General features: G+C 42.6%; 1 long non-coding RNA gene across 1 annotated transcript; it reads right to left on the bottom strand.

Annotated features, from left to right (window-relative positions):
- Positions 1-40,960: 40,960 nt before the first annotated feature.
- Positions 40,961-101,771, bottom strand: LOC147450777 (uncharacterized). Its single transcript, XR_015189304.1, has 3 exons — positions 101,616-101,771; positions 101,387-101,466; positions 40,961-41,457 (listed from the first exon to the last, which is right to left on the bottom strand). It is a non-coding gene; the product is annotated as an uncharacterized LOC147450777 (long non-coding RNA).
- Between the last annotated feature and the right edge of the window lie 42,408 nt (positions 101,772-144,179).

The following is a 144,179-nucleotide window of genomic DNA, read 5'->3' as shown; positions in this document are numbered from 1 at the left end:
TTTCATTCTATCCATAGCTTCATGCGAATATCAAGTGTATTCGTCTATGTCCTCCAGGTCCTTGAGATGCCTAGAAGTGTTGGCTTCATGTTGATGTGATGGTTTTTTTTTTCTTCTAGTGGGAGCTCTACCCTTGGCTTAACAGCTGATTTTTGTTCATACATTTTTGGAAATTATGTTTGAGTTTCAAAGAAGTCATCATGTTGAGTGTTTAGTTCCTTTTGTATAGACTCCTCTTCCTACACTATAGTGATTTGCACTTCTTTCTGCTTTTCAATAGACACCTCTTCCTTTTTCTCAGTAGACACCTATTCGGATTTTCTACCACTAGTAATGTCATTTTAGCGGGTTGTACCTTGGATTCCTCCCTTTTATGTTCTTATTCCTCATAAAGGGTGGGTCATAGTTGTGATGGTATATGGGGTTTTGGGTGCAGATTTTCAAGCGCTTTGGATTTGGGTGCCACTTTTATTCAAAAATCCCTCTTAGCCTTTGTTCAAGTTTAGACATAGCTACTTCCCTTTCTATCCTTGTTGCTCTTTGAATTGGGTCTTTGACTTTTACTGTGGGGCACAACCTTTTCTTGGATATTGCTTTGATGTGCCATAGATGCAGTGCTATTTCCTTCTCAGTTTTTGCTTCAAAAATTTTGACCAATCTATAGTCTTGTAGAAATGGGTGGTGCTCTAGGCGGTACTTTTTCTTCTTTTTTACTCACTTTGCTTGCTAGCCACAAATTTTACTCAAGGGTTGGTGGTAGGTGATCAACATGATCGATAGCATGATATGATATCCTAGTGAGTACTTCTAGAGCCCCCAAAAAAAATATCTTTTTCGAAATCTTTATGTGTGTGAGGGTAGTGTAAATATACTAGGCATCATTCACATCTGTAGACCCCTCTCTCTTCACATATGGTTTAGACAAGCTGTCTTAAGGATGATCGATTAGATCTTTCCAAATTCATCGCTACTAGCCAAAACATTTCTTTCCTAGCTCAACAAACAAGTGCATAGTGTTTCTTGGAAGGTGTCCTTCCGTTCTCAACCAATTTAATAATTCCTAAATATATATATCTTCTCCCTAACGAATATAAGGTTATTATTTTAAAGGGAATTATCCTAACTTATAGAAAAAAAATTTAATAACCAAGGACCCACTTGAGAATAATTTGGGGACAAGATCTATTGTGGCTCAAGGGCATGAACACTCTTGTCCATCGAAATGCTACTTGGATCGGCCTTATGGTCATGAGTTTCCCTCGCCCTCTTGGTGGTGACATCATCCTCTATTTGCTGACTTGCATGAGTTCTTTTGGGGGCCACATTCTTATCCTTATAAAAGGATGCTTAGCCATTAGGTAAAGTATCTTACCATAAGAATTTTCCACTACGCATTTTCACCAATCATTGAGCAATCAATTTAATCCAACTTTCCAAGAGTCTAAGCTTTTTATTAGACTATAGTATTATAGGTAGTTTTTTTGTGTGTGTGATATCATTATCATGGGTTTTCAATATCTTAACTTAGCTATAAGAGTTCAACACAATCTCAAGAGCTAATCTGCTATTTTTTCCCTTTGATTTATAGTAAAGATAATGACCCTTCTGACATAGTAGTCTCGTAAACTAAATATCTAATAAAGAGATTTTTATACTAGCTTTCTCATGGTGTATTTAAGTTTTGTAGTTATCTTATAATGTTTCGAGTGAATTCTCTAATTTCTCCCTTTCAATTATAGTAAAGAATAGAGAATTTTGAGATAATAATTAGTAAAAATGAATATTTGATTAAGATATATTTATCCCACCTTTGTAACAATGTGTCCCAATGGTGAAAACTATCTCTAAGTTTCTAGGTAAAAACACTATTTATCCTCTTTAGTGCTCTAAAAAAAATAAAGAATTTAGAGCATAATACTTAATTAAACTAAATATTTAATTAATATATCTGTATCACAAGTTTTTAATAGTGTATTCTAGCTTTAAAAAATATTTCATAAGTTTTTAGGCTAATTTACTAATTATTCCCTTGATTATTTTTTACTAAGAATTGAGAATTTAGAGCATAGTAATTAGTAAACTAAATATCTAATTAGAATATTATTTCAAGGGTTTCTAATAGTCTATTCTAACTCCAAAAACTATCTCATACTTTTTAAAGTTAATTTATGAATCATTCCTTTTGATTTTCTACTAAAAATAGAGAATTTAGAGCATAATAATTTATAAAACTAAATATCTAATTAAGATGTTTTAATCATGAGTTTTTAGCAGTGTATTATAACTTTTGAAATTATCTTATAAGTTTCTAAGTTAATCTATCAATTATTCTTTTTAATTTTTAGCTAGAATAAAAAATCTAAACATAGTAATTAATAGAACTCAATATGTGATAAGGATATAGTTACCACAACGTTTTGACATTATATTCTACCTTTGAAAATTATTCCATAATTTAAGCTAATTTACTCATTTTCTCCTTTAATATTTTGCTAGAAATAGAGAATTTAGGAGATAGTAATTATAAAAATTGATTATCAATTAAAATATACTTATCATTTATTTTTAACAATATATTTAGCATTGAAAATTATAAAATGATTTTTTAGCTAGCTTACTAATTTCTCCCTTTAATTCTCAATCAAAAATAGAGAATTTTGATTCGAGTGAATATCAAAGATACTAGTTAATCACCTCAATTAATCACTTAGAGTTTTTGCTCTTTTAGTGTATTTTTGGAAAGACTCTCTCTAAGCTAGAAAGAATTTTCTAGGGTCTTTGAGTCATCCTAGCCTATTTATAACTTTTGGGAAAGCAAGTAGCACCTTCCTAGCTCTCTTAGCAATCGCCCATCTTCAGGAAGTGCCCCCTACTACCAAATAAATCCCCAAGCAGGTCAAAATCTCTTTCCTAGGACCTACCCAGCTTGAATTCTCAAATTTGTTAACTTTAGTTCACTTTACTACTTCAACTAGAAATATCTTGTCCATGTGATAAAATATGTGATTTAATATCTTTTAGTCCATGTCATTTAATATTTGCAAAGGTTTTCAATTATTTGAGTTTATTAAAGTGATCATGAAAACTTTTGATAAAGATTTGGGGATCAATTTGGCTCCGAATTCAATTCATTTATTTTTTTTGTCTGAAGTAAAGTGGTGCTTAAGATTCTAAAATATCAAATACAACTATTTTTAGTGAATTATTTTACAGGTTTGTAGATTTAAAATTTTCAAATTAGCTTTGTACACCTTCTCTTTATTGTTAAAAAATGGAAACCTTACAAAATTGAGTAGTACAATGACAATAAAAACTCTAATCAACATATTTCTCATTTGATGCCATATCTAACCTTTGATTCAAGCATGGTTGATGAGCACAGGTTAGCCTTGCTTTGGATTTTGGAGCATACATTTTTGGAATCTTGATTCTGGAAAATAGTCCTTGTTTGTTTGGTCTCCAAGACTAAAAAATTGCATCAACATTTTCCCACACCTATAGATCCTTGTAGTTTATAGCCCAAAGACCCTTCCAAACCAATTAGTGTAAGCTACAAAATGTTTTATACCAGCATGAGATTCCCAATATTAAATCTAATGCTTTATATTTTGGTGATATAGAGGCCCTTTTTCAATGATCTATGAAAAAGACATCGTAAGCCAAACGCGATATATTTTTGTGTCACTTGATAGTAGCATTACAAAGTAATTCTACTATACATCAAAATCATTTTCTAGCCCTTCTAGACCCAAGAACCTTCTTGATTCTTGTTGGAAATTCATCACATTCTTGGAACACACTACTTTGTAATTGATGATACTCCCAAGGTTTTGGTCAAAAAATTTCATACAAGATTTCTTTTTTATTTGATTGCTTTTCCAATCTCTTCAATCACCTTACTGTAATAATCTATCACCTTACTCCAATAAACTATCAGGTTTTTATAGTACCTTGGCACACTTGAATCATTCCCTAAATTCTGCCAAAACCTTATGGTATTCTTTAGTTCTAGAATCACTTCTTCATGGGCCTTAACACAATGCTATCAAAGGAGGATTTCCTTGTGGTGACATTGGATTCCCTTCACTGTCTTCTTTCCAAAGACGAATACAATTTGACACACCTATATGTGCCTTATATTGCATCACTAGTGTCTGCTCTTGCATAAAGAACCTAAATTGAAGTGGTTTGTAGAGACCAACAAGTATGTCTTGTCCATCACAAAGGCAATCATCACAATATTTATTAAAAATAGGGACCTTTGTGAAGGAGAATGGAGTTGGAGATAAATACTATATAGTTCCTAATATATCCACCAAATGTGGAAGAGTATCTGTTTGTGTAACTTTCTACTTCTCTGAGAAAACCTGCTAAATGTATCATCTATGTCTTGATGTGTATGCCCAACCATTAAAAATCCTAGTTGGATGGTTTTGAATGTTAAATATGGATCCTAATTTACCTTTGTAAGTTTTTAGTCAAGACGTGTACATTTATAAGGCCCTTGTTATGAGAAGAGGAGCCATCTTGTGTGAGACAAATCACTCACCAAAAAAATTCATACCCATTCTCATGCCAAAATATTGTTTTTGAGTGTTGGAATTGTAGCAAGAAGGACCACGTCAAAGATGATTGCTGGTCCAAGAAGAAGATGGAGTCAGAGTCTCAAGATAGCAAGCTAACACCAGGGAGGCAAATGTTCGAGGTAAACTAGAGAAAAATGCTCTAATTCTTTCATTGTTGAAAATGTATCCAATTCTTTGAGCAGTAGACTCTAGGGCTTCATTCCATGCAACACCCTACAAGAAATGTTTCTAAGATTACACCAAAGGTAATTCTAGGTATGTATACTTGGGAGATGATGAAACTTGGAAAATTGTTGGCAAACGCATAATTTTTGACAAAATTAAAAATGAAAGTGAATGGAAGGATAAAAATGGTAGGCATGTTTCCTCTCTTTCCTAAAACTTAATTTCTACAGGTCAATTGGATGATGAAGTCCATAACATTGCATCTAAAAACAAACAACGAAAGCTTTCAAAATGATCTTTGGTGATTGCAAAGGCAAAAAGGGTGAGTACACTTTAATTATGTATGGTTAGCACACAATCTTCCATTTATGAAAGTTGATGATGAGATATGGCATTATCACCCTGGGCACATGAGTGCCAAAGGAATGAAAATCCTTCAATTAAAGAAGCTTCTACTAGGTTTGAAAGAAGTGAACTTTGATTTCTATGAGGAGTATATTTTTTGTAAACAAAGGAGGGTAAAATTTATTGAATTAGGAAGTGAAAGAAAAATTAAAAAGTGTGAATTAGCTCAATCTCAAAAACACTACATCAAGAAGATACTGGAAAAGTTTGCGATGCAAAGTGCAAAATAGATTTACACAAGGCAAGTCATTTTAAACTCAACAAGGATATGTGTCCAAAGGGACAAGAGGAGATAGTTTATATGTCTAAAGTTTCATATGATGCACATGAAAGTGATCATCATAGAGTGGAGTGCTATAGAGGCATGAACAGAAGAGAGGTGACAAGAGGGAAGCTAAACACAAGGCACTAGGTGCAAACTCCCCCATGTAAGAGTGAGCATTTTTCTCATTCTTTGAATGCTCAAAAGTGATTACAAATTGTTCACCTAGACATAAACTAACCATTTCTCATAAAGAGAGATCTTTGATAGTAATCTATTTATAAATGATTATCAAAGAAATGTTTAATAATTATATATCCATAAACTTGCCATCCTTTCATATAGTCCATAAGCCATTATGCCTTTTTCACCTATCAACTATAATAAATATTTATCAATTTTCATTACATGCCTCTTTGTTAGGAAAGGAACTATCCTCAATTGCCATGCTGTTAATATGCAAATCATGCTTGTCAAAAATATATATATATAATTATGTGTTAAAAATATCATATATCAAAATAAAAACTCAAAAAAGTAAACAAATAAATTTTCTTATGCATGCCATCATCCACATATTGCATATTCTAGTGTCCCATAACCATGATAATAGGCAATATACATCATATCCTAACTAGAGTATTGGGATACAATTGGTCGTAGTCATCATTTAATAATAAAAATCTCAATTACTCCAAATTGAATTCAATAAACATTATCAACGTTATATGAGCATAAACCAAATCTATATCCAAATCTTTTCTATCATATATTGATAGATGTTTTTTGGCTATTCGTATTCTCCATACTGAGCTACCTCACTCTATCAAAATCACTCAAACATTGTGTCTATCCTCACCCTTTCACTGTACATAGGCATGTGTGAGTTAGGGGACTTTTCCAATATCTGTTAAAAAAACCCTCAACTAGCTAGTCACTTGGCTAGATGAACCATAAATACAAAAATATAAAAATATAAAATATATAATGGCCCATTTGTATGTAAATATTTAATTTTATCAAGGGTCTAAATAGGTTTTTATTATTATTATTTTGGTATTTATTTAAATAATTTTATCTAATTGTGTATTATTTGCTTAAGTATGCTATATACATCAACTTACCATTACCACATTTTTCTATCAATGTGCATAGTCTTTATTATATAAATAAATATTTTCATGCAAGCCTCTCCAAATCTTGGTGTGAACCCACTCCGAGAAAAAATCACAAAAATACATTTCACCCAAGTCATTCCCTTTTACTAAATTACCATTTTTCTATATGAATTTTTTCTTACTTCTTGTAAATAGTACTACATCAATAAAAACAAATGAGGGTCCCTTCATTTGATTCCCTATATTTTCATATATATATTTTATATTTTATATTTATATACAATTGACACTATTCTAGATTTCATGAATTGTTTATATACTAACCCTTTTTTTTCATGATATCCATATATTATATTTATGAATAATCTACATCCATGAATGTTTTCAAACCCCTAGAATTATATTAGGTCATGCTCTCATGCAAGGAGGGACTCATTCTTGGAGGATTATGAAATTTCAACAAAAGGGGAGACAGTGAAGACTTTTTGCCACGAGGAAAAGTAGGCATTTTGGTGGGAATTTTGGCATCCTCCTCCACTTTGAATTTGAAGAAGAGATCAAAAGACCAAATGTATACCACAAGCTGAATAATCACCTGAAATAGTTTTATAATTTTTGGAGCCACTACCTATGAGATATGAGCTTTTTGGTGGACCCCAATCTGCCCACGTTTTCTCACAAGTCACCCTAGTCTTCTCTCACCTTCCTTCACACTTCAACAAATACACACACACTCACTCCTCTCTATCCCTCACTCAAACCTACATCTTCCATGGTTTCTTTCACCCTCTTCACCATTAACCTCCCTTTCACCTCCATTAGCTCTCATATAAACTCTACATGTACATACACCATCTCTATGCATCTCTCTATTACCTCTGAATCACAATTCCTTCCTACCTCTTCTATATATACATAAAATTATGCATGTAAAACCAAGATTAATCTCTACACACTAAGGGATTCTTATCAACCAACATCGTCACTTTCATCATGGTGTTCAACCTTTGCGGCAACGACATAAGAAGAGAAGAAGGAGAAGAGAATCGACGGTCATTTCTGAGGATCTACACAAGGGTGAGTCCAATCTCTTCAAAGTTTCACCATAAAAAGGATTCCCTCACTTCATTTACCCATCTTTCTTCAACTATTCAACTCATTCTATCCATTGTAAATGTATTATTAACTTTTAGTGATTACTAACACTCACTACTAACCTACTAGCACAAAAACATCCATTGAGCTAACCTTAAAAGGAACCTCACCTCAAGACATGTACATCATAAACTCTCTCTCTCTCTCTCTCTCTCTCCTTCCTACTTTCACTCTGTCTACCATCAATAATTCTTTTCTCTTGAGCTCACATACATGACTCAAGCACACAAAGAAGGTACGTAATGTTTTGATATTCAAAATAAGGTTATCAATAACCTTAATGAGGGGTCTCCAACCTTTAAATAGGCCCCTCTCCTTCTTATAAAGTATCTCCAATATCTCACAAAGCACCCCAATACTCCATACGCGAGGAGAGATTCAGGTGTAGTCATCACCTTGTGAGCTTCACATTTGGTGTGAGAGAAGCTTTGATTCTACATACTGCAAAGTGAGAGTGTGATTGTACTATCTCAAATCACTTTTGTACATGCTCTTCCACTCTAAATAATCGAGGTTTTGGTGCTTCAAAGGCATACTTGGCTTTAGAATCTTTGTCCTTCCATTTGTGTAAAGTTCTTTGGCAAATGTGAGGTGTCTTGTATATTTTAAGTTCTACCATTTAAGCTTGTTTGAGGAAGTGAGTAGTGTGTTTTAATTATCAAGTTCTTGCTCATTGTAAGAGGATATGGTGTTGAGAGATTTTCCACAATTCTAAGACAATGTGTCTTTGATGGAGATGTTTAACATTCACTAAGCATTGGGTTAGTTTTGTGCATGCTCTATGATAGCATCATAACAAACCATCTCCATTCGCAAGTCACAAATGAAGTATTATACAAGTTCTATTCCTCTCTCTCTTATCTTTGCTCTAGATCTCTCTTGCTTCATTTGGTGTGTGTCTTGGTGTGAAACTGTTTGTGTGTGTTTTGTTGCGCCTCCTCTTGGTCGTGAAAAAATCTCCCTTGAGTCCTAGTTCGCATCCCATAATTAAATGGTGCCCCTTCACTTGTTTGGTTGTGGATTTGTTGTTGCTTTTTCTTGCTTGTGGTTGTGCCAGCCCCAATTGAGTAGCACAAGAGCCTTGAGGGGTGTTTAGAGGATGCTTCTATTGTTGCCCACCCTGTACCGCGTCACTCCTTGTATTAATAAAATCACACTAGGGGCAATGGTAGCAAGTCATTGCAAGATGATTTTGTAGTGAATGCCACCCAAATCATTTAATGGACACCAATCAAACATGCTACGTAAATTGATGAATGTGCACTTGTGCTACTTAAACCAAAGAATATACACTCATATTGTTCAAACTAGTGAATCTGTCATTTGTTGGTGTGTTGTCTAAATTTGTGATTTTTCAATTGTGCTGCCTAAATTGGTGGATGTGCATAGTTAAAATTGGTATTATCTAAATGAACAAATCTATACCATGATGAGTATTTTCACACTACCTAAAATGGAAAATCTAAACCATGATGAGAATTTTTACACTATCTAAATCAACAAATTTGTGTGTAGGTGACCAATGGACTAGGCAAGGCATTAAAAAAACCATTAACTACATGTTTGCCTGTAAATTGGTGAGGTTGGAATAGTGAAGTACATACAAAGTTTTTTTTATTATCCCAAATTACTTGAGTTCATGTGATTATCATTATAGCTTAATGATAGATTATATCAATAGTAATTCATTTTACTACTAGTTAAATTGATGATTTAAGAAATAGTGTGTTTTCACAACTCATAAGAAAATAAAAATAAGTGAAAGAGACCTTACTTCTAAAGTTTCCATCTGTATACTCCCTTGTTTCATAGATGCTTGAGTGTAGCCCCTTAAGTATACTTTGCAAAGAGATTTACTTACAAGAAAGTAACAAAAGTGAACATTTATCAAGTGAGTTTATTAAACTAGATCCATACTCGGCAAGACAACAACAAAGAAATTTGGCATGGCCGACCTTGCAAGGAATACCCGGCCGGCAACATGCTTTCCAGCATGGAAGGCATGCAGAGTGCACGATGTCAAAGATCATGAAGACTTGCATTTGGAGATCGTGCAGGGCAAAAATGTTTCAATGGGAACAACGTCAAGCTTAGGTAAAGCAAGGATCCATGCGAGGGTTGTGAAGACCCATAAAAAGGGGAAGCACCAATCAAGCTCCACATGAGGGTTTGAAGAAAATGATTAAAGCAGTCATCTTTTTGTATCCAAGAATCATGGCTTCTCCCTATGGATTACAAGGTTTTTGGTTTCAAGGTTTTTGGAGTTCATAGCTTTATAAATTTTGTAGGAGCTATCTTAACGGTTTATACAAGTTAATTCTTGATGCAATAATTTTTCATTCTTGATGCAATAATTTTGCATTACAAGGTTTGCAGTTTCATGTTTTTGGAGTTCATAGCTTTATAAATTTATATTGCAGGAGCTATCTTAACGGTTTATACAAGTTAATTCTTGATGCAATAATTTTGCCTTGTGGCAGGCAACTGGAAGTACATGCAAGGCTTGTGGTTTGTAAAGTAAAGGTATTTGGCAGGGCCGATCATTTATTGCAAAGAAGAAGAAGCCGACAAGCATCTATTTCTCTAGTTCGGAGTTTCGGATTTGCTAGGGCATGGCTCCTAGCCAGGTTTTTAAACTTGATGTAATAAAAAAAGACTATAGTCGACACAAGTGCAAACAAGCATTCAATATAGCACGACTATGCCGATGAGGAAAATGAGTTGAAGTCATTTCCTCATGATTCAGATAGAGAATCAAGACTATGATGATATGCATGGAATTTTGTTGAGTGTTCAAGGAGATCATGGTCATCAACTATGATATTTCATTTCTATGGGTTTCTTTCATATATGCACTTATTTTACAAGATTCTATTGATGGAATTCTTCAAAATAGATTTTGATGCAACGGCAAGGCGTGTTGCTTGTTTTGACCGTGCGGGCACACGGAGCAAGACCCCATACAAGGATAGTCAAGAGAGGAAAATAAATTCTTTCAAGAGAACAGCTTTATATCTATATGTTACAATTTTTTATGCTTGGTAATCACGTTACAGTTTACAATTTTGAACTAAACTTGCAAAAGTTTTTACCATGCCAACTTGACAAGCAAATGCTGCTTTGATTAAGTAGAGATTGGCAGTAAGTTAAAATTTGTTATCCAACCTTCTTGAGCTATTTCTTTCTAGATTTGGAAGTCTAAGGAATCTCAATAAGATGTTTGATTTAGCAAGGCCGTTTCTTTACAAAAGCTTGCTTTTATTTTCATTGGCGTTGTCAGGAGTTTTTTGGAGCAAGGGATTGCGCATATGTACATACCCATGCATGGTGCATCAAATAAAGTATTGCCCATTTTCCAGAGCCAGGTGGTTACGTGGGGCCCACATGTGTACAGGTAGGACACCATGTACATAGTGCATCGATTTTCATCGTTACTAGTACCATTGTGTTTTTCTACAATAAGGAGGAGTTGGTAGCACGTAAAACGTCTCGAGGAAGCTATCCACGGGCCGACGACGTGAGGTCAGCAGGTGCGTCAGATGGCATCTAGTGGCGTCAGGAGGGCGAACGAGGTCAATATTTGCACGCAGATGAGGACGGACACAACGTGGGTGTTTGCTTGTGAGAATTATGCAGAAAGGTCATCATGAAGACCTTTTTTTGGGGCCACTTCACGTGGTGGTGAGATGCATTATTGGAAAAAAGCTGAGTGCCAGGTGTGCGAATGATGCAAAAAGGTGACAACTATGCACTGCGAGGTCAGTTTTTGACCTGTTCGGGGTCCGTTTGAGGTCATCTAAAAGGCCAAGGGTGCCCAACTAATAAAGCTAAGTGTGGGAACTGAAAAAACTGAGAGAAGACCAGAAAAAACGTGGAGAAGAGAGGAGGAACAGCCGCAGGTGTGTTTTTTGGGTTTTTGGAGCCTGTTTTGGCCGTAAACTGCTCATCCGAGGTCGGATTTGAGCACTTTGACATTGTAGACTGGGGTTTTGGGCCGTTCCGGACGCGATGGCGCTGTCCATTTTGCCAAATTCCTCACTCTTTTCCTGCTGTTTTTCTGTGTAAGTTTCTCCTATGAGCGAAGTTTCTGCTCTAGTTTGTGATTGTATCTGGCTTATTTTACCCATATTGTGTGAGCTATTTGCCCCATTGGTGTTGGCCCAAGCTCAATTGTATCTAAACATCAGAAATTCTCCTCTTTTGAGTTGAGGTTTTTGGGTGTGTGTGTGTGTGTGTGTGTGTGTGTGTGTCTGTGTGGAGTGGGCAAGTGGATAGTCTCTCTCCTCTCACTCCAGAGGTGTGTTCCCTGTCTCGGCCAGGTGTGTTGTCTAAGCCGAGTGGTGCCCCATAGTGTGTGTGTGTATCTTCCCAAGAGTGTGTGTCGGGTCGTTATAGAGGCGCTGTGTGTGTTTTCATCCCGCTCACATTCTTTTGGCGCCCCCACGGAGGATCTTCTTCGAGTACCTTCTGCTTCGAGCTTCAAGCTTCGAGATTCGGGGTTACAGGTTACAGGTTACAGGTTACGGTTACAGGTACAGGTACAGGTACAGGTTACAGGTTACAGGTACAGGTACAGGTGATTCACACAGGTACAGGTAGCTGGAGTACAGTGATATACTAACAGTGATGTCACTTGCAGTTGTTGTGGGAATGCATCACTTGGCGCCTATTTGAGCGCATTGTCTGTTGGATTGTACGTTACTTGTGGAAACTGCCATTGTACGCATTTGTGGAGCCATACTTGGTTGTATTTGGTAGTCCCAGCCATTTCTGAGACTTGGTCTGGAAGATAGTCATTTCTGAGACTTGACTATATGCGATTTGCATTAGCCTTCGTGTGAGGGTCGATAGCGTGAGGTTTTTATTGAGCTGGGGGATTCTCAAATGTGGAGATCCTTTCGGTGATACAGGTAGCTGGAGCACCCTTTTCGTGACCTCGCCATAGGCTATGTACTAGTGAGTCCTACTTGATGCTCGGGTTCTATTGTTGACAGTTTATGCGTACATAGACAGTCTATATTTTGGGTTCCTACTGCTCTACTTCTGGGAAAACTCTGTCGAAATTTTCCCAAGTTATGATGGCTGGTTTTTTGGTATTTTGAGCCATTTATGCTGTTATGCTGCTGAAATTTTGGCAAAATCAGAGGTTGAGTCAGGTGTGCCTTCTTGGGAGCTTCATGGTTGGCTTTAATGGATGATCAAAATGGCCCTCAGTTCACTCCTTTTCATTTAACTCAAAGAATTCAGATTAATGTTCATGTATCCAGGAAGATCTTTTTCCAGCAGCGCATAGTCTTTATGTTTGGGCCAAGAAGATTGAGAGAGATCCTGGAATGTCCTTTGCCTGTTGTCATTCCGATGATCAACTATGAAAACTCATTTGATGTGCATGTGTTTGTTCTCATCTAAAGCTGAGCTCCATTGAAGTTTCTGGGGATTGGGTAGTGAAAAGTTTTGGGTTCTTGCACGTGTGTTTGAAGGGGTTCTCTAGCCATGGCTTTCTCTTATCCGGAGTTTCATGGAAGAAGTGATGAAGATGTGGAGGACTTTCTGGAAAAGATGGAGGTTGCCTGCATTAGCAACCAGATTCATGACCCTACGCAAATGTTACGCCTTCTCCAAATTTGTTTGAAGAGTGATGCACGAGCTTGGTCCAAAGCATTTGAAGAGGAGTTGCGTATGGCTGATCCACCTATAAGATTGAGTTGGGACAATCTAAGGCATGGATTGGAAGTGGAGTTTGTGAAGATAGAAGATCCTGACAAAGTGTGGCAAGAAGTACAGGCTTTGGTACAAAAGGAAGGTGAGCCAGTAGATGTGTACATACGAAAGTTTTCATTGGCATGGGAGCGAATGTGCAAGGCTTTAGCACCACAGGTACCCCCGCCTGACATGATGAAGAAGGACAGGTTCTTGGCTGGTCTTTGGGAGAATATACGTTGGAGAGTAGAGCTAAAGAAGCCTAGGACATATGAAGATTCACTAGAGGTAGCAAGGAACAAAGAGTGGAAGCTGAGGAAAATGAGCCAGTTAGGGGTGGAGTCTTTGCCAATGAGGTCTGAATTTCAGCCTATAGAGTCTTTACAAGGGCGCATGTCAGGGGTTCATCATGAACCAGTGGTTCCTGTTACTACTCAGGTTATGCCAGCAGTGGTCACTACAGCAGTGCAAGATGATGGCCTAAGGCAAGACATGAGGCAAGTGGTTGATCTGATGAAGAATCTCAGCCTAAACATGCTAGGTCAAGTGGGAAATAATCGAGGTCGAGGGCGGTTTGCAAATCAGCCAGGAGGTGAAGAAAGACCTAGGAATGGTGCTGGACAAAGTAATAGTAGGTTTTGGAGGCAGACGCCCACATGTTACAATTGTGGAGAGTTGGGTCATATCAGCCCGCAATGTGATAAGCCACCAAGGATGGGGGGAGACATGTATCCATTGCCAAGACAGGTGCTAACTAGATCAAATGATTATGGCATCGAAATTAAGGGAGACGAAGGAACCAGTGGTCTGACCCAGGAGGAAAAAGGAAAGACAAAAGTGCTAAGTGTAGTCACCTTGGAGAAGGCATCAAAGCTAGAGGATACATTAGTGATGCCTATTGGGAAGAGGACCACAGAGGATAAGGAAGGAAGAAGTGCCTCAGGTCCTAGTAAGAAGAAAGGAAAGAGCCATGAAGGCGAGGATGTCAAGGCCAAGAGGAAAAGGAGAGCTCGTCGAAAGTTTCATGTTTCAGATTTTCCACTAGGGGATGGGCAATTAAGCTATGACTTGAAGGAGGATCTGACGAGCAGGAAGGCAGATGTTACTTTTGGGCAGCTTATAGAGATGGTGCCTAAGCTAAAGCGACAGTGGAAGAGGATGGTTAACCCAATGGAGAAAGAGCCAGAGAGAGGTTCAGTGAAGGTGTTGGCAATGGACGAGCTACCAGACATTTGTCCAATAGTAGATGTGTGGCATAAAAGGAAAAATTTGGGACAAGGTTATGTGGATGGCGGAGCCCAAATATGCGTCATAACACACTCATGCGTTGAGAAGATGGGTCTCACAGTGGCTGGGGTGTCAGGTTTTCGGATCAGATTGGCAAACCATCAAAAAGTAAAATGCTTGGGTGTTGTAAAGAGCTTAGAAGTGGAGGCATATGATGCAAAAGCAGTGGTTGACTTTCATGTGATGCCAGCAGGGTTGGGAGCATATCCTATTATACTGGGCAGACCATGGTTACGTGCAGTGGGAGCTGTTCAAGATTGGCGACATGGTACGATTAGCCTCTATGGAAAGACAGGTACCAAGAAGCTTTATAATATGGACACAAGGAAACGATTAGAGGAGCTTTATGAAGATGAGGATGAGTCTAGTGATGAAGACTCTTCCACGGTGACAGATGAGGACAGTGATAGCACTACCAGCAGTGATGAGGATGCTGATGTTGCATTTCTTTTGATGGACAAAGAAATCCAGGAGATTGGTTTAGTCTCATTTGCGAAGGAAGTTGAAGATGAAAGTGAAGGGCCTTATGAAGTGATTGAAGGGCTGATGCAAACCAAGGTTGAGTTGTCAAAAAAGCAGGAATTAATGACGCAAATGATTAGTGGAGACCTCTCAGCTATGGAGAAGGATATATATTTGCATATGCTGGCTAGTTTTCCTGATTTGTTCATTACTTCATATAAAGAGATCAGAGGGTTCAAGGGTGAAGAGATGCATATAGAGCTGAAAGAAGGTGCTAAGCCAGTGCGGCAAAGGCTAAGAAGGATGGGTCAAGAGCAAATGGAAGCCTTGCGGGTAGAGGTGGACAAGTTATTGAAGGCAGGGTTCATAGTCCCTGTGGAGACCACAGAATGGGTGAGTCCAGTAGTAGTCAGTCCAAAGAAGGATGGGAAGTGGAGGATTTGTGTAGATTTTAAGCCCTTAAACGCAGCCACAAAGAAGAACCCATATCCTCTTCCATTCATCGATCAGATCTTGGATTCAGTGGCAGGTTATGAGAGGTACAGTGTGTGTGATGGTTTTTCAGGCTATTTTCAATTGAAGATTGCTCTTAAAGACCGCACAAAGACAACTTTTATTACGCCATGGGGCTGCTATTGCTACACAGTGTTGCCGTTTGGGTTGTCAAATGGACCATCTTTCTATCAAGAAAGAGCAAATTGGGTGCTGGAACCATTCATTGGTAGTTGTGTTAAGGCTTTTATGGACGACTTCTGTGTCTATAGCAGTAGGGCTGAGCATCATGAGAAGTTGCAGATGGTATTGGCTCGATATGATGAATGTGGAGGACAACTAAATCCAAAGAAATGTCATCTAGCACAGCCAAGGGTGAAGTTATTGGGCCATATGGTGTCAGAAAATGGCATTGAGGCTGATCCAGATAAGGTGAAGTCTATTATTCTTCTTCCATCACCTATGAGTACGAAGCAATTGGCAACCTTTATACACAAAGTGAAGTACATGGCACGGTTTATTCCATTGTCTTCGCAGCTTCTTTATCCATTACAACAAGTGGCAAAGCATGATCCATTGCAATGGGATGACAAGTGTGAAGAAGTGTTTCAAGAGGTGAAAGAGGTGTTAGGGGGGTTGTCAGCCATGCAGGCTCCTGATTGGGAGAAAGTTTTTTATGTAAATCCATCAGTAGGGGATGATGCCATTGGAGCCATGCTATTGCAAAAGGGGAAGGGCAGCCATTATATGAGGCCAGTGTATTGTGCAAGCCGAGTGAAGTTGGTAGCGGAGAGAAAGTTATCGGAAGTAGAGCTAGTGATGGCCAGTGTAATATTTGCTTGTCGACGATTTCGTCATTACTTGCTACCACGGCCTTTTGTTTTCTTGACGAGTTATGCCTTTTTGCCACAGTTAATTAATGGTATTAACATGTCAAATGTGGTGAAGAAATGGGTAATTGAGCTGCAAGAGTTTGAGTTCTCTTTTCTAGTGGAAGATAGTACAAGGGCTACCCTAGCTGATTTGTTGACCTACAAGGAGAATCCCCTTATTGTTAAGGAAGAGGTGGTGAGAAAGGTAGTTGAAGAAGTGCCACAGATCAGCAATGCACATGTGTTGTTCTTTGATGGTTCATACAGAAAGAGCCATGATGCAGCTTCAGGGGGTATAGCACTTTATGATCCAGAGGGGAAGCTAGTATGCAAGAGAGGGTTCAAATTGGATGCTCATAGTAACAATGAGGCTGAATATGCTACATTGGAAGCCGGATTACACATTTGTTTGAAGCATGGGGTTCGAAGGTTGAGCATAAAAGGTGATGCCTTGTTAGTGGTGAAGCAAGTGTTGGGTGTGTGGAAGAGCAAGAACACCTCATTGAAGGAAATGTGCTTCAGAATTAAAGGCCTGTTAAAAAAGTTTGAAGCATGGAGTATCAGACACATTGAACGTGCTCTAAATGGAGAGGCACATGAAGCAGCTCAAGGCATGATTGGGGAGCTATTTGTGTTGAGGACCACTTTACCTCTTTATCATGGCCGGGAAAGTTTGGCTCAAGAAGAGGAGTTTTTGCTAGCAGGAATCATTCCAAAGGAGATTCAGAAGTCTAAGAAGTATGGCTTTGTGCGTAGAGCATACAGGTACAAATTGATTGGTGATGTCTTATACATGAAAGGGGTTGATCTCGTGTTGAGACGTGTACCTTGGCGGGAGGAGCTTTACAGAGTGTTGGAAGAGAATCACGAAGGCGCATGTGGTGGCCATTTTGCTCTAAAGATCACCTTGCATAAGATTTTGCAAGAGGGGTATGTATGGCCTAGTTTGCACAAGGATGTTCACCATTGGTGTAGGTCTTGCAATAGGTGTCAAGCATTTGGGAAGAGAGTGTTGAAGCCAGAGCTACGAAAAACCATTATGGCGTTTGATGTGTTTGAAAAGTGGGGGATTGATGCAATAGGCCCGTTACCTATCACAAGCAGGGGCAAAAGCTATATCTTGACGGCAGTGGACTATCTCTCTAGATGGGCAGAGGCTATAGCAGTAAAACAGATCACTGCAAAGGATGTGGCAAAATTTGTGTATGATGAAATATGTTGCAAGTTTGGGGTGCCACTGGAGTTACTTTCAGATAAGGGGCCTGGCTTTAGAGCTAAACTGCTAGATTTTTTATGTGCAAAGATGAAGATTAGGCACCAGCATACCACTCCTTATTACCCGCAGTGTAATGGCTTGAATGAAAGATTCAATAGTGAGTTGGTACAGATTCTTTCGAAAGTGACAGAGCACCAAGGAAAGAATTGGGATTTGGAATTGCCTAGTGCATTATGGGCTTACCGTACTTCGGTGAAGACAGGTACAGGGTTTACTCCATTTCATTTGGTGTATGGAAAGGAAGCACTATTGCCTGTGGAGGTAGAGTTGCCTGCGGTCAAGATGTTAGAGAAGTTGCTTGGGCCGCCTAGTGATGCATTCAAAGAGAGGCTCTTGCAGTTACAAGAGGTCCAGTTGGATAGGATGAGCGCTTTGGAGCATTATGGGCAGAGGCAGGATAAGGCTTTGACAAAGCTAAATGAAAAGGTCAAAAGTAAGGGTATCAAGCAACATGACTTGGTTTTGCGCTACAACAGTAAGCTGGACAACACCTTCCAAAAGAAGTTTCAAATTAAGTGGGAAGGCCCTTTCAAGGTAGTAGAGTGTTTTCCAAATGGCACATATCAGCTGGCTAACCTGGATGGTGTTCTACATAAGTCAAGGGTAAATGGATTGCGTCTTAAATTGTATCATGCTAGATTGATGATGGTGGAACAAGATGAGTTGTCGGTGGAGCAAGAAATGTTGGTGAAGGATGAGGAGACTTGTGATGCGGCGAGTCTCATATCTCTCTTTGCTGCTGCTGATCATGAATGATCTAGCAGGCTAGGGGATGGGCAAATTATGTCAGGAGTTTTTTGGAGCAAGGGATTGCGCATATGTACATACCCATGCATGGTGCATCAAATAAAGTATTGCCCATTTTCCAGAGCCAGGTGGTTACGTGGGGCCCACATGTGTACAGGTAGGACACCATGTACATAGTGCATCGATTTTCATCGTTACTAGTACCATTGTGTTTTTCTACAATAAGGAGGAGTTGGTAGCGCGTAAAACGTCTCGAGGAAGCTATCCGCGGGCCGACGACGTGAGGTCAGCAGGTGCGTCAGATGGCATCTAGTGGCGTCAGGAGGGCGAACGAGGTCAATATTTGCACGCAGATGAGGACGGACACAACGTGGGTGTTTGCTTGTGAGAATTATGCAGAAAGGTCATCATGAAGACCTTTTTTTGGGGCCACTTCACGTGGTGGCGAGATGCATTATTGGAAAAAAGCTGAGTGCCAGGTGTGCGAATGATGCAAAAAGGTGACAACTATGCACTGCGAGGTCAGTTTTTGACCTGTTCGGGGTCCGTTTGAGGTCATCTAAAAGGCCAAGGGTGCCCAACTAATAAAGCTAAGTGTGGGAACTGAAAAAACTGAGAGAAGACCAGAAAAAACGTGGAGAAGAGAGGAGGAACAGCCGCAGGTGTGTTTTTTGGGTTTTTGGAGCCTGTTTTGGCCGTAAACTGCTCATCCGAGGTCGGATTTGAGCACTTTGACATTGTAGACTGGGGTTTTGGGCCGTTCCGGACGCGATGGCGCTGTCCATTTTGCCAAATTCCTCACTCTTTTCCTGCTATTTTTTCTGTGTAATTTTCTCCTATGAGCGAAGTTTCTGCTCTAGTTTGTGATTGTATCTGGCTTATTTTACCCATATTGTGTGAGCTATTTGCCCCATTGGTGTTGGCCCAAGCTCAATTGTATCTAAACATCAGAAATTCTCCTCTTTTGAGCTGAGGTTTTTGGGTGTGTGTGTGTGTGTGTGTGTGTGTGTGTGTGTGTGTGTGTGTCTGTGTGGAGTGGGCAAGTGGATAGTCTCTCTCCTCTCACTCCAGAGGTGTGTTCCCTGTCTCGGCCAGGTGTGTTGTCTAAGCCGAGTGGTGCCCCATAGTGTGTGTGTGTATCTTCCCAAGAGTGTGTGTCGGGTCGTTATAGAGGCGTTGTGTGTGTTTTCATCCCGCTCACAGCGTGTGTTTGTCAACATGAGGAGCTATTCGCTATGAGCACAAGTGTTACCATATACATGTGGTAGTGATGTGTGTGAACACACTAGGACCGTCGGGGCATTTTTTCCCTCTTTAGGAGGTTTTTTCCCCGTGCATTATATATATGCCCATCACTCTAGGGCTATCTATCTTTCCATTGCACACTAAGTAACACACTCTCTTGTGTGCCTTGAGCTTCCTTCGTCTTCTCCAAGCTGTGTGTGTTTCTCTGCAACCCTAATTCCAACAATTGGTATCAGAGCAGGTCACATCCTCCCGAGCTTAGTCGCCAGCTGCTCCAGCACACGCCTGCTCACTTTCTCCGACTTCAGTGAGCTTTGGTGAGCGTTTGCAGGTCCACAAAAATTTTGGGCACATTTCGACCTCCGTTTGGGCTCAAAATTTTGATTTGGGCTCAATTCGGCCTCCGTTTGGGCTCAGAATTTTGATTTGGGCTCATTTCGGCCTCCGTTGCCACTACAGGCAGTACTGCACAGGCTATTTCGTCATTTTGTGCAGAATTTCTGTCAGTGCCGTTTTCTGCATAACAGGTGCCTTATAGTCTTCCACGGTTTGTGCTATATAGCACAGGTTGTTCCCGCTCTGTTTCTCCTATTTTCGGACAGTTTTCACATCAGGTGCAACATTTACCATGGCTGACAACAACAACAAAGATGTGTTCAAGATGTTTGTTGCTGAGGACAGGTTGGATGGGGACAACTACCCTTTGTGGGCTTATATGATGCAACATGTTCTTGTATCAAAGGGTCTGGAACATTGTGTAGGGCATTGATGTACGTCCTGGTTCTGAGGATGTAGGCGATGTTGAGGATGTTGCAGGTCTTGCTGCAAGGATTGCAGTTGTTAGAGTTATTTTGCCTACGGCAGAACAAGCTCGTTGGGATGTTAAGGATGCGCAGCTCATGCATTGATTGCGTTGTCTGTGAAGCGCACCATTGTTCCTCACATCCGTTCAGCAAAATCTGCAAAACAAGCTTGGGATATTTTAGCAGGTCTTTATGCAAGCCGCAATGAGGCTAAAATTGCTTTGCTGCGTACAGAGCTAGAGTCGAAGATTATGCATGAGGAAGATGATATGGACACTTTCCTTGCTAGTGTCAAGGATATCAATGAGCAACTCATTTCTGCAGGTGAAGTTATTTCAGACAGTTCCCTAGTGCAGACTGTTCTCGATGCCTTACCAGATTCCTACCAGACTTTTGCTAGTACTTGGAGACTGATGACCCAAGGAAATCCTGAAGTTGTCAAGTTTGATGCATTATGCACATTGTTGTTGCAAGAGTCACTTTCCAGAAAAAACAGGACTAGACAGCGTGCAGTTGAACAGGCTTTTATTGCTTCTCAAAGAAAGGGTGGTAACAACAATGCAGCCACTTCTTATGGTTCTGCTACGAGTGGCAAAAATTATGTTCCTAATGCTTCTGCTGGCAGCAATTCGTCTGGAAATTCTGGTGATAAGGGCAAAAAGAAGATGCGTTGCCATTATTGTAAAGCCAATGATCACTTGATCAAGTCATGTCCTAAGTTGAAGGACAAAGAGGCTAAGAAGAAAGAGGGTGGTTCCACTGCAAATGCTGGTTCCACTACAAATGTAGCCATTGTTGAGTCTTCTGTGAAAGGAGACTGTGTTGCTGATGCTGATGCAGAATGGGATTTTAGCGCAGAGTGTACTTACAATCCTGCTGTCCATGATGCATGCTTGTCAGTTGCTGCAGATTCACATGTGTGGTATTTCGACAGTGGTGCTACAAAGCACATTACCTCACATCGTGAATTGTTTACCTCTCTCGAGTCTGTCCCTCATGGGAATTCAGTTACTTGTGCCAACAATGCCTCTTATCCAGTTCGGGGAGTTGGAAAGATTGTGCTCACTGCTGTTAATGGCGGTTCCTTTACACTTGTTGATGCACTTTATGTACCTGGGATCAAGAAGAATCTCTTGTCTGTATCCGCACTTGCTAGACTTGGACTTGTACTCAAATTTGTGGATGACAGATGTACAGTTCATGATCTCAGTTTTGGTGATGAGATTGTTGCATCTGGCCTTTTGTGCCGTGGGCTGTATAAGCTCACTTTGTATGACAAGTGTGGACAAAATTTTGCAAATGCTGTTGCAAATTCAAGGGTTATTTCAGATGCAAAACTTTGGCATGCACGTTTTGGTCATCTGAATTTTGCCAGTTTGCTACGTTTGCAGAAATCTGATATGGTTGCTTCTTTGCCGCCTCTTGAAGCACCTGTCAAACATGTTTGTGAAGGCTGTATTTTGGGTAAGATACAGCGTTCTAAATTTCCAAAGGATGGTTCAGTTCGGGCTACATGCAGGTTGCAGCTTGTGCATAGTGATGTTTGTGGGCCCATGCAAACTCCGTCCTTGGGCAATTACCTGTACTTCGTGACTTTCATTGATGATTACTCCAGGCATGCATGGGTATTTCCGCTTAAAGCGAAGTCCGAAGTTTTTATGTGCTTCAAACAATTTCTGGCTATGGCTGAAAATGTCTCGAAATGTACTATGGACACCCTCCGTTCTGATCGAGGGGGGGAGTATATGTCTCATGAATTTAATGCATTTCTGGCTAGTCGTGGGATAAAACACCAATGTACAGTGCTTTATACACCTCAGCAAAATGGTGTTGTTGAGAGGAAAAACAGGTCACTGACGGAAATGGCACGATGTATGGTCAAAAGTCAAGCTTTGCCGCATTCTTTTTGGCTTGAGGCCATTATGTGTGCCACTTATGTACTTAATAGGTGTCCTACGAAAGCTTTGCAGTCTATTACTCCATATGAAGCATGGCATGATAAAAAGCCTTCTATTGAGCACATGCGTGTTTTTGGCTGTTTGGCACATGCTTTGGTGCCACAAGTGCAGCGTAGAAAATTGGATGATAAGGCTGTCAAATGTATTTTTGTTGGTTATAGTGCTGAAAGCAAAGGTTATAGGTTGTATCATCCGCAAACAAAACGTACTCTGGTTTCACGGGATGTAGGGTTTGTGGAAGATTCTGTTCAGCCCTTGCTGTCATGTACTAGAGACAGTAATGTAAGCTCACAGGACATTTATGACACTTTGTTGCCTCTTTTCAGTGGTGGAAATACGAATGTAAGTTCCAATGAGGCAAATGTACAGCCTATGGGGGTTTCTGAAAATGTTCTAGATCAGCCTATTACTGATGCAGATGTACATGATGTACTTGATGAGGAAAGGGCTGAAAATGAGCAGGCTAGAGGTATGCCAAAATGGCTGGTGCACACTTTGCGTGACAGTAAATTGGATGCACCTTTGTCTAGTCGTACTCGTTCAGGCTCTCGCCATGCATCTTATGCATCAGATTGTTATTCTTTGGCTGTGTCTAGTTTACATGATGTTGAGGAGCCTCTATCTTTTGATGAAGCACAGAATTCAGAAAATTGGATGGCTGCCATGCAATCAGAATATGATGCACTTATAGAAAATGACACATGGACTTTATGTGATTTTCCTCCTGGCAAAAAGGCCATTGGTACGAAGTGGGTTTACAAGTTGAAACGCAAGCCGGATGGTGAGATCAATCGCCATAAGGCTCGACTTGTTGCAAAGGGTTATGCACAGCAAAAAGGCATAGATTATGAAGAGACTTTTGCTCCCACTTGTCGTATGACTACTGTGCATTTTCTATGTGCATTGGCAGCTCATTTTGGTTGGGATGTACATCAATCAAACATTGTTACTGCTTTCTTGAATGGTGACATATTTGAGGAAGTTTATGTAACGCAGCCTCGCGGTTTTGTCATAAAAGGACAAGAGGACAAAGTGTGCAGATGTAAGAAGGCTTTGTATGGGTTGAAGCAATCTCCTCGTGCTTGGTATGAGAAAGCTGACACTCATTTGGTTAAACGAGGCTTTTGTAACAGTCCAACAGAAAGCACATTGTATGTAAAACGTAAGGGTGATGTACTTCTCATTGTGGTCTTTATGTCGATGATTTGCTGATCACTGGACCAAATGAGAGACATATTGCTGAATTTGAGGCTGATTTGAATGCTACTTTCAAGATGAAATATTTGGGGCTGTTGCATCATTACTTGGGTATATAGTTTAAGCAGTGTGGTGGTGGTATTGCCTTGTGTCAGAAAAGTTACATAGAGACATTGTTATGTAAGTTTGGACTTGAGGATTGCAAACCTATTGCCACTCCCATGGAAACAGGTTTGAAGTTGAGTCTACATGATGCTGGCGATCCTGCTGATGTCACTCTTTACCAAACTGCTATTGGTTGCCTCATTTATGTATGCAACACAAGGCCAGATATTCAGTTTGCAGTCTCACAGGTCAGCAGATTTATGCATAGCCCAGGGTCTAAGCATTGGCAGGCTGTCAAGAGGATTTTCCGCTACCTTAGTGGCACTTTACATCTTGGCTTGTTTTATCCCAAGGGGGGATCATTGCCGCCAGACTTACATGCTTTTTCGGACTCAGATTGGGCTGGTTGTTTTGACACGCGAGTGTCCACAAGTGGTTTTTGTTTCATGCTTGGCAGTTCATGTATATCATGGTTGAGCAAGAAGCAACCTACTGTGGCCACTTCGAGTTGTGAGGCTGAGTACAGGGCAGTCTTCACAGCTACGGTTGAGTGTGTATGGCTCAGACGCCTTATGGCTGATTTGGGTGTTGGACAGGACACTGCCAACACTATCTACACTGACAGTCAGAGCGCATTGGCAGTTGCGAGGAACCCAGTTTTTCATGCTCGCACAAAGCACATTGAGGTGCATTACCACTATGTCAGGGAGAGGCTCTCAGCAGGAGAGATCAGCTTGGCTTATGTGCCAACACAGGACAACCTTGCAGATCTTTTCACAAAGGCATTGTCTCGTGAGAAGCTTGAAGCTTTCCGCAAAGCTTTGGGCTTACTCCCCTTTGTGGACTAATCCTGTCCTCAGGGCATGGCACTTCCCTTTACTCATGTGCCAGCTCTTGTTCACCGCATCACTCCAGGGGGGATTTGTTACCATATACATGTGGTAGTGATGTGTGTGAACACACTAGGACCGCCGGGACATTTTTTCCCTCTTTAGGAGGTTTTTTCCCCCGTGCATTATATATATGCCCATCACTCTAGGGCTATCTATCTTTCCATTGCACACTAAGTAACACACTCTCTTGTGTGCCTTGAGCTTCCTTCGTCTTCTCCAAGCTGTGTGTGTTTCTCTGCAACCCTAATTCCAACAACAAGCTCCCTCATAATTGATATCTTTTATATATTTATGTGAAGCAAGGCTTCAACCTTGAGCATATTGCATGAAAGTTTCCCAAGTTTGGAATATTCTATTAGCGTACAAACTTTGGGAAACTTTCCACCATGTCTATCTGATTTTCTCCTGGAGGTCAGTATGACGAAGCCATGATAGTACATAGGGTACAACTAATAGCTCTAAATTTCTCAGCATACAAGGCTACGAGCTATCTTCAGGCGGAGACAACCGCTCTTAGAAAGACAACAAGGTTAGTACTTTGTTCAAATTATACTTGTTTTTTTTTGTAATTTAACATTTCATTTGCAAAAGATTTATCTACTGTGCAAAGCAAAGTTCTTTGCCAGCCTTCATGCAAAGCAAGGCTTCTATTATGTACCAAGGTGCTATCCATTGACTTTAGGTCAAGGATAATGGCGCACATATTTGGCACTAAGTGGACATAAGCTCAAATTTTAAGTTGTATATGTATACAACGGTGAGCACTTTACAACATTGGCTCTATGCACAAGGTGCAGCCAATCCAAAAGATTGTCTTTATGGGTAGCAAGTAGGCATTGCCTAGATATCAAGCAACAAATGATTCATGGCTCAACATGGATAGATTAAGAGAGCCTCCACGCAAGTAATCTCTTGTGTAAACACCTGAGAAAATCTACTGTGACTATTTTCTTTGGGGGTATTTGACATCTTTCTCCGCCGTTCATGGAGGAAGAAGATTCTCTCATGACTTAGTTGTGAATAAGATTCCAAATGAAGAACATCTACTGCTTAGTTATAACATTAATTATGTCTCTAGGAGTAGTATTTTTAGGGGTTTGACTCAACTAATAAACAATCACTCCATAGGTGTTGAGAGTTGTGATTTGAGCTCAGTACAGTTGTATTTTCAAGGAAACAAGTTCGTTTGACCATGGTAGACTGTGTTCATCATCGTTGGGTGCTAGGTTGAGTAGTTTTCATGCAAATTCTAACCAAGCAGTTTGACATTGCAGCAGTTAACCAAGGAGTTTGGATTGCAAAGAAAACACCCAAGGTTACCAGTTTCTATTGCTTCTTTTTCCCTAATCTTTCATTTAGTGTTCAACATGTCACCCATTTATTAGGTCTCTTTAACATTGGTTTATGGTAAGGCATCTTTCCATATGTATCTTTTAGGTTTTCAAAGTGCATGCAACTACGCGTAAGTGAACGTTATGTTCAACCTCCAGGTATGCATATGATTTGGTTTTATTCCCTTTTTTACTATGCTTTGCTTGATTTTTTTCAAGACGGATGAACAAGCTTGAATGTTTTCATCCATTTTTCTCTTTAGAGACATGAAAAGGTCATGTACGAGCAAAGAATTTTGGGCCGCAGGGTCCCAAATACATTTTTGCATTATGCAGTTATGAAACTATATGTAGGTTTTCCTTTGGCACATGTTGTCACATGGGATATAACATGGTCTAGGAACTCAAGGAATTCGATTTACAAGTGTGGAGAAAAGTATATAAGGGTCCCTATCACTCATGTCAATGAGTGTTTATAGTTAACTACCTCCACACACAAGTACATCTTGTACTTGAAGGATGTTCGTTTTTCAGAAATCCCTCTTTGAGACATATTCCCCATATGGAGAATATAAGTCTTTGGGATTGACATTCGCACCGGTTATATCAATTATGTGTCACGACAAAGTCCTTAGGTGCTGGTCAAATCCGTTTGCTAGACCATTTTTACCACACTGTATCAAGAACAATTTTAGTGGCAAAAAATTGTCGGATATTTAGAACAACTTGTTAAGGTTACAAGTGCTACTAAACAACATTAGCCAAAAGGTTGTTTATGCATATAGAAAGGCTATGTTTTGTTAATGAAATTGTTTCAATTTTTTTACCTAGAAGTGACTTATGTTCCACCCTCTATTATGGTTCAAACGTTTCTACAATGATTGCAATAGAAAGTATTTAGTTTTTTTTGCAGAATTATTTATACTTCTCTTTCATGTGTGCTATGAGCATCATATTCACCGTAAGTATTGGAAAGTATGGTGATGGATATGCAGGTTTGGGTCTGTTTTTGCTAAATACATGCACACTAGGTGTTATGGACCCTAGTGTTTAACAAAGACTGATTTGGAGCGGCATGCACATTCATGACATAGATCTAACAATCACCATCACAGGTCTTGGATTGATTGGGATGCCTGTGGATATTTCAAGTTAACCAAGACAATTATCTATAACATTTTTTATTCCTTGGCACAATGTTGTAAGGCACTGTGATCCCTCAGTGTTTTCATTGATCCAAAGAGGATAGGCAAATTACAAGTGTAGTCTTTTACTAAAGGATATGTGAAGCACGTAGGTTAGCACCAAGAAATCCAATTAGAAAACATGTATCGCTCTACTTGGAGTTTGCTTACCATAAGGTAAAGCATTCTTGCGACGACTAGGTTTAGTTTCTTCATGCTTAGGTCAGGTTCTCAACCTTGAACACTAGTTATGGTGGGGTTGTTTACTGGTGCGATAAGATAACAAGTCAAGGACTTAAGCTTTGTTGATGAGTTACTTCCGCATGTTACTTTTAGGAACGGTGAGAAGATGTATTCTTTTTTATAACTCCTCGTTGCGATAAATCATTTAGTATACTCAAGTGAGTTCTAAATAGATTCTATACGCTATGTTAGATATGGGCCAATTACACAAAACGGTTGCAAAGGGACAACAATGTGGAAAATCAAGATGTTATTTTAATTTCATTGAACCTCCTACTGAATCATATTCCAGTCAAACGAATAGTTGGATCGATGAAGGATGCCACTGTAGAAAACATTAGTGTTCTTATGATGACATCATCACTTTTGTTTTAGAGGAAGAAAATACTTCTCCAAGGGAGGAGTAATGTCAGGCTTAGGATAAGACCGGACAAGCCAAGGGCTAGGACGGACATGCGGTACATGGGGTCCCTATTATTAGCAAGGCAGGGCCTATATAGGGCACGATTGGGTGGAAAGTGGCATGCTCGAGCCCCCACTTCTTACAGAGGGCATCGTTAGCAACTTATCCTTCCAATCCCCTTGACCTCAAGGCTCTTGGCAATGTGCTAAAGGAAGCATTGACTAATGACCCTGATGTTAAGGTAAAGCACCATGTTTGTCCCTACCATTAATTGTCCCGATAAAAATACAATTTTCATAATGTGGCAGATCGACAAAACTATGCCAGCCACTTTGGACATTGAATTAGAGGGCATAGGGAGGATTTTCATTTATCTAAAGTGGGGTATCTTAGCAGGAAATTTCTACCATTGTGGATAGGTTGGCCATTTTTGTAAGAGCTTCCCTACATTATTGGTCACTAATGTAGATTTAATTCCCTTGGTGCCGTGGGAACAATGTTTTGGCAAAAGGCCCTCTTTAGTGAATGTTGATAGATCTATTATCACCCCTGATCAGCCACAATCAGTGAAATATGCCCAGCCTCTTGGGACAAGTCGAATTTCCCCCAAGCATGTAGGTAACAAAGACCATAACCAAGCATCTACCTCCAAAAACAACAAGCAATAGGATAAAGGTAAGAGGAAAATCTTCTCAGAGGATTTTTAGATGTCCAAAAGGACCTTCAAACGCAGAACTAGACCCACATTGTATACATAATTACAAAATTTCTATGATGCTCTGCATGAATTCCTCGTGTCATTAGCTATTATTGACTCTATAGTAGTCAATAATTACCAAAATACTCACATTGTTGATCCCATTGCTATTAATCCGGAAATAATCATGAACAATGTAGAGCTAGATGAAGGGGATACATAAATATTTCTATCTACCCCTGGCACCTCCCACAAATGTTTCTACATGAAAGTCACAACTTTCAATGCCAGAGGTCTAAACGACTCTACAAGTTATGCCACATTCTTTAAATGGATCATGCAATCTAATATGGATACTCATTGTGTGGAAGAGCAAAAGCTTCATGAGTACACTATCTCAATAATTCATTACAGAGGATACATTTGTCATTATGTAAGAAAAAAAATTGGATACTTTGGTATTATAACTTGTATAAAAGCCAACCTGAACCCCCAATGGAGCATAGATCGTCATACTGGTCATTGCTCATTTTTTTTAGTTGAATTTGAATTTGGGACAGTACAGTGTCTATGAAGATAATGTGCTTATTACCAGCATATTTTTGCCTTTTTTGAGAGATGGATATAGTCTCATTAAACTTTTGGAAAGATTCTTGTAGGTCACATCTATACTCATCAGCAGTGAAGATCTTCCCATGTACTTTAAGTAGCAAGGGACTTTTAGGTCTTTCCTCTATGACCTCAAAAGGTGCCTTTCACATAGTAGTATGGATAGTATTATTGTATGGATACTCTACAAGGGTTAAGTACTTTTCCCATTGTGAGCGTTGATCTACTTCTCTAACATAAGTCTTTAGTAGATTGAGTATCACTTTGGCCATCCATTTGTGGGTGATAGGCCGAAGAGAAATCCGATCTTGTACCTAGATTTTCAAAGAGACCTTTACAGAAATTACTCGTCATTCTAGGATCTCTATCTGACACGATGGATGTTGGAAATCCAAGGTGTCTGAAAATCTGAGATATGAAGAGGGTTGCCATTTGGTGTGCCTTAATAGTCTTTTTGATAGGAATAAAGTGTGCTTGCTTGCTAAACCTATTGGCTATTGTCCATATTCCCGTATTCCCATGAATAGACTTGGGTAATCCAAAGATAAAATTCGTGGATATACTCTCCCATGGTGAATTAGGGATTGGAAATGGCTGGAGTAATCCAGGTTGCTTCCCTCTATCATACTTGGTTTTTTGGCATACCACACATTTTTGAAACATACTCTTGTATGTCCACTTTCATGGTAGGCCAATAGAAGTACGTCTCTACTCCTTGAAGAGTAGGTTGAATACCTCTATGCCCCAAATAGGGAGGAGCATGGGATCCATACATGACTTTCTCACGAAGGGAGTGGGTAACACATAGTCTATTGCCAAGGAGAAGATAACCATCCTGCAAGGTGAATGGTTCTTCTTTCTTCCCCAATGCAAGGGCTAACATCATGTCTATAAAGGTAGGACCAATAGCATACTCATCTATCATAGAAGATAGACCATTGTGAGTTTCTATAGACACCGCATTAACTCTTGGTCGCCGTGAAAGTGCATCGGCCACTTGATTATGCTTACCCAACAATGTGAGCAATATGAAAATAAAATTGCGAAAGAAAATTTTCCCACCTCATTTGTTTGTCGTAAAGCTTGGTTTGCGTCATGAAGTACTTGAGGCTTTGGTGGTCCGTTTGCAAAATAAACAGAGTCCCTAGCAAATAGTGCTTCCATTTGTCTAGGGCATGTAAAACAACTAAAAGCTCCTTTTTGTATACGGCCAAGACTCATTCATTCGCATTGAGCCTTCGGCTCTCATATGCTATGGCAAGTCCTTCTTCAATAAAAATTACTCCAAGGCAATCATCACAAGCATCACATTGGACCTCAAATGGCTTTGGAAGATCCGGAAGTATAAGGACTCGTTGGGAGGTAAGCTTCTCTTCGAGCTTGTCAAAAGAATTTTTCTCTTTAGCAATCCATGAGTACTTAACATCGGTCTTTGTTAAGTCATGTATTGGTCCTGCTATTTGAGAGAATTTTGCTATGAGGCGTCTACAGTATACACACATAGAAATAAAGCTTCTTAGCTCATGTAGATTCCTTGGATTAGGCCATGCTTTAATTACCTCCAACTTTGATGGATCCATACGGATACCTTCTTGAGAGATAATGTGACCTAAGTATTGAATTTCTTGAAGGAGAAATTCACTCTTCTTTTGATTGATAAAAAGCTTGTTCTCCCTTAAAGCTTGAAAAATTACTTGGAGATGTTGCTTATGCTCCTCTAAGGACTTGGAGTAGGTGATGATATCATCAAAGAACACTCGAGTGAACTTGTGATAGGGTCTAAAGATTTTCTCCATTGAATGATTGAATGTGGTCGCTGCATTAGTCAAGCCAAAAGGCGTAACTAGATATTCATAAAGACCAAACATTGCACGAAATGCGGTCTTTACGATGTCTTCATTCACTATCCTTATTTGATGATAGCCACTTTTAAGGTCAATCCTACTGAAGTAGGTGGAACCTTGTAGCTTATCAAATAGATCTTCTACCCGCGGTATGGGAAATCTTTTTGATAGTGACATGGTTTAGCGTTTGATAGTCCACACACATATGGTATGTACCATCTTTCTTTTGCACTAAAAGGACTGGAGAACAAAAGGGAGAGGAGCTAGGCCTCACCATCCCTTTGTCTATCAATTCTTGTACTTGCCTCATGATCTCCTCTTGTAACTCGATAAGGAGGCTTGTTAGGCGGTGAGCTTCCTGGTAGGAGTTCAATTTGATAGTCATTGTCCCCTCGTTTTGGAGGTAAGTCCATATGGATATCATCGATGAACACATCTTGGAATCCATTTAGAGAACTAGACAAGTCTAATTCTTCTTGATTCCTAACATTTTTTTTTGTTAAAACATTAGCATCATTTAGAGACTCTTTGACAAAAAACATGTACGTAGAAACTGAGCTTTTCATTGACTTATCAAAAGGAGGTGAATTTACAAGTGGTATAGTACGATCCAACTCACTAGCATCTATATACATGCTCTTTTTCCTATAGGTGAAGTAGATTCTCCTTTCAAGGAACTTCATGTTGGTAGCCATGCGGTTAAACCATGGTGCCCCTACGATAACATCCTCATGCTGAAGAGGAGAGATGAAAAAATTTTCTCTGTCGATGTAGCTTTGGACATGAAGCCTCGACCTCCCAATCAAGGGAGTAACAAAGTCTTGCTATCCCTTGAAAGCTCCATCGGTAGTTACGGTATCTCCCATCTCAAAAGCTTGAATGCCCAACTTAGTGGCCAACTCCATTGATATGAATTTGTGAGTAGAGACAAGGTCAAACAAGATGAAGGCATCATGCTCCCTTACCTTTCCCCAAGCATAGGAGAGAGGTGATTCTTTGCAATGAGCATCCTCTTTTAGAGCTTCAACTATGGAAGCTTTAGGAGTCTCATTTGCGGGCATTGCTTTTGGAGCAAGAACGGTAGCCATGTTTTTGCTCTCCACACTTGAAGCATTTGTGGTCCTTACAAAAAGCTTCTAGCTCTTCAGGAGAGTGTTTATTTTTACCTTTGTAAACTCCCTTCTCCTTGGACCGATTATTGTTGTTCTTGCTGTTGTTGTTTGAATTGCCTTGGAAATAATTTTAAGGATTGTTTTTTCCCTTTGCAACACTTTTGTCTTTGCTTTCCATGAGCTTGGCATTCCTTCTACTCCCTTGTTGGAAATTGATGCACGAAGCAACCATAGTGTGGTGGATTATTTCGGCGATAGAACCAGGCCGTTGGGAGTTGACATTGTCATACATTTTTTGGATGAGCATAAAGTCACTAGGTCATGCCAAAAATCTTGCCCACTAGCCTCATGTATATATGTGTACATTGTCCTGCAAGTCTTGGAAGTGACCATGTAAAAATTTGTGTACAAAGGTGTGATTTTGTCAAGCTTAAATGCTGATGTTTTGGGTTGTTCAAGCCCCCAATACATGTTTTTTAATGAATATTTTCAGCCGTGCTTTATAGCTCGTGAATCGGACTTGTACATCATGAGTTATGAGCATCCGAAATGGATGGTCTCAACTTAGAAAGTGATTGCGGGTGCATGCAACAAAGGCAACTGGGCCAACTTGATTACTGGAATTAGAAATGATGAGGTTTGAGAATTCTAGAAGTAGCCAAGTACTTGGTCTCCAAGATGTGTGTTACGGTGTGTCATTCGGTGATCGGAGCAGTAAGTTATGCTTGGGGAAAGTTTTTCCGAGAAGCTCTCTTGCTTGGAGGGAGATTTGGAAATTTGTTGGGCACAAAGGATTTGGGAAGATTGAGGAGGAGGTTGCCATGTGGTGGGGGGATTATCCCACATGGGAAGGGAAAAGTGGAAAGGGGGGTATATAGCCTAAAGGGGGAGCCCATTATGGGTGTATCACCTTGTGAGGAGCTCTCAAGGCTTGCTATGGAGGGGCTCGTGGGCTTCATGGGGGAGAAAGGGCACCTTTTTTGGGTTCTCACTCAGCTAGAGAGGCGCCTGGTTTATATTTTGGTCCCCACCCCATTCCCTTGTTCAAAGGGTCACTGACACCTCAATTTTTGCCCAAAAAAGGCAAAAAATGAGCCAATTAAAAGATGCCTACAAAGGAAGCCTTGTTGGCTAATAAGAGAGAGAAAAAATTTGGGGAATAAAAGATAAGGGAGCCCCCATTTTAATAGATGCAACACCTACACAACTTCCAGAGAGCTCATTTTTTAAGGAAGAAAGAGTGTACCCCCGATTTCAAGCGGCCATAACTCTTTTATCCTTCATCTGTTTTTTGCCTATGGATACTCTACAAACATCTCCACGAGACAAGATTCATCATGATTTCCTTTGTTTATCCTAATTTTGAGCGCGTTCCATGCTTGAAGGGTTTTTCATAAATCTCTACAGGTGTTTTCGGTGGTGTAATAGTTCTTCATTCTGACAGTGTGATTTGTGCAAGGCTATAGAAACACTCGTGTTTCTTGCCATTTGCACACTAACATCGTTTTGGTGCCCCCATGGAGAAGAAAGTGCTCCCATGCTCCAATTCTTGTGAAATATGTCTATTCTGCAGACAGAGAATGTAAAGGGGATGTGGGTCCTTATTGACAACCGCCTATGTATCTGAAAATTATGAACATCACTTGAGGCAGTCGTATAATTGCATTGCAACCTTTGGGTTGTGAGGTTTTGTGAAGCCAAGCACTGGGATCTGGGTTACCCAGTGTGAGGTGGATTAGGTACTCGAGCGATCCATCGACATCCCTTGAGCTTTCGACGTCACATGTAAGTGTTTTTGTGGCAATCAAACATGGCGGACGAGTTCCCACAGTTTAATGGATTGACTAATGTGAACGCACAGACTTTTATTGAAAAATTGGAAGTCAATTGCTTACTAAGAAATATACTAGACCAAGCTATATTGTTGCGGCTGCTGCACTATAGTTTACAGGATGAGGCAAAAGTTTGGTTACACAATCATGAAGAGTTGGTGCAAGCACACACTCCAGGGGTGGTTTTGGACTACAATCTTGTGAAGCAAGCTTTCCTGGCACAGTACAAATCCATTGAAGTACCTGATGAAGCTTAGCATGAAACTTTGGGGTACACTCAAAAGATTAATCAAAGTGTTAATGATTCTATCACGCAGTTCACCCGTTTATGGTATAAATGGGCCCGAGCTTTGGGAAATGAAATCCCTCCATCCATGTTAAAGATGGACCGTTTCATGGCAAACTTAAAAAAAAGTTTGAAGTTCAAAGTTGAGCTGAAAGGCCCGCCACCTTCGAGGAAGCAGTCACTATTGCCAGGGAGAAAGAATGGAAGGCTCAAAGACTTAATGATTATGGGAAAGAGGTCCCTGTGCAAAGTAATGGTGTCCAAATGGAGGAAAACCAGGCAGAGGCTGGAGCCCAACCTTCTCAATGGGTTGCTAATACTGAACAATTACATCAAAATATGCAAGATATGATGACCATGATGCAGGAATTGCAACTCGGTGTTCTTGGAGGTGGAGGTGGAGGTGGAGGTGGTCGTGGTCGTGGTCGCGGTCATGGTAGAGGAATGGCCCAGGTATGTGAAGCTCAGCCTAATGCAAATGCGATTCGTGGATAAGGTGTCTTTGAGCCGCAGAGGAGGCTCATCCCTACCTGTTATAATTGTGATGAACTTGGTCATATTAGCACTTATTATTCAAAGCCAACAAGGATGGGAGGTGATATGTTTCCACTTCCCTAGAAGATTCCTAACAAGGCTAATGATTATGCATTGGATATACGAGGAGATCAAGATATTGAACAAGAAAATCACGCCTCAACCTCTAGTGGTCATGTGAGTATTGTGGGGGTTGAAAAGAAAGAAGCAGATATGCTACCCGCTGATGAAGCCCTCATCTCCAAAGGCCGCATCAAATTTCTCGATGAAGGCCAATTGTTATTGGCACCGAAGGTGCCATCATAGGTGATAAAATAGATGCTCTTTCCTCCCTCTTTGAATTTCTTGAGCTTTTGGGACCTTCGCCATGCAAGGTAAGATTTACGATGTTCTTTTCTCTTGTATTCTCTAGGAGAATAGCTATTGTTTTCATCCAAAGAGGAGGAAGGTGAAGAATACGGAGAAGAGGGTGACCTCTTTCTTGTCCTTTTCTTCCTTTGTTTCCTCTCTTCCCTTTTGAAGTGACATCTTCAGAGGAACTTAGGGATTTGCTTTTTTCTCGTTCTTTGGACTCCTCCTCTCTTATGGGAGAGAGTCTTCTTTTGGGAGTCTCATCAAGAGGTATCATAAGCTCTCTCTCCTCTTGGAGAGGAAGGGAAATCCCGTAAGCATGAATTTGTTGATTAACTTTAACTTGGAAAGCAGGGTTGCCCATAGCTTGTTGCAACCTAGTAACAAGATAATTGACAAACATGGAGGCATCATCATTAGCATCTTCATGTGCAAAATCAAAGTTATCAATGTTCATTCTACTCTCTTGGTTATTTTCAGCCATGCTAATTAAACTTATGTATAGATTATTTTGTGCTTTAGTACCCTCAAAAACCTTAGTCGCTACTCTTCTTTACCTTTGAAAATTAGTTCTCAAGCAGCCACACTCGTGGTTTAGACAATGTTGATTGTAAAGACTAGTGGAGAGGGTCTAATATTGCTCGATTGATTATGGTTCTTGTTAAGCTTTCTCATAGCTCAATAATGGTTAAAACAAAGGCAAGCCCCAAGAGGCTTCATTATTAAGACTATAGTTCCCAACGGTGTACCTCAAACTAAGTCCTTCTCAACCAAGATAATAGATCCCTGTCCCACTTACCCTATTGCAATGAATAGGTCCAACCTTTCATGGACAACTTAAGGACCTCTCTTCTTAAGCAAGAAAAGAGAAACCAATAGCTTTGACACCAATGTAATGGAAATGGCCTATGAACTTTGAGAATAGCGGAATTAAGAGAATTAGAGTGAGCATTTTCATGAGACTACTTTGAGAACATAGAGGGTGAACTTAATTAGCGGTAGCAACATAACCATTATACTTAATTAACTTGGCATGAACCATACTTTTTCAAGAGAGAGAATTAGAGAACATGACAACAATTGAGGACCGGATTTATGTGGAGCCGGGCCCCCCTCCAATAGGCTTTTGTATTATAGATTATCCAATCAAGAGAGACTTGGTACAATACAATATTTGTGTTCCTTGTGACCTAGGTGATGCAATGAAGATGGAAAGCTTCATGCATCACGAGCATAACATAAACTTTGTAAAAGCATTAACCATCCCCGGCCTCAGTCCCAAGGCCTCAAACACCTTCAAAGGTGGAGAGAGCTAGCGGGGAATGAGGGTAGGAAGAGGAAGAAGAAACATTCATACAAGAAAGAAATAGTTCCTCACTTATCATCACCCTTATTTCTTAGCATAGCATAATAGCATAGTAATAAAAATGACAAGCTTAAGCATTGAAGCATGGCTCTTGGTTGGATTTGCATTCCATAGCCAAGAGTGTTGGTGTAGGATCTCAACTTCTCAACAATCTTGGAGAAGGAGATGGAGCTCTTGCACTTTGCACTTCACACAATGTGTGTGTGTGGGAGGGGGGGGGGGGGGGTAGGTATATACCTTCCAAGCTAGCCCCTAGCTTCCTTGGTCAACCCCCCTGTGTAGCTCATGCTAGAAGATGATTGGACCCCTACAACCCTAGCCAGCCACATGCATGGTGCATATCAAGCAACCATGCTAGCCTTGGGACAAGTGTCTTTTGAGAGAGAGGACTTGATAAATGCATAATCAATTTAAAAAATAGCTAAATTATCATTGGACCCCTTGAGAGGCCAACCAATAGGCTTTAGGCACACCATGAGGGCAACATGAAGAGGAACTTGACAAGTGTCCTTGTTAATTCATTAGGTAAGCCTTGAATTTGGTGTGAGGGTGTGTGTGTTCTCTCTCTATCTCCTACAATGAGCCCCCCCCCGCCCCCCCTGAGTAGGGATCTTGTTGAATTTTGGAAACACCTTGAATCCCTTAATCACCTTAGTCATTAAGCACCTCAATCACCTTAGTCAGCAAGCTCCTCAAGCACCTTAGTCAGCAAGCACAACGAGCACCTTAGTCAGCAAGCACGACAAGCACCTCAAGCTTGGGCCGGGTTCCCACCTCAAGCACAACCCTAGCTTGTCTAAGGTTGTCTAAGGTCGAGGGACTTTTAACACTAACCATTGGAGGTCTTTAATGAAGCTAACCGTAAGGTCTTTAACCTCGATTAGGTAGCCTTGATCTTCCACATACCCTCTCTCATTTGGACCCTTTAACCTTGTCCCCGTGTTGAGATAGATCCATTAGCACATGTCTATATTCTAGCCCCGGTTCCTATTTATTCTCCCATATTAAATGATCAATTTAATATGAGAAAATTATTGGGGTTGGTTAGATATTATATTTAGACAGAAGAACCAATGGGTCTAAATAAATCAAAACCAACACAAGTAATGGGACTGGTCAAGGTCGGTACCAGAATGGCACTGGTAGAGGTCGAGGCAAGGGCGATTTTTCAAAAAGGAATCTAAATTTCTATCTATATAAAAAATATGGCCAATTTGTAGCTCAATGTTCAAAATAAATCAAGCCAGAGGTGGCTGATGAGAAAACACCAGAACCAATACCTATGAGAGTAGTCACCACAAGCAAGGGAGTAGTGATTGAAGAGCTTTCAATTGAAGAAGTGAATCATTCTACTGAAGCCAAAAAGTGGGATCAGCAGAGAAAGGTATGGAAGGGTAAGGGTAAAGAGAAGATTGTAGATGAATGGCACGAACAGAGGGAGCTTGCAGCGAAAGTTATTGAGAATTTGTCAAGTAAGCTGCTAGAACATCCAGAATGCTCAAATGTCCTTTTTCACAAAGAGTGAATCCCTCGAGGTGGTACTAAAACCCAAAATTCCTAAGAAAGTTGGTAGCATTAAGGTTTCTTTTCCTGAAATTGTAGGCAACATATGCAGGTACCATAAAGTATATAATCCTTTAACTGATAGGTATGGAAAATTTGGCGCACGCATGAGGCAGTAAAGTGCTTGAAAATCAATTTTGTGTATGCATAAACTTCTATACACAATTAAGGCAAAAACACTAAGACTTGTTCTTGCTGTGAAGTATGCAAAGCAAGGCTCCTTGTAGATGCAGTCATGTATGCTTGCTTTATGCAAATTGATAGATATGTGTATATATTATTATTAGGTCATCTTGTATGTGTTTGAGCATACACTTGACATAGTTTTATTTATGCCTTATGGGCTATGGCATGTGATTGAAACATATGCAATGATGAGTGATATAAGCTTTCCACGGTAGTGGTTTCTAAAATTTGATGTATTTTTGGACTCTATTGATGTTCTATGAACTTTTCCATGGTTATATCTCTTGATGGTTTATGGTTGGTTAGAGTTATGTCTGACAAGTAAGCGAGTGTATACTAGTGAGCAATTTCCCTAAAGTTTGATGCTCTCTCCTTGTTGCTTTCAGACTTTGCAATGTTATGTAGCCAATTTTGATTTCCCTCATATAGGTTTTACTTAGAGTGATTCCGACTCACTTGTTGCTATTTTGATTGACATAACTGAGCTATTTATGTCAATCTTAATTGATTCATGCCACTTGGTCGTTGAGGCAAGTTAAGTTTATTTTGATCTCACTTTATGCCTTTTATACATTTATCGAGATGGGAGCTTACTTCATCCCAACCAATGTCCTTTGGCAACTTATACAGATATTATCAATGATTTGCTTGCATTCATTGGTGCATGTGTGAGCTCATTATTCTCCATTATTATTAGTTCTTTGGTCTTTATATCTCTTGATATTGTATGTTCATTTGGATACTACATTTATATGTTTGTGAGGAGCCATATTTATCTTCTAAACTTATGGCATATATATTTTGCACCTTCAGTGAGGGCCATCATGAGGTGTTTTGAAGTCAAGTGTGGACTATTTTGGTACCCATGCGAGGTGGATTATGTTGTTGGATCTCCCCTTTCACAACCTCACAATAGGTCTGGTATGGATGTATACATGTGCTTTTGCTCATTTTTTGAGTCGGTTTGATAGTGTTTTGTTTGCACTTATTATGAGGCAAAGATACTATACATTGTTATTCTTTCTATTTATGTACTTTGTTGAGATTTATGCTAAAATATTACCAAAACTATGTAAGACTTTTACCATCACTTTTTGCATAGTGTTTATGCATATTGACATTAGCCATACTCTTGATCTCATTTGTGCATTGATATATGACACATATAGAGCTCTTTAATATCAAGAGATTTAATGGTAGCAACATCCCATGTTGGAAAAGTAGCTTTAGGATGTTCTCTAAAAAAATTACTTGAAACCATTGCTTGACTTAGCAACTAAGCTTGAGTCTATGTCCGATGAAGAGTGGGAAGAGCTTGATGCATTCGCAAAGTCTACTATAAAATTGCATCTTTTTACTTCATATTCATAATTGAGAAGTGATCTGAGTTGCTTTCAAAAAAGTCCTATGGCAGCCTAAAGAACTAGACTAGTTCAAAAAAGGTTTATCTTATGGTCTTTTTGCTTCAAAATAAATGATTTGATTGTGCCACATTAAATGTGTTCATTGTTAATTTAGTCACTTAATGGCACAAAAGTTGAACTAAAGATGTGAAAGCTATGTGTATCATGCTCATTACCTTCCTCATCACTTGGTGATACCTCAAATTTGATGACGTGATTGGCAACTTACTTTTAGAAGAGACCAAATAAAAATCCATTGATCAAGAATACTAAAGTGCTGGTCTCATTCTTCATAAGAGGTAGAGAGCAATCTAGATGTAAGGACGATGAGAAACGTCTCAAGAGCAATCAAGTGCATGGTAAGAAAGACAATGAATCCTATCATTGCAAAAAGAAAGACCTTCCCTACACCGATGGTGACATGGTGGCTTTAACTTGCATTATTCTTGGAAGGGTTCTATAGGAGGATGTGCTCCAACAACATGGTTAGATGCGGTCCATGGGGTCAATTATTGCCTGTTGAAATGGTGACAACAACTTGCATTGCTCTTGCAGCCCTCTACAAAGGGAGGTCTTACAAGAGATGGTCAAATGCAATCCATATCCTTGTATTTATTCTCTTTGGGAGATGATGAGATCTTCCCTAGCTAACCTTACATGGCCTGATATGACCTCTTGGTTCCAGGTGGTGTATGCCTTTGCCATAGGTAGCCATGTGCAAAGTTTCTAGCAAGAATGTATATGTGGTAGGGACGGCATACTAAAGTTCTCCTAGAAACGTTGGTCACTATACAAGATTATGCCACCTTTTTCTATGCAAAGGCAATGTGTTGCCCATGTGCCATAGGGTAACAAAAAGTGCGCAAAGTGACGCTCAAGCCCTAAATTTACAACTTTCCCATTGGAAGCCTCTTCCACTCATCATTCTCCTTCAATACTTTTTCCACATCTTCTCATAGTTGTTACTACTAATCAGCCAAGTATTCGATTCCCTTTTGTACATGCTTTCTTCAATGGCACTAATTGTTTGAAGTATGGTGGGTTGAAAGTATTATACTCCCAAAACGATCCAATGCTTCCAAGATTCCCTAGGAAAAAGTCATAACTATATCGAAAAAAAATTGTATGGATCAGATGGTGTTTAATAAAGTGAAAAGTACTTCAAAGGAAAATGAATAATTGGAAACAAGATGAAGCTTTCAGATGTCATTTTAAAAAATTAAAATGAGAAAGGAATGTGAATTGAAAAGACCCATTAACAAACTAAACAATAGAATTTTTCAATTGTCCAACTAAATTTTTCAATCACTACCATTGGAAAACATAAATTTCCAAATGCCAAAACTGCTTTGATCCAAAAAAGATAAGTTGCATTGAATGTTAAAATTTGCATTGAACTCGTTCAACATTGTGTAGCTCGCCCGTAAATGCGGCAGATGATGAAGGAGCTAAGGCTACATTCATTTTGAGTAGGAAGGATAAAGCAGAAGCCCTGCCTCCTTTTAAGCTACTATGAACTCTCCGACGGGTGTCTTGCCTCCCTTTCCGAGGACTACGTACTCATAACCACTTAATGTACAAATCAAGAGGCAGTTCAAAGCTACACAACCAAGGAGACCTTACAAGAGATGATAAAGTCTAAAATATACTCATCATTATCTTTACGAGTTCCTCAGCACGACTCAAGCAAGGTCATGGAAAAAACTTAATGGCAATCCATATTGCTAGTCTTCAAGTGAGCTCAGGACAAGTGTGAATAAGCATCTGGCTTACAGTTGCAGATACCTGTAAAGAAAAAGAGTTTAGTCAGACTTGGCTCTGCATGACTTCAGTTTAATTATGTCATAGATGAGGGATAAAGAGCCATCCCAAGTAATACTAAAAAAGAAGAAAATTTCTCTAAAATCTTTTAAAACCTTCATCTAGGTAATTCTAGGGGGCACACCAAATTCCTTCAATTTTACACTTATTTGATTCAATTTTTCACCGGAGGCAACAATTTTTCCACCAAATTCCTCCGATTCCTTAGAAGGGAGGGATCAAACAAGGTTTTCAGTTGAGTAGCCTAGCCTTAAATCTTTCTAAAAAGTGAAGCCACCTATCCTATACGCATCACCCACTGGGCAATTAATCAATCGAGGAGAAAAATCATGCCTGCAAAAATAAAAGTGTACGCCACACTAAACATTAATTCACACTGGCATAAAAGGGTGGGATGAAGGGCCTTTTGTCAATCTTCGGTGCCAACATCAATCGAGCATTGTAGATCTTGGAAAAAACGATCTTGCCAAAAGTAAAAGTGACCAGATACAAATTATGAAAGCATATATGGGCAACATGCTTGAGGCATGTACTTCTGAAAGCCTAGATTGGGGATTGAAACCTGGGAGGCACAAAGGGCATGGCCGCAAGAATGAAAAGGCTTACAACAATGGAAAGTGGAAAGACTTTTTCCACCAGATAAACAAGTGATAAAATCACAAGGCCTCCCTCCAATAAAACACAACAAGTTTCACAAAATCTCAACAATCTAACTACTCTATTTCTAAAAAGAAAATGACAATGACTTGAAACAGAACAATCTCTCTCTCTCTCTCTCTCTCTCTCTCTCTCTCTCTCTCTCTCTCTCTCTTATGGAAAGGTTGTTTGGGTACATAATGGAGATGAAATTGAGTGATTGGGTGAAGAGAATGACAAGCGGGTTTTCGTCGATGCCATAGCACCATTGATCATCTTGTCACTCTTCGTGTTCTCATGGAGGAAAGTCTGTTGAAAAGCAAGCGATTGTATTGTTTTGTGGACTTTAGAAAGCCTTTGATATGATTCCGCGTAACAATTTGTGGAGAAGGATGGAAGAACTCCAAGTGCCAAGTGAGTTTATGCTTGCTGTTTCTCGAATCTATGAGAAGGTGATTTGTCAATTGCGCATGGGTAGAGAAATTTCAGAAATTTTTGTAAGCACTATTGGGGTTAAACAAGGATGTCCGTTGTCACCAACTCTCTTTGGTCTATGCATCGATCAATTGGAACAAATAGTACTTGACTTTGTGCAAGAAGAGGTCACTATTTGCAATGCGGTAATCATGCTTTTGTTGTTGCGGATGATGTAGTGCTTCTAGCACACACTTTAGAAGATGCACAAAAGCTTATGGTTGTTCTTGAGATCTTTTGCTTCCATAGTGAGCTGATTATGAATGAATCCAAAACAAAGGTTATGCTTGTGAAAACCAACCATAAGGAGAAGCCATGCATTGTGTACAACAATGAGACACTTGAAGTGTTGAGAGCTTTAAGTACCTTGGTCTTGAGGTTCCGTCCAATCACAAGTGGGATGAATGTGCTATGCGTCGTTTGGATGCATTGGTGACACCAGTTCTTCTTTATGGAGTTGAAGTGTGGGGCGCGAGCATTTCAAAGTCTACTTGGAAAGAGTTTGAGAATGTCCAAAAGCGTTTTCTTACAAACTTTCTCGAAGGTAAGACACAAACACCATATATGCTCCTACTTCTTGAGTCGGGATCTCTTCCAATTGAGGTTATGGGCATGGAAAGGATTGTGGAGTACATGATAAAGATGCATCTAAACCCTTCACATCAACTTCCCATGCAAGCAAAAAAGTTCAAAAGACGCATAAAAGCAAGATCTTGAGTACGGGATGGATGCAGCACATAAAGAAGTGGTTTGGGAGATGGGATGCATTACACTTGCTACATGATGCTTCAAATGACTCCCAAGTGAATGAAGCTTTACTACAACGCCTATGTATTACGACTTGAAAGAAATCCGGTGGGTCACGCTTCATACATTACACCACCTATATTGCCCCCAACTACAAAACCATGTTCTTCGCTGAAAGAGGAAACCGTACTCACACTTACATGCTTGAGCCTATCCCCCTGTCGGTGATACGTACTATTGCAACCATTCGGCTTAGCTTCCATTTCCTTTGATACGAGATGGGGCGTTGGGGCAATGGAGAAGAGTCAAATCGACTGTGCACATTATGCTCATTGCAAGTTCAAGAGTCCGAGTACCACACACTACTAGAGTGCTCAGCTTTTGGTCACATCCGAACTTGCTTCACTCACATTTTCAACCATGACTTAGACCTACACTTTCCTCTCCCAGCCACAGTGTAGGCTCTCCACGACTCTCATCACCACAATTTTGGAGCATCGAGAGTCACTCATCAGCCATATACATATTACATCACATGTAACTTTGGTCCCATAGGTCATATTTGACCTCCGAGAACGATAATAAAATCTCTCTCTCTCTCTCTCTCTCTCTCTCTCTCTCTCTCTCTCTCACGATTCTGACTCAGGTCTCAGTGTCACATGAGACTATTCAGGCTGAGCTAGCTGCCCCTCCTCTCGTAGTTGAGGCCCTTACGAAATCAGTCTCCTTCATGCATAATTTAAGGGACCTTCCCAAAGACAGATATGCTCAGCTATCACTTGAGTCATCTCAACAGCTAGCGCTACAAGGGGACACAGCATGTTGGTATGGACATATGACATCATGGTTTTAGTCACACGGCTTCAGCATGGATAGACTGCCTCCTTTCCAGTACTCCTTGGATGCACCCTCCCTTTCTCTCACATGGACAGAGACCACTAGATTTATACGTCAAGATTTGATTCAACTAGATACTAGAAGCACATGGATACAACCGGTACAAGAGTTGGGCACGAAAATGGCTTTCTATAGAGAGCATCTCCTCTAACTAGCAGAGGATGGATATGTGATCAGACTAGCCTATATGGACATTGATTTATCCTAAGGGAGCTATTGGTCAGATGCGCAAATCATTGCATCAGCTAGAGATTGAGACTGGCAGATTTGGGAGAGTACCAGCAGAAGCCACAAATTATGCCAATTATGTCATATAGAGCCAAAGACAGTTCACATTTGTCATTGTCCGATATACTACGAGATACGAGGCCGCTTTCACTGTCTATTCAGAGAGGGCTTTGGACTGTTGGCTAGAGTCATAAGATATAAGGATCAGAGATGCCTCGGGTTGTTTTTGCTAGAGTTGCGCACACATAGGGAAAGTCTCTTGAGGAGACCAGGTAGTGGGAGACATTCGCAGAGGGAGATCACTGACTTTTTTAGAGCAGGGACTCAACAGCCGGATGATCATGCTTCACAGCAGACTTCAAAGCCCACTCCTACCAAAGGTAATATTAATGGACAGAGCCACCGAGCTCGGGAGAGCTAGACGCCCACTGAGCTCTATACTCCAAAATAGGCTATTTGCTGATAATCAAATCGTTTTGAATGAAGTATCTCGAAGGATGTTATTGTCGATGTCATTCGTTAATCCTAAATTATGTTGAACAACAATTTCTATCCCAAGAATCACCAAAGGGCAAAAGACTACTTTATAGGACCAAAGGGTGAACATCTTCAAAATACACACAATCAGGTCTCTTTTTCCTTTTTATTGGCCATACTCATAATTGTGAGTGGAGAGAATTTTTATTAACTAGAAAAGAATGCAATCACCCTCAAGCACTACATGTGCCTTGAGGAGGCAACAATTCCATAAGGGGCTTGAACACAGACGCAAAAGAAACCAAACCAGGGGTGCTACTAAAAACCTCGCGAGTGGTCTAGGCAACTTAGTGCGTGGTGCCTCTCTTTAACATTCATTGTTGTCCCTCTCTTAGCTCCTACACCATGTATGAGCTCGGTGCTCAAACGCACAATATCATCAAATTGAGCCACAACCAGTTTTGCCTCAAAGACCCATAGGTTCCTAGACTTCCAAACGTGATTAAGGTAACAAAATCTGATAATTTGGGTGTACATTAGAATGGCTTGGCTTTGAAAACTACCCCCTCCTAGGATCAGGTCATCTATATAGAAAATAACCTTCCAAGTCTTCCGTACCCATTTGCAAACTTTAGCGACCAGTCCCCGCGAGGCAGAACACTTGCTAAACAAATGTAGGGGGTCTTCAAAAGCCGACCTACAATGAGAGCAAGTGTCAATGCCATTCCCTCTAGCGCAAACCTTGATCCTAGTAGGCATGGCTCTCCAAAACACCTTCCTGATAAAGAACTTCATGTTATTAGGCCATTTTATCTCCTAGATGGCATTAACACTCTTTTGCGAACGCTCTTCCGACCAAATTTTCTTCCATATTTTGATAAGTGGGGCAAACCAATCCACTTTGTATACCAGCTCACTATAGATATCAGGGAGTGAGAACACCTTATGGCCAATGCTAGGCCTTCCAATCTATCTCTGACCCAAAGGCGGGTGAAGGTGACGATGACAGCACTTCCAAGAGTCTACATATTAGAAGCCTTTCATACAAACCCAAATTATGCTTAAGCACTAAAAGCTCCACATCCTTCCAACATAGGTTTCAATCATCCCAAAGATGAGAAAGTTTGGAGATCCCTTTGTTGCTTATCTAACAAGCAACTTCCCTCCGAAACGGGTCCAAGGAAACCCCTTTCGAGTTTAGAGAGCTAGGGGGACCAATGGAGAGAGGAGCCCCTGAAATATCTTAACTTCTCCCTCGATTCTAGGGTTCAAGCTCCTTTGTTACACTCTCGTGCAAGTTTCCCTATGTTGCTGCCAAGCTTAAGGTATGTCCATAGAGACGCCAAAATCTTATTGTGCACCATGGCCTCCTTTCAGGTGTCACAAAGTGGTGATGTGGCTACGTGCAGCTGAACCCTAATTTCAGGCTGAAACCCTAAAATCCCTGCAAACCCTAAAAACTGCCAGAAACCCTAAATTGCAGCAAACCCTAATTCCTGGCTGAAACCCTAATTTCAGTAAAACCCTAAAACTGCCGTCGGGTGCCACGTGGCAGCAGCAGTACGGAATTCCGCAATTTGCGGCCGAATTTGCGCTGAAAAAAAGCAGCTTTCTGGGCTAAAAATTGAGAAAGAGAGAGGATGCTTTTGCTTTCAGTGAGACTCTCAGAAAGAGAGAGAGAGAGAGAGAGAGAGAGAGTCTTTTTGCTTTTTCTTTGGGACTAGAGAAAGAGCAGATGCTTTTGCTTTCAGGGCTTTTGATATTGAAGCTTTTGGGGCTCTGCTTTTGGGCATCCCTTGTAACCTTTAAATTAGTGGTGAGGGCCTCACTTCTCAGAGCATCTGGATGCAGAGTCTGAGAGTGAATCCCGACCCACTCTCTTGTACTTTGAACTGATTAATATAAAAAGAAATACCGAAAGGGGCGCCAGTCTTTGGGGCCAATATCTCTAGGCACAGAACTCCGCCGGGCCAGTGCAAATCTATTGTGATCTGTGAACTGTTTTGAAGTGGTTATTTGGTGCTGTCGCGGTTGATTCTTGACTTGGAGTGTCCAAGTCTGTTACAGTGGTATCAGAGCACGGCCGATTTCTCTTCTATGGGAAATCCGATCCCCAATTTGTTTTTCCACGGCACCTATGGCTTCACGCAAGGATCAATCGACTCCCTCTGCATCTGGAGATGCGGACAGGGATGACAATGAAGATTCCGGCAGAGAGTATGGCCCGCCTCGGCCTACTCACGTGGAGCGGCAAGAGATGGAGCGTCGTAAATTGATTGATGATGCAACAAAGATGATGCTCAATTTTTCCAGGGACCCGAAAATGGCAAAATATATGAACCAGACCTCTTTGGAAGAGGTGCAGACGGAGTGGCAGAGAACCACAACAACACTCTCGAAACCCGCTCTCAAGAAACCTTCGGCCTCCAAGAAATATAAGGAGAAGGAACTGGAGAACGTGGTTGATGCACGGATTGCTCAGCTTTTCAACGTGCAAAAGAAAGACAAAAAGCACAGCAAAAAGCAGAAGAAAGGTACTGACTTCCCGGGATATTTGGGTCGTCGGTCGACATTTGACTAGGCAAAGAAACGGAAGAAGCGTGTTCAATTTGAAGGAGTACCCAGTTCTTCTTCTTCTTCTTCTTCTTCTTCTTCTTCATCTGACAGTTCTTCTAGCTCTTCAGACTCGAGCGAAGAAGACAGAAAAAGCAGAAAGCAAAGCAAGAAGCAACGCTTCGGAAAGGGCAAGAAAAAGGCAAAGAAGTCTAAATCTCGCCCAGTGAGAGACAGTTCTACAGAGGACTCGTCTACAGAAAGTTCAGACTCCGATAACGGCAACTTTTATTCGAACAAGAAGAATTTTTACAAAGCCAACCAGTATGACTTTCTCGAAGATAAAAGCAAGAAAGTCCGAGAGTTTAAGGAAGGTGGCCACGCACTCAAGTTTGAAACTTTTTCGGGATATTCAGATGCTTCGAAGGCTTTGTCTTTTATACAGTAGTTTGACATCGCTTTCGCGGGAGGATGCTATTCAGAGCACTCCAAGATTCGGAGAGCTGCCTCTTACTTTAAGGGGAATGCTCGCACTTGGTGGTCCACGCTTCTATTAAGCAAGACTGTGCCAGTTACATGGCTGAAATTCAAGAGGCTTTTTATTTCTTCCTGGTTGACACAAGAGTTTGAACGAGATATACGAGTTGCTTGGAACCATCTTCTGATGACCAAGAGTGATACAGTAAATTCCTACTGTGAAAGATTCTGGAACTCTTTTCTACCCGCCTCTTCATTCAAGAAAATCTCATTTAGAGAACATATTGAGCGGTTTACCATGGGTCTACCTACAGAGATCCGAGATCATTGCTTGGAACAGAAGTCAGCTTCTATTCAGGAGTTGATGAGTCATGTGAAGCGGGGCTTTGCCATTCACTCTGGCAGTCTGACCTACCCCACAGATGAGGTCATGTCACAACGAAACGAACAAACTTCTGGGAATGAAAGTAGAAAGAGAAAGAGCAACCCAGAGAGAAAGGATGCACGACCCAAGCTTACTCCTCAAGAGAGAGCTCGCTTCATCAGGGAGGGGAAGTGCTTTGAATGCAGGGAACTTGGACATATCTCCGCGAAGTGCCCTAAAAAGGCACAGAAAGAACGAAACGACAAGGACGACGAAAGGCCTGAGAGTTCGAGAGCAGCTGAGGAACGTGGCAGAAAAGGCAGATAGAAAAGCAGAACTGATACCACATGGCGTGGGATCTGCACCGAATCTAATGAATGAAGTACAAACTTTGCCGCTTTTGGGGCAAAGTGAAGGAACAGGAAGCTCTTTTGAAGGAGCCAAGGCCAACTTCTTTTCACTTGGAATTGGCGGCTCAATTTGAAATTACGCCCGATAGACTGACACCACAGGCGGAGGTAGTTCGACTAGCACCCGGATGGGATGTTGCCATTACATCGAGCATTGGCAAACTTCGTTTGCAATGACAGGGGTGTTCAGGGCACGTGAGTGACGTTCTACTCAAGATCCCTTGGTACCACAAGAACTACGGCGTGGTTGACTACGGGGCTGAGAAAGCGACTTTGATAAATGAAGGGCTCAGAGAATTGTACTTGATGAACTTCAGTTTCTTTACTCATTCTTTTGGGAGAGAACTGAACGATGGAAAAAGGTTGAATATGTTTTGACCTGAACAAAAGAACGCCAAGATTTTTCTCCACACTCATGCCGATTTCTTTTTAGAGGGCCTGAAGATCAAACAATTGATCTGATACCTGGAAGCACGCCACCGAACTGGCCACCTTACCGTGTGAACCGAGCACAGAATGAAGAGATTATGAACCAAGTGAAAGACCTCTTGGAAAAGGGTCTTGTCCAGCCTAGTACTTCACCGTATTGCTCTCCAGTGTTGTTGGTTTTGAAGAAAGACGGATCTTGGAGAATGTGCATCGATTATAGAGCTCTCAACAAAATCACCATCAAGAACAGATTTCCGATTCCTAGGATCGATGATATACTCGACAGGTTACAGGAATCCTCGTCCTTTAACAGGATTGACTTGAAGAGTGGATATCATCAGATCAGGATAGCGCCAGGAGACGTCTACAAGACAGCATTTCGGACGACTTTTGGGTTATTTGAGTTTTTGGTGATGCCTTTTGGCTTAACCAATGCTCCTGCGACATTTAACCGGATGATGGACAAGATTTTTCGAGAGTACAGGCTATTTGTTGGCACTTTCTTTGACGACATCATGGTTTTCTCCAAGAATGAGGCAGAACACAGAGATCATCTGCTTCAGGTCTTTCAAGCATTACGAGATCACAAGTTAGTGATTAATGCAAAGAAAAGTGAATTTTTCCTACCAGAGATACGCTTTTTGGGACACATTGTCTCAGCAACAGGAGTGCAAATGGCCCTGGCCAAGATAGAGACTATCCGAGATTGGCCCGATTTGAAGAATGTCCATGAAGTTGGAAGCTTCTTGGGACTGTGTTCGTACTACAGGTGGTTCATACGAAAGTTTGCAAAGGTTGCTTCCCCTTTGCATATCTTGACATAGAAAGGAGTCCCTTTCTCGTGGGGATCCACATAGGTGACTGCCTTTCAGACCTTGAAAGAGAAATTGACTACAGGACCAGATTTGACTTTGCCCGACTTGCAGAAGTCATTTGAAGTATTTTGTGATGCTTATGGTCGTAGTCTGGGTGCGGTCTTGATGCAAGAAGGCCATGTCATTGCTTACGAGAGCCGATTGTTCTCTAGGCCGGAGATGACAGCACAGATATATGAGAAAGAGCTTTTGGCGGTTATCCATGCTCTTACTCAGTGGCAGCATTACCTACTCGGAGCGGATTTTACTGTCTTTACAGACCATCAAAGTTTAGGCTACTTCTTGTCACAGAAGCAGCTTTCGGAAAAGCACATGCGGTGGGCGAACATCTTGTCACAGTTTCACTTCCAGATTGTCCACGTGCAGGGACAGAAGAATGTGGTGGCAGATGCTTTGTCTCGGAAGCCGTTGGTTCTGGCTATTTCCGCGATACATCATAGAAGCTTCGACGATATGGTCGATCAGTATGCCACAGACACAGATTTTGCAGATATTTTCACACGGATACGGGATGGGGAGACAGTAGCTGGATACTCCCTTCGGGAAGGCTACTTGATAAAAAGAAGACTATGTTGTGCGTTACACAACCGTTCAGGGTAAAGGTTATGACTGAATGCCACTGTCCACCTTTTACGGGTCACCGCGGCATTGCTACCACCATGAAGGGGCTAGAGAGATACTTCTTTCAGCCAAGACTCGAAAAGGATGTGGAAGAGTTTGTGCGCAGTTGCTTGGTATGCCAGAAGGTCAAGTTTGACAGGCATAAGGCACCCCTGGGAAAGTATTGCAATGGATTTCATTTTTGATCTCCCAAGAACACAGAATGATCACGATGATTTTCCGATTACATGGCACGTCTGAGACCATTGTCTCCGACAGAGACCCCAGATTTATGAGTTTGTTTTGAAGGCAATTTGGGAGAACATTGGCACGCAGTTGCAGTTCTCGTCATCGTTCCACTTGCAGACTGACGGGCAATTTGAGATTGCCAATTCAGTGGTTTTAGATTTATTGAAGTCTTGTATCTCGGATCAAAAGACTCAATGGGAAAAGAACTTACCTTTGGTGGAATTTGCCTACAATAACAGGATACACTCTTCGACGGGGAAGACGCCATTTGGGATTGTGGAAAGTGTTGCGAAGGTTCCATCCTTCCTAAGCACGAAAGATAAGATCTTTGAAGTGGATGATATACGAGAGATCTAGATACGGCTTTTGCCAAGGTTCGCAAACTTTGCAGAAGTCTCAAGAACGACAAAAAAAGGCAGCGGATCGCCATCGTCGCGACATGAAATTGAAGGAGGATGATTGGGTGCTCTTACATTTTGAGAAGACACGCCTACGAAAGAAGAAGGGAAAGGAGAGGCTTTTTCCAAAGCTTAGTATGCGATACTACGGACCTTTCCAGATTACTAAAAAGATAAATGATGTCTCCTTCCGATTGAAACTGCCAGATACTTGGAGGATTCACAATGTATTTCATGTGAGTCTCTTGAAACCTTTTAAAGGTGATGTGCCTGATGACGGGGAGCCTGATGAGCAATCCGCACTGGAAGAAAACGAGGAGAGCCTTGTTCCTGAACAGATTTTGGCACATACGGATACGAAGAAAGGTAAAGTCCGAAGGCAGTTCTTGGTTAAGTTTAGGAACTTTCCTACATTTGATGCGAAGTAGATGGAGGAGGAGGACATAGCAGATACTCCTCGGATTGTGAAACTTTACCTCGATGTTTTGGTTTAGCATAGTCTGCTCCAAACGGAACTCAGAATTTCAGCTTGGCCGAAGATCTGGTGCAGTGGGATGCACAAGAGGGGAGTCACTCCACTCCTTTGTCAACAAATGCCTTGATTTTGATACTAAAGTCACTGATGTCTCTTTGAGCTTCAGGGATACTGAGAGCTGACAGTATTCTGCTGGATGACTTTATGAAATGGAATTCCTGATCTTGACTTCTTGACTTCTTTTGAGTGCAGGAACTGATAGACGAAATGACTGCAGCATTTTGGTCTACTTGATCTCGAATAGACATGGTTGCAATAGGGGTTAGTCAATCGGACATCGATGAGGTCCCAATTGGACCTAGATGTGATTGCTAGCTACATTGCCGATAAATCATGGTCTAAGATCCGAATGAATGTTGAATGTCATGTGATGTCCTGTGATGTCGTGTGATGTGACTGTCGATTTTGTACATGTGCTAGATGTGTGTTCCTAGTACGTAGGTACTAACAATCAGTGTCTGCTAAGACGGTTTATGGCTTTTGTCGGTTTTGCAGGCGTAATCATGGTCGATTACAATGCTTTCAAGAGGGGGGTATGTCACAAAAGTGGTGACGTGGCTACGAGCAGCTGAATCCTAATGTCAGGCTGAAACCCTAAAATCCCTGCAAACCCTAAAAACTGCCAGAAACTGTAAATTGCAGCAAACCCTAATTCCTGGTTGAAACCCTAATTTTAGTAAAACCCTAAAACTGCCATCGGGTGCCACGTGGCAGCAGCAGTACGGAATTCCGTGATTTGCGGCGGAATTTGCACTAAAGAAAAGCAGCTTTCTGGGCTAAGCAATTGAGAAAGAGAGAGGATGCTTTTGCTTTCAGTGAGACTCTTAGAAAGAGAGAGAGAGAAAAAGTCTTTTTGCTTTTTCTTTGGGACTAGAGAAAGAGCAGATGCTTTTGCTTTCAGGGCTTTTTTGATATTGAAGCTTTTGGGGCTCTGCTTTTGGGCATCCCTTGTAACCTTTAAATTAGTGGTGAGGGCCTCACTTCTCAGAGCATCTGGACGCAGAGTCTGAGAGTGAATCCCGACCCACTCTCTTGTACTTTGAACTGATTAATATAAAAAGAAATACCGAAAGGGGCGCCAGTCTTTGGGGCCAATATCTCTAGGCACGGAACTCCGCCGGGCCAATGCAAATCTATTGTGATCTGTGAATTGTTTTGAAGTGGTTATTTGGTGCTGTCGTGGTTGATTCTTGACTTGGAGTGTCCAAGTCTGTTACATCAGGTGCTCCCTTTAGAGGAAATCTCTACTCTGTTTATCATATCACATGCCATGATAGTCCATTCTTGCTTTCTCTCCGTCTCAACAAGATGACTAATTTGACACAAAATGCTTCTGCATGCAACATGGCATCAATGATCCCAATGACGCTTTGTTTCTTTGGTCTCGTTATCCATTCCCATTTCCCCCATTGGCAGGGGGTTGCGGCTTTAGTGTTTCTCTTCCACAAGAATAGTTTGATAGGCTTCAAAAATTCTTTCCAATTGGATTTGCTGAGTTTTAGCAACGAAGACATGAATGGAATGTAAGGGATCATGAAAGCATTGATCACAATAACTCTGCTATGGAAAGGGAGGAGCACACAATCCCATCTTCTCATTTTGCTATTGATCTTGTTCAGGAACCAGTCAAATATCTGCTTATCCATTGTGCCCACCCCTAGGGAGACGCCTAGGTGCCTGAACACAATGTCCTTACCAATATCTTTGCTAGACCATTATGAGGGGTCAAACGAGTTGCTTTGAGAGAGAGATCAATCTTGATTTCTCAAAACCATGCTATACGAGAATCTAATGATGATTGAAATTCAACCTTCGAACTCTATCACACATAGCAGTCAACAAGTTGTAAGAAGCCCCTTTCTCGACATGAATGATTGACAGGAGTGCACGCCAAATTGAGCTTTAATCATAAGACGTACAATAATTAATTTTTTTTTTACTTGGTGAGCCTGAGGAGATTTTCTCGAACGAGGCCAAGGGGTTCAGCCACTTGGCTCAATCAACATCCTAGATTAGGAAATAAATGCGACAGTTCAGATTGCCTTTTTTTTTTAACTCAAAAGCTTTGAACATAAGTACGAGCGAATTATATATATAATATATTCTTCTTTGCTTACGATTTGTTGTAGCTCGGCATGGACAGCAATGCAAGCCTACCACAAAAAGTTTTGGACAAATTCTCACAATAATTCCCACATTGCGACTTACCTCAACATCATGAGCTTTTGTGAGGGAGGCACCGCATACCTAGCTAGGTACGATTGGGGACAAGGGACCACCGACCCCCCCCACGGGACAGCAATGCAAGCCTACCACAAAAAGTTTTGGACAAATTCTCACAATAATTCCCACATTGCGACTTACCTCAACATCATGAGCTTTTGTGAGGGAGGCACCGCATACCTAGCTAGGTACGATTGGGGACAAGGGACCACCGGCCCCCCGTGGTATGCGGTGCCTCCCTCACAAAAGCTCATAATGTTATGCATTGTATGAAAAAGACTGAAAAAGACTCCGTTTTCCTACATGAGAAACATTATAAATCTTCTTCTGTACGCGTTCAAGGCTTGGAAAGCACCAACGAGATGTAGCCACAAGATAGCAGCAACCTGATCCCATAACTCCTTGTAGCACTCTGCCTACAACCAGATAGCAGGCTCTCTCTCTCTCTCTCTCTCTCTCTCTCTCTCTCTCTCTCATACACCTGCTACATCGAAGGTGCCTTGATCAATACCCCAAGAAATCATGAAAAGACATACGGCCAGGCCACTCATGAAAAGGGCGATTGCAGAACACCCTTTCCCAATCCTCACGTCCTAGCATCAGAGCTGCTACTCCAACAACTGCGCAATTCAAAAGACTCAGAGATGGTGATATGGCGACATGTTCCAACGAAGAGGCCATCCTAAGTCTTCAAGGCACGAAGAGCAGAAAAAATGACCTTGGAGGCACTTCTGAGGCGTGACCAACACGACCATCTTGAACGCCACCTCCAGCAACCCTCGCTTCGGGCCCCACACAGCTTTTGAGCTGCCCTCCACCGTTGAGTCCAGGCCCATCCTGGAGCACCTCCCCGACAACCTTTTCTATGACGACGGTGAGTCCTCTAGCACGCTGGCTTTGCACGAGCTTATCGATTCAGGGGAGCTCACAACGTCTCTGGCACTGGCAGCTTGCGCTTCGCCAATGGATACCCTTTCCAGTACTCTTGCCACTCTATTAGAACCTAACTAAAAGCCCTGCCCTCATCACTATATATCACGAGCATGGTCAAATGGGATCAATGGTGGAGGAGGAAAAGGTGACGCGCGTCAATTATGGACCGTCAGATTTGAGGTTGCCCCGAATTTACCAATTTGCCCGAATTTACTAATCGGCCCACATTTACAATATGACATACTCGAATCGCCTATATTTCAACGCATGCATGAGGGTGTAGTGGTTAGTGCACACGGCTCGTGGTGGGGAGGTCGGAGGTTCGAGACATGGGGTGCGGATTAACCCGAATTTACAAGCCTGCCCGAATTTACTTTTCTTCGCAAATTTACCAAATGCGCATCCGACGACCCAAATCGTCTCAGCCGTCGATCCCATTTGAGCATGCCCGTGCGAGAGAGTGTGGCGGCTACCCTGCCTTAATCTTTATTACTTAAACTTTGACATTTGACTTGGGCTACGTCCCACAGAACCCTTGTCGTGACACAGTATCTACTCAAAAACAAGTCAAAAATAGGTGCAATTGAAAAGTAACAAATGGGATTTATTTCATTATTCATATTGCGCCAAAAGTTTTGATGCACTTCGAAGATCTTCATAGAGCTAGAAGCTAGCATCAAAGTGTACTTAGCAAAGTTCATCATGCCAAAAGAGTGAGAAGCGAAAACATTTGCCAAAAGCCTTAGAGAGATTGGCGATGAGCTTCTTGAGTGCTTTATCGAATGTTTGCTCACCAGTATTCACCCTAAAAGCAAGATTACACAAGGAGAGGGAAACTCAAAGACCTCCAAAAGGAGCTTGACCATGAGGCTAAGTTGAAAGATGACTTCCGTTTCTTCTAATTTTTGGAGAGACCATAGTGCCAACTCTCCACCATACTTTTGTATGGCACTTCTGCATGACGTGCACTGTATATTTAGCATTTTCACTTTATGCCTAACTACAAAACAAATGTTTAACTATTCACATTGCTTTCATGTAGCTTGAATCAAACATTTTTCTCCGGCTTGCATAATTGGACGACACCCGTATACAATTACTAGGTCGGTAGTGCACTTCAATTCTTAGTGTATCAATGCTTTCTGTGTTTTTTGAGTTTGTTAATGCTTCCTTTAGTTTAGTTTAGCCACATGTTCTCCTCACTAGTACATGCTCAATCTCGATCATTGAATCTACATATCAAATAGACATGCACTTCTTTTCTGACAATTCGGCAATTCAAGTTATGTATCACAGTAGTCTATGCACTCTACATTTACTTTATTCCTAGGTGGTTGATGTGAATCTATGTATGTCCTTGTTTGACAATGCATCGTATAAATTGCAACCCAACGTTCTCCTTTGCATAACCGTTCTATAGAACGAGGACAACCCTTTGTCCTAGCATTTTCCTCCTCAAATATGTTTTGCACTAGGTTGTGTGATCGACAACCAAGCCTCCTTGCTCCCTCTGACTGCGACAACAGGTAACTCTCTCTCTCTCTCTCTCTCTCTCTCTCTCTCTCTCTCTCTCTCTCTCTCTCTCTCTCTCTCTCTCTCTCTCTCTCTCTCTCTCTCTCTGTGGAAAAGTCAGGACTGTATATTACTGAGCACAATATAATCCCCAACGGATGCCAAAATAGCCTATCACGTGGGGTGTACAAGCTGAATGTAAGGGTGAGAGCCACTATAGTGACAACTCGACTAGAACAATCTCATGGTGGTCTGTGTGATGAGTGGAGGAGAAACCACCGAGGGGGGGCATAATGCCATGTAATCTGGCCACCTGTAAGTGTGAAGAAGAGTGGGGATTGGTCCCAACGCCGAAGGAAGGCAAAGCAACGAGCCTCGGCTGCTCGAGATGTACCTGAGGAAGAATCCCACTGCCAAATCAGGGTGTGAATGATGTCCAGCCAAATGGCAGTGAGGGTATCCTGAAGGAGCTGTGGAGCCGCACTGAGAATGTGAAGACAACGAGCTCTCCAAACATTCCATAGTGTAATGCTAGTGATGACTGAAAAAACTTCATCACGTGTCTGAGGATCCCCTTGCCAAGCAATCTGTGGTAACATAGCCAAAGTCCCTCGCCGATAACCAGTCGAGGTAAGCATAAGAGTTGGATCTGTGTCTGTGCCCTCGTAGAAAAGATGCGGTCCGGGCATCGGCATCAACCATGAGACAGATCCCCAAGTGAGAAATCCATGCTGAACACCCGCTCTGCTAAGTAAAAAGCAAACTGCTAGCCACACTACATGAGAAGTTGAGCATGACCAAAGACAGTGTGCAAGTGACTCAAGTAGTCGCAAAGGACAGCGAGTACATTATGGATCATGACCCATAGTAGCTAGCCAAGTCCCAACTGGAAGTCCTGCATGTGCAATCATCCACATGAAAAAAGAAATACGACGAGCCGTATGTAAATCCCAGATGGCTGACCAAAACTGTTGTAGATAGGCATTGGAGAGACTTGAATGTAACCAGAAACGCATACGAGTGAGCTGACCTGGGTGCTGTCTCATCAATGCTAATCTTCCAATTCTGACAGTGTACTCAAAGAATGATATAGGTTCACCGGTGGGGTTAGAGTGAGGCCAATGCCACTCTCCTGGGTCTCAATAAAGCTGAGATAGGGCACGACCCTCCCACACCCAAAGCCTCCAAAGTGCGGCATCAGCGGAAGCGAAACGGGGGTCAACACAACGACGCTTCCCGCAGGAGCCAACTACTCGTATGGCCTCCCATCGAGCGCCGGGGTAGACAAGGTGTGAAGAGGTGGGATCATATGTCAATCTAGCATGAATCCCCTGAGAGTAGTCAGTATCAACTGTGAATAGCATGGTGTCTAAACGAACTAATAAGAGAGTGCTCTGAGCAAAGAGGCCTTCCCAGCCACAATGTGGAGGCATCTGAACCGTGCCTCGCATGACTGCATCCCACTGTGAAGGAACGGCGGAGTCAATCTCAAGCAGTCTGTCTGTCACCCCTCGACCAATGTCTTCTGCTACAAAATCTGCATCCAGCATACGTGTCTCATGAAACAACCGCATAGAGGCAGCAGGGCCAAAGTCCCAAGCAGCCCAATCAATGTGAGTCCTCTCTCCAAGCTGACGAGGTGGAGTAACCTAAGAATCAAGAACTGCATCATTCCAAATGAGAGGCTGGCGCTCAATCTCTTCACGACATGAGGGAGGTGAGCGTATGATAGCCCGTCGCATGGAAACCCAAATCTGAAGGAGCGATCGGATGAAGGGTGAGAGAGTGCTAGTGAACAAGGGGGCATCTGTAAAGAGAAAATGATACCCTGTATGCCAAGTATGACCATCTCTAGTGCCGAGGCATGGAGTCGCGGTGCAGAGAGCGGCCTGAAGAAGCATCTTCCAAGGTTCTTGGCCGGGAAAAAGACCCCGAACAATAAGCTTGGTAAGAAGGGCGCGGCTCTGTAATTCTGGATCAATAATGCCAAGGCCTCCCTCTGACCTAGGACGAATAATCGTGGACCAGCGAACTCGAGCACGAGTATCAGTAGTCCCATCTGTGCCACTCCATAAAAAGTTCCGCACTAGTCGGCGGAGCTAAGCTATCACACCAGAATGAAGCATCCAACAAGAGGCCGTATACCATACTGTGGCCAGAATGACCTGGTTGGCGACCAATGCACGGCCAGCCAACGACAGATGACGTGAAGACCAATGACATAGCTTCCTTCTCTCTCTCTCTCTCTCTCTCTCTCTCTCTCTCTCTCTCTCTCTCTCTCTCTCTCTCTTTCAAGTTCTTTGAGAAACAAGAGAAAATTAACTACGCTTGATTTGGAAAATAAATACACATGCATTTCATGTTTAAAAATTCGTCAATGTCGTGAAATTGGATCATTTTACAGATAGCTATAGAAGTAATTAGTCGTTATATACACAATTCTTTTTAGAAATTTGTCAATGCGCTTTGTACTTCGTTTACTTCAGTGCTAGATGCTTGGTGTCAATCTGCATATGTATTGTTAGGTTCTATAGCAACGCCCACCAAGCAAGACTAGTTTCCTTCAAAACAATCACATCAACGACAAGTCTTCGTCTCCACCAATAGCACTATACTCTATGATGGTAAGATAAAAAAATAAAAAATTTGTATTTTTTGATAGCCAAAAAGAGAAGTCACCTCTAAGGCCTCTGCCCTTCTTTTCTCTGACTTGAACTACATGAAGTGTAAACATCAAGAACACTTGAGCTCTTTCCAATCGAAACATGTAGCCTACAGTTTGTCACCTCATAGCTGGTGGACAAAAGAGCCCAGTGGCAAGGAACAAAGCTGCATATCAAGTTACTTGGACTGGAATCGACCATCTATTCGGCATCTCGAGAGTCCAAGATGAAGGCCCTTGGCACAAAATGCAGTGTGAGACAAAGGCATCCCCGATTCACTATTTTGACATTTGCTAAGAACCCTCATTCATGAACCTTGCAGCACAACATTTCATGATTTAGGTGGTACAAACACAATTCCACCCCCCCCCCCCCCCCCCCCCCCCCCCCCCCCCCCGCCCCCCAAGCTACTATGTCACATTCTATAGTCAAAGGAGATGTTGAGAAGAGAGAAAATGCCTTGCAAATGTCTTGCTCGTTGAGATGAAAATGTCTTGCAAAAGGTTCGCCTCATTTGACAGCAAGCAATAATGTATGTGTGCATATGTGTGTGTGTGTGTGGGTGTGCGTGTGTGTGTGTGTGTGTGTGTGTGTGTGTGTGTGTGTGTGTGTGTGTGTGTGTGTGTGAGAGAGAGAGAGAGAGAGAGAGAGAGAGAGTTCTCAATGAGTGGGCACTTGGAGCATGCATTGCCCTAAGGCCCCTGTCACACTAGGGCGCCCGCCCCACCCTCCTTTTGTAGATGGCCTTCCACAATGCAGTCACACTTGGTTCTCAAACACAAGTTGTGCACTGCTGACAGCGAATGGGAGCAGACCAAGTGGTTAAACCTCCCGCTTTCACTCTGTCTACCAGGGTTCGTCGCCTCTGAAATCAGCTCCCACGTGCACCTTTTGCAGTTGGCCGTTGCTTGGAGAACTTGGCCAAGGGTGCGAGGCCGTCCCTCTAACAAGGAGTGGAGGCCAACTTTCTCTTTTTCATCTGCAAATGAATGTCTACCATCTCAGCATGGCTTGCGCTTCCTTGTCCCAGAGTGATACAGGCCGAAGAAGCCGACACGGCTCACAAAGAGACTCATTGGATAGATCAAGTTGTTATGTTAGAACTTCTAGACTTCTCCTCCCTTTGTAGTACTGAGTTCAAACCCTTGAATTGTGCTTCCAGCTCTCTTTCTCTAATGTCACATGAGATAAGAAAGAAGAAAATAAACATTCATTTTATCTCTCAAATTCATCTTTTTTAAAGTCTGAAAAGTCTTCTTCTTCTTCTTCTTGTGTGTGTGTGTGGAGGCATTTCAAAAACTAAACCAACTATCTATCTATTTTCTCTTATGTCTGTCAAGTTTGTTTTTGAAGTGGATTGCAATCCACTTAGTGTGTATCTGTTGCTAGGCACCTCTCAAGCCCTTTAAAACCGTTCATAGTGTTTTAGGTTTCAGAAATTAAAAAAATGCGGATATCAACATAGAGCTCACGAGCCTAGAGTGCTACACGAATTGCAATATTATCGTCACCACATGGCCATGGCTCCTCCACCTCCTTTATTGACCGTGACACGGGCATGGGAGGGTGGGATCTACGGTGAGGCGATTGCGGACCATAGATCTTGGCAACGGCGCCGAAAGTAATATAGGGTACCCCATTTTGCATCTGTGGGATTTGAACACCTGACCTCACCCTTGTGAGACACAAGTCCTAACCACTTCGTCTTGCACGTGCTTTTGAAGCATGCAGGCCCTAATTTCCTTAAAACACATATACAAGACGGCGACATGAAAAGTAACCTAGGGTACCCTAGATTACTTACTGTAATCCCCCCCCCCCCCCTCTGTGTGTGTGTGTGTGTGTGTGTGTGTGTGTGTGTGTGTGTGTGTGTGTGTGTGTGCGCGCGCACGCGCCCGACAAGGGCTCGGACCTCTGCTAGGGTCCCAACCCCCTCCTCCTTGCTACTCCCCGCCAGGTGCAAGGCAACGCTTGCTGGGGAGGTTAGCCTTAGCCTCTGTCTCCCTCCCTTGCCAACGCAATCTGCACCTCATAGCCCGCCTTTGCCTCCACCTCCTTGCTAGTGCCAGTTGTCGGCAGTATACTCGGCACCCTCACAACCCGTTGTTGGCAATACTCACTAGCCCCGATGCACACCTCACAGCCTCACCCTCAAGATTCACCCTTGCTTGGCCATATCCACTCCCATTGCACGATTCATTTTTCTTCACTCATGTTTTTGAGTCCAAAACGACTTGGTAGAGATCTGTTATGAATCCATCACAAAGATTCCCCTTAAATAAACGTTTTTCTATGGAGTAGGAGAAGAGATATTTGCATTTACAACACATTGCAAATCCTACACAACACGGAGGCCTTGTACAGCCGCCTTAAAGAGAAGTGCATGTGGATATTGCATTTTCTTTGCAAAGGTTGGGCTTTAGGGTTGTGTTTCCAACCCCAAGCAGCCCCCTTGTAGCTGAGTTTTGGGATAGGAGAGATGGTGGTGCTACACAAAAGGCGCACACCGATGCCAAATTTTCTTCTCCAAGAAGTTGAGAGCGACGTAAGCTCATAAGGCCATTTTTGTGGAAGATAGAGATATATTCATGGAAAATGTTCGTGCCGACTACTTGGATAGTACTCTTCATGTACTTCCTCAATTGGCATCAAATGGAGAGTGCCAGAGAAAATCAGTTAAAGGGCATTCTTTCCAAGAGGTACTTTTTATGTTGCAAAGAAGTCGTGGGGCACCCTTGAAGTCGCCTCAAGTCTTTTCAGAAAGAGTTGAGTGTGGATCAGAGTTACCAGGGAATGGACATTTCGGGCCTTGGAACGCCGGAACGGCGTTCCGGCCGGCTGGGATTTTCTGGAACGCGTCGGAACGGAACGGCGTTCTGGCTGGAAACTGTCACCGGAACGGGACGGACCGGAACGGCCATAAACGGTAGTTTTTGAAATTGAAAAAAAATGACTGTTAGGCAGCCAACGGCCATTTTCAGCAGTCAAAAACATATATAATGCCCCCCTCCTCCCCCATTCTTCACACACTCATCAAGCCTCAAGGCCCATTCTCCCTTGCTTGAGCCTTGCTCTCAACTCTCAAGCCAAGCTCATTCTCCCTAGCTTGCTCTCAACTCTCAAGCCATAGTGTGGCACCGCGGCATGCCTCAAGGCTCAAGCTCTCAACCTCTCTCTCTCTCGGGCTAACTTCTAAGTTCTAACCCTCAAGGCTCAAGGCTCAAGCTCTCTTTCAAGCTCTCACGGAATCAAGCGGCAAGCCTCTCTCTCTCAAGCCCTCTCTCTCTCTCTCAAAGTTCAAGATCAAGCTCTCTCTTTCACGGATAATCCATCATCCATGGCCTCTTCTTCTCGTACAACCCCCTCCGTTCATGCGGGCAACACTCAAAAGGCGAAGGAATGGTCGTGGTGGGATGAAGTGACCTCGGAGGGCACCTTGTCGACGGCGGGAGGTTCTCGTGCATGGGCATGCAAGCTATGCTCTTACACGCTGAAAGGGGGGCATGACAAAGTGAGGGCACACTTTCTTCGAGTGTCGGGACATGAGGTGAGATTTTGTGCCAACGTAACCATCGAGAAGAGGAAGGAGCTCGAGGAAAAGGATCGGCAATTCAACCATAAAGCCAAGCCCGCACGCAAAGGTATTGATCCAAAGACCCTCATTTTCCCTTCTTCCTCTCTACCCGGTGTAGGTGTTGGTGCATCTTCACAAGGTCGAACTCGTCGCCAAAAGACCCTTGCCACCTCTTGGGACCCAAAGAAGAAGGAAGAGGTGGATGCAGCCGTGGCCCGATTCTTCTATCACGACCATATCCCATTTGTCGCAGCAAGGTATGTTCATTGTTTTATGATTTATCAATCTTCTCTCTCATTTCTTCCGTTATCGTCGTTTCCACCTTTTTGATACTAACCTCTTCTATGTTTGAATCGAAATAGGTCGGAGTATTGGAAAGTCATGGTGCAACGGATAGGAGAGTATGGCACCGGCTACGTGCCGCCATCTTCAGAGGCTCTCCGAACCACTTTGCTCGATCGAGAGAAGGCTATCGTGGAGCAAGCAACCCTCAACATTCAGCGTCTTTGGGCAAAACATGGCGTTTCCCTCATTGCTGACGGGTGGAGCGATACAAGGAAGAGATCTATCCATGGTCTCGTCGCATACTCGAGTGGAGAGATGTACTTTGTGCACTCTCATGATGTCACTGAGAGTGGCAAGTCCGCCGATGTCCTCTCTGCAAAGTGGACAGCGGCCATAGAAACCATCGGTGAGCAACACGTGGTGGCCTTTGTCACAGATGGGGAGGCATCAAAAAGGGCAGCAGCAGCTATCATAGAGGGCCACTATCCGCATGTGGCAGTGTACTTTTGCATGGCACACTGCTTGAACAACCTTCTAAAAGACATCGGCAAGCTAGACTGGATTGCTCCAGTCATTGTTGATGCAGTGAAGATGGTTACTTTCATCAACAATCACAACTTGGTTCGGAGTGAGTACCTCAAGAGATCGGGCGGCAAAGTGCTTCTAAAATATTCAGATACCCGCTTCGCATTCAACTTTCTTCTTTTGCGCAGGCTGTCTGAATGTCAAAATGCGGTCCGACAGGTCTTCATCAGTGATGAGTTCACCACCTCCCCCTATGCAAAGACAATTGCAGGGATTTTGTGCAAGGATAAGGCAGAGGATCTTGAGTTTTGGAAGGAGCTCAAGAGTCTAGACGCACAGGCAAAACCGGTGGTTCATTTGCTTCGAGTTCTGGATGGCATGGATCCTTGCATTGGCAAGATTTATGAGGCAATGGACCGCATGATTGAGCAGCTTGCACAGCTTGAGCCGAACGCAGAGCGATATGAGGAGATCCATGCGCTTTGCAGCTCGAGGTGGAATTCATATGCCTCTCCGTTACACGGGGCAACGTACATGGTGGATCCAGAGTTCCAAGGTGCAGGGCAAGAGACAGATAGGGAAGTCATGAACCAATTTACAGAGATCTTAAACAAGATGGTTCTAGACAGAGATGGGCGACGCATTGTCAGAGATCAGCTGAGACAGTACAGAGAGATGCGGGAATCATTTGGCAGTCCAGATGCTCAGATTGATCGCAGGAAGATAGGTTCAGTGCTTTGGTGGGAGGACTATGGCTATGATGGCCCTGAGCTTCAGAGATTGGCGATCCATATTCTCAGCCAGTTAGTTATTACCTCATGCTTGGAGCAATTGTGGAGTACCTTTAGCCACATTGCTTCCAAGAAGAGGAATCGGCTTGGAGTGGAGAAGGCTAATGATCTTGTCTTCGTCGGCGCAAATTTGAAAATGCTTTGCAAGAGTACAGACAAACAGACAGATCCTTTTACACAGTGGGAGATGGAGCAAGAGGCTTCTCAGGCAGGTGGAGATGCACATCCACCAACACCAGGTACTTCATCTGTGGCTGAGATCGAGCCGGACCTAGACCTCGATGATGAGGAATGGGAGGATGTGCATGATTTACAGCCGGCTACTACGGATTGGGAGGCCTCTCAGGCTAGTGGCTCTTGAGTCTTGAGTCTTTGCCATTTATCCTTACCTTTTTGTATGGCTGCTTGAGCCTTGCCCTCTTTGCCATTTGTAGCTACTAGCATCTTTATGGTATTTGTCACCTTCAGTCTTTTGGTATTGTGGTCATTGAAGTCTGGTTTGAACTTTGCCCCCCTTTGGTTTTTTTGTAGCACCTTGGCCGCTGGCGGCCCTTGAGGCTTGTTACTATGTTAGCCATAATTAATTCCAAAGTCTTATCTCTGACTACTACTCTTGCAATTATTTGAGAGCATTGTGTATGTACTATGGGCATTGTGTTTGCTCATTGTTGTTCATCTGGCTATGTACTCTGGGCGCCGCACATCCCAATCAAGTCATAATAAGGTTAAATGGTCTTCGAATCGTGTTTTTTGTGGGTATTAGAGTGAAAGGACTCTAGTACTACTTGTATTCAAACACATAACGCTAAAAATAATAATATTTGGGTGTTTTTTTAGCCTCCCGTTCCGCGCCGTTCCCGTTCCGGGCCCATTCCCGTTCCCCCGTTCCGCAGGGAGGCCCATCGCCGTTCCCGTTCCGCGTTCCGGGTAACTCTGGTGTGGATCTCATGCATAATGGGATTGTTCGCATTCGTACATTTTGAATTTTGTGCACTACATTTTCTTTTTTGATCATCCTTGGTTTTGGCATTAGGACCACGGGTGATTGGTTAGGCTTTGGATTTTTGCAGCAAAGCTATGTGTATGACATTATTTTTCTAATGGATACACTTTATGTTTAGCAATCCATTAGCTCCAAGTTTTGCCTCATAATAAGGCCTCTAGAGCCCAACATTGTTTCACTGCATGCTTTGTGATGTTTGACACATTTTATGTTGATCTTTCTTTTTTGTTTGAGTTAGATTTTTTTCATGGGTGACTCTCCCATGTCATTTAATGTTAATTTTAGTTAAGTAGGTACAATGAGCACTTCTGTTTATTACTTAACAAAGGGAATAGCTCGCACAACATTGGAGTTACAATTGGGCATACACCGGAAGTCCCATTGATAAGCATCCTCCCTTATTGCAAAGGAGGATCCATTTGCGACATGCTCATGTCTTTTATGAGAAGGGAACCTATGTCAAAATTATAAGAAAGCTTCAAGGAGATGGCAAAGGGACTGATAGAAGTTCTGATCCAGTGTTGCTTAAAGCTTACATATGGCCTTTGTAACAACGCACCGTCACTCATTCATGCTATGTTACAGATGGTCGATTTTGGTTGCAACAAAGGCAAGCTTCGTTGTGACTTGCATCTAGGTAAATGTCCTGCTAGATTTCGCCCAAGATCACCGGCCTAGCTCGCATTGGAATTATTGATTGGGGTCTAGCTGTGAGACTGGGTTACAAAAAGCATGTGTCCAAGACACCACATAAGAAGGATCATGAGTTTCGACCGTGATGAAGATTTCTACATGAAAGGTGTGATGTGTATGCTTTGTCTTGGATGGTTTTGCGGCTTTGCACTTTTTATGAAGAGTTCTCTTCAGTCCACAAGATCAATTGGGAGGATATTGATGCAGCAAGTCAAATCCAACACATTTCGTTCATTATGCGGGTAGATTATTTTTTATTTAGTGGAAGAAAGTCATTTGTGGACCTTGATAAGAAGCGCCACCGTATGCTGTTGGATCCTTCCAAGTGTTTAAGGCCATTGACAAAAACGATGCCCCCCTTTTTTTAGGACTTAAGAGAAATCATTTAGGGGATGTTTTTAGAATATAAAGTTATTTGACTCTAAATTATGTAAGGTAGCCTATTTTTCTTGGGAGTCAATCGAAGGCTTTAGAGTATGTTTACGAGTATGTTTTAGAGTTTCACACTAGACAAACTTCTATTATGTAAGGTAGTCTTTTGAGTTGGGAATTGGATTTGAAGCTTTCATTTCAAGTTTTCTCTCTCTATGTTTGCATGTGTGTGTGTGTGTGTTTCTCTCTCTATCTCTATCCCTCTCTCTTTGTGGGCGAACAAAACTCTGTGTGTGTGTGTGTGTGTGTGTGTGTGTGTGTGTGTGTGTGTTGGAGGGGGACGAGGGGGCTGCTCTTCTTGTTGTGTCAGATGTTCCATCAGTGGTGAGATTATAAGACATCTGCTTTGGGATTGTCGTTTTACCAGGGCTTTCCTTGGCTGCATATCTGCCTCTATGCCCTCCGATTTCCCTCGCCGGATTTCCACAAATGATTCTCGGTTTTTGGCATTCTCCCAACCTATCTTCAACAATTTGCGATAGTCTTCACATTGGTCAGATTTTAGTCACTAAGGTCTTTGTGGCGCCAAAGCAATTTTCGCATCTTCCATCAAAACGAGGCGGATCCTTTTCCTTTGTTCAAACTTCAAAATTTTGCTTAGGCAATCCTTAGATTTCACCTTCGATGTGGGGACATATCCCTGGACATCCTACAGCTCTTCTATGTTTGCTTTTAGGATCAAAGACGATATGTTTCGTATGCAAATTGTATACCAGGGAGGATCTCCCCTAGCTTCCATTTCTGAAACTATTCCGGAGCCTATCCAAAGTGGTGCTACACCACACTCGCAAACGTATCCTATGCATGGTGCTAATGTACCTTATTTGATCAAGACCCCATATTGGCTCCGCTCCTTGCGCTATGCTCACCACCACTTTCTAGTTGTACACAATCCAGCGCTCCGCTGCACCATCTCACGTCTCGTATTCCATTTCTCTCACCTCCATCACCTTGAAGCCCTACCAGAGTCGCTTGCAACATGAGTACAGGCAATACTCATAGTGATAGTGCCAACACCACCACCAGCACAACGATACTCATAGCAAGAATTATATGGCAAAGAATTATCGTTCGTTCTTTCACAAGAAGATTTAGAAATTTTCTCATGTACGAAAACGGAGTCTTTTCCAGTGATTTTCATACAATGAATAACATCGGCTCGAGAGGCACCGCATACCTAGCTAGGTATGCGCCTCCCTCACAAAAGCTCATGATGTTGAGGTAAGTCACAATGTGGGAATTATTGTGAGAATTCGTCCAAAACTTCTTGTGTTTTGGCCGCTTCGTTGGCCGGTCTTTAATGCTAGCTTGCATTTACAACGCATTGCATTTCCTACACAACACGGAGGCCTTGTACATGCGTTTTTCAGCCTTGAAGAGAAATGTATGTGGCTGCTGCATTTTGCATGCAAAGGTTGAGCTTTGGGTCTACGTTTCCAACCCCAAGCAGCCCCCTTGTAGCTGAGTTTTAGGATAGAAGAGGTGGTGGTGCTTCTATCTCCAAAAGCCTGTTGTACCAGCATTTTCAGCCCATAGAGATCATCCAGCTCTGCATTTTTTCCAAATCTGCCCAAGAGATTCTTGCTTGGCATTTTCAGCCTACAGAGAGGAGACTTGCTGGGCTGTGTTTGTAAGCCTTGGACAGCAGTGTTTGCATCTATGCTTTCCCATTCAGAGGGGGTTGTATGGTGCAGTATTTTTAAGTAGTACCTTCTCGGACTTCTGGCTAAGCCATTACTAGGCTCGAAAATAACTTCTCAAAAGGTTTTCTTCTTGTGGTTTCACCTTTGATACTCATCATACGCCTGTCTTACCATGGATACTCTTCTAACGTTGCATTCACTTGATATGTTGGAGGACAGTGAAGGGTATGTGCTTTCATACACCGATAGAGACAAGGTGGTTCCATCTTGCATTTTGACGGCAAGGTTCTTACTAGAGGTTGCTTTAAGCAACATAGTCAGATCATGAATGCTGTCTACATCCTTGTACCTATTTTCTTGCAAAGAAGATGAGAGTTGTCCGGTGTCCCTTGGGATGAGGTGGCAATGTGTCATGGAAACTTGGGATGAGGTGGCAATGTGTCATGGAAACGGAGCAAGAACTTGTAATATTTTCTGCTGTTGTCTACATATTCTCTTGATGATCGTTTTGGATACTCGCTTAGTAGGCGCAATCATCAAGATACCTATGTTTACGCAGCACATTTGGATGATTGATGCGGAGATTGGGATTTGTTGCTAGCATCTCCGAAAAAAAGGGGTTGTAGCTCTTTGCACAGACAGTATGGTTGGATATATTTCTTTCTCTATAGAGGGTTGATGATTCTTCTAGTATTTATCTTTAGAGAATTGATGGTTATTGGAGGTAGTGAAAAAGAAAGGCAACAGATTCTTCATCTACATGTGGTATACACAAACCGGCTTGATAGGGATGGTCTGGAGTCATCGTTTATAAAAATTCCTTTTCTCTAAACCATACACAATTCCTTCTATGCTATTTGATAGAGAAAGAGAAAATTTAGAATTTTGAGCGATTTTTTCACATGTTAGCACTACTACCTTTTATTCGTGAATTTTCAAGCATTATGATTGTAAGTTGACACATTTTTCTTGACCGCTATCTACAGTCCATGCCCTACTACCTTTCACTTATATCAGCACTTAGTTTTTACTTGGTCAGCCGAAAATCTGACATGAGGCCTATCTAGCCACCGGCGGTGGTTGAGATCCAGTAAACAACTCCATGCTTTCTAACCGTTTGCATTGGCTCATATACAATAACCTCACGCTTTTCACTAGCACAAGCTTTTGTGAAAGTGTTGTGCTTAGCAACTTGCACAAGGACGACGATGGCTAGAAAGCTTTAGAGTACTTATCCCTCGTTTGGAAGCTCTGCACAGCTGGAAGGATGTTCTTACAAAGTGTTAGCAGACGTCAACATTGTCCAACAGAGCGAGAAGCACGCAACGTTTTCCGCAAGCCTCAAAGTGGATGGCGTTGAGCTTCTTGAGTACCTCGAAGAGTGGCCACAACGCCTGTAGCCTAGAGTGTTGCTGACGAATGCATGCTTGGTGAAGGGGAACAACACAGAAGCAATTGTGATGGCATACATGATAGGAGTAGTGAGCATGACAATTGGCACGAGGGCAGAAGTCACAAAAGAGATGGAGATTGCAATAGGCATGATCGACACGTTGATGGAGATCGGGTTCTACATGATCGGCATGAGAGAAGCTATGAAAGACGAAGAGATCATGACAAATAGGATGCACATATCTAAGAGTGGATTCAACGCATGTAGCCTAGAGGGTTGCTAAAGAATTTGATTGCATTCTTGGTCAAGGAGAATAACAGAAGTAGTGATGGTAGACATGATAGCAGCAGTGAGTACAACAGTCGACACGAGAGCAATTATAGAAGAGATGATGGAGATCATGGTAGACACGATCGACACACTGATGCAGATCGGGGTAGACATGATCAACATGAGAGAAGCTATGAAAGAAGAAGAGATGATCATAGAGACAATGCATATAGAAGGGATCATAGCCACAGGGATTCCGTGATCAAAGGACTCACAGAGACCATGATGCTCGCAAGGGACGATGACGATGGAAGCAAAGACCGGAGCAGGATGGATGGAGATGATATAAACCCTAGCTTATCCCTCTAGTATGAATCATCCTTCAATAGGTCGCAGAGGGCTTTCTAGGATTATCATCGTAGAGGCGGATGAAAATGGCTCTTCTAAGCAACTACTATTTAGGGAATGAGTCCACTTGAGAGATGGACAGCTAAATAGCTAATAGCGTCAGAGGTCTTGGATGTGAGGAATTATCCCAATTCTGATGCTCATGGATCTGGACTCTTATACCAAGACGAAGGCATTGAAAAGGAGCTTAACCTTGAATCAAGATGAACCAGCCTTCTTAAGGGGGGGGGAAATGTACACCATTGATTTGTCACATGTGAAAATTGTAAGAAATCGAGATGGTTCACTTCAGAGAGCTACAATGACACAATCTAGTTTAGCCAAAGAGAGGAAAGAGTTGCGAGGGCAGCAGCAAAGGACCATGCTCAATTCCATCCCAACGAATATGAATCATCCTTGGGAAGATCCCATGCCAAACACAGGAGATCCATCTCTCACTCAAGAACTTCGTGGAGTAGTACTCTGTCTGTATTGACATGTTGGAGCGGAAGAAGGATATATTTGGTAAGGCAACCTTGTTTGGCCAATGGCCTTCAAAGCTACCAGTACAAGAGAAAAGATAAAGTTTACCGTTTACAAGCTGAAAAATGACCTAGTTAGAGTCATGCATAAAAACGGAAACAAATTGACAACAAGGACGTTTATAAATTGATGGACAAAACCTATGTCAACAAGACATTTGCTTGGACCACACAACTAGACTACGGGGTAGAGCATCACTTCCGTGTGAGTGCGCATGTGCGGAAGCGCGCGCGCGTGTGTGTGTGTGTGTGTGTGTGTGTGTGTGTGTGTGTGTGTGTGTGTGTGAGAGAGAGAGAGAGAGAGAGAGAGAGAGAGAGAGAGAGAGAGAGAAACACAAACGCAAGATGTAGGAAGAGGGGGCAATCAACCCCCCATGACTACCATAAGCAAAAGACCCCCAATACAATCAGTATATGATCTCTGTGTGATGAGATATGTAAATGGGTACCCCCTGTCCCATAAATAGGTACCCAAGGGAGATAGGGCAAGGCTTGATAAAAATCCCCATGACCCAATAAAAAAAATGATATATAAAAATGTATGTGGGTGCCAGGACAAAAGTGGGCGACCGGCCCCAAACTCGAGCGGCCGGACCAGGTACAACCTAGACTATGGGTGGCCAACCCGAAGACATACTAGCCGTACAAGTATGCCCTAGACCTGTGAAGCAGCAGAGTGGTGTAAGTCTAACACCCCCTCTCAACAATGGATGTTGAACAAACCGTATGAAGCCGAAGATGTGAGGCAAATGATGAAGATGTCTGTTGTGATGTCCACTGAAGGACAATACTCTGGCGAACTCTACGAGTGTAGCAGCAGTTTGAGGTGTCATGACCGCCAAGAAATCTCCATGCCATCACGAGCAGTGTGGCAAACTGCTGTTCTCCGCCGATACAAGGTGAAGATATTGCGTAAAGGTCCCTAATTGAATGTGAAAACAACTCCTTGTCGTGAAAGAAGTGCCAATAGACCTGCAAGTGTCCTGCCCAATAGGATCTGTGGTGTCTATATTCCAAACGTCTAGAGAAAATGGGGAAGCCCAGGAACCATCATGAAAATGACCGAAAGCCTGTCAATGCATGAACCTGTAACCCAGTGTGGCCAAGTGGCTAAGCTGTGTAAAACTCCAAGAAGGCCAAATGTAGCAATCTGCGCCGTAAACGTCCTCCTAAATTGTAGAAGCTACCATAAGCTGCAACAGTCACGGATAGACCGCACGGACCACCACCGGATGGTATCCTATCAGTAGGTAGGGTAATCCAAGATGAGGGGAAAGCCAGACTCAACAGTCTGCGCTGTGAAAGGCCTCTGAGAAGAGGTGTGGTCAGACGAAGCTGTCTGCATCATGATCAATCTATACAGAAGGGAATCCAGACTGAGTAGTTTGCGTTGTGAAGATCCTCTGAGAAGAGGAAAGGCCAGAACAATCTGACTGCGCCGTCTTGACTGTATCTCATGTCCCAATCCTCCAATGTCAACCAAAACAAGATCCGCACCAACGCCGCCACCAAACCGCATCTCGGTGTGGCTCTCAATGTGAATGAGCTGGGAGTGGCCAGGTCGAGGGATAAATCTGCTATAAGGTTACCGAGGGTGAGTGTAAGCAACTTTGAAGGTAGCAATCCAAATGATCAGGAGTGTAGAAGAGCAACTGCACTACCATCCAAGCCAAGCTCCGGGTGACTCCGAATGTAGTAGCGGGATGCGTGATGTCCCGCATCTTGCGGGGAAACTCTCCAAGAGAGTCCAAAGCACTGAAGTCCACTCCAGTCTGTAGATCCAAGCAATGAACCTGTCCAAGAAGAGATCTAAGATCCTCTCCCTAAGTCCATGTGGATGCTCCTGTCTAAGCAAGTGATCTGACGTGTCCAGGTCAAGTGCTAAGTGTCTATCGATGGTGGTGTCCTCTCTAGGAATGTCGGGAATCCCATATGCCATGAGCATGGCCATATCTCGTGTGAACTCCTCTCACGAGTGCATAGGTGTGTCCATAGCAAACCACAAGTCACCACCCCCTCTAGAGTACACAACCGCCTAATGATGGCTGGAATGAATGGATCTCCCCAGGATCGTACGCCTGTAGATGATCAAGCCGATGTCGAAGATACTACGTACTGCAGCAGTCATTGAGAGACCGCACGAACCACCACCGGTGGCACGAGGTAACTTCATCCTATGTGAAAAACACAAGCCAAGAGGCTGCTGTCCAGCGATTTTCAGTGTGCTCGTATGCTCCCGGTATGATCCGGAGCGGTGCAAGGGTGTAGGGAGGGCAGGAAATCAATGTAGCAACCCAAAGTGGGCTGAAAACAAAGAAAACAGCAGGTGTATGTGGCTGAAATCTGATGATCTGAAGAGGAACAGGACTGGCAAGGCATCGGATGCCGAACCGGTGTGGAAGGCAAGATCTCTCGGAGTTTGGATAGCACTGCCCACTCTTGCAAAAACGCTGACCTGCTTGCCAAAGATGCTACAACGCAGATATGGTGCCCTCCAGCAAAAATGCAAGGGTCTTCCTCTGGATGTGGTGCAAAAACGCTGATGTTCCTGCCCTGCACTTGCTGAAAACGCTCGTGGTTTCTTGCCGGACAGCTCCACCAAAAAACGCAGGTGAATGCTGAAAACGCAGGTAGAAGAGAAGGCATTTCCGGCGACGAAACTGCCCCAGAATAGTAATGCTGGCAGCCAAAATCAAAAACGCAAGCAAAGCTGATGAGATCTTGCAAAAACGCAGGTGGCAGAGCATTCCTTCACGAGAAACGCTGTCCAATATGATGGCGCCACTCGCTTTTGCAGAGATCATTGGCTGTTTTGCAGAAACGCTGGCTGTTGTGATCCCTTGGGAGGAGTACATAATGCGGAAGAGCCCTCACTGCTAGCGACTGATACCATGTGACATTGCACGTGTGCGAAAGCATGAGAGAGAGAGAGAGAGAGATGGGAACACAAACGCAAGACGTAGGAAGAGGGAGCAATCAGTCCCCCCATGACTACCCTCAGGACTAAGTGGCACAGGCATGGAAGGGTGGGATCTACGGCGGGGGTATTGTGGGCCGTAGATCCCAGTGGCGGCGCCAAAAGTAATCTAGGGTACCGTAGATTACTTTTTGTAATAAAAAGTAATCTAGGGTACCCTAGATTACTTTTGGTTGCCGCCCTTGTGCATACATATTTTAAGTAAATTAGGGTCCCCACGTTTCACAACGCGCGCATGGCGTAGTGGTTAGGGTGTGCACCTCTCATGGGTGAGGTCACGGGTTCAAAACCTACGCCCGCAAAAGTCGGTACCCTAGATTACTTTCAAAACTCGGGTACCCTAGATTATTTTTTTACAAAAGTAATCTAGGGTACCCGCATTTGGGATCTACGACCCACAATCCCCCGGCCGTAGATCCCACCCTCCCATGCCCGTGCCACTTAGTCCTGAGGCATGACTACCATGAGCAAAAGACCCTCTATACAATCAGTATATGATCTCTGTGTGATGAGATATGGAAGTGGGTACCCCCCTGCCCCCATAAATAGGTGCCCAAGGAGTAGGGCAAGGCCTGATAAAAATCCCCACAACCCAACAGAAATAATGATATATGGAAATATATGTGGACGCCCAGACAAAATTGGGTGGCCGGACCAGGTACAACCTAGACTAGGGGTGGCCAACCCGGAGACACACTAGCCGTACAAGTATGCCCTAGACCTGTGAAGCAACAGAGTGGTGTAAGTCTAACATTCGGTTCCTTATCATTCTGGGGAGGCACAAGGCCGACTCTCCACCATCCTTTCTTGAATGGCACTTTTGTATGATGTGCACTCTGTAGTTTGTGTCATTTCCTCTTTGCATGGCGAAAAGTTTAACCACTCACATGGTTTTCTTGTAGCTTGAAAAAACAACCTTCTCTACCTCGCACACTCGGAGGAGATGCCTATTCAATAACAAGGTCAATACCACGTTAATTTTTGCATTTCTCCTCACTACAATCTACTATCTGTCAATAAATTTTTTCTACTTGCAACAACATATCAATACTAATCTACATCAACATATCAATACTAAATCATATCAACAAATTTGTTTGGCAAGGCCAACTACGCAAAACTATTTCCCACATGGCACTAAAGTTCCAAAGAGGGATTCCACGCTTGCACTCAGAGGTGTGGCCTCTTCTATTGTCATTGCAACTGGCTCACTAAGTTGACCAAACTTTCTTGCTAGAGTTAAGAGGTCTTATTCCATTCTTTGTGGCTGCTACATCACAGGAGGTGACACTTATCCGTCCACAATCCTTGGTTCGTGAGACTTACACTATGCTGGCTTATGGCATTGTGACTATAAATAAGGAGCACGTTTACTCCAAGTCCTAGTGGACGTGTAATTGACCTTCTACACTATCTACTCATATTATTGATCACACGAATATCCGTGGCATGTGTACATAGAGGCGTAATGAGAAAGGAATCCACCCCTCCCATCCAACCCCCTATGGTAACTTCATACCGGCCGTTGAATCCCTTGTTTTTGTTTTTTTTTTTTGTATTTTCTTTGTCTTCTTGGAGGTTTTTGTCCCACTTTTTCTTGCGCTTGAATGTCTGTTGTATGTGGTTTTTTCCCATATGTTCTTGCTATATTTTAGTGCTCGAAAAAACAACCTAGGTTTAGTGCAATCTGACTAACAAATTTTGAGATTTAACTCTAAAATTTACATTAGAAGGTGAGAAAACCTACATTAGTGTGAAAAATCTTTCTTGGTCAATTTACCTCTAGAGCTTCTCATATGTAGGTTTTCCAAGTTTTTGTAAAAGTTCTTTTTTCTAGCACTGCTCTGCTCCTCTTTGAGTGCATGGTTGCTTGCATGTTGGTTTGGGTGTGTCTAGCCAATGGCCTAGGTTGATGCCCATACATGAGTGTAAAGGGACTAGATCCCGTAGAAACATGCTATTTGTGCTTGTTTGATTTCTCTCCTATTTCCTCCATTTGAAGGACGGTTGGGTTTTCTCTCCTTGGTGTGGTGGTTGGGTGGACCTCTCTCTTTCTTGCTTTAGCTCTGTGGCTTCATTTATGGCAATTTGCTACAAACCCCATTGCCACTCCCCAATAGGTGCATCTGTGTTAGTGCCCCCCATGTTTTCATCCTGCATACGTGACATGACACAAGCCAAACAAACATAGATCCTAACAAGATAACCCCTGAGCCTCGAAGCCTCCAACTACTCTACTTGGTGCCTCAACTCAAGGGCTGGGCAAACGTCTATAGTCCAAGTGTAGTGATCACACAAGATAGATCTCAACTGAGCCTAGGGTCCTGTTTATAGGATTCCTTAACTGCCCTTTTTAAGTTTTGTTCAATGTGTTCATACGCATAATCGATTGGAAATGAAATGGGGAATCGACTCTTCAACAACCTCACTCACTCCCAAGTCGCAAACCATGGTTTCGAGCGGTACAATTTTGTTTCATAGCTCCTCATCTTTTTGATTTCTATCTCTCTCAAGGGCACTCCACACACCATTCTCACATCGTGGGATTCCACGACGAGTCCAATAAGGATTATGTAGCTAGGGTAGCTATGGCACTCAGGACGTTCAACACTCTGCTTCATAGAGAAAGATAGCGGAAAGGTAGTCCATTCTTAGTGCTCAATGTTTCATGCAAGGCAAAGTGTATGTGCCCCATAAATTAGGACATCCGCCATGCAATTTTATTTGAACATCATGCAGCACCTAGTGTAGAACGCTTTGGCATGCATACAACTTTGGCCTTGGTAACAGGTGCTAGTTGTGAGATTGAGCGTAGTGCAAGCTTCATAAGGCTCAGCACTAAAAATGTGACAGGATTTTATATCTATTGTAATTTCTGCATCGGAGCTCAAGTAGCATTTCAATATACTTTGTAACTTGTACTAGTAGAGTTCATGATGGCATAAGGGTTGATCGTGACCATTTAAGCCCATGGCAAGATTTGTACCCACTAGGATTACAATGAAGAGTCGAGGGGGTCAAGTTGCAATTGTAGTGGATTATCTACAACTTGTGCAGGAAATGCTCACACAAGGAAAGCATAAAGACTGCTAAGGATTACGCAACCTTCTATGCTGACAAGCATAGGCATCCCCGAGAGCTCTAAGCAAGTACGTAGTCTCGTTGCACCTCTTATTGAGAGTACGTGTCACAAGAACATAAATCTGGGCCTAACCAAACACATTCTTGTATCATAAAGAACCGGGACATTTACATGCATACACCACATATCTCTCCCAATAAAGAATGCATACCTAAAGATAATTGTTGTACAATCCAGAGACATAGCTGACGTCCTCTAATTTAAGTCGGAACGTCAACCCACACTGATGATATGTATGAGGATTCTTCGTCCGAGCTTTTAGCTTGTACCCCCAAGAGGTTTTCTTTTCACAGTCTATTTCTCAACGTTCCTTCTTGTCTTTATATTTACTTGGTAAGCCTAGTGAGATTTTCACAATTCTAGCAGCCGCTTGGCCCAATCGTGACCCTTGATTCAAAGCAAATCATGGCCATTAAATTATGAGCAAATCGCATCTATTTTAAGCGACGTTTTCTCATGCTTTTTGCACGCAACAGTCTGAACATCTCTCTCTCTCTCTCTCTCTCTCTCTCTCTCTCTCTCTCTCTCTCTCTCTCTCTCTCTCTCTCTCTCTCTCTCTCTCTCTCGCGTGCCCAATGCTTTTTTTGGATGCACAACTAGACAATGCATCCACCAAAAGCAATGCTACAACTGATTTGTGTTTTTTGTTATTTGGCTAAGCTGTGTCGACCCAGATGATGCCAGAAGGCTATGCCAGATGGAGTGGACACAGTGCCCAAGGGTAGGCTTGCTCTAAGTATGGTCCACTAGGGGGTGATATGTGCACCAAACATCGATGGTGAGTTGCACGACAATGTCTTGACGAGCATAAGTGAACATGAAATTTGACACAATGGCAAAAGTTGCAAAAGAGTTGATGATGGAGATCGCAATAGACATGATCAAGATGAGAGAATGTATGAAAGACGAAGAGAGAATGACAGAGGGGATGAATATAGAGGGGATCGTAGCCAGAGGGAGAGTGATCCAAGGGCTCACAGAGAGCGTGATGATCGCAAAAATAGATACAAGGGGTATGCTAGTAGAGATGATGATTATGAACACAAAGACTAGAGGAGGTGAGATCAAGATAATAGAAACTCTAGCCCTTCATAAGGACATCAGTTACAAGAGCTTAATTTCTTGAATGTTTACTTGGTAAGCCTAAGGTGCTTGTCTCAAATGAGGCCAAGAGATTGAGCCGCTTGGTTCAATCCCGCCGACCATGGAATATGCATTGATCCAAAGTTAGAGATATACCTTCATAAGTTCAGAATAGTCTGAACTCACGAATTATAAGAGGGAATAAAGCACTCGTAAAACTATAAAAGCAAGGGACACAAGAAAAGAAAAGAAAAACAAAAACAAACAAACAAACTAAATCACTTAGTTTGCTACTAAACAAAACTAGATAAAACAAAACATTATTAACTTAAAAATGTTTTTAGAAAAGGCATGTGTAAAATAAGTTGACGCAACTTATTTGGCTTAAAACAAGTACTCAACTTTAAGCAAAAAAGGATAAGACATCTTTAAAACTTAATCCTAGAAATCAAACTTCACACAACAACTTCTAAAGGAACACATTCTTAAGTCCTCAGGTAAGCTAAATACGAAATCACAAAATGAATACTACTACAAACCTACGAACTACACACAACAACTTCTAAAGGAACACATTCTTAAGTCCTCAGGCTCATTACGAAATCGAAAAGTAAATACTACTACAAACCTACGAAGAGCAAAGAACCAAACTTGACAATATGTGATCTCAACTTCGCTGCTTGTCCAAACAGGAAGAATAAGATTATCACCTTTATCATGCATAGCTTGGACAACAACTATGACATCCCTACTCACGTCGTCAATGCCCAAGAGTAGGTGCAGGTATATATAGAGGTCATTCATGCTTTGAACATACTCTACAAAACCAACGAGCTGAGTTTCTATCACCCTCCGGAGGTGATGGGCATACTCCAAAGTTAGAGAGCCCATCACCTGCGTTGACTGTGTACAACATAAAAGCTAATCGCCCTTCTTTTCTTATCCCTTTTATTTGCCTCTGACATCATCAAAAGCTCTCCTACATTGAGTGCAAGCTTTTTTGGCACACAAAGGGGCGACAATGGGCTGATAGCTTTAAGGGACTTTGTTCCACATTTTGAAGGTCTTCACAGCTGAAAGCTAACTTGGGTACGGTGAGGCGAAGGTGGTACAACCAAATCAAAGAGGATTTTCAGTCCAAGAAGGGAGCTAGATAAAGCACCTAGACAAGCTTAAGTTCCGTTCTGCAAGGCCTCTTATACTTCTTGCTACTTGCATATTCTCGGCCATTACAACTCATTTTTTTGCTTCAGAGCAATGTTTGCTTCACTCGCCATGAGATAGTCTTCATCGCCCACGAGTTTAATGAATTGTCGCCTTTGTCACAACATTTACTTTTTGATTTTGATGTACCGTGATCTCATCCCTCGTTCTGAAAGTCTGCACAGAGCCGAAAGCCAACATCGATCGTTCTGAAGTGCTAGCAGAGTTCATCATCGATTTCACCTATGGTGCTAGACGTGCGCACATCCGGCCGAGTCATCTCCCCCAAATAACTCTCCCACTTCTTGATTCCTATAACAACGAAATTGGCCTTGCCTACAAATGGAGCTATTGAGGGAAGCAATGGTAGGAGGATGGGAGTTGGTGATGACTCCCATGATATACATCCTCACCTACATTGCCCAAGGCCCGAGGAGTTGGACCTTCCAAGATCGTTGAACCTGCCTTACCTCTACCTGGAGCACCAGAAGCTCGCAATGCAAAATGGCTAGCGAAGACCTCCCTCACCTATTTAAGGAGTGCCCGATAAATTGTGGACTAGCAGGGAAGATTTGCAAACGAGTTCAAAAGACCTGAAAAATAAGATTCTTCAAGAATGATCTCTTCTTGGAAGGGAAGGTGTTCAAGCGCTAAGCACTGCTTATCGCGATGCAAATCATGAGATTTAGTTACTTCAAACATATTTGATATGCAAGCAACTCTCGGATCTTTGAGAACATCATGAAAACAGCTAAGTTTACAGAGATAATCCAAGAAAGCAAAGGGATGATCATTGCCATTGGGAAACACATAAACTCTGATGAGTGGAAAAGGGCCTTGGCACCACAATGACTAACTTGCATGGGTAAAGGTGTGGGCTCATCCCTTGTCATTGGGTGGCTCCCCATAGACTGACTCGCATGGGTAAAGGTGTGGGCTCATCCCTTGTCATTAGGTGGCTCTCCTATCAGCCTATGTAACTATGACCCCTCGAAGCTGTCATGACGAGCATGGCAGGAATTTGTAATTGTTTGGTTATGATAATATAATCTACTCACAATTGTGATTTTTGTAATTTTATTTTTTTTTAAGCTTAGCTGGTAAGAAAAGTTTAAAACATCGGATCCCCTCGGATCCCCCTCCAAAAAGGCCTTTCAATGACTGGACAATTATTAGTTGGCAAGAACAAACACGATGCTCATACATTTTGTTTGTCAAATGAAGAAAGAATAAAACTTTAAGCTTGAGATTTATATACTTTTAAGGCTGATCAGAAAGTGCATTGACCTCCATGAATCGTACCATCGCCTTTTGTTTTACCATCACCACCACTCCCTCCTCAACCTCACACTCCTTAATCTCCATTTTGAATTCCTCACAATGATCTCTCTATAGTAACTCCTTTGTGTATCCCAACCTAACATGTCAAGTCATGGTGAGCACGTGAAATAACATCAAGACCAAACTACGAAAGTAAAGCATGGGAGATGGGACCTAACTAATACCTCAACTAGCAAGGCTAGTGCGGAGTGTTGATGCCTCAAAAGAATCTGTCCAAGTGGTGCTAGCAATCTGTGAAGATATTTTAGAGAATCGTGACGTTAAACAAGGGGATGAGAAAGAGAGAGTGTGATGCTCTAAATGTCATCTCTCTCAGAGTGGCCTATTTTTACATAAGAAAATGCTTAGTTAGTGGCATATTTTTACATAAGACAATCTATCTATATCTATATCTATATTAAAAGGAAGGGGTGGCCCTCCACGTGGCTGCAAATCCCTGTAGCTACGGTCTTCCCCTCCCTTTTGGTGCTCCCATTACCCCCAGTATTTTGGCCTTAGCCAGCAGCCCACGTGGCGTCCCCCCTTCTCATCCTGAGCCCAGCACGGCATCTGGCTGCTGAAACATTGAGTGCAGATTGAGAGCGGGTCTCAGGTTGCGGGTGACTGGAGTTTGAGACTTGAGATCAAACCCTTGAAATGCGGGATACTACAACCGGTTTGGCAAATGCGGGATATCGCAGCAAGCAGAGCGAGATGGGAGGACCGTACGCGTCTTCAATGTGCACTTCTTATTGATCACCAGGAAGAAGACACACACAAGATATACTTTCACGCCAGAGACTGATTCAGTCTATGTGGAAAAGATCTATAATAGGATGTGGGCAGCCGAGCCAATATATACTGTAGAGGAGATTACTTCTCAGTTAACAGAGATACTCCATGGAGCAGCACAAGAGGCATACCCACATACTCAACCTGATCAGAAGAGAGGATCTGGGAACATGCCTCAAAACAGTTGGTATGACGAGGAATGCAGAGAGGATCTATAATAGGATGTGCGCAGCCGAGCCAGTATAATATGTGGAAAAGATCTATAATAGGATGTGGGCAGCCGAACCAATATATACTGTAGAGGAGATTACTTCTCAGTTAACAGAGATACTCCATGGAGCAGCACAAGAGGCATACCCACATACTCAACCTGATCAGAAAAGAGGATCTGGGAACATGCCTCAAAACAGTTGGTATGACGAGGAATGCAGAGAGACGAGAACCCAGGTCCAGAAAGAGCTTACACTTGGGATCATCACATATAAGCAGTCTCGGATTGCTCTTCAGCATATAGTACGTCGCAAGAAAAGCACATTTTTAGCCAAACTGGAGAAGGATTTACATCAGCTCTTCTTGAGTCAGGACTCACATGAGGCCTGGCGTTTATTTCACGAGCACTCACCGCCTCCGACAATTGCTTCTCCTGAGATTTGGGGTCAATATGTAACATCATTATATATGGTATCTGGACAGCCTCCATTACCAGATCCGCTAGAGCCATGCCCTGCTACTAGTACTTTTTTTACTACGGAAATGGTGAAAAAATCCATTGATAACATGAAGACAGAAGAGCATATGGTCATGATGGTTTAGTAGCAGAACATCATATCCATGCCAGGGATCTACTTTCAGAAGTCCTTGCTCGTCTATGTGAAGGATTACCTGAATCTTGGAAATTATCTACTATCGTACCTATTTTCAAGTCAGGGGATCCTATGATACCCGGGAACTACCGTACCATTATGGTAGGTCACACATTGACCCGACTGTACTCATCCATTCTTGAACAAAAATTGAGTAGATGGGCAGAGAATGAGGGCATAAGGGCAACAGGACAAGCTGGATTCAGGAGGGGCTATTCCACTTTAGATCATATTCTTACGCTCAAAGCCATTATTGAGGAAGGAAGAGCAAGCGGGAGAAGGATGTATTGTTGCTTTGTGGATTTTCGGAAAGCTTTTGATACAGTACCAAGGGCCAGATTGATGCGCAGGATGCAAGAGTTAGGGGTCCCCAAAGAGATTATTTGGGGGATAATGGCCTTATACGGGTCAGTAACTGGTTATGTACGTACTCCAGAAGGGGATTCCGACATTGTTCATTCCACCGTTGGAGTAAAGTAGGGATGCCCACTGTCCCCTACTTTATTTGGTATGTACATAGATGAGGTATCAGATTACATTGATAGAGAGGGTGACAGAGGTGCTCAACTTGCAGGGTCATGGATCCCTTTGTTGTTGTATGCAGATGATATTGTATTGATAGCAGAATCACCAGATGGAATGCAGAGGCTGTCACAAAGTGATGACGTGGCGGACAGCAGAAACCCTAATTTCTGCCAGAAACCCTAAAATTCCTGCAAACCCTAATTTTTGCCAAAAACCCTAAATTCCGGAAATCGCGGAGGCGGATTATTTATAAAATAAAAAAATTTGGAAAATGATGAGCGACGCGAATTTTGCTTTTGCTTTTTTTTATAAAAAAAAAAGAAAACACTCTCTAAGAGAGAGAGAGAACTGATGCTTTTGATTTTAAAAGCTTTTGGGGCTCTGCTTTTGGACATCCCTTGTAACCTTTAAATTAGTGGTGAGGGCCTCACTTCTCAGAGCATCTGGACGCAGAGTCTCAGAGTGAAACCCTAACCGCTCTCTTGTACTTTGATGATTGATTAATATAAAAAGAAATACCGAAAGGGGCGCCAGTCTTCGGGGCCAATATCTCTAGGCACGGAACTCCGCCGGGCCAGTGCAAATCTATTGTGATCTGTGAATTGTTTTGAAGTGGTTATTTGGTGTTGTCGCGGTTGATTCTTGACTTGGAGTGTCCAAGTCTGTTACAGTGGTATCAGAGCACCGCCGATTTCTCTTCTACGGGAAATCCGATCCCCGAAATTTTTTTCCCGCGGCACCTATGGCTTCAAGCAATGATCAGTCGACTCCCTCTGCATCTGGAGATGCGGGCTGGGATCACAACGAAGATTCAGACAGAGAGTATGGCCCGCCTCAGCCTACTCAGGCGGAGCAAAGAGAGATGGAGCGTCGTCAATTGATTGGTGATGCAACAAAGATGATGCTCAATTTTGCCAAGGACCCGAAGATGGCAAAATATATGAACCAGACCTCTTTGAAAGAGGTACAAATGGAGTGGCAGAGAACCACAACACCACTCCCGAAACCCGCTCTCAAGAAACCTTCTGCCTCCAAGAAATATACGGAGAAGGATCTGGAGAACGTGGTTGATGCACGGATTGCTCAGCTTTTTGACACGCAAAAGAAAGCCAAAAAGCACGGCAAAAAGCAGAAGAAAGGCACTGACTTCCCGGAATATTTGGGTCGTCGGCCGACATTTGACAAGGCAAAGAAATTGAAGAAGCACGTCAAGTTTGAAGACCTACCCAGTTCTTCTTCTTCTTCTTCTGACAGTTCTTCTAGCTCCTCGGATTCGAGCAAAGAAGACAGAAAAGGTAAAAAGCGAAGCAAGAAGCAACGCTTTGGAAAGGGCAAGAGAAAGGCAAAGAAGGCTAAATCTCGCCCAGAGACTCACAGTTCTCCTGAGGACTCGTCTACAGACAGCTCAGGTTCCAATGACGGAAAGTTTTATGCGAACAAGAAGAATTTTACAAAGCCAACCAGTATGACTTTCTCGAAGATAAAAGCAAGAAAGTCCGAGAGTTTAAGGAAGGTGGCCACTCGATCAAGTTTGATACTTTTCAGGATACTCAGATGCTTCGAAGGCTGTCTTTTATACAGCAGTTTGACATCGCTTTCGCGGGAGGACGCTATTCAGAGCACTCCAAGATTCGGAGAGCTGCCTCTTACTTTAAGGGGAATGCCCGTACTTGGTGGTCCACGCTTCTATTAAGCAAGATTGTGCCAGTTACATGGCTGAAATTCAAGAGGCTTTTTATCTCTTCTTGGTTGACTCAAGAGTTTGAGCGAGATATACGAGCTGCTTGGAACCATCTCCGGATGACCAAGAGCGATACAGTGAATTCTTATTGTGAAAGATTCTAGAACTCTTTTCTACCCGCCTCTTCATTCAAGAAGATCTCGTTCAGAGAACAGATTGAGCGGTTTACCTTGGGTCTACCTACAGAGATCCGAGATCACTGCTTGGAACAGAAGTCAGCTTCTATTCAGGAGTTGATGAGTCATGCGAAGCCGGGCTTTGCCATTCACTCTGGCAGTCTAACCTACCCCACAGATGAGGCCATGACACAACGAGCCGAACAGACTTCTGGGAATGAAAGTAGAATGAAAAAGAGCAACCCAAAGAAAAAAAAAAAAGGATGCACGACCCAAGCTTACTCCTGAGGAGAGAGCTCGCTTCATCAGAGAGGGGAAGTGCTTTGGATGCGGGGAACATGGACATATTTCCGCGAAGTGCCCTGATAAGACACAGAAAGAACAGAATGATAAAAACGACGACAGGTCTGAGAGTTCGAGAGCAGCTGAGGAATGTGGCAGAAAAGGCAGATAGAAAAGCAGAACTGGTACCACATGGCGTGGGACCTGCACCGAATCTAATGAATGAAAGTACAAACTTTGCCGCTTTCGGGGCAAAGCGAAGGATCAGGAAGCTCTTTGGAAGGAGCCAAGGCCAACTTCTTTTCACTTGGAATTGGCGGCTCGATTTGGAACTACGCCCGACAGACTGACGCCACAGGTGGAGGTAGTTCGACTGGCACCCGGATGGGATGTTGCCATTACACCGAGCATTGGCAAACTTCGTTTGCAATGACAGGGGTGTTCAGGGCATGCGAGTGACGTTCTACTCGGGATCCCTTGGTACCACAAGAACTACGCCATGGTTGACTACTTGGCCGAGAAAGAGACTTTGATAAATGAAGGGCTTAGAGATTGTACTTGAAGAACTTCAGTTTTCTTACTCATTCTTTTGGGAGAACTGAACGATGGATAAAGGTTGAATATGTTTTGACCTGAAGAAAAGAACGCCAAGATTTTTTTCTCCACGCTCATGCCGATTGCTTTTGAGAGGGCCTGAAGATCATACCATTGATCTGATATCTGGAAGCACGCCACCGAATCGGCCACCGAATCGTGTGAGCCGAGTATCGAATGAAAAGATTATGAACTCAGTGAAAGACCTCTTGGAAAAGGGTCTTGTCCAGCCTAGTACTTCACCGTATTGCTCTCCAGGGTTGTTGGTTTTGAAGAAAGACGGATCTTGGAGAATGTGCATCGATTATAGCACTCTCAACGAAATCACCATCAAGAACAGATTTCCGATTCCTAGGATCGATGATATACTCGACAGGTTACAGGGATCCTCGTGCTTTAGCAAGATTGACTTGAAGAGTGGATATCATCAGATCAGGATAGCACCAGGAGATGTCTACAAGACAGCTTTTCAGAGAACTTTTGGGTTATTTGAGTTTTTGGTGATGCCTTTTGGCTTAACCAATGCTCCTGCGACATTTAACCGGATGATGAACAAGATTTTTCGAGAGTACAGGCTATTTGTTGGCACTTTCTTTGACGACATCATTGTTTACTCCAAGAATGAGGCAAAACACAGAGATCATCTGCTTCAAGTCTTTCAGGCATTACGAGATCACACGTTAGTGATTAATGCAAAGAAAAGTGAATTTTTCCTACTAGAGATACACTTTTTGGGACACATTGTGTCAGCAGCAAGAGTGCGAATGGACCCGGCCAAGATAGAGACTATCCGTGATTGGCCCGATTTGAGGAATGTCCATGAAGTTAGAAGCTTCTTGGGACTGTGTTCGTACTTCAGGCGGTTCATACGAAAGTTTGCAGAGGTTGCTTCCCCTTTGCATACCTTGACACAGAAAGGAGTACCTTTTTCGTGGGGACCCACAGAGGTGACTGCCTTTCGGACATTGAAAGAGAAATTGACTACGAGACCTATTTTGACTTTGCCGGAATTGCAGAAGTCATTTGAAGTATATTGTGATGCTTGTGGTCGTAGTTTGGGTGCGGTCTTGCTGCAAGAAGGCCATGTCATAGCTTACGAGAGCCGTTTGTTCTCTAGGCCGGAGATGACAGCACAGATCTATGGGAAAGAGCTTTTGGCGGTTATCCATGCTCTTACTCAGTGACGGCATTACCTACTCGGAGAGGATTTTACTGTCTTTACAGACCATCAGAGTTTGCGCTACTTCTTGTCACAGAAGCAGCTTTCGGAAAAGCAGATGCGGTGGGTGAACATCTTGTCACAGTTCCACTTCCAGATTGTCCATGTGCAGGGACAGAAGAATGTGGTGGCAGATGCTTTGTCTCGGAAACCGTTGGTTCTGGCTATTTCCGCGATACATCATAGGAGCTTCGAGGATATGGTCGATCAGTATGCCACAGATACAGGTTTTGCAGATATTTTCACACGGATACGGGATGGGGAGACAGTAGCTGGATACTCCCTTCGGGAAGGCTACTTGATGAAAAAGACTATGTTGTGAGTTACACAGCCGTTGAGGGAAAAGGTTATGACTGATTGCCACTGTCCACCTTTTACGGGTCACCGCGGCATTGCTACCACCATGAATGGGGTAGAGAGAGATTTCTTTTGGCGGAGACTGAAGAAGGATGTGGAAGAGTTTATGCGCAGTTGCTTGGTATGCCAGAAGGTCATGTTTGACAGGCATAAGGCACAGGGATTGTTACAGCCTTTACCCATACCCACCCGCCCCTGGGAAAATATTGAAATGGATTTCATTTTTATTTATCTCCCGAGAATACAGAATGATCACGATGATTTTCCGATTACATGGCACGCCTGAGAAGGTTGTCTCCGACAGAGACCCCAGATTTATGAGTTTGTTTTGGAAGGCAATTTGGGAGAACATTGGCACGCGGTTGCAGTTCTCGTCATCGTTCCACTTGCAGACTGACGGGCAATCTGAGATTGCCAATTCAGTGATTTTAGATTTATTGAAGTCTTGTATCTCGCATCAGAAGACTCAATGGGAAAAGAACTTACCTTTGGTGGAATTTGCCTACAATAACACGATACACTCTTCGACGGGGAAGACGCCATGTGAGATTGTTGAAACTGTTGCGAAGCTTCCATCCTTCCTGAGCACGAAAGATTAGAAATTTGAAGCGGATGAATATTCGCGAGATTTGGATACGGCTTTTGCCAAGGTTCGCGAGACTTTGCAGAAGTCTCAAGAACGACAGAAAAAAGCAGCGGATCGCCATCGTCGCGACTGGAAACTGAAGGAGGATGATTGGGTGCTCTTACTTTTGAGAAGGCACGCCTAAGAAAGAAAAAGGGAAAGGAGAGGCTTTTTCCAAAGCTTAGTATGTGATACTACGGACCTTTCCAGATCACTGACAAGATAAATGATGTCTCCTTCCGATTGAAACTGCCAGATACTTGGAGGATTCACAATGCATTGCATGTGAGTCTCTTGAAACCTGTTAAGGGTGATGTGCCTGATGATGGGGAGCCTGATGAGCAACCCAAAGTGGAAGAAAACGAGGAGATCCTTGTTCCTGAACAGATTTTGGCACATAATGATACGAAGAAAGGTAAAGTCCGAAGGCGGTTCTTGGTTAAGTTCAAGAACTTTCCTGCATTTGATGCGAAGTGGATGGAGGAGGAGGACCTAGCAGATACTCCTCGGATTGTGAAACTTTACCTCGATCTTTTGGTTTAGCATAGTCTACTCCAAACGGAACCCAGAATTCAGCTTGGCCGGAGATCTGGTGCAGTGGGATGCACAAGAGGGGAGTCACTCCACTCCTTTGTCAACAGATGCCTCGATTTTGATACTAAAGTCACTGATGTCTCTTTGAGCTTCAGGGATACTGAGAGCTGACAGTATTCTGTTGGATGACTTTATGAAATGGAATTCCTGATTATGATACTGATTTGTTCTTGACTTCTTGTGAGTGCAGGAACTGATAGCCGAAATGACTGCAGCATTTTGGTCTGATTGATCTCGAATGGACATGGTTGCAATAGGGGTTAGTCAATCGGACATCGATGAGCTCCCGATTGGACCTAGATGTGATTGCTAGGTACATTGCCGATAAATCATGGTCTAAGATCCGAATGAATGTTGAATGTCATGTGATGTCTGGTGATGTCCTGTGATGTCGTGTGATGTGACTGTCGATTTTGTACATGTGCTAGATGTGCGTTCCTAGTACGTAGGTACTAACAATCAGTATCTGCTAAGACGGTTTATGGCTTTTGTCGGTTTTGCAGGCGTAATCGCGGTCGATTACAATGCTTTCAAGAGGGGGGTATGTCACAAAGTGATGACGTGGCGGACAGCAAAAACCCTAATTTCTGCCAGAAACCCTAAAATTCCTGCAAACCCTAATTTTTGCCAGATACCCTAAATTCCGGAAATCGCGGAGGCGGATTATTTTTTTATTTTTTTTTAAATTTTGGAAAATGATGAGCGACGCGAATTTTGCTTTTGCTTTTTTTATTAAAAAAAAGAAAACACTCTCTAAGAGAGAGAGAGAACTGATGCTTTTGATTTTAAAAGCTTTTGGGGCTCTGCTTTTGGACATCCCTTGTAACCTTTAAATTAGTGGTGAGGGCCTCAGTTCTCAGAGCATCTGGACGCAGAGTCTGAGAGTGAAACCCTAACCGCTCTCTTGTACTTTGATGATTGATTAATATAAAAAGAAATACCAAAAGGGGCGCCAGTCTTTGGGGCCAATATCTCTAGGCACGGAACTCCGCCGGGCCAGTGCAAATCTATTGTGATCTGTGAATTGTTTTGAAGTGGTTATTTGGTGCTGTCGCGGTTGATTCTTGACTTGGAGTGTCCAAGTCTGTTACAGAGGCAGCTAGATGCATTACATAAATTCGCGGAGGACAGTGGACTGTCGGTAAACTTGGGTAAAACCAAAGTTATGGTGTTTAACACCACACCGCAGTGGGTTAGGAGATCAGCACCTACATTTGCATATGGCCAGGATACAGTAGAGTACGCAGATGCATACACATACCTTGGTGTGGTATTTGCAGGACCGAAGTTTACTCTTAAGAAAGCAGCGGATGCTAGATTGTCCAGAGCCTCGGCGGCCGTGGGAGGGTTGGAGAGGATGTGTTCACAAGTGCAGTTTCAGGAACCACGAACAAAACTTTGGTTCTTTGATACTGTGGTGGCTTCGGCTATGCTTTATGGGGTCTAGATTTGGGGACCATCTGTGGATTAGGATAATTGAAAGTCAATAGAGAGACCTTTGGTATCTATGATTTCCCGAATGATTAGAGCCAAGGCCTCCGTACCACACGCGATTACCCGAGCGGAACTAGCTGCCCCTCCGATAGAAATTGAAGCTCTTACCAGATCAGTGTCCTTTATACATGGTTTGTGGGATTCAAATAATTGCCGATATACTAGACTGGCCCTCGAATCCTCTCAACAATTAGCAATGAAAGGAGATACATCATGCTAGTATGCACAACTGCCCTCGTGGTTTCAGAGACACGGGTTCAGTATGGAAAGATTACCCCCCTTCCAATACTCTCTTGAGGCTCCATCACTGGCAATTACACGAACGGAGATTAATAAAATCATCCGTCAGGATCTTATACAGTTGGATACTAAGAGGACATGGGTAGACCTTACACAAGAATTCGGCACGAAGATGGCCGACTACAAAGAAAACTTCATGCAGCTATCTGAAGATGGATTTGTGATTCGCCCGAGCTACATGGATACCCACCTGTCTCATGGTTTGAGATGTGCTATTGGTCAGATTCGTACATCCTCACACCAGCTGGAAATTGAATTTGGCAGAAGTAGGGGAATCCCACTTGAGAGCAAAATTTGCAAGTTATGCGGAATGGAGCCGGAGACAGAATTACACTACATATGCCATTGCACCGTATACTATGAGATACGTGGGCGTTTCCATTGCCTATTTAAAGAAGGCTTTGGACCTCTAGATAGAGTCATGCAATACCAAGATCAAAGATGCTTAGGCTTGTACCTACTGGAACTACATTGGCACAAGGATAATCTAATGAGAAGACAAAGAGCACTACAGCCTCAGAGGCAGATCACAGGTTTCTTCGGATCGAGAAGCAGGAGTGGAAGGAGAAGCAAGAGGCCAGCAGCCAGCACAAAGGAGTACCCACATTCATACCAAAGGCACCCCACATTGACAGGGCGATTGAGCTTAGGAAATCGAGACGACCACGACCGAGATGCAGAAGCACACTTCACCGGAGGAGACAACAAAGGATTAAAAGCATTCTAGCCAGACACCCAGAATGCTGCTAAGAAGTTTATTTAATACTTTGTATTTAGTTTTTCACATTTATTTTCACACTTTTCACACTTAGTACTTTAGTACTAAGGTACCCAGACATTGTAACAGATTCACCACTTTTGTATCAGTTTGGTCTCATAGGTCATTCTGGCCTTTTGAAGACGTTAATATAACATTTCATTCCATATCTCTCTCTCTCTCTCTCTCTCTCTCTCTCTCTCTCTCTCTCTCTCTCTCTCTCTCTCTCTCTCTCTCGTGCTTCACGACAAGATCTAGGGCGATAAGGTGGGCCATTACGGCATATCGAGGTGTTCTTCATAGCCATCCTCATATTTGGGCTACATAAGGCTATTGAGAATGAATTAATAATTATAACAGAGTTCTTTGTGAGAGAAAAAATGAGAAAAGTGACACTAGTATTTTAAAACATTTCTCGTCATAAAGTATCAGATTATTGAAAAGAAATGTAACAATGAACTATTTAGTATTTAGATTACGATATATATCAAAAGATTAAAAAATAATGGATCGAAAAACACTTGGAGGCATTGTAAGAGATTGAGAAAAAACAAAGTGAAATTGGATGGGAAAGATTTTGTGTGATCCAATAGCCAATGTCCCTTTTTTAAGAGTGAGGTAAACAAATGTCAACACCCTCTCATAAGGACCTACAAAAAATAGTTAAAAAGAAAGTTTGTCATCATTGGCTTACCATGTGTCACTAATCTGCAAGCTTTATCCAATGGTCCAAAGATGCACCCAAAATTCAACCCTTTACTAAGGACTATTTATGTAGTCTAAAAACATGTACAATGTATTTTCTGAAAAGTAATACCAAATAATTCGTAAAAGATAGCATGAATTTGACGTTTTTAAGGGTTTCTTTAGCTTTTGGGCTAGTACTCTAGCGAAGAAGGCTCTAGTGGACTCTGGAGCCATTTTAATCAAATCTTGGTGTCAAAGATGTACTACAAGACAACGTTTTGTAAGCATTGGTATGAACAATTCCAAGAGATATCAATTATCTATCGCAAGACTCTACGAGGAAATGGGATATCCACTCTACCACACTTGTGTGACAAAACGGTTGCTTACTTTTCGTTCTCTCCCCCACACACACACAAACGAACTTTTAACGTCGTATGAATAACCCGAAGAGATCTCAAAGATCTATATGGTGAGCCTTAAAAACTTTTTTTTGGCCTTACTCACGATTGTGAGTAGAGGTGTTATATTAACTCAGAAAAGAATATACATCACTACATGTACCTTGAGGGGACATTTTTTCTGAAAGGGGGAGGAGGAAATAGGACATCCACCTACCACACTTGTGTGAGAACGGTTGCTCACTTTTCCTTCTCTCATTCACACACACACACACACACACACACGAGCTTTTAACGTCGTATGAATAACCTCAAAGATCTATATGGTGAGCCTTGAAAACTTTTTGTTTTTTGCCATACTCACAATTATAAGTAGAGATGTTATATTGACTCAAAAAAGAGTATACATCACTACATGTACCTTGAGGGGGTATTGTTTCTAAGAGGGGGCTTATTCAAATACGTGGCAAGATACAAACACAAAGCTGCTAAGTATTACCTCCCGAGTAGCCTATGCAACTAAGTGCATGTTTTGGCATTATCGACTGCCCCTCTCTTTGAGCCTCCAACATATATGAGCTCTGTGCTCTCACGCACAATATCATTGAATTGAGCCACAACATATGCTCCCTCAAAGATGCAAATGTTTCTCTCTTTTCATATCTTTTTAGATAACAAAATCTGGTGATTTGGGTGCAAACTAGAATGGCTTGGTTTTGTGATCTACTCCCCCCAAGATAAGTCATTTGTAGATAATCTTCCATGTCTTCTGCACTGTAACAAACTTGGACACTCCAAGTCAAGAATCAACCGCGACAGCACCAAATAACCACTTCAAAACAATTCACAGATCACAATAGATTTGCACTGGCCCGGCGGAGTTCCGTGCCTAGAGATATTGGCCCCAAAGACTGGCGCCCCTTTCGGTATTTCTTTTTGTATTAATCAATCATCAAAGTACAAGAGAGCGGTTAGGGTTTCACTCTCAGACTCTGCGTCCAGATGCTCTGAGAAGTGAGGCCCTCACCACTAATTTAAAGGTTACAAGGGATGCCCAAAAGCAGAGCCCCAAAAGCTTTTAAAATCAAAAGCATCAGTTCTCTCTCTCTCTTAGAGAGTCTTTTCTCTTTTTTTTAATTAAAAAAAAGCAAAAGCAAAATTCGCGTCGCTCATCGTTTTCCAAAAAAAAAAAAAATCTTTTTTTAATAATCCGCCTCCGCGATTTCCGGAATTTAGGGTTTTTGGCAAAAATTAGGGTTTGCAGGAATTTTAGGGTTTCTGGCAGAAATTAGGGTTTTTGCTGTCCGCCACGTCATCACTTTGTGACATACCCCCCTCTTGAAAGCATTGTAATCGACCGCGATTACGCCTGCAAAACCGACAAAAGCCATAAACCGTCTTAGCAGACACTGACTGTTAGTACCTACGTACTAGGAACACACATCTAGCACATGTACAAAATCGACAGTCACATCACACGACATCACAGGACATCACCAGACATCACAGGACATCACATGACATTCAACATTCATTCGGATCTTAGACCATGATTTATCGGCAATGTAGCTAGCAATCACATCTAGGTCCAATCGGGACCTCATCGATGTCCGATTGACTAACCCCTATTGCAACCATGTCTATTCGAGATCAATCAGACCAAAATGCTGCAGTCATTTCGTCTATCAGTTCCTGTACTCACAAGAAGTCAAGAACAAATCAGTATCATTATCAGGAATTCCATTTCATAAAGTCATCCAGCAGAATACTGTCAGCTCTCAGTATCCCTGAAGCTCAAAGAGACATCAGTGACTTTAGTATCAAAATCGAGGCATCTGTTGACAAAGGAGTGGAGCGACTCCCCTCTTGTGCATCCCACTGCACCAGATCTTCGGCCAAGCTGAGTTTCTGGGTTCCGTTTGGAGTAGACTATGCTAAACCAAAACATCGAGGTAAAGTTTCACAATCCGAGGAGTATCTGCTAGGTCCTCCTCCTCCATCCACTTCGCATCAAATGCAGGAAAGTTCTTGAACTTAAGCAAGAACCGCCTTCGGACTTTACCTTTCTTCGTATCATTATGTGCCAAAATCTGTTCAGGAACAAGGATCTCCTCGTTTTCTTCCACTTCGGGTTGCTCATCAGGCTCCCCATCATCAAGCACATCACCCTTAACAGGGTTCAAGAGACTCACATGCAATGCATTATGAATCCTCCAAGTATCTGGCAGGTCCAATCGGAAGGAGACATCATTTATCTTGTCAGTAATCTGGAAAGGTCCGTAGTATCACATACTAAGCTTTGGAAAAAGCCTCTCCTTTCCCTTTTTTTTTTCTTAGGCGTGCCTTCTCAAAAGTAAGAGCACCCAATCATCCTCCTTCAGTTTCCAGTCGCGACGATGGCGATCCGCTGTCTTTTTCTGTCGTTCTTGAGACTTCTGTAAAGTCTCGTGAACCTTGGCAAAAGCCGTATCCAAATCTCGCGAATATTCATCCGCTTCAAATTTCTAATCTTTCGTGCTCAGGAAGGATGGAACCTTCGCAGTAGTTTCAACAATCTCTCATGGCGTCTTCCCCGTCGAAGAGTGTATCGTGTTATTGTAGGCAAATTCCACCAAAGGTAAGTTCTTCTCCCATTGAGTCTTCTGATGGGAGATACAAGACTTCAATAAATCTAAAATCACTGAATTGGCAATCTCAAATTGCCCGTCAGTCTGCAAGTGGAACGATGACGAGAACTGCAACCGCGTGCCAATGTTCTCCCAAATTGCCTTCCAAAACAAACTCATAAATCTGGGGTCTCTGTCGGAGACAATCGTCTCAGGCGTGCCATGTAATCGGAAAATCATCGTGATCATTCTGTATTCTCGGGAGATTAAAAAAAATGAAATCCATTTCAATATTTTCCCAGGGGCGGGTGGGTGGGTATGGGTAAAGGCTGTAACAATCCCTGTGCCTTATGCCTGTCAAACTTGACCTTCTAGCATACCAAGCAACTGCGCACAAACTCTTCCACATCCTTCTTCAGTCTCCGCCAAAAGAAATCTCTCTCTACCCCTTTCATGGTGGTAGCAATGCTGCGGTGACCCGTAAAAGGTGGACAGTGGCAATCAGTCATAACCTTTTCCCTCAACGGCTGTGTAACGCACAACATAGTCTTTTTCATCAAGTAGCCTTCTCGAAGGGAGTATCCAGCTACTGTCTCCCCATCCCGTATCCGTGTGAAAATATCTGCAAAATCTGTATCTGTGGCACACTGATCGACCATATCCTCGAAGCTCCTATGATGTATCGCGGAAATAGCCAGAACCAACGGTTTCCGAGACAAAGCATCTGCCACCACATTCTTCTGTCCCTGCACATGGACAATCTGGAAGTGAAACTATGACAAGATGTTCGCCCACCGCATCTGCTTTTCCGAAAGCTGCTTCTGTGACAAGAAGTAGCGCAAACTCTGATGGTCTGTAAAGACAATAAAATCCGCTCCGAGTAGGTAATGCCGCCACTGAGTAAGAGCATGGATAACCGCCAAAAGCTCTTTCTCATAAATCTGTGCTGTCATCTCCGGCCTAGAGAACAAACGGCTCTCGTAAGCTATGACATGGCCTTCTTGCATCAAGACCGCACCCAAACTACGACCACAAGCATCACAATATACTTCGAATGACTTCTGCAAGTCCGGCAAAGTCAAAATAGGTCCCGTAGTCAATTTCTCTTTCAATGTCTGAAAGGCAGTCACCTCTGTGGGTCCCCACGAAAAAGGTACTCCTTTCTGTGTCAAGATATGCAAAGGGGAAGCAACCTCTGCAAACTTTCGTATGAACCGCCTGTAGTACCAACACAGTCCCAAGAAGCTTCTAACTTCATGGACATTCCTCAAATCGGGCCAATCACGGATAGTCTATATCTTGGCCGGGTCCCTTCGCACTCCTGCTGCTGACACAATGTGTCCCAAAAAGTGTATCTCTAGTAGGAAAAATTCACTTTTCTTAGCATTAATCACTAACGTGTGATCTCGTAATTGCCTGAAAGACTTGAAGCAGATGATCTCTGTGTTCTGCCTCATTCTTGGAGAAAACAATGATGTCGTCAAAGAAAGTGCCAACAAATAGTCTGTACTCTCGAAAAATCCTGTCCATCATCCGGTTAAATGTCGCAGGAGCATTGGTTAAGCCAAAAGGCATCACCAAAAACTCAAATAACCCAAAAGTCGTCCGAAAAGCTGTCTTGTAGACATCTCCTGGCGCTATCCTGATCTGATGATATCCACTCTTCAAGTCAATCCTGCTAAAGCACGAGGATCCCTGTAACCTGTCGAGTATATCATCGATCCTAGGAATCGGAAATCTGTTCTTGATGGTGATTTCGTTGAGAGTGCTATAATCGATGCACATTCTCCAAGATCCGTCTTTCTTCAAAACCAACAACACTGGAGAGCAATACGGTGAAGTACTAGGCTAGACAAGACTCTTTTCCAAGAGGTCTTTCACTGAGTTCATAATCCTTTGATTCTGTACTCGGCTCACACGATAAGGTGGCCGATTCGGTGGCGTGCTTCCAGATATCAGATCAATGGTATGATCTTCAGGCCCTCTCAAAAGCAATCGGCATGAGCGTGGAGAAAAAAATCTTGGCGTTCTTTTCTTCAGGTCAAAACATATTCAACTTTTATCCATGGTTCAATTCTCCCAAAAGAATGAGTAAGAAAACTGAAGTTCATCAAGTACAATCTCTAAGCCCTTCATTTATCAAAGTCGCTTTCTCGGCCCGGTAGTCAACCACGGCGTAGTTCTTGTGGTACCAAGGGATCCCGAGTAGAACGTCACTCACGTGCCCTGAACACCCCTGTCATTGCAAACGAAGTTTGCCAATGCTCGGTGTAATGGCAACATCCCATCCGGGTGCCAGTCGAACTACCTCCGCCAGTGGCGTCAGTCTGTCGGGCGCAGTTCCAAATCGAGCCGCCAATTCCAAGTGAAAAGAAGTTGGCCTTGGCTCCTTCAAAAGAGCTTCTTGATCCTTCACTTTGCCCCAAAAAAAAACGGCAAAGTTTGTACTTTCATTCATTTGATTCGGTGCAAGTCCCACGCCATGTGGTACCAGTTCTGCTTTTCTATCTGCCTTTTCTGCCACATTCCTCAGCTGCTCTCGAACTCTCAGACCTGTCGTCGTCTTTATCATTCTGTTCTTTCTGTGCCTTATCAGGACACTTTGCGGAAATATGTCCATGTTTCCCGCATCCAAAGCACTTCCCCTCTCTGATGAAGCGAGCTCTCTCCTCAGGAGTAAGCTTGGGTCGTGCATCCTTTTTTTTTTTCTCTGGGTTGCTCTTTTTCATTCTACTTTCATTCCCAGAAGTCTGTTTGGCTCGTTGTGTCATGGCCTCATCTGTGGGGTAGGTCAGACTGCCAGAGTGAATGGCAAAGCCCCGCTTCGCATGACTCATCAACTCCTGAATAGAAGCTGACTTCTGTTCCAAGCAGTGATCTCGGATCTCTGTAGGTAGACCCAAGGTAAACCGCTCAATTTGTTCTCTGAACGAGATCTTCTTGAATGAAGAGGCGGGTAGAAAAGAGCTCCAGAATCTTTCACAATAAGAATTCACTGTATCGCTCTTGGTCATCCGGAGATGGTTCCAAGCAGCTCGTATATCTCGCTCAAACTCTTGAGTCAACCAAGAAGAAATAAAAAGCCTCTTGAATTTCAGCCATGTAACTGGCACAGTCTTGCTTAATAGAAGCGTGGACCACCAAGTACGAGCATTCCCCTCAGAGTAAGAGGCAGCTCTCCGAATCTTGGAGTGCTCTGAATAGCGTCCTCCCGCGAAAGCGATGTCAAACTGCTGTATAAGAGACAAAGCCTTCGAAGCATCTGAGTATCCTGAAAAGTATCAAACTTGATCGAGTGGCCACCTTCCTTAAACTCTCGGACTTTCTTGCTGTTATCTTCGAGAAAGTCATACTGGTTGGCTTTGTAAAAATTCTTCTTGTTCGCATAAAACTTTCCGTCATCGGAATCTGAGCTGTCTGTAGACGAGTCCTCAGTAGAACTGTCAGTCTCTGGGCGAGATGTAGCCTTCTTTGCCTTTTTCTTGCCCGTTCCGAAGCTTTGTGTCTTGCTTCGCTTTTTGCTTTTTTTCTGTCTTCTTCGCTCTAATCCGAGGAGCTAGAAGAACTGTCAGAAGAAGAAGAAGAAGAACTGGGTACTCCTTCAAATCGAACACGCTTCTTCCGTTTCTTTGCTTTGTCGAATGTCGACTGACGACCCAAATATCCCGGGAAGTCAGTACCTTTGTTCTGCTTTTTGCCGTGCTTTTTGCCTTTCTTTTGCACGTCGAAAAGCTGAGCAATACGTGCATCAACCACGTTCTCCAGTTCCTTCTCCGTATATTTCTTGGAGGTAGAAGGTTTCTTGAGAGCGGGTTTCGGGAGTGGTGTTGTGGTTCTCTGCCACTCCATCTGTACCTCTTTCAAAGAGGTCTGGTTCATATATTTTACCATCTTCGGGTCCTTGGCAAAATTGAGCATCATCTTTGTTGCATCGCCAATCAATTGACGACGCTCCATCTCCGTTTGCTCCGCCTGAGTAGGCCGAGGCGGGCCATACTCTGTCTGAATCTTCGTTGTGATCCCAGCCCGCATCTCCAGATGCAGAGGGAGTCGACTGATCATTGCCTGAAGCCATAGGTGCCGCGGAAAAAAAATTCGGGGATCGGATTTCCCGTAGAAGAGAAATCGGCCGTGCTCTGATACCACTGTAACAAACTTGGACACTCCAAGTCAAGAATCAACCGCGACAGCACCAAATAACCACTTCAAAACAATTCACAGATCACAATAGATTTGCACTGGCCCGGCGGAGTTCCGTGCCTAGAGATATTGGCCCCAAAGACTGGCGCCCCTTTCGGTATTTCTTTTTGTATTAATCAATCATCAAAGTACAAGAGAGCGGTTAGGGTTTCACTCTCAGACTCTGCGTCCAGATGCTCTGAGAAGTGAGGCCCTCACCACTAATTTAAAGGTTACAAGGGATGCCCAAAAGCAGAGCCCCAAAAGCTTTTAAAATCAAAAGCATCAGTTCTCTCTCTCTCTTAGAGAGTCTTTTCTCTTTTTTTTAATAAGAAAAAAGCAAAAGCAAAATTCGCGTCGCTCATCGTTTTCCAAAAAAAAAAAAGAAAAAAAATTTATTTTTTTTTTAATAATCCGCCTCCGCGATTTCCGGAATTTAGGGTTTTTGGCAAAAATTAGGGTTTGCAGGAATTTTAGGGTTTCTGCTGTCCGCCACGTCATCACTTTGTGACATGCACCTACCCATTTGCAGATTTTTGCGGCCAGATCCCATGTGACGGAACAGGTTTTTAATAGATATAGGGGATCCTTTGAAATTGTTCTCTAGTTGAAGCAAGTGTGAGTGCCAATCCCCCTAGTGCAAATCTTGTTCCGAATTGGACTCCCCTACAAAGCACCTTCCATATAAACATCTTCATAAAGTTCGGCTATTTGATCTCCAAGATGACATTAACACTCTTCCACTATCACTCTTCTAACCAATTTTCCTTCCATATCCTAAGAGTGGAGTAAACCAGTTTACTTTGTATACTAGCTTGTTATAGGTATTTAGGGTCTTAGGGAGTGTAAAACACCTTATCTTTTGGCCAGAATCAAGCTATAATCCGATCATAGGCATAGGTCTCTAGGATAGAACTTCCAATACTTTATTGATCATACATACTCATATTATATCTAATTACTAAATGCTCCACTTCCTTCTAGTTTTCTATCATCCCACATATGTGAGTTTGGAGATCGCTTTGTTGCTCATTCACGCAACTTCCCTCCAGAAAAGAGTTAAGAATCCCCTTTCAAGTTTGGAAAGCTAAAGCAACCGGTGCAGAATGAAGCACCTGACATATCTCTCCATTCATAGCTGATCCTATTTTGTTGTACTTTCGTACTATTTCCCCTGTGTAGCCCCCAAGCTTAAAGAAAGTCTTGATAGACACCAAAACTTTATCATGCACTTTAGCCTCCTTCCATGTGTCTCCTTGAGAGACAAGCTCTGCTTTGTTTATCATGTCCTAGGCCATGATTGCCCATTCTTGCCTTTGATTAGTCAACGAGATACCTAGTTTAGGACACATGGCTTTTGCATGTAGCAAAGTTTCTAGGATCCCAATGCCACCTTGGTTTTTGGGTTTCGCCACCTAACCATCTAAGCTTACCCCTTGCCACGCCATAGATCCCTCAACTCTCTACCCGTGGCATTTATAGACAAGGCTTGCAAACCATGGTAAAGAAAAGAAAACCGATAATAGAAGTCCTACAAATTTGGAAAAACTACATTGAAAACTTTTTGAGGTAAATTAAATATATTCTAAGCTGTTTATACCAAAACTCTCGAAATTTTGTAGGTATTGTTGCCTTCAAATGTAACATGTACAGAAAACTTTTAAAATTTGTGGGTGGGATTACACTAGACCTAGGCTTTTGTCGCGAGCACTATAAATGTGAAGAAAGCAATTGCCATAAATAAGTTGTGGTCGCTCCTTTTGTAGTCTCTTCATTTCTCTATGATGTCTTCGTTTATTTCAATGATTTCCATACAACATGAGGATGTGTGTTAGCTCTTTTCAAATGTTGATGTTCAAGTAAAAAAGATCTAACATAATTCTATAAAGATTTGAGAAATGATGTATTTTTATCCTTTGCATTACTTTTAAGCGTAATGAAACCTACTGATTTTACGTTTATACACTTGCTTCAGGAAAGCGTATCTTCACTTTCAAGAGTGAAAAATCTATTTTCTTCGCAAAGGTCAGGTTGAATTCCAAAAATGACAACATCAATCAATGCTCACATATCCCAATCTGTAGTGTAAATTCTCTGGTTGAAAAAGAAGAATCTTTGCTTTAAATTTGTTGCACCTTAATTTCCAAGGTCAAGAATTGGACGTTTTAGTTATAAATCCCCATAAATACCTTAGACTTTGGTATAAATTCGTTCACTTGGCCTTGAAAATTTATTTTTGTGCAGTGCCACCAGCCTCACTAAAGGTTCAAAGAGCTGATAATAGCCATCATAGTAAGTAAATAAAGAAACAACAACATGAACCCTCACATGGGCATTCTAGAACACAATGTTTACAGATCCGGACTTCAAGGTTATCTTGAAAGAACCCACAAAATTTAGCATAAACTAGCGTCCTTCCTGGTTGCCGCAAAAGTTGTTGTGGCAAAAACTGGCAAATCATAGCTGGAAAAATATTATTGGATAGCTAAGACAAAACAAATTGAGTTGAGGCAATTTAGCATGCCAACAAGTGATATGTCGCAATGGCCTACACAACACCGTGCCTAGTTAATGCCCCTTGTAGACGAAAGAAAAATTGCCATCATTAACTTGCCATGTGGCACTAATCAACAAGCTTTATCCAACGGTCCGCAATTTCTGTCAAGTGTTCCATGCAAACCAAAAAACTATGACAATCAAACACTGCAATGCTGTACGGATCCTGACTAATTCCCAGCGTAAGAACATCACAAATTTTACAACGTGTGAAGAAGTAGATGTTACGAAAGCCAAATCTGAGTGAGGAGAGATTCCTCACCTCTCTATATTCGTTGTCTTGAGTTTATGCGCATGCCTGCATGTAGCTCCACCAATGACCCGGCAAACTCCTTATTTTTTCTGCAGTTCGACCCACAGTTTAAAACACAAACAGCACTTAATGCAGATGCGTGTGCATAGTTTTACAAAAGAAAATGTGTGTGTATGTGTGTGTGTGTGTGTGTGTGAGAGAGAGAGAGAGAGAGAGAGAGAGAGAGAGAGATCTTAACTAAGCTCCACGGAGCATCTGTCGCAGACGACACAGGCGAGGGAGGTTGCATGCAAATTTACGACTCTGCACGTGTGACCATTAAGAACAACTCCACGATTTAAGCAGTTGCCAACTTGCCAGGCTGGACCCCCTCGGCAATAAGTGTGTTCCGAAAGCAAGAGTGTCACCAAATATATCTAAACTAAGCTCTTCCTAGGATATTTTAATCTCAATCGAAGATTTATCCATATGTTTTTGGAGCTAAGACACTTCCTCTCCATGAATTGATTCATAAGGAAAAGAAGTTCATTTGGACTCAGGAATGTGAACAAAGTGAAGGAGGCTATCACCAGGAAACCAATCCTTCGTCGAACATACGGGGATGTAATTTTTTATGTGCATGTGTATATGCATGGCGATAGAGGCTATATTGGCTTAGGCTGATGGGACAACAGAGTATCTAGTCTACTCCACCGATCGCCGATTCAATTCAATTGAACAAAGATATTCCAATACAAAGCAAGAAGCACCAAGAATGGTTTTCAGTGCCACAAAGTTCAGACACTACTTGTTGGGCAAGCTATTTTACTTCTCGTCGATCATCAAGCACTTTTCTTTCTGTATAAATTGACTCATAAGGAAAAGAAGTTCATTTGGACTCAGGAATGTGAACAAAGTGAAGGAGAACATATGGGGATGAACTTTTCCATGTGCATGTGTATATGCATGGCGATAGAGGCTATATTGGCTTAGGCTAATGGGACAACAAAGTATCCAGTCTACTTCACCGATCCGCTGATTCAATTCAACTGAACAAGGATATTCCAGTACAAAGCAAGAAGCACCAAGAATGGTTTTCAGTGCCACAAAGTTCAGACACTACTTGTTGGGCAAACTTATTTACTTCTCGTCGATCATCATGCACTTCTCTTTCTGATCAATGGAGTGATCATTCAGGACATATTGATCATATGGATGATGTTTTTGATGGAGTTTGAGTTTGAATATTCCAAGGTGTATGCAAGATAGAGCGTCCTACTTCTCGCATTTCGCACCCAACCGTGACATCCACAACGTGGCTAACTCGTCGAGTTACCCTTGCTCCCGAAGCACGAGGTTACGACATGTGCCATACTGCTCGAACTCGACGAGTTACTTCTTGGCATTGCCACCTAACTCGTCGAGTGACGTGGTCATTCCACGCATATGTCAATGCGGCATTGCCACGTAACTCACGAGTTACGTGGCATTGCCAAGCATGTACTCCACGTAACTCGGCCAATTGCGTGGCATTGCCAAGAAGATACGCCAAGGTAACTCAGCAAGTTACGTGGCAAAGCTCACGCAGAATGCCACGTAACTCGGTGAGTTACATGGCAATGTTGACGAGTTTGTCGAGTACACATGCCACGTAACTCGGTGAGTTACGTGGCATCCTACATAAAAGGATTGTGGACATTGCTGTGGCATACACATCAGCAGTCCATGTAACTCGTTGAGATATTTGTACGCCACGTAACTCGACGAGTTACGTGGATACTTCTCCAATGGTTTGCATAGCATTCAACCCAGCGAGTTACGTGGGGTGCCACGTAACTCGGCGAGTTAAAGAAATAAAAAGAAAGGGCGAAACTCGATCTCGAAGGATCAAGTTCATCTTTACGCCTTGAAGGTCGCTATCGCCACAATCCACAGAGGTGTCCCCGATAGAGCAACACCATATATGCATTGACGCCCCGCATCTGTAGATTCCCTTCCAGGAGGCTCGCTTCCACACTCTCTCTATTGACACGTGCACAAAATGTCTCTCTCTCTCTCTCTCTCTCTCTCACACACACACACACACACACACACACACACACACACATGCGCACAGATTTAGAATGTGCATCTCCCTCTCTCACACACACATGCGTGTGTGGACAGAACTTCACAGAAGCTGGCTCTCTTTCTCTCTCATACACAGACAATCTGTCTGTGCGCATGTTTCTGTGGTTGTGAGGGGGGGACAGAGATGATGACAATGACACACACACACACACACACACACACACAAGGGGGGGGAGTGGGGGGGGTAGTGTTAGAAAAAAACCACAGTGTATGTAATATTGGAGGTATAGGACTACATTGATACCGGTTTGGATATTGAGCCTTTCATGCAATATACTTAGTATTGGAGATACAAGGATACATTGATACCATTTTGGATGGTGGTAATATAGATAGGAAGTATATAAGGTAATTTCTTATTGTTGTTGGGGTGATCATGTTATCTGGGAGTAGCAAGACATCACTCATAGTTATTTAGTTTACTTGCGATGACATATTAGGTAGCTTTGCTTCACAAGCTTAGTAACTTCGATAGTTGCATCGACTTGTACCAAAAGACATGCAAACACACAATCAAGGAGCTATCAATATAGATAAGGGAGGAGTATCAACATTGTGCTAAGACAACAATATATGTGTAACATTTAATGGTCTAGTAACTTGTGTGTAGTGGAAAATAACATAGACATAGTGAGCATTTCATTAGAATAGATTACTGATGAGCATAGCAAGAGTGCTTCGATGGAGAGAGCAACAAAAGCATAAGACCTAGTTAGATAGGCATGAACAATACTTCAAAAAGAGAGAGAAATTAAGCTATTGACAACAATTGAGGACCGGATTTCCATGGAGCGGATCCCCCCTCCCAAAGGCTTTGTATTATAGGTTTCCCCCATCAAGGGAGACATTTTACAATACAATACTTTGTGTTCCTTCAATATCTTGCTGGTGCAATGAAGATGGAAGCTTCAAACACCAAGCTCACACTTATAAAACACAACATCAATTCTCTCACGGTCTCAGACCAAGACCTCACACACCTTCGAAGATGGTGAGAGCTAGCGGGGTATGAGAGTAGATTGAGAGGAAGAAGGAGTATTCTTACGAGAAAGAAGTATATCTCCTCACATAATCACTCATAAAATCTTAGTATAGCTTAGTAATTAGCATGGTAGAGGAGATGAGCATGCATTGGAGCTTGGCTCTTGGTTGGATTTGCATCACAAAGCCAAGAGTTGTTGGTGTAGGCCTCCCTTCTCACAAGCTTGAGAAGGAGAGAGAGTCTTCTTTGCTTCACACATGAGATTGTGTGAGTGTGTGTGTGATAATGCCTTGCCAAAATCAACCCCTATCTCTCTTGGTTGACCCCTCTTGCATTCTACTCATGATCCATTGGACTCTACAAAGCTTAGCCAATGATAATTAAGAAGCATAAGCGATAGCCTTGTGACATTTGTCCTGCTTTCCCCTTTTGTGAGAGCTTTAGGTAATTAAATAATGCAATTAAGCTCTCATTGGACCCCTTAGTCTTCTAGCCAGTAGGAATCAGGAAAGCCATTGGGCTGTTGAATGCTCATTGGACCCCTTGGAAGACTGTCTAATAGTCTTCTAGAGAGCTTAATTTCTATTGGTTCTTTTTTCAAGTGTTTTAAAATGAATTAAACTAAATGTAGTCTAGCCTAATTCTCATTGTTCCACCTCTATGGCCATCCAATAGGATTTGAATGCACCTTGGGGGCAACTGGGCTAGGGAGCTGACATGTGTCCCCTATTCCCTTTGTGTAAGGGGAGCTTGCTAGAGTGTGTCCGTGTGTGTGTGTTTCTCTCTCATCCCCTACAAGAAAGGCTCACCCCCTCCTATCTAAGGATATGTGAAGACTTTAGGGTCTTCACATAAGCATCCAATTTGCCCTAGGTTGTGACCATTGGACCTAACCTTTGTTACCATATACATGTGGTAGTGATGTGTGTGAACACACTAGGACCGCCGGGGCATTTTTTCCCTCTTTAGGAGGTTTTTTCCCCCGTGCATTGTATATACGTCCATCACTCTAGGGCTATCTATCTTTCCATTGCACACTAAGTAATACACTCTCTATTGTGTGCCTTGAGCTTCCTTCATCTTCTCCAAGCTGTGTGTGTTTCTCTGCAACCCTAATTCCAACGATTGGTATCAGAGCAGGTTGCGTCCTCCCGGGCTTAGTCGCCAGTTGCTCCAATACACGCCTGCTCACTTTCTTCAATTTTTGTGAGCTTTGGCAAGCGTTCATAGGTCGAAAAATATTTCGGGAGAACTCGTAGAGCTCAGTCTGCTCAGATTTTTGATTCGGGCTCATTTCGGCCTCCGTTTCCACTACAGGCAATACTGCACAGGCTATTTCGTCATTTTGTGCAAAATTTTTGTCAGTGCTGTTTGCTGCATAGCAGGTGCTTTACAGTCTTCTAAGGTTTGTGCTATATAGCACGTGTTGTTCCCGCTCCGTTTCTCCTATTTTCGGGCAGTTTTCACATCAGGTGTAGCATTTACCATGGCTGACAACAACAACACAGATGTGTTCAAGATGTTTGCTGCTGAGGACAGGTTGGATGGGGACAACTACCCTATGTGGGCTTATATGATGCAACATGTTCTTGTATCAAAGGGTGTCTGGAACATTGTGCAGGGCATTGATGTACGTCCTGGTTCTGAGGATGTAGGCGATGTTGAGGATGTTGCAGGTCTTGCTGCAAGGATTGCAGCTGTTAGAGTTGTTTTGCCTACGGCAGAACAAGCTCGTTGGGATGTTAAGGATGCGCAAGCTCATGCATTGATTGCATTGTCTGTGAAGCGCACCATTGTTCCTCACATTCGTTCAACAAAATCTGCAAAACAGGCTTGGGATATTTTAGCAGGTCTTTATGCAAGCCGCAATGAGGCTAAAATTGCTTTGCTGCGTAAAGAGCTGGAGTCGAAGATTATGCATGAGGAAGATGATATGGACACTTTCCTTGCTAGTGTTAAGGATATCAATGAGCAACTTATTTCTACAAGTGAAGTTATTTCAGACAATTCCCTTGTGCAGACTATTCTTGATGTCTTACCAGATTCTTACTAGACTTTTACTAGTACTTGGAGACTAATGACCCAAGGAAATCCTGAAGTTGTCAAGTTTGATGCATTATGCACATTGCTGTTGCAAGAGTCACTTTCCAGAAAAAACAGGACTAGACAGCGTGCAGTTGAATAGGCTTTTATTGCTTCTCAAAGAAAGGGTGGTAACAGCAATGCAGCCACTTCTTATGGTTCTGCTGCGAGTGGCAAAACTTCTATTCCTAATGCTTCTGCTGGTAGCCATTCGTCTGGCAATTCTGGTGATAAGGGCAAAAAGAAGATGCGTTGCCATTACAAAGCAAATGATCGCTTGATCAAGCAGTGTCCTAAGTTGAAGGCCAAAGAGGCTAAGAAGAAAGAGGGTGGTTCCAATGCAAATGTTGGTTCCACTACAAATGTAGCCATTGTTGAGTCTTCTGTGAAAGGAGACTGTGATGTTGATGTTGATACAGAATGGGCTTTTAGCGCAGAGTGCACTTACAATCCTGATGTCCATGATGGATGCTTGTCAGTTGGCTGCAGATTCACATGTGTGGTATTTCGACAGTGGTGCTACAAAGCACATTACCTCACATCGTGAATTGTTCACCTCTCTCGAGTTTGTCCCTCATCGGAATTCTGTCACTTGTGCCAACAATGCCTCTTATCCAGTTCAGGGAGTTGGAAAGATTGTGCTTACTGTTGCTAATGGCAGTTCTTTCACACTTGTTGATGCACTTTATGTACCTGGGATCAAGAAGAATCTCTTGTCTGTATCCGCACTTGCTAGACTTGGACTTGTAGTCAAATTTGTGGATGACAGATGTACAGTTCATGATCTCAGTTTTGGTGATGAGATTGTTGCATCTGGCCTTTTGTGCCGTGGGCTGTATAAGCTCACTTTGTATGACAAGTGTGGACAAAATTTTGCAAATGCTGTTGCAAATTCAAGGGCTATTTCAGATGCAAAACTTTGGCATGCACGTTTTGGTCATCTGAATTTTGCCAGTTTGCTGCGTTTGCAGAAATCTGATATGGTTGCTTCTTTGCCGCCTCTTGAAGCAATTGTCAAACATGTTTGTGAAGGCTGTATTTTGGGTAAGATGCACTGTTCTAAGTTTCCAAAGGATGGTTCAGTTCGGGCCACATGCAGGTTGCAGCTTGTGCATAGTGATGTTTGTGGGCCCATGCAAAATCCGTCCTTGGGCAATTACCTGTACTTCGTGACTTTCATTGATGATTACTCCAGGCATGCATGGATATTTCCCCTTAAAGCGAAGTCCGAAGTTTTTATGTGCTTCAAACAATTTTTGGCTATGGCTGAAAATGTCTCGAAATTACTATGGGCACCCTCCGTTCCAATCGAGGGGGGGAGTATACGTCTCATGAATTTAATGCATGTCTGGCAAGTCGTGGGATAAAACACCAATGTACAGTGCCTTATACACCTCTGCAAAATGGTGTTGCTGAGAGGAGAAACAGGTCACTGACGGAAATGGCACGATGTATGGTCAAAAGTCAAGCTTTGCCACATTCTTTTTGGCTTGAGGCCATCATGTGTGCCACTTATGTACTAAACAGGTGTCCTACGAAAGCTTTGCAGTCTATTACTCCATATGAAGCATGGCATGATAGAAAGCCTTCTATTGAGCACATGCGTGTTTTTGGTTGTTTGGCATATGCTTTGGTGCCACAAACACAACGCAGAAAATTGGATGATAAGGTTGTCAAATGTATTTTTGTTGGTTATAGTGCTGAAAGCAAAGGTTACAAGTTGTATCATCCACAAACAAAACGTATTCTGGTTTCACGGGATGTAGTCTTTGTGGAAGATTCTGTTCAGCCCTTGCTGTGATGTACTAGAGACAGTAATATAAGCTCACAGGACATTTATGACACTTTGTTGCCTCTTTTCTAATGAGGCAAATGTACAGCCTATGGGGGTTTCTGAAAATGTACATATCAGCCTATTTCCGATGCATATGTACATGATGTACTTGATGAGGAAAGGGCTGAAAATGAGCAGGCTAGAGGTATGTCAAAATGGCTGGTGCACACTTTGCGTGACAGTAAATTGAATGCACCTTTGTCTAGTCGTACTCGTTCAGGCTCTCGCCATGCATCTTATGCATCAAATTGTTATGCTTTGGCTGTGTCTAGCTTACATGATGTTGAGGAGCCTCTGTCTTTTGATGAAGCACAGAATTCAGGAAATTGGACAACTGCCATGCAATCAGAATATGATGCACTTATAGAAAATGACACATGGACTTTATGTGATTTGCCTTATGGCAAAAAGTCCATTGGTACGAAGTGGGTTTACAGGTTGAAACACAAGCCGGATGGTGAGATCGATCGCCATAAGGCTCGACTTGTTGCAAAGAGTTATGCACAACAAAAAGGCATAGATTATGAAGAGACTTTTGCTCCCACTTGTCGTATGACTACTGTGCATTTTCTATGTGCATTGGCAGCTCATTTTGGTTGGGATGTACATCAATCAGACATTGTTACTGCTTTCTTGAATGGTGACATATTTGAGGAAGTTTATGTAACGCAGCCTCGCGGTTTTGTCATAAAAGGACAAGAGGACAAAGTGTGCAGATGTAAGAAGGCTTTGTATGGGTTGAAGCAATCTCCTTGTGCTTGGTATGAGAAAGCTGACACTCATTTGGTTAAACGAGGCTTTTGTAACAGTCCAACAGAAAGCACATTGTATGTAAAGCGTGAGGGTGATGTACTTCTCATTGTGGTTCTTTATGTCGATGATTTGCTGATCACTGGACCAAATGAGAGACATATTGCTGAATTTGAGGCTGATGTGAATGCTACTTTCAAGATGAAATATTTGGGGCTGTTGCATCATTACTTGGGTATATAGTTTAAGCAGTGTGGTGGTGGTATTGCCTTGTGTCAGAAAAGTTACATAGAGACATTGCTATGTAAGTTTGGACTTGAGGATTGCAAACCTATTGCCACTCCCATGGAAACAGGTTTGAAGTTGAGTCTACATGATGCTGGGGATCCTGCTGATGTCACTCTTTACCAAACTGCTATTGGTTGCCTCATTTATGTATGCAACACAAGGCCAGATATTCAGTTTGCAGTCTCACAGGTCAGCAAATTTATGCATAGCCCAGGGTCTAAGCATTGGCAGGCTGTCAAGAGGATTTTTTGCTACCTTAGTGGCACTTTACATCTTGGCTTGTTTTATCCCAAGGGGGGATCATTGCCGCCATACGTACATGCTTTTTCGGACTCAGATTGGGCTGGTTGTTTTGACACGCGAGTGTCCACAAGTGGTTTTTGTTTCATGCTTGGCAGTTCATGTATATCATGGTTAAGCAAGAAGAAACCTACTGTGGAGTTGTGAGGCTGAGTCTTCACAACCTTATGGCTGATTTGGGTGTTGGACAGGACATTGCCAACACTATCTACACTGACAGTCAGAGCGCATTGGCAGTTGCGAGGAACCCAATTTTTCATGCTCGCACAAAACACATTGAGGTGCCTTACCACTATGTCAGGGAGAGGCTCTCAGCAGGAGAGATCAGCTTGGCTTATGTGCCAACACAGGACAACCTTGCAGATCTTTTCACAAAGGCATTGTCTTGTGAGAAGCTTGAAGCTTTCCGCAAAGCTTTGGGCTTACTTCCCTTTGTGGACTGATCATGTCCTTAGGTCACGGCACTTCCCTTTACTCATGTGCCATCTCTCGTTCATCGCATCACTCCAGGGGGGGATTTGTTACCATATATATGTGGTAGTGATGTGTGAACACACTAGGACCGCCGGGGCATTTTTCCCTCTTTAGGAGGTTTTTTCCCCCGTGCATTGTATATACACCCATCACTCTAGGGCTATCTATCTTTCCATTGCACACTAAGTAATGCACTCTCTATTGTGTTCCTTGAGCTTCCTTCGTCTTCTCCAAGCTGTGCGTGTTTCTCTACAACCCTAATTCCAACAACCTTTGAATTTTGAAACCTTAGCATTTTGGAAGTCTTAATGGTCTTAACCTTAGGGTCTTTGAAGCCCATTGTTGCACATTGCTCTTTTGCAGATGGCCTCCCCTTTGGATCCTATTTTCCCTCCTTTGGATCCCTACTGTGATTGGTCTGCCAGCTTAACCAATATTCTAGCTTTTTCTCCCCTGGTACTTTCCCATATTAAATGATCAGTTTAACATGAGAAAATCATTTAGGAGAATTAGATATTAGCTCTCTTGAAATCATAGTCATCCTTGACTATGGGGTAGAGAAGATAAAGCCTATTCATTAGTCCTTTTTCTAGCGGAGACGCTATAAGGAGGTTATTAGGCGGTGAACTTCCTGGAAGAAGTTCGATTGCATGGTCATCATTGCCTTGTTTATGAGGTAGTTCACAAGGGATGTTGTCAATAAAAACATCTTGAAATCCCTTGAGAAAATTGGATAATTCTAATTCCTTGTGATTGTTTATATTTTCTATTGCTAAAGCATTAGGTTCGTTTTGAGAATCTTTAACAAAAATCATGTACACGGAAATAGAGCTCTTTATTGACTTATTGAAAGCTTGCGTATGTACAATGGGTATGTTGTTACCCAACTCTTTGGCATCTATGTACACATCTTTTTTCTTGAACCTAAAGTAGATTTGCCTTTCATGGAATTTAACATTGGCAGCCATGCGATCAAACCATGGTGCCCCTAGGATTACATCCTCATGCTTGAGAGGAGAGATAAAGTAGTCCTCTTTGTCCACATAGCTTTGGACATGGAGCCTCAATTTCCCAATTAAGGGAGTGACTGAAGCGTCTTGCCCCTTGAAAGCACCAGCGGCGGGTAGGACATCTTCCCATCTCATAGGCTTGGATGCCTAGCTTGGTGGCCAACTCTGTGGATATGAAATTGTGAGTAGAACCAGCGTCAAAGAGAATAGAAGCATCATGTTATCTTATCTTTTCCCAAGCATGGCATAAAGGAGATCCTTTGTGGTGAGCATCCTCTTCTTGATTTCGACCAAGGTAGCTCTAGGAGGCTCATTTCTTGTATTCTTGTGGGGGCAAGCACGATAGGCATGCCCTTGCTCCCCGCACTTGAAACAACGGTTATCTTTACGATAACGCTCAAGCTCTTCAGGAGAGAGTTTATTTTTGCCTTTATAAACTCCCTTCTCGTTAGCTTTGTTGTTGTTGGCATTGCCTTTAGGAGACTTTTGGACATTGTCCTTCCCCTTAGGCTCGTTGTTACGTGTCCTTGTTCTCCGTGGGCTTAAGATTTTTCTTAGCCCCTTGTTGGAAATTGATTTGTGAAGCCACCATGGTATGGTGTATGACCGCAGATATGGTGTGTGGCCTTTGAGAGTTGACATGCTCCGCCATATCTTCAGTTAAGCGTGCACAAAATTGGTGTTTTTGCTCTCCAAAATCCATCTTTTTGAAGACAGTGGCTTTGAGATGTAAGTCCCAAAACTTGTCTACATAATTGTGAATAGATTCGTAGGGAGAGACCTTCAAGCTTCGCCATTCGGTGAGTACTTTTTCTTTGGCATGGGTAGCCAGAAACTGCTTCATGATGGAAGCTCTTAACACTTTCCATGTTCGTGGAGCTTCACCGTTTGCCCATAGACTAGACCACCATTGCCTGGCGAACTTTTGAAAATTCATAGCTACATGGCGTAGCTTAGAGGACTTCGTGAAGACCTCATCTCCGAATTCCGCATCAAATTGTTGAATGAAAGCCAAGACTTTGTCTGTAGCACCAAAGGTGCCATTGTAGGTAAGGAAAGAGATGTTCTTTCCTCCCTCTTTGAACTTCTTGAGCTTGGACGACCTCTTCCACATGGCATAGGATTTCCTATGGCCTCTTCTTTTTGGTGGCTTGAAAGTTGCACCATCACTTTCTTCAGAGGAGGAAGAATTTGAGGAGGATGGAGAAGAGGGTGACCTCTTTCTCGCCTTTTTCTTCCCTTGGTCCTCCTTGTCTGCACCATCACTTTCTTCATAAGAGGAAGAGGATGAAGAAGATGGAGAAGAGGGTGACCTCTTTCTTGTTTTTTCTTCTCTTGTTTTCTGTCAACCCTCTTTGAATTATAGTGTGGAGAAGTGTGCGATGGTCTTCTCCATTTAGGGAGTGATGGAGAGCGTTTTGCCCGCCGTCTTCGTGGAGCCATTTCCACCGAGGTGGCAAGAGACTCACTTATTTCTTGTTATTCTTGTGGGGGATCTTGAGTTCTCCTTTGGGAAGGAGATGCGTCGTCAAGTAGTAGATTTTTGAGCCCTTCGTACGGATCCTCTTCTTCTTCCCGAATTGGAGAGAGGCCTCTTTTGGAAGTCTCACAAGGAGGCTTCCTAGGTACTCTCTCTTCTTGGCAGGGAGTTTGGAGAATCCCATGAGCACGTAGCTACCGTTGCACTTCACTTTGGAGGGATGGATTGGCCATGGCTTGTTGAATCCTAGAAACAAGGTAGTTAACAAACATAGGGGCATCATTAGTAGCCTGCTCATTAGCAAAATCAAAGCTATCAACATTAATTTTTAATACAAAACAGCGTTTGCCACAGAATGGGGAATTTATGTGTATCGAGTTATGCCGTTTGGCCTAACTAATGCCCCAGCTACCTTCCAAAGGTTAATGATGCATGCGTTCAAAGAATACCTAAGAATATTCTTACAAATATACATGGATGATCTTTGTGTACACTCTCTTCTACGAGAGGAACATATTGACCATTTGCAAAAGGTATTTGAAAAATGCAGGACCTATCGAATCTGTCTTAACCCAAAAAAGTGTATTTTTATGGTTAAGCAAGGCTGCATCTTAGGACACATTGTCTCAAGAAATGGCATAACCACTGACCTAGAAAAAGTCAAAGTCATAGTAGACCTACCAAGGCCTACTAATGCGAAACAAGTGCAATCCTTCATGGGACACTACGGATATTATCGAAGATTCATATACATGTATGTGGTCATCGCACAACCTCTGTATCGTTTGCTAGTCAATTTCGATTGGACCGAGGAGTGTGAAACTTCATTCCAAAACCTGAAGGAAAACCTTATATCAGCACCTGTACTTAAAGCACCAGATTGGGAAAAGATATTCCATGTTCACATTGATGCTTCTACATATGCAATCGGGAGTATTCTGGCTCAACCTGGAGACGGAACAATGGATTTTCCAATTTGTTATGCAAGCAGACAGTTAAACAGTGCGGAAAAGAACTACACAACCACGGAACGAGAAGGATTAGGAATGATTTATGCTGTAAAGAAATTTCGGCATTATTTGCTCGCAAACAAATTTGTGTTCTTTACAGATCATCAAGCTCTTTTGTATCTGGTAAATAAACCATGCAATACAGGGAGAACTGTACGCTGGTTTATTATATTGCTAGAGTTTGATTTCACAGTGGTGGTCAAAAAGGGTAAAACCCATCTACGAGCGGATCATCTTTCAAGGATACACAACGGGGAAGCTCCTGAAGGAGTAGATGATGACATACCAGATGCTTATGTTTTCAATATTGAAATGATACCCAAATGGTCACAGGAAATTGTTAGCATTCTTTCCTTTGGAAGTAGGTTTGATAATACGGAATACAGATCGAAACAACAAACAATTCGACAAACAAAAAACTTCCAGTTGATAGCACGACGGCTGTATCATCTAGGATTGGACCAAATCCTACGATTATGTATAGATCCGGAAGAATTCGAGTGCTACCTTGAAGAAGCACATGTCCAAGATTGTGCATTTCATTGTTAAACAGTGAAAACACACCAGAGACTGAAACAGTTAGGGGTTTATTGGCCAACTATGTATGCGGACATACATTCTTATGTTACCAATTGTACTATATGTAGTGCCAAACGACCAGTGGATCACGCGACATTGTTTCAGGTAAACATTGCACCTGATGGAGTCAATATATCATTGATTTCTTAACCACCAAGGCGTTTCCTGAGAACATAACAAGAGCACGAAAAAAAGCTATAGAGGTGGAAGCTCGCGACTTTCAGTTAATTGGGAACCAACTCTATAAGCGAGGAAAGGACAATCAAATTAGAATCTGTGCAAGTGAAAGCGAATATCTGCTGATTCTAGAACATGCACATAGCGGAATAAGTGGAGGCCATTTTTCGGGTGATAAGAGGGCAAAAATTGTCTTAACCGCAGGAATATGGTGGCCTACATTGCATATGGATGCTGAAGAGTTTGTAAAGCGTTGTGACGCATGTCAGTGCACCAAGGTGCCGATAAAGAAAGATGAGATGCCACTACGGCCAATGATGGGAGCAAGAGCATTTGCAAAATGGGACATTGATTTTGTGGGACCTATCTCACCCCCTGCATATCGCACCCATACCCAATATATCATTGTGGCTACGAACTATCTCACAAAATGGGTGGAAGCCAAGGCAACGCAAAAAGCAGATGCACGGACCACTGCACAATTTTTGTATGAGAATGTTTTTGTACGATACGGTTTACCAATAGAAATAGTCAACGATCGTGGGACACATTTTTTTAATGAAGTCATTGAATATCTGCTAAAGGAATTCATGGTCATACATAGGAAATCTGCTCTATACTATCCACAGGCAAATGGACAAGCTGAGGCCACAAATAAAACACTATGCACGGTTCTCACTAAAATTGTGTCAGAGTCAAGAGCAGATTGGGATCAGCAGCTACACTCAACACTATGGGCATATAGGGTAGCTTACAAAACATCGATAGGAACAACACCGTACAACATGGTGTTTGGCTTAAATGCTATACTACCCATAGAGTTTTTAATTCCAACTCTACGAGTAGCGAAACGCTTAGAATGGACAGGGCATGAGCTCTCTTCAAGAATAGATGATCTTGAAAAGCTAGATGAACTCCGCTTGAGAGCTTTAGCTTCAATCTATGCTAAAAAGAGAAGACAAAAAGAGTTTTTTGACAAGCATGTGCGCACTAAAGAGTTCAAAATAGGTGATTATGTACTTGTTTATACTTTGAAGCAACATGCCAAGAAACTTAAAAGCTGAGGGATGGGACCCTTTGTGATTAGTGATCTATCACAAAGCGGAGCTGTCAAGCTTTCTACATTAGCAGGTGAATAAATGCCGAACTGGATTAGTGGATGTCGACTGAAGAAATATCATTTACCACTCACACAGGATATGCTTCAACAAATTCATCAAGGAAAACAACAAATCAAGAAAAAACAGAGAGTACGAGAAGAAGCTCAAGCGGAAGCCAAAGAAAGAATTGCAAAACGAAGACTTCTACGACAACAACAACAAGGTGAAGCACCATTGCGAATCAATGCCATTCGACTAATGATGTTGGATGAAGACAAAATGGAGCCAATAATTGCAGTCAAACTGGGTAGCAATCAAGTTGAAATCGACGGCATTGCTTGATTCTGGAGCTCAAGCAAATTTGATCTCTTACGGATTATACCAACAGCTCAAATCCACAGGTCAACTTCATCCTACTCCTCAAGTGCTGGAAAGTAGTACATCACATTCGTTGAAAACATTGTGCTAGACTATATTGCATGTACAAGTACATCAATATATTTACCCACACAAATGCTATGTAGTCGAGGATGAAAGCACACAACACTCAATGTTGTTGGGACAACCTTGGCAAAAAGAGTACAATGTGCAGATAGATTGGAATGCGAATACAGTCAAAATTCAGCATGCACAAGAACAACAGATAATAGCCTTTGCTCAGCAATATCGGAATAATCAGCTGCCAGCAATGCAATCACTGGCAAAAAAGCCAAAAGCAAGAGTGCCACCAAAGAACAACATGATACCCAAGGCTAACAAACAGGTAAAAGCCAACCATGCTAACTACATACATACGAAGTCACTGACTGCAGTGCAAAGATCTAGGTTACCAAAACAAGGGGAACAAGTATGGATGCGGAAGGATAGAAATGCCATGGTAGACAAACAACAATGCAACGAAAGAATTCAATCGAATCAGATAGTTCAACCAAAAACCAAGGGCATAAAACAGATATGGATCCCAAAGAAAATGCTCAGCAATAACCCAAATGTTACTCGCATTTGGATACCGAAACAAAAGCAAAAGAAACTCCCTTCAGTACAAGCAACAACGAAAGGCAGACAGCTGCATTTGAAAAAGGACAACTGACTTATGTGGATGCCAATCCGCAACAAAACAATGACAACAAAGGAAGTAGCAAAACACCTACAAAAACTGGCAAAAACAAGCTACCAATGGAAAGCAAAAGAAATACGATCCACGGCCATTCCGGCCTCGCCAATCCTCTCCATAGAAACAACTACGGCTATATTAACAGTAGCGGCAAAGCGATTGCCTTTTGCAAAAAAGACAATTAAACTGAGAGCAGTAGAGTTACAGCTGTTACTTGCAAAGAAAACAAAAGACCTCGACGACGAATGCCAATAAGCATCTTGCTTATTCCCTTCTCTTGCACAACATTAATTTTTCCATGCATTGACCGAGTATGCATAAATTAGGGCCACATTGATCGGCCAAGCATTAGCACACATTTTTCAACCTATGCACGACACATACTCCGAGGCGATACGTTGTTGTCTGGGAGGACTCCGGCTAGGAGGGGGGGGAGGCATTCTTAAATACGGACTCAATGGCAAAAAAAGCAAAAAAGAGCATGACTTTTGACTATTTTAAGGGTTGTTGTTTGATTGCGAAACTTTCCGGACTAACCCAAGTACATATGCCCTTATACAACATGTATCTATAGGTATATGGGGCCAAATGTTGGGGTATAAAGCCCAATGTGGTCGCCCAGGTAAGTGGGCGGGCCGCCAGGTATGTACACATATTCTTTTGTAAAAACCTAATAAGAACTCACTATGCTCTACACATTACAATAGAACGAGTTCACCATATCGTCGTGCTCTTCTTCTCGCACTCTCTCTCGCGTCGCACTTCCGCTCGTACTCCTTCAACTGGTATCAGAGCTCAGATCGAGGCTTGGGGCAGCACTCCAGGAGGCTAGAGTCACCAGCTCAGATTGGAGTGAAATTCGACAGGCAAAGACACGGCCCCAAATCTCGTGGGCACACCCGAAGGGCTCGGTGTTGTCAGAAATTCATTCTGAGGTCATCTCGGCCACCGTTCGGCTTCGACAAAGGTCTACGCAGGCCACTTTCGATTACGTGGTCTCAGCGGGTGCAGATCCGACTCTGCAAATTTGGGGTTTTTGGCCTACGACTGCAGGTGTTGAGGATATCGACACTCCCAAAATGTTGATTTGTGGCTGTCTACACATCGAAGGACGGCTCACAGTTCTTGGAGGCGTGTCACATACGACACGGGCGCATCTACACACAGACTGTAGGCGACATCCACTAGTTCATCAGGTAGCTTGTGTTTGCTGCTTGATATTCTAGATTTCATCCTGACATTGCAGGTACTTCCACATGGGATGTATTGTCAGAGATGATGTATGTCTGTTGAGGGTTTGCTGGCTGTGAGTCACGCAGCAAACAACCGCCGCAGCGGTTACAGCATACAGTGGGAAATTTGTGGATGTATGACTTTGTGGGAAGTCTATGTACTGTCAGATTCACTGCAGCCTTTGTTGAGGGTCGAGTGAGGTTTTATTGAGCTGGGGGATTCTCGAATGTTGAGATCCTTTCGGTGATACAGGTCTTGGAGCGATCCCTCGAGCACCCTTAGATAGGCAGCTAGGATGTATTGACTGTGAGTTAGACAATTGGGATTGCATCTTTGCTTTACTGCCGTTGAGGCATTGTCGCAGTCTTTGCTTATAGGACAGTGACAGGAAAGTGAGAGACAATACAGGTGCAGGACAGGTTTACACGCAGCTTACAGTGTCAGAGAGACAGTGTTTTTTGAGCTGTTTTTTGGTCTGTTTTTAGTACACCAGAGCCATTTTGCAAAGGAGACTCTGCCGAAATTTATGCAGAATCTGAAGCTTTCTTGGTTAATTTGACAGGTTGATATTGGTTCAGAGGTCAGTTTACAGGGGAAACTCTGCCGAATTTTTCCCAGGAAAGTAAACTACTGTGAAGCGTAGCTATGGCTGGATCACAGGACACTGCTCTTTACAATATCAAGAAGCTGGATGGAACCAATTTCCCATTGTGGAAGAAGCAGATTTGGCACGTGTTGGTACAAAAGAAGTAGATAAAACCTATAAAGCTCAAGGGGATAAAACCAGAAGATATGGACGAAGATGAATGGAGTGAAATGGATGAATTGGCACTTTCTACCATTATGCTGACTTTGGCAGAAAGCGTTTACTTCAATGTAGCAGACGAGATGTCGGCTTATCAAGCATGGTTAAAGCTGAGTGATCTTTATGAGAAGCAGAGTGCAGCTTCACATGTATACTGGCTTAAGAAGCTTGTTGACTTGAAGATGAAAGAAGGGACACCTATGTCCAATCATCTGAATGAATTCAACACAATCTACAGTCAGTTGTCAGCTCAAGGTGTCAAGTTTGATGAACCTGTTAGAGCTATGTTCCTGTTGATCACATTGCCGGAAAGTTGGGACACTTTTCGCACAGCTTTGAGTAATTCTGCACCTCCAGATGGTTTGAACATAGCAGGTGTAGAAGGAAGTCTGCTTACTGAAGAAACCAATAGAAAGACAATGGACAAAGGCAAAGGAACAACCTAAAGGCACGAGTGACATAGAATGCTACCATTGTGGCAAGAAGGGTCACATGAAAAGAGTCTGCAGAGAATGGAAAGCAGAAAAAGGCAAAGAAAAAGCTGAAGACCATGGTGAGAAGAACAAGTCCTCAATGAAGATTCAAGAAATAAATGTGACAAACATTGTTGCAGAGGATGACAGTCTAGTGTCAGGAGACATCTACTTCTTGAAGAATACAATGGACTCAGCTCTTCTTACAGCATCTGATGGAAATGCACTGAGTGACTGGATTATAGACTCAGGGGCATCACTTCATGTGTCTCCAAACAAGGAGTGGTTTATTTCTTATGTGACCACTAAAGATCATGTTCGGCTAGGCAATGGGCAGACATGTGAGATCTTAGGTGTTGGAGATGTTCAATTGAAGTTTCAAAATGGCTCTTCTTTCATGCTGAAGAATGTGAGACATGTTCCCGCAATTACAAAGAGCTTGATCAGCACAGGTTTACTTGATGATGCTGGCTACGTCACCACTTTTGGACAGAACATGTGGAAGATATCCAAGGGTTCTATGACAGTAGCACATGGAGTAAAGTCTGGAGGACTTTACATGATTTATGTATCAAATGTCTCTAAAAATGTAATCAATGTAACCGAGCAGCCGAACGTTTCTTTGTGGCATAGCCGATTAGGGCATATGTCCAAGAAGGGAATGGAAATCTTGTCTCGTTCTGGTTATTTGCCTGGCTTTTCATTTAATGATTTTGAATTTTGTGAACATTGTCTGTATGGTAAGCAAACACAGTAGCCACATAAGCATAGAAGCAGTAGAAGAGATACACAGTTGGCACTTGTTCATAGTGATTTGTGTGGACCTATGCCTAACCTATCTCTAGGGGGAGCTTCTTACTTTATGACATTTATAGATGATTACTCGAGGAAAGTATGGGTTTACTTTCTCAAGCACAAGGATGAAGCGTTTAGTGTTTTCAAAACGTTTGTGACACTTGTGGAGAATCAGAGTGGCAAGAAGCTTAAATGCTTACGCACTGACAACGGTGGAGAGTATGTTTCAAAGGCCTTTCAGGACTGTTGTGAGTCAAAAGGTATAAAATGTGAACTTACTGCTCCTTACAATCCTCCTCAAAATGGTGTTGCTGAGAGGATGAATAGGACCATACAAGAGAAGGTCAGAAGTATGTTGTCTAATGCACAGCTGCCAAATGGGTTTTGGGTTGAAGCTGTATCAACAGCTGTTCATCTTGTAAATAGATCTCCTAGCAAGGTTTTGCAGAAGGATTCAGTGCCAGAGATGGTATGGTTAGGCAAAATGCCCTCATACAAGCATCTCAGAGTCTTTGGCTGTGAGGCATATACTCACGTTCCAAAGGAATTTAGGAACAAACTTGAGCCAAAGAGTAGAAAGTGCATCTTTCTAGGCTATGGTAATTCTGGTGAGATGGGGTACAGACTTTGGGATCCCGAATCCAGAAAGGTTTTCCGTAGCAATGATGTTCACTTTAATGAATCCAAATATCATTCTAAACCAGAGAGGGTTGAGGAGATTAGAAGAGTTGTCTTCCAAGAAGATGGACCTGCACGTGCAAGACAAAATGTCAGGGCTCAAGAAGAGCAAGGACAGGATAGAGTGGAACCACAGGTTGTGGCTGAGCCTGAGCCACCTATTGTGCGCAGATCTGGACGTGTCACGCGACCTCCTGATGGTTTGTTCCATCTATGAACTATGTCATGTTGACTGATTGCAATGAGCCTTCATGTTACAAGGAAGCAGTGCAATTGAAGGACTCTGAGAATTGGCAATTGGCCATGCAGTCAGAGATGACAGCTCTGCATAAAAACCAGGCATGGAGGCTAGTTAAATTACCACGGGGCAAAAAGGCTCTACCTTGTAAATGGGTTTACAGGTATAAGATCACCGCTCATGATAGTCAGCCAAAGTACAAAGCAAGGCTTGTTGCCAAGGGCTTTAAGCAAGAACAAGGCATTGACTTTGATGAAGTCTTCTCTCCGGTGGTCAAGATGACTACATTGAGATGCTTTCTTGCATTGGTTGCCATATTAGATTTGGTGTTGCACCAAATGGATGTCAAGACAGCGCTCTTGCATGGTGATTTAGATGTGGAAATTTACATGCAGCAGCCAGAAGGGTTTGTTGAGAAAGGCAAGGAAGATTGGGTATGCCAGTTGTTAAAGAGTCTTTATGGCTTAAAACAATCATCGAGGGCATGGTACCATAAATTCCACAAGTTTATGCTTTCTCAAGGCTACAAATGTAGTGAGTTCGATCACTGTCTATATACAAAGAAGGCTAAGGATGGCAGTTGGATGATCCTTATTTTGTATGTGGATGACATGTTGATTGCTGGCAAGCACTTGGAAGAAATTTCAGCTTTGAAGTCAAAGATGGCAAAATCGTTTGACATGAAAGACATGGGTGAGGCAAGTCATATACTTGGTATGCACATTGAGAGAGACAGATCAAGGAAGTTGATTTGGTTATCTCAAACAGAGTATGTTGACAAGGTTTTGCAAAGTTTCAATATGGAGAAGGGAAAGGCATTGAGTGTTCCATTGCCACCATATGTGAAACTTAGCAAACATGATTGTCCTGTGTCTGAGGAAGAACAGGTTGACATGGATAAGATTCCATATGCGTCTGCAGTGGGTAGTTTGATGTATGCAATGATTGCTACTCGCCTAGACATTGCATTTGCAGTGGGAGTAGTAAGTCGATACATGTCAAACCTAGGCAAGAAACATTGGGAGGCAGTGAAAGGAATATTGAGATACCTGAAAGCTACAAAGAGTATGCGTATATGCTATGGGAGTCAGGAGCTAAGTGTAAATGGTTTTACAGACTCAGATTGTGCAGGTGACTTAGACAACCGAAGGTCTACGTCAGGGTATGTCTTTACATTGGCTGGTGGAGCAGTATCATGGCGTTCTAGATTACAAGATTGTGTTACTCAGTCTACTACAGAGGCTGAATATGTTGCAGCATCAGAGGCATGCAAAGAATCAATTTGGCTTAATCGACTAGTAACAGATTTGGGAATCAAAGAAGAGATGCCTGTGTTATATTGTGATAGTCAAAGTGCTATACAATTGGCTCGCAATCCAGTTTATCACTCAAAGACAAAGCATGTGGATGTGAAGTATCATTTCATCAGGGAAATGCTCGAGGATAAGAAACTCCAGCTTGTCAAAGTTCACACCACAGAAAATCCTGCTGATCTACTTACAAAAGGACTTCCCTCAGAGAGCTTTGCGCATTTTCGCAAGCAGATAGGTGTAGGGTAGTACATCACTTCTCTACATCTCTTCTATATTAGCTTGTATAGTAGCTTCTCTCACACTTAAAGTACCACATTGGACTTTAAGTGGGAGGTTGTTGGGGTATAAAGCCCAATGTGGTCGCCCAGGTAAGTGGGCGGGCCGCCAGGTATGTACACATATTCTTTTGTAAAAACCTAATAAGAACTCACTATGCTCTACACATTACAGTAGAGCGAGTTCACCATATCGTCGTGCTCTTCTTCTCGCACTCTCTCTCGCGTCGCACTTCCGCTCGTACTCCTTCACCAAATGCCAAATCAAGCCCCTAGGTGTGTGTATATAAGTAGAAATAGCCAGTTTTCAGGCAAAATATTGGTAAAACGGAGAAATCCGGCCATAAAAACTGCATGTGAGTGTATATAATGTTTGGCAGTGATGTTTGTGATTTTTTATGATTTTTGGGGATTTTCTGGGTTTGATTTGCTATTTTCCTTTTAGTTTTGCTAATTTTCGGCAGAAAAACTTCAAAAGAACAACAAGCAAGTGAAAACGGCCGTAATGAAAAACAAAAAATATGGGGATGATCAGTGACTATAGAAAAACCTATGGTACAGTGGGGGTGCATTTATGAGACTGGAGCGGAAAGCGTGTTTTGGCTAGGTTTTGACCGAAATGCCAAATTTCTAGTAAACAGGACAAATGGAGTCCAAATCAAGAAATTTTTGGGCCTAAACCGCATCTCGCAAGAAGTTGGGAGCACATGTCAAATTTCATGAAAAGTGGTTCGGGGACCTCCATTATAAGAAATTTTCACCTCATTTTTAGCTCATTTTCACTATTGACATTTGAGAGAGAGCTTCTGCCACCTAGAGCGAGCGGAACTTCCAGCAGCTTCTACGACGTGCACAACTATCCGACGGGCTTCAGACATGAGAGGTAGGCTCACCACCTTGAGCTTTTCGTGTATGTTTGTTGTTTTGTCGCGAAAACTAGCGTAGGGTTCACACACAAAGCGGGTAGTAGAGACCTACAAGTAGAGGCGGCCACCTAACGGCTAACCCAAAAGCAACGAGACTTCATCGGCAGCTTACCCTAGCATAGGAGACCAATCTTGGATGTCCAACGGCAGTAGAAAACCATCAGAAAAAACCCTAATTCCTAGAATCCCGCAAGAGGCCACCAAATGGGAAATCGGCGAAAAGGAATCCAAATGCTACCAAAATTCGTGGGTAGGAGCATCTCGACATGCTCGACAAGTCTATGTGGCCCACATGACCAAAAAGTGACCCGAGGTGGCACTAAACTTCAGAAACGGCATCAGACACACAAAGCGTCAAAAAGCTCTCGCGGCCAAACCGCATGCCCGTTTGCCACCAAACTTCACGAGCGGCTTTCCTAGACCATCAACAACCAAGTCCTATGGTGGTAGACCACCACAAATCATTGAAGATATGTAAATGTGTAAACGCAACCACGGATGCTTCTAAAGCAACAAATTGCCAAATGAAGCTCCGGTGAAGTCAAAGTCGACAAAAACCATACGACAAGGATCCCCAAGGGATCGGGAAGCTATGGAGACCAACATCAAGAAATTTCATCGCCAAAAAGCACTCCAAAAGTCAAAAAACGGCTCGGAGGCTCTGAAATCCACACAAGGAGTTACTTTCTATCCATTTGACTTTTTTGTTGAAATTAGGCTTAAAAGGGACTCAGGGGGACCAAGGGCAAGCACTAGTGACAAAATCCATGAAAAAATCATCAGGAGACATCCTACGCGTAGGATGTCTCAAGGGCATTTTTGGGCACATATCCCAACATTTGTCATCACACTCATTTTTTGAATGACCTTTACATGCTAGCCACCAAGTTTCATCACATTTGGACCAAAATTGACCTCCTATGCATGAAAAAATGCAAAGTTAGGGCATAGAGGCAATAATGGACCATAGACCTACCAAATCTTGTCCAAATCACATGAAACTTGCACAACACATTCACAAGCACATAACCAATCCATCTGTGTACTCACCTGCAAAATTTGGTGAAGTAGACATCCTACGCGTAGGATGTCTATTTGACATTTTTGGCCTACAGAGGATGTTTGTCCATTCCAGATCCAATCACATTATCTTCAAGAGCTCATATACCAATTTTGAAGCCATTCTAATCATTTTTGACCCCAACACCTTCAAGATACACTTTTGAAGCCCAAAAACACTACACAGGCTCTTACAAGCATCAATTCTTGTCCAAATCAAAATCCAAGAGCATGGCCATGTTCCATAGGCCAAGGACTACCCATAGAACAAATCCCATGCCATTTTGATGAAATAGACATCCTACGCGTGGGATGTCTCCAGCATAATTTAGACCTTCTGTTCAAAGAGTGACATCATGGGAGCCAATACCATGGTGCAATGAGCCCATATATCAATTTTCAACCCATTTGGACATCCCTTGCTACCTGTTATGGACTGTCTACCCAATTTGTGACCTAAAGCCCAAAAAAACCACTTTTTGATGCCCAAATCCATATCCAAGCACATAGCCATGTTCCATAGGCCAAGGACTATCAGCATGTCAAGTATCACCCAATTCCGATGAAAAAGACATCCTACGCGTAGGATGTCTAGATGGAAATTTTTGGCAAGAATTGCACTGTGAGCACATGCACAGTTTCACAAGTTCCTTTTAAGCTTTATTTTCAATTTTCAAGTCATTTGGATAGATAAAACTCAGTTTCTCAGCTAAGATGGAAAAAACGCTAACTTCGGACTACTGAGTGCAATAGGATTTATGGCAACCCAAAGAAGATATTGCACACTTTTGAAGATATTGCCAACCCAAAAGTGGCAATCATGAGTCAGTTGTACAACCAATACTTCCATATGTGTACGAAGCGGCCACAAAAGTACAGAATGCCGCCAGGAGCAATTGCCACGACATTCACTTGGGCAATGATGAAGAGCACTCCAAAGCTAATCAATTATGCAACATATATACATGACAACCTAGTGAAGATGGGTAACAAGAAGCCCACATATATTGTGCTAGGAGAACTAATCACTGAGGTGATTTATGGGGCATTGCACGCAAAAGGAAGATGGCCCGACCCTCCATCACAAAACGACTGGCTGAGGCTCAAAGAAGACAAAGAAGACGAGCAACAAAAAGCACCAAGGGTTGCCACAAGATTGTAAAGACGGCTAGAGCCTGTTCAAGAAGAGCAGTCAGAGCAAAAGAAGGGAAAGAAAGAATTTGTCCAAGTGCCGGAAAAAGAGACAAAGTCACAAAAAGCGGCAAGACTAGAGCGGCTGATGGAGAGCTTCAGAGCAGAAAGGGCCCTTAAAGGCGATTTGAGTGAACTCTAGAAACCGTCTCTAGAAGCAATGTCGGGATCATCCCGAAGGGTGCAAAGGGACAGATTCAAAGATTACATTAAAAATTTTGAGATTCTTGATGCCACATCAGAAAATATTCCACATGTACCTTTTACAGAAGAGGAAGTGGAGCAAGTACGACAGAAACTACTAGACGAGCAGGAGAGCCAAGAGAGAGAAAGGAAGACAAAGGTAGACCGAGATTTAAAGAAAAAGCCTACATCTCTACCGGCCAGCCCTGCGTCCAGCCCACCGTCCTCACCACCTCCTCGCAGCCCTCCACAAGAAGATAAAGAGAAGGAAGACAAACACGAAGGCCAGCAAGAGTCCAAGAAAGAACAAAGCCAGGAGAGGGAAGAGGTTAAACCCAAGAGTGAGAAGCCAGAGCCACATGAAGCATACAACACATTTCTGGACCTGCTAGCTGCAGGTCCAGAATACTGATAGCTGCAGGATACACAAAAGAAGAGGCTGCCACAGTCGCATTTGACTTGGCAAGCACATGGCCTAAGGAGCAAATGTAAAGCATCAGGTTAGTAGAACTAAAGGAGATGGCCACAGATACAGTGGACCTACACCCGCCCTCCAACGATTGGGATGTGGTGATGACAAAGTTAACCGGGTTAAGAGCGCAGTACATGGCCTCAGAAAGTGAGATGGCAACTCTCAAGGCCATTGAAGTGAAGATAAAGCTGTAAGTAGACTCTTTACAAAGACAAAGTCAAAGGCAAAAAGAGAGAGAAGCGGAGCTACAGGCCACCAGTCTAGCAAAGGCATTACAAAGATGCCAGGAAATGGAAAAAGAAAATCAGGCAGCAGCCCAAAGAATGCAAGGAGTCGAAGAGGAGTGTAAGCAACTTAGCAAATCATTGATAGATGCAGAGAGGGAAAGGGATAACCTGACCCTACAACTGGCTGAGGAGTCCAAAGAAGTTGAAGCAATGCGAAATGCCAAAGAAAAGGCGGAGTTAGATCAAGAGGCCAGCCAGGATGAGGTCCTTGAGCTCAAGGACTAGCTTAAAGTGAAAGATCAAACCATCTAGAGGCTACGGGCATCTCCTGCTAGAGTCAGAACTACTAGCTCGACTCACATCACTACGGAAAGCCAAATTTATGAATAAGAGATGAAGAACTTCAGAAAGAGCTGACTCTAGAGAAAAAGCAACGATTGATGATGGCAGAAGGGTCAATTGTTATGCAAACATGAATGGAAGAAGAACAAAAAGCCATGCAAGAGGAATTAGAAAGTATCAAAAGAAAGCTCGAGAAGGCGGAGAAGATAAACGCCGAGTTGAACGACCTCCTCGTGAACATGGGGGAAGAAGCTGAAACAGAAAAAAAGAAACTCCTAAAGCAGATTGAGGAGCTGAGAGGACAGCAAGCCAGAGAGCAAGAAGGCACAAGGCCAGTGGCCACTGAGGGCATAGATTTAGAAAATGTGGCAGATCCTGTGGACACACCTATGCAAGAGGAAATCCTAGTAGGATCCTCTCAAGAGCCACAAGATTTGACACAGGAAGAGAAGAAAAGCTGCGTAAAGCAATAGAGGTGGAGATCAGAGAGACAACTAAGGAAGCCTTGGAATGGGAGCTGAGGGTTTTCAAATCCATGACCATCCAGAAGATTGACGCCAGCAACCTCAGGCGCGAATGGCTTCAGCCCTCTCTCCCATATCCTTTGCTAAAGTATGAAGCCGCCACCATCAACAAGAGGATTAGAGAAGAGCCGATAGTGCCACTCTACAACGCAGATATCTCTCAGCCAGAAGGGGCCAGGTTAATAGTTGACTCTCAGCCAAAATGGAGGAAGGCATGGCTGACGAAGTACCCACAGTACCTAATCCATTTGGTAGAGGCACCCAAAAACATCAGAGACAACCTAAGCTTTTGTCCTCTACCAAGGATTAGGACGTGCAAGGCCCAGGAGATATTACAAAGGAGCCAACCCACTTGGCTGAATTATCCTAAGCTGCCGGGCTTGAAGGCAGGTGAGAGAATAAGTGTCCAATACATGGTGAAAACCCTAACGGGTGCCATCAAATTGTTCACTAGCTCACCTGACCTTACGTACATCATGATGAAGAAAATCAGCAAAACTCTTTTGGCAGTATTTGAGACATTCAAGCAAGGCCAGGTGACAGACAATATCTTCTTCTTTCAAGATACTTACAGGTGTGCATATGATATGTCTGGTCAGCCTTCCAAGGAGGTGATACATGCATTGTATCAAAGGATAATGTTTCTGCCATCCTATCACCTCTAGGTTTTTGAAGAAGCGTTCTACATCGGCTTCTTCACCATAAACACTGATATTTTTGGCCCAACAATGATGAATCTACATACAAGATATGAATCGCTGCTCAAAATGCGCGAAATCATAAGATGAAGAAACAACTCAATAGCCATGTCGGGGACGACATGAGCAAGGAGGGGGGGAGTGTTAGAAGCTGGACACACCCTACGGAAACTGACTTCTCGACAGATTAACATTTTTTTGTAATTATTCATTTATTGAGAAAACTCAACATTTTACCTTGTAAATATTGGGGCTTCCTGAAGTTTCCAGATTGTATCCCAGTTCTGGTAGTTAGATTGAGTAGTTGGTTAATTTGGAACTTTAGGGTTTGAGAATTGTAAGGTATATATACCACTTTTTGACCTTAATAAAAAAACCTTTTGTCATTTTTTAAAAGAAGTTTTGAAGTCTGTGAGTGAGTGTACTGTGTATGAGAGAGAGTGTGAGCTTCATCTTGACGCTACGTGTGCACCGGTGGTCGAAATTGAGTGCGGAGAAGTGCAGCGTGTTTCCCCCGACGAGAGCTACGCGTCGATACCTACATTGTGCGTGTACGGTCCAGTTTTGCGAGCTCCTTCTACGAGCTTCATCTGGTGATTTGGTGAGCATACGTTGTCCGATTTTGCATTGCAGCATGTCCACGCGTTCACATTGAGTAGAGCTACACATTAGGCACTTTAGATTTCAGAAATGGAGACCTGCAAATTTCGGCCAGACATCCTACGTGATTTTGCACCAGATGTTTTGGGTTGGGGTTTTGATTCATAGACCTTAGGGAGAGCGACCTATTGGTGTTAGTAGGGTCTTCTTCAAGTTCTGTGGTGTTTCGAGATTGTTTGATGGGTGTTCGGCTCTAGAAAGCATTGTAGGAAGTTTCCTCTTATGCACTTTTGAAGGCTGTGACTTAGACATTGGGTAGAGACCTCTGTAGGAATTAGTTAGGAGTCGGTCGAGTGTAGGTTGACACCTTATACTTGCTTCCACGCGCCTGCGGGTCGAGCTTCGTCCTTAGCTAACAAATCTTGTTAGGTGAGTTCTTGCTGTGCTGACGTCCGTCGCGGCTTATCCGTCCAACAAGGGCTAAATTTTTTTTTGCCTTTTTTGACACAGAATGAGAGAGAGAGAGAGAGAGAGAGAGAGAGAGAGAGAGAGAGAGAGAGAGAGAGAGAGAGAGAGAGAGAGAGAGAGATTAAGAGAGTGGTGAGGATGAGTGTGTGTGTGAGTGTGTGTACATGTATGTGTTTGTGAATGTGTGTGTGTGTGTGTGAGTGTATGTGTATGGAAAGAGACAGAGAGAGGGTTGAATTTCCTCTTTGCCGACAAAGAGAGAGAGAGAGAGAGAGAGAGAGAGAGAGAGAGAGAGAGAGTTGTTTGCTCTGATAATGGAGGAGAGAGAGAGAGAGGGTGGTGCTAAGCAAGAGGGAGAGAGAGAGGGTGGTGGGAAGGGTGGCAGCCCCTCTGTGAGCACAAGGACAAGGGAGGGGGTGGTGGCGGCAACCTACAATAGAAAACGCTTTTTTTAATTTTTAATTTTTATAATGTTCTCCCTCTTTGGGGTTAGTGTCCAGGTTGAAGCTTTTGAAAGCCGTCCATCATTAGCCCTTCCATTTTGGCTAGAGACATTCATGCCTCTAGCTCTGCTTTTGATTCTCTAGTTGTGGAGTTGGAGGCTTCTCCCTCCTCTGGAATATCTACCATGAACTCCGGATCAAACCTTAAGAATAAGTACCTTTTGAGCCTCCATCCATTGACTCTGGTCTTGTGAATTCGAGCATCTGCTTCCATCAATTTGTAGCTACCATTGGCATATCGCCTTTTGATGATGAATGGCCCTTCCCATCTGGGCTGAAACTTCTTATCTTTCCTAGTGTCAAATTTTTTGTCGTATCTCAATACTAACATGCCTTTCTTCAGACACTTTTCCTTAAGCCCTTGATTGAATGTGAGTTGGCGTCGTTTTTCTTGCGTTGCATAGTAGTTGATCGCATCTAACTGAAGCCTTTCTAGATCCAAGGTGTGGTTGCGGAGATGGGCAATTGGGCGATGTAACTAGCTAGCCATGACTTGCAAGCTAGCTATCTGCACTTTGATGGGTAGATTGATAGAGGGAAGCAACCTGGATTACTCGAGTCATTGCCTATCCCAAATTCACCATGGGAGAGTATATCCATTGATTTCATCTTTAGATTACCCAAGTCTATCCATGGGAATATGGGAATATGGACAATAGTCGACATGTTTAGCAAGCAAGCACACTTTATTCCTGTCAAAAAGACTATTAAGGCATACCAAATGGCAACTCTCTTCATATCTCAGATTTTCAAACATTGTGGATTACCAACATCCATCGTGTCAGATAGAGATCCTAGAATGACCAATAATTTCTCGAAAGGTCTCTTTGAAAATCTAGGAACAAGATTGAATTTCTCTTTGGCCTATCACCCACAAACGGATGACCCAAAGTGAGATAGCCAACCTTAAGATACTCAATCTACTCAAGACTTATGTTACCGAAGTAGATCAAGGCGCACAATGGGAAAAGTACTTATCTCTTGTAGAGTATGCATACAATAATATTGTACATACTTCTACGGGAAAAGCACCTTTTGAGATCATTGAGGGAGGACCTAAAAGTCCCTTGCTACTCAAAGTACATGGGAAGATCTTCGCCACCGATGAGTATAACTGTGACCTACAAGAATCTTTCAAAAGATTAAGGAGGATATATCCATCTCTCAACAAAGGCAAAAAGCTGTTGCTGATAAGCACAGAAGGGCCTTAACGTTCAAAGAAAATGATTGGGTCTTACTCAAGTTTCCTAAGGCTCGATTAAGGCAAACAATGGGCAAAAATCCTATGGGCCATCAAAAGTATTATGCTAAACTAGCAAAAAGATACTATGGTCCTTTTCAAATCTTGAAGCCCATCAATGAGATGGCTTATCAACTCAAGTGGCCCAACCATTGGCTCATACACAATGCCTTTCATGTAAGCCTACTTAAGCCCTACAAAGGAGAGTCACCAAGCGAACCAATTATTGAAGACCCTCCTGAAGTTGAAGACCAAGAAGAGATGCTACAACTCGAAGCTATCCTTTGGCATGAAGACAAGGTACTACAACATGGTAAGATTATCTGAAGGTATCTTATTAACTTCAAAAGTATCCTTTTGAAGATGCTAAATGGATGCAAGGAATACAGCTTAAGGATATCATGAACCTTGTCCATGCTTACAATTCTACCTTAGAGTAAGCAAATGTACAAATTTCTTTTAAATGACTAATGTTTCTGTCTTAAAAGACTAGTTCTCTTTTTATTGTGCACAACTTTAAATAGTATGCATGCTTAGAATCATGTTTGTGATGACGACGTCTCTCAAACACCAAGTAGAATTTGTCACTCTACTTTGGGAGAATGAAATGGACTAAAGAGTAGACATGCTTGCGGCAGCTATGTCTCCCAAGCACCAAATGGATTAGTCATCCATCTTGGAAAGATGTCATAGGGTAAAAAGGGACCCTCTAACCGCTAAGCAAGATTGACTAATGACTAAGGCTTTATCTCTTCTACCTCATAGTCGAGGACGACTATGATTTCAAGAGAGAGGTAATGTCATAAAAACTAATATCTAACCAACCCAAATGATTTTCTCATATTAAACTGATCACTTAATGTGGGAGAATAAACGGGAACAAGGGTTAATATATTGAGATGTGCTTATAGATCTATCTCAACATGGGGCCAATGGTAAAGGGGCCCAAATGAGAGATGGTCTATCAAAGAGCAGGGCTAATCAATGGAGCATAAGACCTTAGGGTTAGCTTCATTGAAGACCTCCAATAGTTAGTGTACAAGTCCTTTGAACTTAGGTAAGCTAGGGCCGAGCTTGAGGTGGGAACCCGGCCCAAGATTAAGGTGTTTGAGGTGCTTGATGATTGAGATGCTAGGACTGCACTTGAGGTGAGAACCCAGCCCAAGCTGAAAGTGCTTAAGGGCCAAGCTTGTCGTGGGAACTCGGCCTATGCATGAGGGGCTTGAGGTGTCAAAAGGTCAAGATTCAATCCCTACAAGGAGGGGGCGAGCCCTACAAGAGGGGGGATGAGAGAGAACACCCACACACTCACACAAATGGTACAAAGAAAGCAAAAGGGACACTTGTCAAGTTCCTCCTCATGGTGTGCCTAAAACCTATTGGTTGGCCACCCAAGCGGTCCCATGATAATTTAGGAGATTTAATTAATTGATTTTTCATTTATCAAGTCACCTCTCTCAAAGGGGAAAGGGGGACACTTGTCCCAAGGCTACCCTTGTTGCTTGGTATGACTCCTACTTATGATTGGCTAGGCCTGGAGGGGTCCAATGAGCTTCAAGCATGAGCTACAAGGGGGGGTCAACCCAAGAAAGCTAGGGGGTTGCTTAGGGGGTATACTCACCCACACACACTCACACACACTCTCATTATCCAATGTGCAATGTGCAATGTGCAATGTGCAAGAGCTCCCTCTCCTTCTCCAAGCAAGTAGAGGTTGAGAGCCTACACCAACACTCTTGGCTATGGAGTGCAAATCCAACCAATAGCCATGCTTCAATGCTTAAGCTTTCCATCTTCTCCATCTTCATTACTATGCTATTATGTATGCTAGAAAGAAGAGTATGATAAGTGAGGAACTAATTCTTTCTCCTATGAAATGTTTCTTCTTCCTCTCCCCTACCCTGATTCCCTGCTAGCTCTCTCCACCTTCAAAGCTGTTTGAGGTCTTGGGACCGAGGCTTGGGATAGTTAAATCTTTCTTCAAAATTTATGTTATGCTTGTGATGCATGAAGCTTTCCATCTTCATTGCATCACCTAGGTCATAAGGAACACAAAGATTGTACTGTAATAAGTCTCGCTTAATGGGAGAAATCATAATACAAATGCCTATTGGAGGGGGGACCGGCTCCACATAAATCCGGTCCTCAATTGTTGTCATGTTCTCTATTTATTCCCTCTCTTGCAAAAGTATTGTTCATGCCAAGTTAGCAAATTGCTATGCATATGTCATTATCTTCAATTATGTTCACCCGCTATGCTCACAAAGTAATTTCTCAAGAGTACTCTCATTAATTTCCGCTACTCTCAAGTTAATAGGCCAATTCCATTACAGTCTCCCTAAGTAGAATTACCAAAAAACAATCTATTTTCACACTATTATGTATATTTTTGACTTGCTTGCATGTACTTTTTAGCGGCAAGATTTGGTGGCCACACAAAATGCATAGTATTAAACACTATGGAAAGTTCCAATCTTTGATTTTTCAAACCAAAATGGAAATTCTAGTTTGCAAGAAGTACTGTGGTCCAGACTATCACGCCCTGTCACAACACTATGATCTTGATGAACAACTATCTATATCTTTACATGGATTTATTTGCTTAACTTGTCCTTTTGTACATCAATTATTCACTTGACAAGAAATTTAACTTGATTTTTTTGAAAAAAAAATTGGCTCTCTATGTAATTATTGTTTATTTTTCTTTGCTAGAATTGTTGTTTAGAAAAGCCTTAATTTTTTACACCAGATCTCTAGTGATGTATAGACTATTTTCCAAGATCCAACGATCACTTGATAGATTACGACCCATAGAATGTGACGGTGCAAAAAAGTAGAATCTTTAATGGTTCATTTTTTAAAGATCTAACTCGAAATATAACAAAGACTACTTAGAGGATCTTGAGGGAGTTTTTTTTTCAAATATAATAAATAATGTATATTGCCATTCATTTTGATTTTCATGTATCTTATGGATTTCACCATAAAGTATTCATGGAAAAAAATTTGAGTCAATTTGAGTTAGAGAAAGATACTTTTCTACTATTTTAATTTTTTCACTTCCACAATTAACTTATGGTGTGGCTCCTTAGGTTTGGTAAAGTGTCAAGGCTAGAAATTTTGACACTTGTCCATATTCCATGGTTTGGTCTCTTTCTCCCAGTCCTACTTGTCTATTCCACGTCATACAAGGAGGCTACCATATCACCAAAAGTCCATGTCATCACCCCATGTCACCTTCCACATCACCATAGTCAAAAGTTTGACTTTACACTTGGCGTGCCACATCATCCTAAATGCCACCTCATCCACCACCTCACATTAGATGCCATGTCATCCACCACCTCACGTGCCACTTGTATGTGATGCTTGCATGGCTTGCCACATCCCCCGCCACCTCACAATCCTATGTCACCATTTTTCCATGTCACATAATGACATGGCAGTTGAGGAGGATCCCGACCGCCACATCATATTGCCATAGACGGCCATGTCATCCATGCATGGCCACCTCAATAGCCACGTCATATATTTTTAACTTTAATGAATCTTTACAACTGACCAAAATATATAGATTATATATAGCATATCTATTCAAGCGTCATCAAAGTAAATAAAAATTTATTTTTTATATATTTTGTTATTTTATAATATTATGATTATTATTAATTTGTTATTTATTATTTAATTATTGGATGAGAACTTAAGCATTATAATTTTTTTTGAAAAAAATTCACTTAACATAAGTCATCTAACTTAAAAAATAATTATAATTTTATATAAACTATTTTTCTAAAATTTGATTGGTATAATCTTATCATGATTTACACATTTTTAGATTACATTAGGGAGACAATGTATATAAACCCCCTTTTTTTAGTGCACTTCATTTGAGAGTTTGAGAGTGAGTGAGTTTTGGAGCATTTATGCTCCTTTGATTCAATCACTAACTATTCTAACACTCAATTTCCTAAATAAGTATGGGTTCAGAGTCACGAAGGTCTTGAAAGAAAGATAGGCAACACAAAGACTCCATCCACAAAGTTCGAGATGTGGAGGCAATTGCCCATGCGGAAAAAAATCGACGGAAAGCTCGAGAACACAAGCAACGCTCTAGAGCAAGATTACATGCAGATGCGTCGCAAAAGCCCACTACAAGCGCTACGATCGAGGCTTATGGGGGTGTTCACATGCATGTATCACTGAGGTATCACCATATGAGGGTGATACTTCTTCTCTCCCTCTATCACCTAGCTTTTTGCCTTCTTCCCCTTCCTCGGTCCTTGTATCATTTTCCTCAACATCTACAATCCCGTTAGGAGAGGCGTCACCCGTTGGCAAGCTCACACCCCCCACAGTGAGTGCTTTGTCAAGTCTCACATGGTATCACCAGCCTTGGAGCATTTCGGTAGTCCATCAATGCACCACAATCGCCTCATTTCTTCGAGTGGTATGATTCTAGAGGTTACACATAGTCAGCGCTTTCATGCATTCCAAGATGCCCACCCCAAGATTAGCATTGGTTAGTACTCCTTGGAAGCATGCAAGCCTTGGTACATGCGTATCATGTGCGAGAGGGAGACATGTTGTTGCAAATACCATGAACAATTTCAGATTATGTATGATGTGGTCCGTGCTCTTTCAGGGCTTGTTGGAGAGGTCTCAATGGGGCCATGAGACTTCATCCACTCTTTGTTGTGTGAGCGTGTAGATAGGGCCTCCTAATGTGGGGATCTTGCACCACTTATACCTGTCCTAGACCACATGATGTAATTGCATTGTTTCATTTACTCTAACCTTTTTAAATGCTCTTGAAGGTGGCAATCCTTGTCTATATATCTTGCCATCATGCACACGTGGCAATTGATGGAGTGGAGAGCTCTAAGGACTCACGAGTGATCATACGTGAGTACCATTTCTACATCAATGATGATTGTTCCCACAATGCACATTTTGTACAGCATTGTTTCCAACAACATGATCTTTTCCTTCGTGAGCACCACATGTCATTCTCTTGTTGATATTTGGTCGGATGGTTGTGGTGTACGATTCAAAAGCGCATGTCAGTTCTTTTGGTTGGACAGATGGCACCATAGTAGTGGCATACCTTGCATTTGGAGCTTCTTTGGGTCAGGGCATGGAAAGGGAGAGCACAATGATGCAAGCGATTGTGTAAAGCACACTTTTTGGTGATATTAGCTTTGACAAGACAATGATTGATTTAAAGATGCTAGACATGTTGTGGAGTGGCGCTTGCAGCACATGGCACGTGACTCATCTTCAGGTAAAGGATGCTCAATGAGGAGGCTCTTTTGGTGTGTGGATAGTCAGGATATTGATCTCACCAACAAGAACTATGGATAGTCAGTATGTTGATCTCACCAACTAGAACTGTGGATAGTGAGGATATTGATCTCACCAATTAGAACTGTGACACTGTAGCATCTACGCACCAGTTGTATAGCATTCAGTGCACCACGGCTAGGGATCCCACCATCTTTACTAGGCACCACTCATGCTTCTCTGATGCCTGCGTACATGCTAGGTGGGTAGATTAGAACTGTGACATTGTAGCAGGTACGCACCAGTTGTATAGCACTCAGTGCACCACAACTAGGGATCCCACCATCTTTACTAGGCATCAATCATGCTTCTGTGATGCCTGTGTACATGCTAGGTGGGCAGATTGCACCATGACAGAGTGGGCTTACAGGTGGATACTACAACCTCTTTCACCATCACAGGATATGATCACATCGAGTAGCTCCATTGATAGCTAGACCACATAGTTCTTAGATGATGCTCAACCTCTCACAAATTACTTGGCAGAGGGAGATGATTTTCTAATTATTGCCGAGGAGGGGAATGCAGAGGGAGTTGACTACTATATTCTCAGGTTCACCAAGGAAAAATATGTGCTTCAGAAATCCACCATGGATGATTATGGTGAGGCATATGATGCTCACAATATGGTTGTTTCAGGGCACTATTTTCAGCAAGTCCATGGACGTGGAAATTACATCCATTTTTTACAATATGAGTGGCTGAATTTGGCCATACACTACTCCCATCTTGTCCTTGCTTTGAAGATAAGGCTAGAGAGGATGTCAGCAAGAAGAAAGGGAGAACCCCTTGCTAGCATTTGGGTCCGGATGAGCATGAGAGCATCATGGATATAGTCCATAGTAGAGTAGAGTTTTAGACCTTGCAAATGATATTGGTGGCACAACCGCCAATTATTTGGCTTTGGCCTCACTAAGGACCCAATGGGCAAACAACTGGCGATGTACCACCGTACATCATCGAGACGAATTGCGATGCCCATGAGACTTTGCAAGGGGGGGTATTAGTGTTCTTCCACGACCTCTACAAAGTTTCATGGCCATCCGCTATTGTTTTGTGAGTCTAGGGTGGCACAATCCACAATTCTTTGGCTTTGGGCTTGCGAAGGACCCAATGGTCAAAAAATTAGTGATTGTGCCACCGTAGACCGTCGCACCACTGATTGTGGTGACCATGAAACTTTGCAGGGGTGGGTATAAGTGTGATTTTTCCACTCTTGCAAAGTTTCATGGCTATCCGCTCTCGTCTTGTCGATCTAGGGTGGCATAATTTTTTTGGCTTTGGGCTTGCCAAGGATCCAATGGGTAAAAAATTGGCGATTGTGCCATCATAGACCGTTGAGATGGATTGGGCTGTCGGTGAAACTTTTGAGGGCAGGGATTAGTGTGCTTTCCCTACCCTTTCAAAGTTTCATGGCCATCCACTCTCGTCTCATCGGTCCAAGATGGCACAATTGCCAATTTGGCATTGGGGTCGCCAAAGGCCCGATGGTCAAGAAACTCGTGATTGTGCCACCATAGACCGTCGAGACGGATTGGGATTTGCAAGGGTGGGGATTAGTGTGCTTCCTCCACCCTTGTAAAGGTTCATGTCCACCCGCTTCCGTCTTGTTCGTCCAAGATGGCACAATTGCCAAATTTTTTGCTTTGGGCTCGCCAAGGGCCCAATGGGCAAAAACTTGGCAATTGTGTCATAGTAGACCATCGAGACGGATTGGGCTACCCATGAAACTTTGTAGAGATGTGAGTTAGTGTTATTTACCCACCCATATAAAGTTTCATAGCCATTTTCTTTCATCTCAACAATTTAGGGTGGCACAATTCCTATAATTTTGGCTTTGGGCTCGCTAAGGGTCCAATGGTAAGAAAATTGGAGATTGTGCCGCCGTAGACCGTCGACACAAATTGGGATGCCCATGAAGCTTTGCAAGGACAAGAATTGGTGTGCTTCCCCCACCCTCACAAAGTTTCATGGCCATCCTCTCCCGTCTCAACGGTCTAGGGTGGCACAATCACCAATGTTTTGGCTTTGGGCTCGACATGGGCCCAATGGTAAAAAAATTGGCGATTGTGTCGCCGTACATTGTCGACACTGATTGAGACTACCCATGAAACTTTATAGGGGTAAGGATTAGTGTGTTTCCCCCACCCTCTCAAAGTTTCAAGGCCATCTGCTCCTGTCTCGTCGACCCAAGGGTGCACAATTGTCAATTATTTGGTTTTGGGTTCGCTAAGGACCCAACAAAAACAGACGATTGTGTTGTCGTAGATCGTGGAGACGGATTAGGCTACCTATGAAAATTTTCAGGGGAATATAATAGTGTGCTTCCTCCACCCTTACAAAGTTTCGTGGCCATCCGTTCTCATTTTGTCGGTCTAAGGTGGCACCATCGCCAATTATTTGGCTTTGGACTTGCCAAGGACCCAATGGGCAAAAAAACTGGCGATTGTGACATCGTAGACCATCAAGACGTATTCGGATGTCCATGAAACTTTTCAGGGGCGGGGATTAGTGTGCTTCCCCCACCCCTCCAAAGTGTCATGGCCATCCGCTCCTGTCTCGTGATTAGAACTAATGAACTGCATAAACTAGAACACGACAACTATAATCATAATGACACATTTTGCAAAGGTAAAACCGCATAAAGTAAAACATTGTGATTACACTCATAAGGAGGCATTGAATGAGGATGTGTTACGCTTGAATTGCAAGACCTAGAACATGTGATGTCTACAATCATAAGGATAAGACGTAAAAAGCTTTGGTACAAGTGAACTCCAAAAACTATAACAAGATGACTATGATCATAAAGACAAAGTTTGTAGAAGTTTGGTACAAATCGACTGCAATAAGTAAAGATGGCAATTACGCTCAACGAGACACATCGTAAAAAGGTTTGATACAAGCAAAATGCAAAATTAAAACATGGTGACTACAATTACAAGGACATATCATACAAAGGTGTGATGTGGGTGAACTCCATACTCAAACAAGACGACTATAATCATAAGCACAATTTTTTGCAAAGTTTTGCTACAAATGGACAACTATGCTCATATAAGGACACATCGTACAAAAGTGTGGTACAAGTGAACTGCAAATACTAGAACATGGCGACTACAATCATAAGGACACATCATGCAACGACAAGGTGCAAATGGACTGCATAAGATAGAACATGGCAACTACAACCATATAGAAAATGCAACAAACACAAAAATATATACAAGTAAGTCAATCTGAATAAGAGTCTGAAGCCACATGCTCTATGTACGATGAGAGCTGCACCCTAGCATAGGGGCGTGTACTACTCTCTATGCTATGGTGTGTTGACTGCCAAGTGGTACACTCTACTCAGCGTGTGCCTCAACTGCTGTTGAAGACTCTCCAATCTCCACCCGAGCTCTGTCACGCTGGAATAGAATCCTGGCAATCGCCAGCTCTCCTGGCTAGTGTGCGATAGGCCTACTGCCCCATCTCCCAAGTCAGAAAATTTGCATATACTCTCTATGTACGATGAGAGCTGCACCCTAGCATAGGGGCGTGTACTACTGTCTATGCTATGGTGTGTTGACTGCCAAGTGGTACACTCTACTCAGCGTGTGCCTCAACTGCTGTTGAAGACTCTCCAATCTCCACCCGAGCTCTGTCACGCTGGAATAGAATCCTGGCAATCGCCAGCTCTCCTGGCTAGTGTGCGATAGGCCTACTGCCCCATCTCCCAAGTCAGAAAATTTGCATATACTCGCGAGGTAAACTGTAAGAGAGTATCCTCCTCCACCGCTAGCAGCTCACCAACAAGTACTAGGTTGGCAAAGTCTATCTCTGAGGGAAAAGAAGCCCCACTAAGTGGCGTCCTCAGTGCTCTCTCTCTAGAGCGCTCTATGAGGATGTCCCAGTGTCAAAAATGCTCTCGCCTGACCTCCTCTGCCTCTGTAACCGCTAGGCCAATTGCACCCACTCATTGTAGTGCCTCGTCCTCCGATACCCATTCTCTAATAGCGTTGCCACGATTGCTTGTCTGTCTGCCTCGTCACTCACCCCAAGCGGGTGGCAAGTGACGACGTTTATTGTCTGCCCTTGTGGTGGAAAAAGGTCATCAATGCCTTATTGGTGATACAAGGAGACCGATATCTATTGACGGGCAGTCTAAACGCACGCATATGCTATGGACAAGGCATTAGAGGACAAAGTGGTGGCCACAACCCAAAGTATAGAAGCCGTCGTCGTCAAAGAGGTCGAGACAAATGCAGCACTCTGCATGGTCTCCCAGTGTGGCATGTACGCCCGCGAAAGCTCGCGCCTGCCCAAACCCACATCAGGCATGTAAGGGTAGAGTGGTATCAGGGGCTGAACTCTTTGTGTGCTGGGGGAGCGGCTAAGGTAAGCATGCAATCATGTGAAGTGCTCCATTCGGAAGTAAGCAATGCAACGCTCAATGGTGGAGTCCCCCAAAGATGCTCTAGTGTCTCTAAGTGTCTGCTCCAACTCTCCAACCTCTGTTGCACTGTGGCCAGCTCTCCCGTGAGCTCCTCTACATGGCTGCGAAGCTCTAGAGAGGGGTCAGCCTACAAAAAACACAAAATTAAAGAATTACCTTTCCAAAACTTAGTTTGAAATTATTAAAACCATAGGTGACTGAATGTACATGAGTAGCTGTAAAGGCAATACTCGGCGTTAGCGTTAATAGGGTAAAAGGTCAATGGAGATGGCTCCTTTGGTGGTGTAGAGAAAGCGGCCTGATTGCAAAAAACAAAAATTCCACAATGGTAAGCATAATGAATGGCATTCATAACCAAAGAAAAGGAAATTATGGGAAGGTTATGTTGATGGCCGGCTTTTGAAAGCTTCGACCGTGGGCACTAACCCCAAAGAGGGGGAGCATTATAAAAATACATAATAGAAAAAAGCACTTTCTGTTTTGCAGGTTGCCGCCACCACCCCCTCCCTTGTCCTTGCGCTCACAGAGGGGTTGCCACCCTTGGCACCACCCTCTCTCTCTCTCTCTCTCTCTCTCTCTCTCTCTCTCTCTCTCTCTCTCTCTCTCTCTCTCTCTCTCTCGCGTTCGTCATCAGCTAAAATGCCATATCTCTCTCTCTCTCATCCATTATCCAAGGCAAAAATAGTCTCTCTCTCTTAACACACACACACACACACACACACACCTCTCTCTCTCTCTCTCTCTCTCTCTCTCTCTCTCTCTCTCTCTCTCTCTCCATGTGTGTGTGTCGGCAAGGAGGAAATTCAGCCCTCTCTCTCTCTCTCTCTCTCTCTCTCTCTCTCTCGTTCCCTACACACACACACACATTCACAAACACATACATGTACACACACACACACACACACACACACACACACACACACACACACACACACAGTGGTAAATACTATGGAGTTATTTTTCTCCTCCTCGTAGGGTTTTCTCCATAAAAAGGAACCCCCCCCCCGGCTATTGGAAAAATAGGGCCCTCATTGCTACACTGTGCCACCGACTTTGGTATGGGACAAAATAATAAGGACTCTTTTAAAAGAGCAAGAGGAAATCCTCAGATATCATTACAATGGGAAGGCGGCTCCTTCCACCCTCGGACCGTGTACTGGCGCTCTCTCCCCAGGCAATAATGTCTTCTGATGCCTGAGGGGCTCTCACAGCAAGGGGCGGCTCTGCTCTTTCACTTCGAGTGCTCAGGAGGCGTGCAAACCAACCTATAAATACTAAGGTGAGGGCACTCCTTAGCCCTCACTTAGCTTGAGATTCAATTTTTTGTTGTGGTTAATCCCGCTCTGTGTCATTACTACTTGAACTTCCTAAAGCTATGGAGCTTGCAGCTCAAACTCCTCAGGTACTATGGTTTACCTAAAACTCTCTTTTGCCTTCGTTATGACTTACTGTCAGAGACCGAGTGGTTTTTTTGGGATTGACTGGCTCCTCTTGAGCCAGGCAATGAAAAGGAATAGAGGTAATACCATGGCATATACTGGTTTTTTTGGGATTGACTGGCTCCTCTTGAGCCAGGCAATGAAAAGGAATAGAGGTAATACCATGGCATATACTGAGTATTAATGGGTGTTCTGCTGCTTTGTGTGGAAGAAAGTAACTAGGAACTGTCGAACTCATTAACTACATATAAACATAGGAAAGGATGTTTTTTTCCATGTGCAGGAGAATACCATATACAGGTTCTTTCCGCACTGTTGGTTTTTTTTGCATAAACTATTGTAACCCTTAGATAGGGTAGCAAGGCATTCTCTGATTGAATGAAAGGACACCTAATGGGACTTACGAGAAGGATTGGGGGAATTTGTTGTCGACGACTGAGCTTTTTAAAGAAAAAGAACTGTGCATTATTAGTTCTCTTGGCTTGACCTAAGCCGCTGCAGGTATTTCTGTTTACCGACTTGACTAAAATTTGTTGCAATAAAAGAAAAAGGCGATGTTTTTGCCGTTATAGGCTTTTTATTGGGCTCTGTTTTTAGCCGACACTGGTCTTCTTTGGGCTCTGTTTTGGCCGACACTGGTCTTCCTTTTGCAGGCCTAACAGCAACAAGACATTACAAATTTTTTATGATGAATAATCACTTGGATTTAAAGGAAAAGGGGTAAGTATATAGCTCTTGCGTTTTTAGCTCTGGCCTGAAGCAAAGGCTAGTAACCACATGGGATGATAATGGAACCTTGGGTTTCCGAAAGCTTGTGGATTGTTTTTTATAAAATTCCGTCTGACACCGACAAGGATACGACTGGCTTTTCTGTTTTAAGAAATATGGCAACTCTTGGACTTCTGCATAATACCTTCCCTCATGATTTCATATGAGGAGAAGGTATTGGGGTTATCTTAACCCATCTAGCACCTATGACGGTGGAAACTTGAAAAATCTTGGCTAAAAACAAGGTAGAACACTGCCGAATTATATTGAATGCTAAATTTAAAGATTTGAAGGTAAGTATATACTCTCAGCTTTGGCGTAAAAAACTGGCCTTTTGGCTCATGACATAAAGTTCCACTTAAAAAAATGGTTTTTTTGATACTCTATTTCTGATTGGTAAGTATATGGTTGCCACTGTTAGTATAAGCATAGCTACCGAGCTATGGAGAAATCTTAGGAGGTTGAAGGTAAGTATATGGCTGGTACCCTCAAACTAGACATAAATACCGAGATACGGCTTGAGAAATATGGTTACACTTGGTAAAAATGGAGTCTTTTTTGATACTCTATTGATTAGTATGTTTATGGTTGCTACTATGGGCTCAAGCATAGCTACCAAGCTATGGCTTAACAAGTAAACTTCACTATTCTTTAAAATTTTCTAAAGAAAACTCTTGATTATTGGTAGACTTCACCACTCAGAGTAGAAGGTAAATTGTGCCACCGATTCCAGAAGGAATATGTAAAGACTGCTAAAAATTCTAATAACCTAAAGCTTGTCTAAAGTAATTAAATTCTGTAAGATGGACATGGATAACAACTGATATGGTCCATTGATACCTGTAAAACACATCCAAGGATAACTGAATTGTCGTCTTGTTTGGATGGATATAGGTAAGGACTCTATCTTATCTTGGAGGGTTTTTTTTCTTTGGCAAGCAACATTACTGTTATGAAATATCCACTGAAGAACGGGGAAGTTTTTTTACTACCAACCCCACTGAAAGAGGATCTCTTTCTTACAATCATTGTACTTAGATAATTCTCATACTAAGTTATTTTTGTACAAATCAGTGCATTGTTCCTTGGCTAGTTGTCTTTTGAATGTAAAAGTTCAATTATGTCTTATTAAGTAAGATTAAAAACAACTACACACATCCTATACATAGGGTCTCCCCTCTCCGGGGAAACCGGGATGCTGGCCTAGGAAATTTTCATAAGAATAGAGCTCTAAATTGGACCCACAGTCATTAAATCCTTCATTGGTAGGTTGGTGTCT

This window comes from Adiantum capillus-veneris, chromosome 9 (genome assembly GCF_014529385.1).
Source record: "Adiantum capillus-veneris isolate H3 chromosome 9, ASM1452938v2, whole genome shotgun sequence".
Taxonomy (NCBI): domain Eukaryota; kingdom Viridiplantae; phylum Streptophyta; class Polypodiopsida; order Polypodiales; family Pteridaceae; genus Adiantum; species Adiantum capillus-veneris.
Note: the sequence above shows the minus strand (reverse complement) of the source record. Positions and strands in the feature narration are given on the sequence as shown.